The 144,179-nt window shown below is 43.5% G+C and overlaps 1 protein-coding gene across 1 annotated transcript; it reads right to left on the reverse strand.

The window, feature by feature from the left end:
- Nucleotides 1-5,522: 5,522 nt before the first annotated feature.
- MUSK (muscle associated receptor tyrosine kinase) lies at nucleotides 5,523-84,716 on the reverse strand. Its single transcript, XM_034774149.1, has 17 exons — nucleotides 84,583-84,716; nucleotides 79,220-79,346; nucleotides 72,566-72,717; nucleotides 70,069-70,196; nucleotides 69,323-69,464; nucleotides 43,568-43,692; nucleotides 34,860-35,019; nucleotides 33,118-33,124; nucleotides 29,397-29,663; nucleotides 24,840-25,015; nucleotides 23,817-23,840; nucleotides 20,002-20,090; nucleotides 18,790-18,949; nucleotides 17,686-17,866; nucleotides 15,628-15,819; nucleotides 9,263-9,411; nucleotides 5,523-6,722 (listed from the first exon to the last, which is right to left on the reverse strand). Exons 1-17 carry the CDS (start codon nucleotides 84,659-84,661, stop codon nucleotides 6,040-6,042), a joined length of 2,841 nt encoding a protein of 946 aa, XP_034630040.1. The 5' UTR covers nucleotides 84,662-84,716; the 3' UTR covers nucleotides 5,523-6,039.
- Between the last annotated feature and the right edge of the window lie 59,463 nt (nucleotides 84,717-144,179).

Here is a 144,179-nt window from a genome sequence, read left to right on the forward strand (position 1 = left end):
TGCACTCATGCTGCAGGATAAATTTATTGGTCTATAAACAGTATTTGATTTACAGCACATCAGTAAAAAGATACATGGTTTTCAAATGTTTGTAAAAAAAAAAAAAAAAAAAAAAAATTTTAAATAAATGGCGCTGTGGTGCATTTTTTGTTGATTTATTCTGGCTGTTAGATGCTGATACAATGTTTGTTTACTTAGTCCTACATTTTGGAAAGGATTACAAAATAAGGTATTAGAAACAAAAATGTACCTTCAATATAAAGTGCAACCTTTATTTCAGGTAGTACCTATGTGCTCTGGATACAGGTCGTTAGATCCATAATTAGTGCCCTCCATTAACATTGAACTATAGTTTTAATATAAACATAATGAAAATAAAGCTGTAATAAACCCTCTGTTCTGACATGAAATAGATCCTATTTCAATAACTTACCCAGTATCAAAACTCCGAAGCCATGAATTTAGGAGGCCGGGTGGATAAAAAGAGTACCCCATTTCTTTTTTCCCCATGATATACCTTTATTTTATAAAATACTACACACCAGAATTACACAGGCTGTACCAGTGTGCAAAATTTGCTGTGAAATATACATTGCTGCTTGGGATGTCATTCAGAAGCATCATTCATGAAATGCATATCAGATAATTACAGGAGATTATAAAACCAGAATATGTGTCTATAGCCTGTTTGGTTAATCTAAATCAGATTCTTTCTGTCAGGTTTAGTCCATGATATGTCTGAGGCACTTCTTCTTGGCCAAGATTGCATCATGTTGCTGACAAAAGACCATTAAAAAGGATGAAACCAAGCATGCAAAATGTATTTAAATTTTTTTTTAAATCTATAAAAATATGAATAGGTGGATTTCTGTATCCCTTAGATTTTCTGGTTTGTCACTTCACACTATATGTCCTCCGTGGTAAAGCTTCATATATGCTATGAATGTTTTTGTCAAACATGATGTGAAATCAAATCTACTTGAAATTGTACTATCCTCTTCGTGAACACTTAAATCCAAACAAGAAACAGCAAAACAAAAAAAATTGCTTTCAATTTGTTTTAAACAAGAGACCACTCCCCCTTCAACCCACATTAAAAACAATTTGAGTTTAATAAGTAAATTGTTAACAGAAGACTGTATATTCCTCTTAGTAGCAAACTTACGGTAACAAAGCTGAAATCTCAAACAAAGGAAAAAACCTGAAATAATGCAATTTCTGTACAGCAAGCTGAAAAATATACAACAAGCGGGAATCCTCAGGATAAAATTCACTCACATGCACAGCACCAGCACTAGGTCTGTGCACCACTTACATCCCCAAAATAGGGAATCATTTAAATAACCTAGGTGCTGGTGGTCCTCAACACAAGGGTGAGTTCTACCCATATCATGGGAAGTTTTTGCATGGGAGGGGAAAAAAAAAAATCTTTTCCTAGCAAAAGAGTGGAAACATTCTTTGTTGCATTTAAAAGAACAATTGCTAACTACCATAGATTTCAGGATCACTCTTATATTGCAAAGGCTGGAATGCTGGACAAGGACAACCAAATTCTCCTCTTGTTTGCACCGGTACATCCCTATTGACCTTAATGGGGCTGAAACGGTGTCACTGAGCGAAGGACTTGGTCAGGAAAGTGCAACAAGAAGGGGTAGTATTCCAATGAGAATCCGCTTTTTCAGTTGCGGAGTGAGGAAAGATTATAGCATGTGAGATTATGAGCTTTTAACTGGGCGGGCTGGAAATATCATGAAAGCCGCATGGAAACAGCAGGCAGGGTTTCAGGACTTCCTATGCCAGGTGAGGGGAAAGGAGGAGAGGTGATCAGCTGAAGCCAGCACTGGAATCATAGAAAGAGAAAATGCAGGTTCAATCTCTCAAATTTTAAATGTATTTATTTGTTTAGAGTACAGCCGCTCTGTAAATCTAAATCCGCTCTTGAGACCTTTAGGGAGGAGTGGTACCTGGGAGAGATAGAGGTGCTTGTTTCACAGAGGTATTTACTTAGAAGAGAGGATACTGACTGTCACGCAGGAAGTGTATGACAGAGCCAGGGACTGAAATTAGATTACCTGAGTCCCTGTCCAGTGCCTTCACCACAAGACTGTCCTTCCTTTTTAGAGCAGGAAGGATGGTCCAGCGGGCGGGGTACCAGGTTGGGTCTCGGCAGACCTCGGCACTAGTCCCTGCTCTGCAGCAGACATCCTGTGTAACTTGGAGCAAGTCACTTAGTCTCTTTGTGGAGTCTGCGCCTCAGTTACTCTACTATAAAATAGGATTATAGCACTTCTCTAGCCTCAAATACTACAGTAATGAAGACCATGTAAGTAGCAGAGATCGTTCTTCTACTGGAGCAGTGGTTCTTGATATTATATCAGTGTCCTGACCTATGTAAGCAGTTCTCGGTCAACAGGGTGGCTGTGAGACTTCTGGGCATACACACTGCAGTGTGGGTAACTGTGTACAATTTACATGTGCCCTCGCACTCTTATCACAACATCCCATAGCAGGGACTGCATCTCCCTACTATGGCCAGAGGAAGCAGCTTATTTCTTTGCACTGTTTCTGGTAATGGCGAGCTCCTAGGTTGGGTGAAATGAGCAGCCGTGGTTTATAAACACTAAGCCACGCTCTTGTGGCTGTAACCAAAATGTTTTGAATCTTAGTTATGTAAGAAAACATGTGACTACGTCATGAAGCAGAGCTGAAACTGCACTGCTCGAGCACTGCATTGCTTTTCTGCATTGCTTTCCTTATTGCTGGCTTTATTTCTGGTTATTTTCCAACTAATAAATCCCACTTTTGAGACCCCTTAATGGCCTGACTTCTGTGGTGACTCCTAGATGAAAGCAAACAGCTTGACAAAACACAGAAGTCACGCTGGCCCATTAATTACTACTCTAGAGCTTCCATTTTGCTGGGATGAACAATATGTCACTTCCTGATTACATATTAGATACAACTATGGGATTCTGGATTCTAAACTGGATAATTTTCCTATCTTCTCTGGGAACCAAGAGATAAAAACTGGTTCTGAAAATATTAAATTTTCCTCAGGATAAACACCACCTGCAGGGGTTGTACTCATTCTTTTTACCAGAGAAGAAACTCTAGGGCTATGTCTATGCTAGCACTTACGGCGCTATAACGTATGTCGCTCAGGGGTGTGAAAAAGTCACCCCCATGAGCGACGTAAGTTACACCGCCTAAATGCTGCCCACACCCGCGCTTATGTCTGTGGGAGAGCTCCTCCCGCCAACACAGCTACTGCCGCTTGCGGGGCTGGAGTCGTTAAGCTGATGGGAGAGAGTTCTCCCGCTGGCTTAGGGCGGCTACATTAGAGAGCTTACAGTGGTGCAGCTGCATCGGTGCAGCTCCACTGCTGTAAACTCTCTAGTGTAGCCACAGCCTAGGTCAGAGATGTCTGCAGGCCGGATCTGAACCGCAAATAACTGATGCAGTGTTGTCTTCCTGAGTGTGCAGACAGCCTGAAACAATAGCTGCCAAAGGTGTGAACTCCCTGGCCCCCCAATTCATCTGTTGACTCCTAGTGACACTGCGCATATCAGCACTAACTATTTCCTTGCTGATAATTTTAGCACAAGGAACGTCAAAAGGGTTGGGAATGAAGCCTACATATGGGAACTGGGATCTGCAGCAGAGAAGGAAAAATAGAGATGACATATAGACTGGGAAGAGGGAGAGAAAACAGTCGGGGATGAGAAAACAAGAGGAAACAGTGGCATTGCTAAAGGAGAGGGTATTTTCTTACAGAGTGATGCTGGATGTGACGAGAAGACTCTGAACCAGTAATGAATGATGATAAGTAAGGGTTTAGTTACTACATTGCCACATATTACCCTTGATCTTGGTGCAATTTAAGAAGTCGGTGGAAGTTGTGCTGCAGATTGAGGAGAGTATTTAGACCTAAACTTACACCCCAGCCCTTGAACCATAATTTAAAATTGAATGTATCCCTCTCCACAGGATGACACTCTTGCTCTATAGCTGCTTCCACTAAGGGTGAAATTCACCTCTATGCACAAGGCCTATGAATCTGGGGTGTTACGTTTTTTCCACAAGCGCTCAGCATTTGCCTAACTTCTGTCATTGTGATCAATGAGAATTGCACCAATGACGTCAACAGGAGCAGAATCAGGCAAAAAACTGAGTGCTTATGAAAATCTTCCCACCCCCTCCCCCCATTCTTGGAGATTAGATTTGAACACCATCATTTTTGATCCAAGGCATTTAAAAACGTAAGGTGAGCACCTCTAGTGTATAAGTACAGTTTTTTATCTGAGTGTAAAATTAGGAAATATCTTACTGGGAACAGGTTTAGAACCTAATCCTGCACTTTTTCTGCATGTAGAACTCATGAGCTCCTATTGAAGTGTATAAAAGTGTGACTCAGGATGAGTTTATAACTCCAAGGTTAACACTAATTATACAACCATCCAGTATGCATTGACAAAGATTGTAACATCATCAGAATAATATTTCAGCATTACTTGTGCACATAACAAAACTGAAGAGTATTTCATAAGGGCTTAACAGGGCCCACTGGGACAAAGAGTGAATAGAAAATTTCCATCCTCCACTCCCGAGTCTAACTATTGTTCTGTTTGAGCTATCATTCAAATTGCCCTTGGCAGACAATACGATGAAACAACTTGGAAGTTCACTTTTAAACTCTTTCCTTTGCTGAGATAGCTCAGCCTGCTAAAGGGTTCATTTTGTTCCTCAGTTCAAATGTTCATCATTGGATAAATTTTATGTGAGGCAAAATTTGGAAGGGCCAAATACTAAAGACCTTACTGAGGGCTCACTTGAGCCTATGAGTCCTTTATGAGCCCTTTGTTGGAGGCTACATAGACCCATTTTGCCCTACCTGGAACACACAGAGGAATTCCACCTTGGAGATGCAGCACTCCTCCCAAAGCAACCCACACGCAGGAGGAGTGCTCCCACTGCTGGATCCCTTCAGGGGAGGCAGCCTACTCTCTGTGTCTGGCCTGCTCCCACAGCCAGTGCATAGTGGTAGGGGAGGGACCCTACCTCGTCTTGAGGGGTTTCTTATCTAGGAGGTACGGGGCCGGGGGAGCAGTCCCTGTGCTCCAGGAACTGCAGTGGTGTTGTGCTGTGCAGGCGCAGAGATTTATACCCTTCCTCACCCTGCCTCACACATCCATGGAGCAGCAGGCCCAATCTGGCCCTCACTTTTTATGTTCAGCTTTACTCAGGCAAACTCTCATTGACTTCAGTGGCAGTGGTCAGTGCCCATTATGGGAGTTTACCTTCCTGTGTAGCATCATGCATTGGCCATTGCTCGGTGCAGGATGTGACAGGCTAATGGTCTGATCTTGTGCGGCAAATCTTAGAGTGTGAGAGAGAGAAGAAGGAAATTAAAGAGAAAAAAACAAATGGGATAAAGAATATGATTTTTTTAAAGGGGGTGAAATATGTACAAAAAAATTTAAAGGAAACCAAAAAAAAGGGAGATTTAAAAAAATGAGATTTGAAAGCAGAAAGGGAAGAGGAAAAGAGGGAAAAGCTAAACACGAGAGAAGGGGAAGGCAGGGAAATTAAAGTCAACAGAAAGTTTTGCTTTGAGGGGAGTATTTTGTTTGTTCCTTAGAAATCATAAACGGTAACTATTGAACTAATTTGCAGTAATAAGGACTGGACTCACTGGTTTTCAAGGGAGTCTAGGCCTTGACTCTACTGCAAATTAGTTCACTAGTTCAGAAGCTAAATCCTGTATAAAGACAAAATGAGAACTTGCCCCTTGATTGATGAACAAGATGCTTCTGTTCTCAGCAAAACTGGCCTCCTCTAATGTGGCCACCACACCCAAAGTCCCATCTGGCATGTACAGTCTCTCCCCTTTACCTTTTCGGCTTAGCAGATTAAACATACTGGTCTCGACCCTGCAGCCCTCACTCAGAAAACTCCCCTTGGGGTCAGCTGGGGAGCTGTGACTGAGGAGTGGGCCAGCGGCATGGGATGAGGATGAAATGTCATGCTGCAGTACGCACCTCAGACATGGATAGCAGCCACTGCCCTCTCGTATATACGCTCCAGGATGCGATGGATGCTGGCGAAACTGGGCCTGTCAGAAGGCAGCTTGCTCCAGCAAAGGCGCATCAGGTTGTAGAGCTCCAAAGGGCAGTCGTCGGGGCAAGAGAGGACGTTGCCATCTCTCACGTAGTAAATCACCTCCTCGTGAGCCATCCCATAATAGGGTTGCATGCCATAGGAGAAAATCTCCCACAGGACCACGCCGTAGGCCCACACGTCGGACTCGGTGGTGTAGCGGTTGTAGAATATGGATTCGGGGGGCATCCAGCGTATGGGAATGGCATCGTTTTCATTGGCTTTGTAATAGTCTGCTGAATAGATATTCCTGGAGAGGCCAAAGTCGGCGATTTTTACCACCCTGTTCTCACCCACCAAACAATTCCTGGTGGCCAAATCCCGATGCACAAACTTGCGCTCTGAGAGGTACGCCATGCCCGCAGCCACCTGCTTGGCAATGCCGAGCTGATTGGTGCAGCACAGAGCGAGGGGGTTGGGATTGGAGAGCCTGATCCTGGCGTCAAGGTTATTGTGGCTCAGGCTGCAGAGGTTGTGCGGTGAGCGAGTGCGCAGGTACTCATTGAGATCCCCGTAAGCCATGTATTCAAACAGCAGACACATGGGTTTCCCAACAGCACACACCCCTGAAAGCAAGAAAATACACCAAGTCAGTCATGTCTCTTTTTTGGTATGACAAAACGGAAATAAAATTGAAGAGGAAAATTTTTAAAAAGCACAGATACAAATTAGGCCCTCAAATCCCCCTGGCTTTCATTGACTTTCTCTGTGCCTTTGTTAATCTTCTAACGTTGAACTCCAAGGGGAGGGAAAAAATGTAGTGTGCTTGGCTGATTTACTCTGATACCCCAAAATAAAAAAAATTGGATGCCTTCATTTGATTAAGAACCAAATCTTGGTCAAAGTCATGTTAATAGGAGTTTCGCCATGGATCCCATTGTGCTATAGGCCCTGTACAAAGGCAAAAATAAACAGACAGTCCCTCCCCCCTAAGAGCCTACAATCTAATATAGTGGAAGTTTCCTAAACCAAGCTTCTGTGCTCCTTCTGAAAATTCTAAGTTTTCCTTGACATTTCTTTATAAAAGACTATTTTTGCCCAACTCAGGTACACGCAACCAATTTCTACTGTTTCACCAAATATCTTATGATGTGTATCCTGGAATAAAAGCAAGTTTCCTGTGTTAAGACAAATATCTGTGAAACATTTAATATCTTAATTTTGTGTTTTCCCTTGGGAGTTATATTGGTTCAAACAAATTCATAACCAGCTGAGTGATATACAGACAAGTATACTATCAAAATGTACTGGGTATCTTTTGTATCTTAAAGAAAAAAGCATTGTAATTATGAGAAGAGCTAGGTGTCAGATGTAAGAAATGATCAGCAAATATTCCTTTGAATTTGAAAGGGAATTATTATTTATGGAGGGCAAAGTTTTTGCTATTATTACAATAAACAGCTATTATTCTCAATGGGAACTACTGGATGCTGGGCATTTTTGAAGATCTGTCTCTAGATTCTTTATTCTGTGTTTTTGTTTTTTCAACATTCAATGAATGAACGAATTATTCAATTAATAGATTTCCAAATTATTCACATAGTTTTACTCAATAAATAACAACATTAAACCAATTTTAGAGCTGGCCAAAAAGACAAGAGCATTACCAGTATTCTGCTGCTTGCCAGCCACTGAAAACCCAGTGCACCCAGCCAGTGTTCAAATCGTACACAATTTGCTTTCTTAGGACTGCCATTCAGTACAGTCAATGATATGGCTTATTGTGAAATATGAAATTCTTGCCAATGACAGAGAAAGAACAGACATTTCCCAACGTGATAACATCTGGTTCTGGCGAGAAAAGCAATGTGAAAGGTTTATAGGTCAAATAGTGTTCATGTCCTCACACCCTTGCAATATAAAACCAGTTAATTCCTGTATCTTTGGCCTTTCCAAATTTATCCAATGTGTTAACAATAAACAAAAAGTTGATTCTAATTTAGGGCACTTCCTGTTCCTCTCTTCTGTTGCTCAAGTACATATGTCAGGTCAGCTTTCATGAAATCAGATTGCCTACAGAATTCCTGCACTATGGATAACTTTCCCTGAAAATGTTCCTATTGATATGAACGGAGATTTGATTACTAGATGACAAAGGCCAAATCTACCTTCAGGGAGTTTACAGAAGAACCATCTGATGACATTGGTTAATGACCTCTACCACAGCTGAAAGATGATGTTTGCAGGGATAAAATTCTGGTGGTCAGATTTCTTCATGGAAGAATGACACGGGACCCCCCATTAGCCCACCATGGAGGTGGTTCCCTCTAAGAAACTCAATAAATTTATCAAGCTATTTTCAGACAGTCTGCCAAAAGGGAGGAGGAGAGAGACACTATTCTTGTTGTTTCTATTTTTAAAGACTCAATGAGGTATTCAGGCAACACAATCATGGGAGCCATATGAGTAACAGACAAGCTGTGCACTCAAAATTAGCACCCACTGTTTTGCGCCCACAAAATGAATAGCAATTCTGAGTAAATGCATCTCTAGCCAGTTCATTTGTACATACAGCCAAGGTGTAAGCAATCAGATTTTCACCCACATCTTTCAACTGCAGGCAGAAAAATGTGTGTGTACCGGCCTGTAGTCTCTCTGTGCCCAACAGTGAGTTTCACCCTGAGTGAATTGACTCAGTGGTTTGAGTTCAGTTCTTAGCATCATATCCATATTGCAAAAATCACCATAATTTGGAACTAACTGGTGTCTTTGTTAAGAGTCTTAACAAAGAGATACAGAGACTAACGTAAGTGATGATGCTTGAACCCCACTGCAGGATTTGGTTCTTATTTGATGGCCATATATGAAAACTAGTCTGCCTCAGTGTAACAAAAATGGTATTAGAGCTAAATAGTCAAACGTGTGCCAATAGAGAATGCAAAAAACATGCACTGGCATGTACCAAAAAACAAACAAACACCAACCTAGGGCCTTGCCAAAAGCAAATTTCAGTTGCCCATTGCTTAATTTGCAATTTCCATATAACTGCAAATCCTGTGCAGGCAACCTTAGGTGCATGACGTTTTTGAAAATTTAGACCCAAAATGATGACAAATGGATTCCTGGAAAAATCATACCCCAAGAGCTTAGCATTTTGTTTTTGTACCTAACAGTTTGACGATATTTGGGTGATCAAATTCTGCCATGAGAGCCGCCTCCCTCTGGAAATCAGCCTGCATGTCTGCTGAAGCTTCTTCCTTTAGCATTTTCACTGCCACCATTGTGAATGGCTCAGAAGGAAGCAATCCAGGAGCCCTAGGAGAAAGAGAGAACATTTCTAAATAGGACGAGAGGTATTGCACTTGCGCAAACGCACTCTCACACACACACACACACACACACAATGTTAGCTCCATTTCCCATTAGAAATCCCAGACAAAAAAAGCCAGGATTGGGGAAGGGGTCTCAAAACAGTGACTCACAAGTGGAATTATTTTGCAGCCTTGTTGGGCAATCTCAGGAGAGGGCAAGGACTGAAGGAGCATGAAAATCAAACCCACCTCACCTTTAGAGGTGACTCCTCCTTGGCAGGAGTGTAAGACACATGGTCAGTGTGTGGGAAAGGTGGCGCTATTGCTGCCTTTGTTGTGTCTGTTCTGTGGGTATCTGAGGACTTTAAACCCGCTTTAGTCAGTCCTGCACATTTTGCCAGCTCTACCTTTTTGAATATTTTTGAGAGGACAGTAGCATTTGCTGAGCTTTGCTTGCTTACAAGCCTGCCCAGGAACAGCTGTTGTAACATGCTATAAATGGAAGATTTCTACAGCTTGGGAGGCTGCATGGCTTAGGAGAAAGATTATGAGGCTGGGAGTCAGGAGAGTTGGGCTCCATTTCCAGTTCTGTCACTGACCTGCTTTGGCACTAAGGGAAAATCACTGTCTTGTCACTTAGTGCAGCATCAGTAACAATATTGTTACATAGCCCTTTTCATCTTCAGATCTCAAAGCACTTTACAAAGGAGGCCAGTATCCCCATTTCACAGATAGAGGAAACTGAGGCACGTGGTGGTGCTGTAACTTGCCTGGCAGACTAATAGCAGAACCTGGGATCCCTGAGTCCCAGTCCAGTGCCCAATCCACTAGGCTACAGGGCCTCTCGTTGAGGCCTTTTTCTGAGTCGCAGCCTCTAGCCACCACTGTGATCTAAATATTTTTCTTATCCGTGGGGCACTCTTCCCTTAACACTTTTAATTACAGATGCTGGGTCCTGAACTTGCCAAAGACTTAGGGATGTCAAAGCTATGGGAACGGTGTACGTTTTGTTACTCTAGGTAATTCCTACCCATGGAGATATGGAAGCCATGCCTTCAGCATTATAACACAGTTCCTGGATGTAGCCATCTAATGCCTATAAAAGGTAGCATCCATTTGTGAATTCTGTTACTACACCTGACCTGCTGATCTTCCACTGCTTAAGTGTTAGGTTATTTTACCGTTCAGTAGCCATGAGAGGTTCTAGTTTCCAAAGCAAACTTCCAGTTTCCTTGTCACCTACTGCAGACTGATGGCATTGCAACAGATGCACTTGCCTACTGTAAATGTCACATCATTGTCAAATGTCACAGAATGGCAAAATGCCCATCTAAAAAGAAATCTCCCAAGGCAAGCCAGTATTACAGCTGAAAAGTTTGTCTGTTGAGATCCAGAACCTAGGAGCAATAAAACTGATTCTTCATTTTCTCTACAATTGCCGCCTTTAAAGCAAAATGCCATTTGTGCCTTCTGGTGGGTATCGGAACTTCTAGTGTGCTCTTAGGGACAATACTCTTTTCATGTACCAGTCAGTGGCACATGTTTCGGTGCTTGAGAAAGTGATCTGTAGTTATTGATAGATAATGTGAGTGTAAGAAAGATAAGGGAGCTCACCTCTTCTGATTAGTATCCAGGGTTCATTACACCTGATCAAAAGCCTAGAAGGGTTTATAGGGAACAGAAATAAGAGGCAACACAGGTTTCATATGGTGTTCTTTTGAGTGAAAAATTCACCCTGGTGCAGAGGCTGGCAATAAGCCTAGGTACCTCTTAAATCCTGAAAGTGTAAATTAAGTGGGGCCTAAGCAGTGCATGAGCTTTGCATGAGGGTTAGGGGGAGGGATAGCTCAGTGGTTTGAGCATTGTGAGTTCAATCCTTGAGGGGGGCCATTTGGGGATTTAGTTGGGGATTGGTCCTGCTTTGAGCAGGGGGTTGGACTAGATGACCTCCTGAGATCCCCTCCAACCCTGATATTCTATGAATTTCATGCTGAGCGAGTTCTTAGCAGACAAGTAGCTATATTGCAAAAATCACCATGATTTGGAACTAATTGGTGTCTTTGTTAACAGTTTTAGCAGAGAGGTATAGTGACAGAACCCTTTAATCCACAGAGTGCTCTTTCCAGGGCAGTATTCGGAAATGACTTTGTTTTGATATTAAACAGAGGAGTTCAGTTTCCAGGGCTGAAAATAGATTATTTCCTCCTGGGACCAGGTTGCACCATCTGATGTTTTTGCTAGTACATGTCTCTCCAGTGCTTGGATTAAATGTTATGCTGCCAGTGCACGACAGTCTATGGGGTGGAGGAAGCTGTCTATGCCTTCTGCCCACTATGCATCTGAGCAGAACAGGATAGGATGTGGTGCTTAGCTGAAGAATTTAGCTCCTAGTTGACAACCAGCACAAAGAACTGACCAGTAATGGAAACAGGGTTACCCACACAGACAGACTCAGGAGCTACGTCTGCCCGTATGGTAGCAAGGTCGATTGTGCCTGAGGAGTGCAGTTGTTGACCATGGTCTTAATCCCAGAGTTTTAGATGATCTGTTAGATATGCTGGGCCATGGCCGCTGAGCTCCAACTGAAGGAGGCAGCTGCATGCTGATCTATGTAGAATCATGTGATTTGAGAGCTAGAAGAGGAGCGTCAACGATGCATAAAATAATGCTCAAAACTACTTTTATTAGGAGGTCCTGAGCCGGCCCCAGCTTTGCTTATGTGAGCCTAGCTACTGATCCTGTTCTTAAGACAGATGTGACGGTAACTTGTTACATCCTCAATTCCCACTGCAGGAGACAGGCTGCCATTTGTATTAAGAACGTTCAGAGGGAGCCAGTAAATAACAGCCAGTCACTTCCTGTCCTGACATGCTGCTTCACCCAAGAATAAGTAAATAGTGAATCAGAATTTTAAGGAAGCCAACTGGCAAAGAGGTTATTGGCACGGTGTGTAGAATTATGTTTACAGGGATGAAATATTATACAAGGAGAAATAAGAGGCTTACTAAATTTACTCTGCGGCATCCATTAACATACATAGGCCAGTGAATCTAATTTTCTTTCTGAGAACGGAAAGATTATTTCTCATGTGGTAGCTTGAGTGCTCCATCCTAGCAGTACTGGAAGCTAACAGAACCATCAATTTTTTTTTTTTTATCCAACAAACCTGTGCAGCAATGCCAGCTGCGAACCTTTGCCCAGGAAATGCTCGGCTTCTGAGGCATTCTTGATGAAGCTGCGAGGTGAGCGGATAACACCAACAATATGGGGGAAACCCATTCAGACATCAGGATGGCTGGAGCTTCTCCATCAAGCCAAGGCCAACAGTAGTTCCCAAAGCACAGTACCTTTCTATTTAGTGTTCATACACATCACACTCTTTTTTCTGGTTCTCTTTAAGTATCGCTTAAAAACTTTCTATTAAAAGGAATTGCAAAATGCAGTGAAAATTACATGTGGGAATCTGGCGGGATGAGGATTATTCTGAGGAAATTCACCATGGATAGAATTCACCCAAGTCAATAGGGCCTACGTAAAGATCTATATACCATTTAAGGCTCACTTAACATACAGCTTAAGTAGGGTTTGAATTGCCTTGTATAGTGCCTTTCTGTTTGGGTCAACTTCACCCCTGTGCAGAGGGATAGCCTATACCAGGGATCTGCAACCTGGCAGGCCGGGCGGTTTGTTTACATGCCACGTCCACAGATTCGGCTGCTCGCGGCTCCCACTGGCCACGGTTCGCTGTCCCAGGCCAATGGAGGTGTCAGGAAGCGGCGTAGGCTGAGGGATGTGCTGGCTGCCGCTTCCTGCCACCTCCATTGGCCTGGAGCAGCGAACCACAGCCAGTGGGAGCCACGATCAGCCGAACCTTCCGATGTGGCAGGTAAACAAACCAGCCCGGCCCGCCAAGGGGCTTACCCTGGTGGGCCGCAGGCCAAAGGTTGCCGATCCCTGGCCTATACCCTCAAAATAGAGCTTAAGTGGGGCATAGTCCTTGTGCTGCCTGTCTGCATAGATGTGAATTTTACCCAGTATGAAATAAAATGATGGGCTATATTCACCAGTGTGTTCCAGATGTTTGGTTTAGCTAGGCAGATACACTGCGTGTAGGGCTGCTTTGCCTCATCAGAGTGGCACTTGGCATCCGGCGCACAGTTTTTAATCTGGTCCCATGTGCTTTGTTGTTGCTTCAAACTCAACTCATCTAGTTTAGCCATCAAAGCTAACAGTCAATCATAAGCTAAGCATCTGTGATTTTGCTGCTGTGTGCCCTTTAAACTGTTATTTTTAACACTGTCTGTATAAATAAATGTGCACTTCCTTCACATCCCTTCGGGGGGGACAAAAAATGTCTCGCATCCAGTAGAAGTATTTCCTTGCTCTAACAAATTTAACCTACTACATAATTCATTTCCTAATAAAGTTGTCAATGGTATAACTGACTATGTCAGTGCAAAGTATTATCATACTATTACCTTTAAAATGTCTGCTCTTGCAAGAAGACTCCTTTGACTTACCAATCAATGAGACTAGTCCCACAAGTAAGGTTTGTGGGCGCATGTCCATTCTGAGGAGCATGTACATTGTTTATGTTCATTTTGTTTCTCTCTCTCATACAATTCCACATATAACCTCATTAGCCAGTCATGTTCCATCCTGCAGAGGCGTCCCAAGTAACAAGCACATCACTGAAATTAACCGTGAAAAGAGGAAAGGGACAAATACACACTGCAGCCTCTCCACTTCCTTTCAGCAGTTCTGGGGTGGGATTTTCAAAACTGCTCATCACTGGCCTAATCTTACTCCACTGATGGCAAAGCGGGTGTACCACAAGCTCCGCTGCAGCCATTGGAGGTTTAATTGAGCAAATTTGGAATTCTTTTGAAAATTCTGACTGTAAATTGTTGAAAACATTTAGAGAAACCAATACTGGAAAACACTTCAGAGTAATTCATATCCATGAGAACTAGCACTGGGATACTATTTCTATCCTTTTATCTTCCCTGCATCACTCGTAACGTACGTGAGCCTCTACCTCACTGCTCATGATTTATGGTCTTTCACCTGCAAAGTAGTGACTGCCCTCTGCTCCCACGGCAGTCAATAGGAACAGGATTGGTTCTTAATTCCTTGAATTCAGAATAGTGCCAGGAGTACGGCCCTGCAACTATGCCTGCTCGGTGTTCCTGACACCCTGACGAGCCAGCTAGAATGCCTGATGGACAGCCCTGGCTGAGGAAGCCAGCAGGCCAGTTCTTAAGCCCAGCAGTAGCTTGCTGGCTGCTCAATGCTCAATGCTGGCTCCTTCTGCTTGTGTCTCACCAAGCCCTGCTCTTGCTCTACTCTTCCACGGCTCCAGTCCAGATCCTACGCACCCAGCCTCGTTTTCATCCTGTCCCAGCCTTAGTCCTGCCTCAGAACCAGCCCTGCTCCTGCTTTCCCTGATTCCTGGTAACCCATTTCTGAGCCTTAGCTCCGATTCCTGACTCCAGTTCTGTCTTGATCCTTGGCCCTGGCATTCAGACTCTGATTCTGACCCTCAGCTCTGATTTCTGACTCTCTTGGGCATGTGGACTCTGATCACTAGGCCTGACTCCTGCTCTGATCACTAGGACTGCCTATGACCCGGTCTCCTGGCAAATAGGAAAAACTGTTGTCAATTTCAGGAATAAGGACCCGCTAAGCAAGTAAGGGTATTTTTGCAGGATCAGGGCCTAACTGCAGGATCAGATAGCAGTAGGGGAGTAACTACTAGCAAATGATTTTTTTTTTTTTTTTTTTTTTTTTTAATGCTGGCTACCATGTACCAACATACATGAAATCCTGGGAAAAATTGAAAAATTCACAATGGACTAGTCACAGTAAAAACAAGCAAAATTCTTATTTTCCTGAATGCATCATAAATTTAGCTGCCACATTCAGCTGGATTAACAGGAATAAGTGAGACGCTCTGTCTAATATATAGAAGACTACTATGAACGTTTGTGACAACGTTTTACCAAATAATCAACAGTGGGAAACAGGAGTAAATTAGCCTAGTTTTTATAATTAGTTTTGTCACGCTTTCACACACACATTTCATTCTGGTTAGAAAAATTAATTTCTCCATGTCAGTTAGAATAAATGAACAAACATTTTCCTGCTACCAGAACTCTAGCCAGATGTTAATGTCTTCCGGGTATCAGTATTAAGGAGTACTTGCTAGCAGGACACTTACCTTGCTTGAAAGACCCTTCCAAACGCTCCTTCTCCAATATCTCTCACGTATTCAATATTGTTTCTTGGATATTCCAGGGTGAGTAATTTAGGATTCAGGAGAAGGGGTATGCGCTGATACATGGGGTTAGGATGAAGTCTGTCCAGTAGGAGCTCTGATGGAAGAGTGGTTAGCGCTGGTGCTTGTGACTCCCTGAAATGATGGATAAGAAAATGATCAGTGGGTTAGAGCATAGTAGGGTACTATGTCAGGAGTGAACATTTTGTGGCTTGACTCTGCAAGGCTGGAAAAGGGAGGTGCAGAAAGACTGTCCACAGGGCCTCTTCACACCATACAGAGTGGCTTGCCAGCCTTGCACAGACAGCCCACCTGCCCTGCTGCTGGAATAGTGATTATCTATAAAAATGGCTGCCAGGCCATAGCATGCCATGAATAATGTTCTGCCTCTTTACTCCCACCATGCCAACATCCTCATTTTCAGCCCCGTATGCCCTTGTGGAACTACGTGTGGGAAGTGTCTCCAATGGGTGAGTGTGGTGCCCCTTAACACGGGGATATGGGTCTGCCAAGTGTACAATGTGCCTGCCTGGGCATTTTGCTACCTGCCCCCTTCTTACCAGTTGTGCACTACTGTGTGTCTCATGACACTGTATTGTTGTTTCTGGGACATTTCCAGTTTGCCTGTTGTTGTTTCCAGGGATCTAGGCTAAGTAGGTTGGTTTGCCAGGTCAGGGGCCAATCCAGCAGGTCATTGGGTACAGGAGTAGTCCTTCCATGAGCAGTTGCAACGGAACTACCCATGTGAACCAGGATTACTCATGTGATTAAGAATTTTCAGGCTTCAGTAATCTGGGGCAACAATATAGAGGAAAGGAGATTAACACATGAGAACCTACAGCAAAAAATAATGATACCCTGCAAACATTATTCTCACCCCTCAACAGAGCACTCTGCAAAGTTACACTTTTCAAAAAACCATCGTCCTTTCAGTTTTTGACAATTGAAGGAATCTAGTGGCTGGAAAAATTCTTTTCTGGCCTGTTCCACAAACAGTGCAGGCTGTTAACCACAAACAGTAGGGTTGGGGCTAAGGAATTTGCTTTAAGGGCATGAGGGTTTTGAGGACGGAGAAAACCCACAAATATTATTTTCAACCACATTCATGTCCAGATAACTTTTTATATATTGACTAAAGTCTCGCCATTAAGAGTTTATAGCATAATGCTTGGGAACAGAAGAAATTTCATTAAGAGTCTCCTTTTGTTTTGTTTTTGTTTTATTGGAAGTGGATGGGGCTGGAGTTGCTCCTTTTTAATTCCCTTTGACCATTCGATTCTTAACAATGTCTAAATATCTACTGAATACTTCACATCTAATCTCCCCAAGGAGGAAAGTTTCCTACATCTAGATTGTCTAGTAATGGCCTAGGATAGTAGGTCCTTACATTCTAAGCTAAACTTGAACTCATTCTCGAATCTGTTAATTACCTGAGAAAACAGAACAATTGTTTGCTAGTCAGAATGTTAATCGCACACACATGTTTCCAGATGTCTTTGTCAAGTGATCCCTCAGGTTACATGAGGTCCTATGTAGTTATGAACTTTGCTACTGTTCATGTGATTTTCTTAGTCATACGGGATATAAGTCACCAGTTCCTTGAATTAGTGTGATGAGAATTCAAAATGAAACACTGCTATCCTCAACTGGAAATTGAGGCACTAGACAAGCACCAACATTTTGTCCTGATTTCTAGGTCTCATGGAAGAACATGAGAATTTTTGGCCTGCATTATTTGTTGTTGTTAATGTATTAATAGTGCCCAGAGGGTCCAGTAGGATTGGAGCCCCATGGTGCTAAATAATGAACAGACATATAAAGACACATCCCTGTTCCGAAGAGTTTCTAATCTAATATTTCCCTTTGCCCTATTGGCCTTAAGAGTTGAAACAGACATTTGAATTTAGTGAGTACTGGAATGTCCATTGTAAGCCCCATGTCAAAGCTGTATTTGCTGGAACAAATCCTACATGGCTTTATTTATAGATCTCTAGGGCTTACCTCTTTTTGTTTTTCCATTGTTTTCGCCTTCGGCAGCAAACAAGAGCAATGATAATGAGAATCACTATCAATGCAAAGCTGGAGATGATGGAAATGATGACAGTCATGGAGTAGGTAGGGGAGAAAGAAGAAGGGAGATTGGGAGTCTCTACACTTGGTTTTTTTGTTCCTGGTATGGACACTGCAATGAAAACAAAAACAATGATTCCATCCCTCTTAAATTCTACAGAACTTTTTGTTAAACGATACTTCTGACGTCACCCAGTTGTCATGGTAATTATTGTGATGTCTACAAATTCAGTAGTATGACTTCACATACAGGAGAAGGCCGTTTGGAAGGAAGAAACCCCCTTTTTATGCCAATAACTTTGGTAAGAATCAAAGTAATAAGTGGTGAAAAAAATCTGATAGGTGCAAATGTATTTAAACTTCGTTTTAGTTTAAGTATATCTTTCAAAAAGCATCATGAATATAAATATAAGCATTGGTTTAGCTCTTTCAGGGCTATGCTAGCAATCTGTTGGTTTGTACGTGTAATGGCTAAGACTAAAAGTAAAGCTAAGTCAGGCTGTTCCCTTCATTCCTTTTCAAGTGCAGCTATAGTGACATAGCTTTGGTTCGCTAGAGCCTTACAATGTGTCTGATCTCTGCTTAGTGAAAGCGGAAGTAGTGAAAAGGGCCTTTGCTGAGGTACATTTTGATCAATACACTTATTTCTGTGATGGTCATTTAAAATCCGGACAGCTATGAATAAGAGAAATGTGTGCCTGGGTGCCAAACTGGGAGGCAGGAACTCCTAAATTCTAATCCTGCCTCTGACCTGGATTTCCCATGGCCTTGGGCAAGAAGTCACTTTGCTTCTTTTCTGTCTTCATCTCCCCTTCTCTACCAATCAGGATGTTATGAGAACGTGCTAGTTTGTAAAGCACTCTGAACATTAAGGCCAAATCCTGTTCCCACTGAAGTCCAAAGAAACCGGCATGATTGTCAGAACTACCATCGTAACTATTGGGGATATGACGGTCCTGAACAGTTTTGTGGATCAATGTTTAATGTTCTAAAACTAACAACTACTGTGAGAAGTTGTCAGCTGCTGTCCCTTACCCTCTCCACAAAGAGGCACACTGCAGTATTCCCAGTTTACAGAATGGTCCTTTGTGTAACACCAGGGACGTTCGTTTTCCCCTCCTGGATTACGGCAAGAGTTCTCTGCGTTTGACAGCTCTGGGAAAACCTGAGGGGTCCTTCTGTGCAAATGGGGTACCTGGTGGAAAGGAATAAGTTAGCTTTAGTGTTTTTAGAGTGCACTTCTTCCTGATGTTTTTAGAAACGGCTGAGGGCTGCAAGTCTGCAACAGCTTGCCAAGAAAAATAGATTCATAGATTCTAGGACTGGAAGGGACCTCGAGAGATCATAGAGTCCAGTCCCCTGCCCCCATGGCAGGACCAAATTCTGTCTAGACCATCCCTGATAGACATTTATCTAACCCACTCTTAAATATCTCCAGAGATGGAGATTCCACAACCTCCCTAGGCAATTTATTCCAGTGTTTAACCACCCTGACAGTTAGGGTGTGACATCTGCATCTTGCGAGGGGGCGGTCATGAGGGTGAAATGCTAACACACCTGACCTTTTAACCACACTTTCCCTGGCTTTCTGTCTCTGAGGCCCCGATCCTCCAAGATATTTAGGCCCTTAGCTCCCATTGATTTCCATGAGAATTAAGCGTCTAAACAGGGCCTGAGTAATTTGCTGGCCATCTTGGTATTGTTTTCAATAGGTGGGATTTTATTGCACTTACTAGTACATATTACAGGAAAATACAATTACTTAAATAGATGAGCTCCTGTATCGTGCGTCTATTGTGCATCTGGGGGATTCCTCCACTAAGTCTGAGGTGCCAGGCAGGGAATGATTGCCCCAGTGAAGGCAACGTGCAGCTAGCTTGTGGCTTCTGTGCCACCATCCTCCCTTTCTTGATGCTGGTCGAGGGACCCAGGAAGATCTGCCCAGTTGATCTGCAACTGCCATAATACCCCTTTATCATTGGCATTTGGCACTATTTTAGCCAGTTTTCAGGTTGCTCTAATGCAGGTGAGATGCCTAGCACACGGCTGGCTCCTCAGACGCCATCTTTGCCCCCACTCCCCTGTGGACTTGTACACCCAAGGCAGTATACTTAGGCTGGGATTTTCAGAAGATTTTCTAGAGCAGCAGCCCAACTTCCACTGAGTTTCTGTTAGACTCCTTTGGATATCCCTGCATTAGACTATAAATCCAACCCCGACTGTAGCTCTGAATAAAGTGATGCTCACCTGTTCACTCCACTTCTGGCAAGGAATGCCCGAGGTGGTGACATTGACAGAACCCTGGTAGAACCTGCCATTGCCTTTGTAGCAAGTTGCTGTGGGAAAAGGCCATTTAAACAAGTGACGTGAGACAATGGACTGCGGCACAGTGAATCAAAAATGGAAAAACAATTTCATAAAATAGGAGTAAATGACCACACCAGCAGATTAGAAGCAAAAAAACCACCCTTGAGAACATTAAGGTGTCCAGACAGCTAGTCTGCCATCAAGAGACTATCTAGACTTCTGTTCTCACCATTGGAGAATTTGAACTCAGCTCCACAAAGGTAAATCTGGTGTAACTCCAAAGGAGCTAGTGGAGTTATTCCAGGTTTACACCATTGTGACGTGAGTTCAGATTCCAGTCTAGCCATTCTGTCCATCATCTATCCAATTCACTCCTCCTGTTACAGAAAATGCAGCACAGAACCCCTCTAAACAGCCTAAGAGCATCTTTCTAGTTGTTTCATATGCTAATCTAGTAAGCAAAGCTGCACGGAATATAAAATTAGTTATTCCTTGTTTCCTGTTATTTTGAGACTAAAAAGAGGGACAGCTTTTAGAACTGTACAATTAAATACCATCCTATACATCAAAAGGTTTGCCGATCTGATTAGAATGAGTTGGTTCTAAGGAATGAAGGGGAAAATTTTCAAAAATACATAAGGGATTAAGGTGCACAAGCCCCCCTAATAGTCACTGGGACTATTCTAAATTCCAGGGCCAGATCATGCCAATCGGAGACCAAAACACAGGACCCCTGTGGATCAGCCTCAGACCCCCTTAGACAGGCAGTAACCTAGGGCAGTCTCCTCCCCTCGGGACTAGCAACAGAGGTCCCCACAAGCTCCTGGAGATGCAGGGGGGCAGCAGAGTGTCCACTGGCTTCAGAGGGGAGAATCGGGCTCTGTGACCGTGTCCCTCTTCTCCAACCTACATGTGGTGCTTGTCTTATGAGAGTGTAAGCTCTTCAAGGTATAGTGTGTGTGCACAGTGCCTAGACACTGTAGGTGGTACCTGCACACAATGATACTAAGAATAAAGAATGAATACAGTTCAGATAGATATGCAAAGCTTATTCACTCTGGAGAAAAACTGAGCAGGAAATCTTGTGAGAATAGGGTTAAATGCAACGTTTCCTAATCTAGCTGCTTCTGGGACGGCTGGAAGTGCCACAAGGATTACCTCTCACACTATTTCAGCACCATTTCTTCCATTGCTGGCCAGACACCAGAAGTGCCAAGAAGGGACAACATTAGGAAACAGGGTGACAAGTTACATTAACAGTTTTGAACTTCGGGAAAGATTTGTTTGGAGTTCGGGGCAAAAGGTTTGGCCTCTTATTTTGTCTGAACAGATTTTACCCATTCCTCGTCGGTAGGGTACAGACCTAGGTTGCAGGGGTAAATATTTAGGGTGGACATTTACAGTACAAGTTCAAAAGAACCAATGGAAGTAGTGCTACTAGAGTAAATCAAACACATCGTCGATGATCACGTATCCCTTAATCTCTTGCATTCCACGCCTCAATTACTATAATAATTTCTTTTCTATAGTCCCTGAACACTTCATACAGGGCTCCCTGCATTACACACTTGGCAGAGGAAAGAAAACGCACGCCAGAGCCTACAACGACAATGTCCTGACAGCACAGAATTAATATTTTAGGAGTTTCCCTTTCAAAGGCAAGGTGAATAATATCTGAAACTTGTTTAATGACTGATCTGGCACCCAGATGCCATTAAAGCATTAGCCTGTTTCTTGACAAAAATAAAAGCCGTGCACAGTGACCCATGCTCTCTGATTTGGTACTCACACCACATATCTGAAATAAACATCCATATAATGGCTGAGACACTTTCTAGTGACCTTTTGGAGTTGGAAACAATTATAAAAAAAGTAGCTCCTGTTTCTGTCTAAGGGTGGTGAGAAACTGGGAAACAAAGATGCCATTCACATGGCAGGCCTCCCATAGAAAGGAGCAAGGAGTAACAGAGATTCTGTATTTGGGATTTAGTTAATAGTTGCTCTGTTGATTATGTGTGAGTTGGAATACAATCCAGCTCACTCTCCCATAGCTGTATGGATTGGCAATGATATTGTAACAAAAAAGCACTAAAATCTTACTTTTGTCCCGAAAGCCAGCAGATATGACTGAATGGACATGGGGGAGGGAGGGGGGGAGGGATATCAGCTAAATAAGGTGTCCTTTGGTAAAATGCCATTGATACTAGACAGACAGGTAGCATTTTTACAGTCTCTCTTCTGACCTGCCACAGCATTTAAAACCTCTGACCCAAAAATGATCAGGAGAGGGTTAATGCGCTCTCTCTCTCTCTCCCCCTCCCTTCCTCTCTGAGCAGGGCAAGGACTACAGCTCTATGCCTTAAATGCAAGGATCAGGGCCGGCTCCAGGCACCAGCTGAGCAAGCTGGTGCTTGGGGCGGCAGATTGTTGGAGGCGGCATTCTGCCCAATCCTAGGGCGGCACGGCCGCTTTTTTTTGTTGTTGTTCCGCTCCGGCCACTCTGTAGGAGGCCGGAGCACCCTGCAGGGCAGTCCTCTTCCTTCCCTCCCCGCAGACCGGAGCGGAGCCCTCGTGGCAGGTGGCAGGAGGCGGCGCAGCGGGAGGGGCCGCGTGGCAGCGCCCCCGCTGTAGCCCTGGCCGCCCCCTTCTCTCTCCCCCCCCCCCTTCCCCCCCCCCCCCCCCAGCCGGTCCCCCTGCCCCCGCGCTCCGGCCGCACCGCAGGTTTTTTGTTTTTTTGTTTTTTTTGCTTGGGGTGGCCAAAAAGCCAGAGCTGGCCCTGGCAAGGATTTGTGTCAAAGCAGCACAAGTGGAGCAGCTGTAATGAATTAAGCTATTTCTCACAGCACACTATGATAGGGAAGTGCTCTGGGGATTTGGATGGCTGCTTCTGGAAGCCAAACCTTGAGGGAAGCTGTGGGGAGAGAGAGAATATTATCTGGAAAAGCCTATTTTTGCCTCCCAAATTTTTCTTCTGTTTGCATTAGGTGCCCAGCACTATAGTATCTGAGCACCTCCCAAGGGTGGAAGCAAAAGTACAAGAGATTAGGCCTCTGGGTTTTGTTTTGTTTTCTTTTATTCTCTCTCTCCCCACCCTTCTACAGCTCCTCTCTTCTCCCTTCCTCTCCTTTGCCCTTCCACATTCATTCTTCCTCCTGGCTCTGTTTAGTTTGTCTGTGGGAATGCTAGACAGTCAAAGCAGTGAGGTTAACTCGCAGTCTTTATGAAGAGGTTTTGGCATCACACTGAGGAGTCGCATACACACATGCAAAGGCCTGACCATCACAATTTATCAAATCAAAAGCTCCACAGAAGGGATGAACAGTCAAAGAGTCGTCATGCTGCAAAAATCTTGCCTCCTCATAAAGAAAAAAGTATATATTGCAAATATTTTAAACGTGAAACATCTTTGGATTTACCAACCCCCTCTCCCCCAAGTGTTCAAAGACCATGAGTCAAGGCCCTCCAAAATCATGAGATTGGCTCCCACAAGATTTAAAAATGAATTATTTGTTGGTTCTTTTTATTTGCCTCCTGACGTTGAAAAGTTTGGGGATCACATTTTCTCCCCAAGCCTGAGAGCTATTTTTTTTTAAATGAAAACTGAGATTTTCAGGTAATAACCTGATTCCAGTAGGTAGTTGGGGCTGAAAGAACCCCCTCTGCTCCCAAATACCATGAGAGTTGGCAACATGGCATCTTAAACAACTAGACCAAGTCAAGGACTCTAGTTCTAAACTCCAAGGGAATCTACTTACTGGTTGTATTTTCTGTCTCAAAATCTGGAGGAAAAAAAGACAAACAACAAGTAAGCAACAGATGTTCTAACTGAAATGTTTGTTCAATGGTGCAGCTACTATCAGTGCTCTCACATGTTGTGGGAAAACATTCTTTCCCAGAAGCGCTCTGGGGAGTTTCTCTGTGAATACACCAGTTCTTCAAAGTGGCAACACTATCATTAACAAAACTGGGTTTAGCAACTGGTTTTGAGACCAGTGGTTCTAAAATAAGGTGGTTGTTTTTTGAGTGGGTTGTACATTGGAATCAGACCAAATAAACAAACTGTTGTTCCTTTCGTTCTTCAGTGCACCGGATTTGGCATTTCAAACACAGGTTAAAGTAGAACTAAAGATGTTACAAGGCTACAATTTACTTCAAGAGCCTCTTCCAACTACATAGACTGATACCTAGGAAGCTGATTTCCTACCAGTTCTTATTTTATTTGTACATTTTATATTTTACAATTGTCTTCTTCCTTGTCAGAGGGCATTTGACATGCCACAGTCTAATAAATATTTAAAGGTACCATGGGCCAAATCCAGTGTACCCTATGTGTCTCCAGTGATGAGTGGGATTCTTTTAGCCGGCCCCTCTCCCTTGGAGTCACACTGCCAAGGACTCCCCAGCCTTCTCCTGCCCCTGGTATCCCTCTTTAAAGGGGCTCCCCTGCAGAGAGGATTTTCTTAGGAAAGCTATTACAGCCCCTGGGTGTATTTGGGTTTACTGCTGGGTGCAAGGGGGATGCACTCTCCCTCATTCATCCAATCCACAGATCCCCAAAACTTTGGCGAATCCACCATGGAGCCCAAGGAAAGGGGGCAGGATTGACATGTCTGATAATTCCCCTTTCCCTGGTGAAGAAGAGAGCTACATTCTTGGGGCATAATCTGGCCCACACTTTGGTCCTGATCACTCACTGGTCTCAGGCCTTCCCCTCTTCCCCAAACTCTTGCTAAGCCTGGACTCCATTTAGCACAGCAGCAAGCAGAATTCTCAGTTACCGAAATATGGAATCCTGATGCAGGCCTTGGGGTCCTGGTGCAGGCTGGGAAGTCTGTTGCATTCAGGTAGAGCGAGCAGCATTAATCCTGGTTTGTAAATCCCTTTCTGGGAGTTCTCCTCCATTGAGAGCCATTCCTTAAAGCAGTAGAGATCCTTTACCGCAAGGCAATGCTCTCTACATTATTTTACAAAGAACAGTGAAATACACAGTCAATGGCTTGCTGACAAACACTGCATTAACAATGGTGTGCAAAAGTTATGCAGACAGATGCTTAGCTGGAAATCGGCGTGGCTCCACTGATTTCCATGGGGCCACGCTGATTTATACGAGCTGTGAATCCAGCTCATAAACTGTAACAGAAACATTGCATGAAATACAATAATTTGCTCTAGAGAAATCCTTGAAGCTGCACTCTGTTCAAAGCATGTCATTCTGTATCATGGGTTCACACCTGTGGGTCACCTTAACCACCTCCTGTCCTGCCTCAAAACTCACCTCCCTCCCGTAATGCAGACAGAAAGCTGCAATCTGACACCAGGTGTTCAGCTGCCATTACTACCCCCTGATTGGCTGAGAACTGTGCACATCCTTTTTTTTTTTTTTTTTTTTTTTTTAATCTTATCTCCCCGCTCTGGTCTCCTTGATTGTCTCCTCCACCTGCTATGTCTTGTCTTTTTCACTGTAATCTCTTTGGGACAGAGACCTTTTTATAGCACCTAGTCCAATGAAATGCCAACATGGATGAGATCTCTAGGTGCTAAGTCAATAGAAATATTAAATAATAGAGAAAAGAGGACTGTCTGATGTTTTTCATCCCAGGTGACTCTCTGAAAGTGATTGATAAATTATTGAAATTCATTGACATTTTAAATAATGCTTATGGTTTTTCAGTTGTTTCGGGAATAGCATGCCATCAGTTTGGGTTTTCTTATAAAGCAGACAGTTTTTCCTGTCATACCCTGAATATCGGGAAAGATTTGGGGGGTGGTAATTGGTTAATTATCAGCCATTCATTTTTTTGGAAACCTGGGCTGGAATACTAGCTTTGCGGTTACAAGTGGAGATGATTTTGGCAGACTCAGCCAAGTCTGTGGCACAGGCTTGCCTACTATTCAAAACCAGCACCGGCTTTGGCATCATTAGGAGTTGAGCAGTTGGCACATGATGATAGTAACTGAATCAGTCACCCCTAGAAATGTGTAACCTAAAGCACCACATTGCAATTTGATGCAGTTTTATCCATTTTGTTGCCACCAGTTTCCCTACTACCCAGTGAGGATTAATGTTAATAATAGCTGGGGACATTGCGAATCTTTATAAAACGTTCTGCCCCTGTGGAGTTGCAACTGTTCAGTGATAGCACAGCTGAGGTGGAGTATATTTTACCAAGGGATGGGGCAGCTGCTCTTCTGCGGCTGCAATGAGTGCACTATCAAGGCTCTATTTAGGGGCAGAGCTGTGTAAGAAGAATGCACAGAGCCTACCTGCATCGTGCTTGCCTTTAGCCAGTGCTGTCTCCTTGCTAACTCCCATAAGCACCAAGTTCAGCCAGACATATCCATTTTAATTGAACAGCACATTCCACAGGAGTGAGATACGCACCCTGAACTGGGGAAAATTGATGATCTTGGGGAACTGGGCAGGGATTTGGGAGACGCAGGTTCAAGATCTGCCTCTACCACAAACCTTTCGCGTGTCCCTGAGCAAGTTGATTAAGCTCTTTGTGCCTGTGAAATGGGGATGAACATCCCTGTTGAGGGGCATTGTGAGGCTAAAATCGTTCATGTTTCTGAAGTTCTCTGATGCCATGGTGACGGGGCCATGTAAGCCGTCCTTCGTACAAAACCTAATTCTGAGGAGGATGAGCTTGATGAGATCATATATAAAGATAGATGACTTCAGACCATTGTTAGAATCCTTATGTAATGGAAATGGGAGATACACAAAATCAGCAGAAGGACAGGTGGGCCAGTAACCTCTTACTGACCATTCGGACTAGGGAAAACAGAATCTTATTTAAGAGAAGAAGCAGAGATGCCACCTGGTTATTCCAGATTATTTTTTAACATACAAATGTTACTTGCGGCCTGATCCACCAAGTACTAAGCGCAGCAGTATCTCAAAAGGAATTAACTCATTCTTCTCCTGCCTGAGCTATTGTCATACCCAGCCAGCAATACAGGGAGAAGGAGCCAATCAATAACTACATAAGATGAAAGTTACTTTTCCTCAAAATATGTCAATTCACCATTTCTCCCAGTGCTTCTTATCCAGGGACTCCAGAGTCAATTGGAAAGAATGTGAGATTCCCTGTGATTCATGGTGTTCACTGGGGGTTTTTTGTTTTTTTTTTGCAACAAGTCATCCCTTTCGTAAACTACAAGATAAGTACCTGTACCTGGTAAACAAACGTTAAACCAAGACTACCTACTTGTTCTGAACGAGTATCAGTGATGATCATATAGTCCCAAGGGAACCTCATCCTATGAAAATATACTGTATAATGGATTTGGGGTTTATGGTTTTAGAATGACCTATGAGTCAGCACAGAAGCATGACAACTGCCAACATTCATGACAAAGAGGATGACCAGAACAGTAAGGGTGAGATTTTCCAAGCAATCTAAACGAGTCAGTTAATGCTCACCAAAAAGAGTAAAGGGAATAAGAATTTTTTTTTAAAAATACCTTGGTAAAAAAATACTAGAGAGAAAGTGGTCTCTTAATAAAAGAGTAGGCTGGTGAAATCTGTTTGAAAATGTCTGAGCTACTGAATTTCTTATTTAAAACTGGAATTTAACAAGATTTGAAAAGTGGTGAGATCTGGCCAATTGCAATAGAAAGATAAAAAGCTGCTGATAAAGAGCAGATAATATAACTGGAAAAATTAATATATACAAATCAACAAGACCATCTGAACTGCATCCAAGGGCTTGGAACCATTGACAATTACATTTCAGAAATCAAAGACTGCAGAAGTCGTACTGGTATTGCAGTTCTGGAGAAAATCATTGTGGTACTGCTCTTTGATCTTTAAAACAGGAAGAGGGAGTCGTCTCAGGAATTGTCATTGTATTACTTCAATCCATATTAAAATAATGGAACATACATATAAATTGCGCGTGTATCTACAGAGTGATAATGAAACCATGGGTAATAAACAGCTGGGCGGTTTAAATAGATCATTCCAGACCAATCTATTAATCTCGAATTCTCTTGCAAACCCTTAGGCCTCCTGGGCCAGAGCCTCAGTTGTTGCAGGAACTAGCTTGGTTTATACAGCTTAGGCTGTGGCCATAATTTTTCAAGCCCTCTAGGGATAGAACTTCCATTGAGTCACTAGGAGTTCTGTCCATGGAGGGCCACTTGTGGACGGTGGGGGAAGGGAACGCAGTAGGTGTAATATTTAATACAGCACCTTGGAAAGCCTTGCTTGACAAATACATTGTGACTGGCTTGGATATAAATAATGTCACATAAACTGAAAATAGGCTGAGAGATTACTGTGTGGATTGGCAAATCTAGTATACAGTATATTCACCAAATTCAATGCACACTACATCATCATAATTCATACAGGGACTTCCCCTAAATGACTTGTTTTTAGAGATGCTCCGGGAGTTGCACTGAAAGAGGTGAATGATTTTGGTAGGATGCCTCATTGACTGGGATAGTGGACCCCTATATAACAATAGCGGTAATAGTGATTAGAGAGATCACTTGACTCTGTTTGGTTTGAGTTCAGGGGATCCAGTCCTGACATCTCTACTTGCCATTTCTGCCAGTCAGAGATTTGGTTGAGGCAAGACTTCAGGATTGGCACACTGCTCTGATAAAGGTTCATTTGAACCACCTGGGAGTCATTATCACCTTTCCCCAAACAACCTATATGCACAAACAGGTACATCTGCATTAGCACGGATGCACCAATAGGCACTTATGCATGGTTATCCATCAGAGCATGCAAATACGTATGTTGGCATTTGTGTCATCAGACCTGTTCTGTGTTTTGACCTTTTTCTTTTACATGGTTAAAATAATTTATTGCATTTATTTTACTGGGTTGGCCAAATCCTGCAGCCCATACTCTGTCCTTACTTTGAATAATGACTTCATGATGTGACCCAATACTAATAAAATACTTAGCATTTACATAATATAGCATGATTCTTCTTCAGATCACTTTACAGACGTTAACTCATTCATTCATTAAACCTCTTGTGCACTTCAGATGGAAAACCAATGGGATATTTTTGAAAGTGCTTTTGCTCTTTAATGCTGCCTTTCCTCCATATTACAAAGAGGTCTGGGCCTGATCCTACCCTCACTGCAGTTTAAGTAAGCTTTGTGATTGTGTTCAGTGGGATGGGTTCAGAACCTCCATGAGCTGATGAACAAAGCTGAAACTGAGGCAAAGAAAAATGCCACACTTATATCGTTTTAAACATTAAAAGGTAATTTTCTTGTTCTTCCTTACCATCCCCACTTCTTGTCTGGACAAACTCCCCCTGCCCCCGCCCTCACTGAAATCCACCCAGCTGGTCAATGTTTTTTACCTGCACACGGGCTTTGGAGCCGGTCCAACTCCTGAGGGATTGCACTCCTGGAAGATGTAGTTACACAGCAGAGACTCAGCAGCCGGGTGGCAGAATGAACTCACCGTTTTCAGTTCAGTCCAGGCAGTGTGAACAAGCAGCTCTTGGGTCTCCTCTGGGTCAGCATAGGAGGAGTTGAAGAAAACAAGAGCATCCTTCACCAAGATAGCACTACACACCTCACCTCTGTACGTGCTGCAGTAGCCTGTATCACCCTTGTACAGTTTGCTGGTGGGGGGAATGTACACAGGAGTAAGTGTACAGCGGTAATCTGGGCTGAAGTGCATAGTTGCATCAGTAAGACGGTATTTATAAGGCTAATTAGACAGTGAAGAAGCAGCAGCACAAATATAACCATTAAAACAATCCGGTGCTATCCAAACATGGAACCAGGTGCAACTTACACAAGATTTCCGCTCTGTCTGGAGCATGAGTGCAATGTACTGCAGGAGACATCTGTGCATGTGTAACCCATATGCCTAATTGGGAGATATCTCTTTAAGAGACCCACGGGGGGGGGGGAGAGAGGTAGGAGTGAATTGGGGTAGGAGGCCCTGGAGGTTTTTCACCTTCCTCCGCAGCATGGGGCGGGGGTCGCTAGCTGGAGGATTCTCTGCGACCTGAAGTCTTTAAATCACGATTTGGAGACTTCAACAGCTGAGTTAAGGGAAAGTGGGTGGGTCAGCTTTTGTGGCCTGCATCATGCGGGAGGTCAGACTAGATGATCATAATGGTCCCTTCTGACCTTAAAGTCTATGAGTCTATGAGAATTGTGTCTGGGTCATTGTTGCTAGGGGACCTATTGGAGCTAGGGTGATCAGATATCCCGATTTTATAGGGACAGTCTTGATATTTGGGGCTTTGTCTTATGTAGGTGACTATTACCTTCCCACCCCGTCCTGATTTTTCACACTAGCTGTCTGGTCACCTTAATTGGAGCATACCCAAAACTACCAGCGTGGACCAAAAGCAGAAGGGGCTGGTGGCCTAGTACAGAATAAGTATAGTAAGAAAGCATGACAATTTATGGGGTTTATAATTATTATTCCAAACAGATTTATTTTAAAGGAACTAATTGAGCAGCTGCCAGCTAGGCTGGGATTGCTGTCAAGGACTGCAAACGTGGAGTTTTGTTTTCACGTGAAGACATCCACACCCCCATGAGTCATCCAGTGAAGAGTGGTTACACCGCAGGAGGAGTGTATGAGCACGCACCTGGGAGCGTCTGCCTTGACTTTAACCAGAGAGCGTTCAAAATGCAGAGGGATGGGGCCTGGCTGCAGCTGTCCTGGTTGCTCATTCAGTCAGTTTAACAGAGGTCAATGCGGTTCAATTTGCAACATGTAAACCGTTTGGAAAAGCCAGTGGAGCTATTTGTATATTTTCCTTTTATTTCTTTCCCCTCCACAAATTACCCATTGTCAGAACAGCTTCAATTTCCTCAAAAAAAGCATACTGACAAGGGAATAAACAAGACAAATGCATAAGCCTTTCCCAACCCTAATTTGCTATGAAACTATCATCTGAAAATCATTGAATCCAATGACATATTCTGGCTGTGTTACATTTCTAATTGCCCAGCTTTGGGGTCAATATCAAACTTTTAAAAACAAAAAAATATTTGCTAAAAAAAAAGTAAGGAAGGAATGATGGCAGCACTGAACGTCGCCACCACAGCATTCCTATGCACGCTCCATGGGCTGACCAGGAGACTTCTGCTTGTGTCAGTCAGCCTCAGCCCATGAATATGCGCCTGTTGGTAAGCTGTTGCCCTCCAAGAAAGATGTAATGGAGGGTAGGTTTCCTAACCAGCGCTGTGATGTTAGCAGCTATACTGAAGCGATGTTTGTCATAATGAGAAACATGGCAGGGTCAGCTCCTTCTTGGAGGTACTTGTATTAATTTTTATAAAAAGTTATTATTTTACTGTTCAGTGGGTGAGGGATGTCCTCCACACCCTTAGCCAGAGAAAGTTGGAAGCAATAAGTGCATGCATAGGATTGCACTGGTCAGCTGTGAAACCAGCTACTATTATGGCCGGCGGCCCACAGGAATAGCTTGATAGCAACAATCAGGGCTACTCTCATGTTTTCCTTGTGTTCAGAGACCTCAGAAGAATGTGTATGTGCAATCATCTTAAAACTCAAGTGAATTCTGAACAGCAAATGCTGAAAGGAACAGTGGCTGCAAAGAATTTTTGTGGAGACACGGACTAAAACATGCACACCTAAAATCTGCGTCAAATGGCACTGAATGACAAATGCTAAAAACTGAATTCTGCTCATAGATTACTAGTGAAGAGAATACGAGGGCTGAATTCACAGAGTAAATGATCAGCTATGAGTGACTTGCCCAATTCTGTGGTCAGTGACAGAGGAACCTAAATAGTCAAATGCGATGAAGGAATTTAAAAAGGCTCAACCAAATATATTCAAAAAATCTTCATTCTGGAAATCAGAGGGGAAATCTCAAATGAGGTTCTCCTATTACTTTCTATACTCCTTGGTTTCAACTGGGATGAGTATACTACAGCAATTTCAGTCACTTTATATTAAGGTTCCATTTATGAATAGCTTATAAAGGTTTACTGAATGGTTTAATAACTAGATATTTCAATAAATGGTAAATTAATTGTGATAGTCCAAGAGGTCAATAGTTTGCACATAACTATAGCTTGTCATCCCCATTTTACAGATGGGGCGACTGAGACAGCATAGACATGTTCAACGTCTTGCTCAAAATCACTAAGGCTATGCCTACACTTCACACCACTGGTGGTGGCAACATGTAGGATGCATGTAGCTGCATGTCGCCATGTAAAGCGAGCGGCATCCACACTGCAGTGAAAGACTGTGGCAGGCAGGCAAGCAGTGGGGAAAGGCTCCGGCAGTGCGAGAGCTGCCAGAGCCTTTTCCCAAGGCCTCCCCCGGTCAAGGTCTTTCCCCACTGCTCGAGTCTTTCTTTAGAAGCTACTGGAGCCTTCCCCACTGTTCTTCCCTGCTGGAGCCTTTCCCTGTGTCAGGGAAAGACTCCATCAGCGGGACACTAAAATAGCAGTGTAGACCGAGGAGGACGTCTAGAGAGTCATCAGGTGTGTCTTTACTCTATTCACTTATGCATGCCTCACCATCCACACTACTATGATACCCATGCTAGAGGGGGCATGAAATGTATGTACTCTACATGCTGCCATAAGGAGTGTGCAGTGTAAACGTACCCTAAGTAAGTACGATGACCGGATGTCCTGATTGTATAGGGACAGTCCTGATTGTTGGGTCTTTTTCTTATATAGGTTCCTATTACCCCTCCACCCCCTGTCCCGATTGTTCACATTTTCTGTCTGGACACCCTATAAGTAAGACAGTGGCAAGCCAGTACCAGCATCCAAATTTCATGAGCCACAGTGTGTAACTAAGAACAGAATTTGGTTCAGAGTATATTTGCTCTATTAGAAACAGTTTAATTTGTTTAGAAGCCAATTCCCAGTAACTACCTGTATAGTAAGAACAGTGTTACACATACAAGAACCTCTTTAAGATGCTGTTCTTACTTCTTGCTGTCAATACACTTCATCCATTAGTTTTGGTAATATATAACAAAACTCTCTTTGTTCATAATTCATCTCCTCTCCCAGCCACCTTGGCCCAAACAAACACCTCAACAGACAAGAAAACATACTTACCTCCATTCTATTGGGAAGGCACATGAGCCAGCCGCAACAGGAGCCAGGTTTGGGAGAGAAAGGGAAAAGTTTGTCAGTGACCTTTTACCCATTCTTCTTGAATGAAAAACTTAAAGGTTCATACAGGAAATGTTCTGCCATTCTCTTTTGTCATTGATTTGTAGTTTCTAAGGGAGAGGGAGGCCAAGACTTTGCTTCCTGGATGTGTTTTGGGAAGAGAGGAAGGAGAATGAATTAGGAACAGGAATGCGTTTTCTGTGAAATTCTTGCTGAAATGGATGGTGAGATCCAAGTGCCAATGGCGCTGGTTCTAGCAGGCCAGCAGATCAGCAGTTGGTGGCCACATAATGTAGGGCCTTGAACAGAGGCGCCGACTTTCTAATTTCCTGGGCGATGCTTGACCCCCTGCTCCATCCCGGGTCCCACCCCCACTCCACCCCTTCCCCAAGGCCCTGCCCCACCTCTTCCCACCCCCCTTCCTGCTCCTCGCTCCATCCTCACCCCACATCTTCCCGCCCCATTTCTCCCCAAAGTGCACCATACCCTCACTCCAGCCCCTTCCCCCAGCTCCTCCTGCACACAGCACGTGGGGTAGAGCATCCAGAGCTGGGCAGAGAGTTAACAGGCGGGGGTCAGGAATGACTGGAGCACTATCTTTACCCCCCACAATATGCCAGCAAGCGCAGCTGAGCTAGCAGAGAAAGAAGTAATTTGCTCCCGATCAGGGACTGACACAGATTACTTCCCTCCTGGGGCCAGGGGGAACCGAGGAGTGAATTGGAACTGGCTTTTATCTTGGGCAGTACAGCTACAAACTGCCCTTTACTCAGGACTTATGGTAATCCTGCCATCAAGCCTGAAGTGTTCTCTTGTAAGAAGCTCTAGGTCTTTTGGGGGTGATGGGAAAACAAACCAACTCCTGAATAGGGGAGGGGCAAACTATCTTCTTTTGGTCACTAACTGCTAGTGCAGGAATGAATTGGGCCCTCAGTTTATCCTGCAATAATCAACAGTTCCTCCCTGCTTTATCATACCAGTTCACAGCACAGGAGGTCCCCCCACCAAAGCACAGTTCAGTTAACAAACAGAGAAGTCACCTAAGGACCAGTAGCTGCACGGCCCTGCAATCTCACTCTGTGTGTGTGGGGGGGGGGGGAGGACCCGTTCTGCCACCAAGCTCCATGGTTTCTTTGATATAACAAGATGCTAGTAGCTCATTGAGGTTATTTTCACTTTGCCGTTAGGTGATATTAATACTGTGACTTCCTCCACAAGGATGAGCTTACACAGCACTTCTGGGACCCAGCATGCAAGACAACAGCAAGTAAGCAGGAAATGACAGCTGTGCCAATCTCTGTAGCGTAATGATATACACCACTACCTCGATATAACGCGACCCGATATAACACAAATTCAGCTATAACGCAGTAAAGCAGTGCTCCGGGGGGGGGCAGGGCTGCACATGCCGGTGGATCAAAGCACGTTTGATATAACACGGTTTCACCTATAACACGGTAAGATTTTTTGGCTCCCGAGGACAGCATTATATTGAGGTAGAGGTGTATAAGGAAATAGCCCAGCAGGGGGTTGCACTTGTGGTCAAATTTAACCCACTGTAAATTATTATTAAGTAGAGCCCCTCACATCCTCCAAAGCTTCTTCTCCTACTCCTTCCTCCTGACAGGAGAAAGTTAATGCTGGGTGGCAAGATGCTTAGTAAAAGCCTTTTCTTTTCAGCATACCTGACACAGTGATAGTCGCTGCAGCTTTTGCAGTGCCAAAGGTTTTGCTGTGTTTGTTGGTGGCAATGCATGTGAACAAGCCCGGCCTGGTGACGTACGCTTGCAGTCGGGAGTCGATCACTCTGTCTTTCACACTTTCGACTATAGATCCTGCAGAAACCTAAAAGATCAAAGAACAGAACAATGGGTTGGGGGTTGGTTGAGGGTTGTTGTTTTTTTTTTAAAAAAGACAATTTTTAAAATAAACAAACAAAGCTGAACCAGGTGGATTAAAGTGGCAGTGAGTTAAAGTACGGCATGGTCAGAAAAGGGACTGCATAAAAATGGCACCTTCGTAACAGCTGACTTTACGGACAAAAGCAAGTTTTAATAGTCTGGATTTTCAAATCACTGGAGATTTTGGGATGCCCAATGTGAGACATCTTTAATGAGTCTCTTTTTCAGAAGGTGGGTATTCCACACTTTCTAAAAACAGAGCCTAGCGTGTTTTATCCCAGTTAGCAGTGCAAAGCCAACGCAGTGGGGAGTCGGATTCCTTTCTGTTTCATGTTACATCAATAACTATTAACTAAACTGCAACTTCACAGAGTAATATTGAGTTTTGTAATTGAGTTGAGGATCTGGTCCAGGATCTGTCTTTATTGGTGATGGTACATGAGCCACAAAGAACATTGCATGGCTTTGAGATTGCAGGCCTCACTGGTAGGGGAAAAAAATCTTGTTACTTGTAAACTGAGCAAATTTCCCCTTGAATTCACTGCGTTTCTTTAAATATGGCAGCCAAGGATTAGGGCTGGATGGAAAATGGTTCACATTTTAGAGATTTTTTGAAAAATTTCCTGTCCCAAATTATGACAAAAAGTCAAGATCTCAAATTTTCACAAACCATTTTTACACTTTTCAGGGTAGACCCATGCTTTAAGGCAGTGTTTGAACAGAACAAGTGCTCTGGCTCCAATGTTATGAAAGGTCTTTTTGACTTTGCACCACCCAGTAACATGTGAAAGAGTTCAGAATTGGTGCTTCTCTTTGCCCATTTCAGAAATCATAGAATCACAGAATATCAGGGTTGGAAGGGACCTCAAGAGGTCATCTAGTCCAACCCCTTGCTCAATCCATGAGTGAGCTGGGAGCTATGTGATTTTAGGCGGGGATAATTTTATGCTCCGTCTTTTCTTGTTGGTACAGCACTGACACTCACTGCAATTATAGATGATAGTCCATTATAGCTCCTGCAGAATCATATCACAAAGTTAATGCTGAGCAGTTAGCCTGCTCCACCACTGAGAGCCAGAGACAGTGTCAAACCATCACGAATAATTCAAGTGAGAGTCTCTTCTGGATCCTAGCCGTGCTACCTGACAATGGGAGTTAGGGCTAGTGATCTGGAACGTCTTTTTGCAGGCCCCATTTCAGCAAGGTACTTGAGCACACGTCTACCATGAAAGACAGGAGTAGTCCTACTGAAGACAATGGGACAATGCCCATGCTTCGAGTAACAAGTACCACACAGTGGAATATATGCTAATACTTCCTGAATCTCAAGAGGTTGTGTATTCTAGTGTAAATGCTTATGCAAAGCTAAGTTATACTGTCTGAACACTTCCGTCTGCAAAATTATGAGTCATTACCCTCAACTCCCATTGAACTTTACTCTTCAGCTGGATATCCCATGAGAAGAAACTTACTTGGGAGAGTCTCAATACCTCCCGATTGCAGTCAGGATGGAAACATTGTGGGTCCCATTGAAACTATTGGGAAATTTGACATCAACATCAATGACTCCTTGATTTCTCCCATCCTGGTGCTTTGTGAGCACTTGCACGTCTAGAGTTGGCCTGATGAATTAAATGACTCTTTAAAGGTTGAGGTGTTTGGATTAGGATTTTGAGTTGGCGCTTATTTTATCAGAATCTGCCCACCCTCCCTAATCTGTGCTGGTTTCTGAGGTCTGTAGATCAGCACTGGACCATCAGGAAAATCCCTTCTTTACAGTTGGCATTTTGAGGCAGATTTATGATCAGGCTCCGGATACTTTGTGATACTCCAGTACCAAAAAGCAGCAGTAAACTCACTTTAGCTGGGTGTTTAAGACAGCCTTATGGCTTCTTTTTATTGCTTGTGGATCTAGTCTGTCAGATTTTGTACCATATTATTTTTAAATCAAGGGGAAAAATAACAAACTTCAAACCGTGGATCCATTTTGATTCAGGGTGTGCAGCATCCATGTTTTTAGGATTCATTGGCTAATGGCTCTCAGTTTCTGGTGTATACCCATATATGCACAGGTTACTGAAAGCCGCTATGGGGAGGGAGTCAGGAAGCAGGAAGGAGCAAGTGAGGAGGTCTCTGGAGCCAGAATCAAACTGGAGAGAGGCAACAGGGCCAGGGAAGGAGTTGGGCCATATTTAGAATGGCTACTGCCACACGGCAGGAATAATTTTTAGTATCAGTTATCCAGTGTGATGTTAGGAGTGAGATTTCTATTAACAGGAATCAGTTCTAGTTCAAGAATTCCTGTCATTCCCAGTCAGAGGTCTTGCCTGTAGAAAATATCTGGCAACAGCTTTAACTAAATGTGTGTCTTCCAAATAACACAATACTATTGAGGTCACACATATTCAGTTTGGTTGCGCATTGTACCAGCGTTTGAAATCGGCAGAGTGGAGGACTGTGGCAGGACTTACTCACCCCCAGAGTGCAGGATGTAGCAGCTATCTTCGGCTCTAGCGCCTCCTGCTGGTCACCTGCTTCTGGCCCCAGTCTTGTGTGTCTCAGCCCTTCGTCTAAGTCACCTACGTTCCAACCCCTTCTGGGGTGTTATAAACAAGCCCAAACTAAACTGAATAGTTCTTCTGCCCTCTTGGGCTACTCAAGTCTTCTCTACTTACAGACACCATCTCAGGGCTTCCCTTGCTACCTGTGCTACCCCTGTTGTCTCTGTCTGTGCACCCTAGCCCATGGCTTCTCTCAGTCCGAGAGACCTGTCTCATCTGCCATCTCTTCCTCCTCCCCCAACCAAACTCCTTCAGTTTATTTATTAGGGCTTATCTCGGCCCCCTTTGGCCATGAGCCAATTAGCTGCTCACCTCCCTAGGAGCAAAGATGACTAATAAAGTGCATTGCTAGCCTTGCAGATGATGGGTGTTAAGCCCTATCACACAGATGCATACTATTATCATTATTCTCATTATCATCTATTTTTACTGGGGTAGTGGCTAGGGGCCCAAATTCTGGACCAGGACCCCATTGTGCTAGGAGATGAACAAACACAGAACCAAAAGACATCCCCGCCCCTTACATCCATGAAGTCAACTTCGGAGGAAAGGAATGCATTCTTTCTTAAACATTTACCTTTGTTCATGATTAGATAATTGAGCAAAGAGAGTTTTTGTCCTGCCCCCACTTCTTTGGATACAAAACTGCAATCCATTCTTGCTGGTATGGAAAAGGAATTTTCTTCAGGATTTCAACCAGGTGTAATAATTGTTGAGCTAGTATGCCAGGCTGACCTGGCTTTAAAAAGTTTCTTCGTTGAAATGCTTCTCTTGCATCATTAGACCGTTCTGTTAGCTTCTCTGCAAGCATGGAGCCTGTCAGTCTTATTTTTCACTGAAACTCCTGATCCATGGATCACTGTCTCATATGTCTTGATATAAGCCTCCCTCCCTTCCTCTGCACTCTTCTTCCTGTGTATCCAATGAGTGCCAAAACATTAAAGGGTCTGAGTCAAGTCTGGGATCTTCTGTGGAGTTTTACTCAGTGGAATGGGCCTCAGAAAGGAAATCTGAGAACAGTGAGTCAGGACTGTTCCTTCTCAGCCTGGATCACACAATGCAAAATGCTTTGCTTGCCAGGTCAGTTGATAGAACTTTCAGGAACAGGGGGAAATAATCCAATGGCCAATTTCAGCTCAAGGCCTCTCTGTGTGAAAACGATCCCTCTTTGACTTTGCTTGCAAACAGCAAGAGCATAACGAACTGTCATTTGCATTATGTAAAACAGCCTGAGAAAGCCTGGGGTAGCTTTTGCTGTGGTGTTGTAGCCATGTTGGTCCCAGGATAGTAGAGAGACCAGGTGGGTGAGGTAATATCTTTTATTGGACCAAAGTCTGTGGCCCAGATCTGAAGAAGCGCTCTGTGTAAGCTTGAACGCTTGACTCTCTTGCCAACAAAAGTTGGTCCAAAAAAGATATTACCTCGCCCACCTTGTCTTTCTGATGTAGCTCTTGAAAATTTCAGGTAATTGTATTTTTAGACCTTACAAATTGGCTGTTAATTTTTCTACTTGGAACCTGAGATTGTCTTCATTAAATGTATTGATTCCCTTTACTTGTTAAAGAAATTGCTTAAGTTTTTTCCCCCTGTAGGATTTTCTTTAACTGTTTTAAATTCTATTTTGGAATGTAAGAAAGAAGAGGCTTTTACCATATCTTTGTGTTTAGCTTAATTCTCCCTTGCAGTACAACAGAGAGCTATAGTTCAGTCCCGTGATGTCTTGCAACGACTAACGAGGGGAAACAGAATTGGAACAGTATTTTTGTTTGTTTGTTCATTGGGAAGTCAAGACAGCTGCTGTTTAGAGAAACTTTCATCTTTCTGTTTCATGGCAGTTTAATTACTAGAGTACAGTGCTTTCATCCTCTTTAAACTTCAGGACAATTACACGTCAGCATTCAGAGACTATAACAACATAGACACTGCAGGGATCACATCCTCAAATTACTCGCTGTTGCTTGCTTGCAAGTCAGTCTTTAAATACATGTGCTCGATTCCACCTGTTTCCTGGTTTAACTTTAGTAGAGGCAGGCACTCATTGAAGAAAGGTCTCCTTACCATATTTAAAGCTATGTGGTCGGGAAGGCATTCCTCTTGGGACTGATTTTGCCTTGGAGGCATAGAGGCTGGAGCAGATCTGACCCCAGCCCAAACAATGCCCAGTTAAGAAATGGATTGAGTATACAAAGTTCAGCCCTTGGCTGGAGGTCGGGTGTGTTGGTCAGACCCTCCTTTCTCTGGGATAAGTTTGTAGTGACTGGATCTACACAGAACAAAGGCACTAGTAAATTACCAGGTCAAGCAAAGGAGCTGGCAGTTGAGGTGGGAGAAGATACTGAGGCCTGGTCTACCCTGGGGGGGCAGGGGGAAATCGTAAGATACGTCTACTTCAGCTACGCTATTCTCATAGCTGAAGTTGCGTATCTTAGATCATCTTAGATTGACTTATTTTGCGTCCTCGCGGCACGGGATTGACGGCCACCACTCCCCCGTTGACTCCGCTTCTGTCTCTTGCAGCAGTGGAGTTCCGGAGTCCACGGGGAATGCGTTCAGGGATCAATGTATCGTATCTAGATGAGACGCGATACATCGATTCCCCGATAGATCGATCATTACCCGCCGATCCGGCGGGTAGTGTAGACGTACCCTGATACTACAGATAACAAGCATTTAGGATCCTGTGCTGAGAGCTCCTTTGATATATTGAGGCCTATTTAGTGATAAGGAGAGTGGGGGATCTTGCTTTTCAGAAGGCTTTTTCAAAGAAGGCAGAGAATTCTGTGGTTCTACTGTTTTCTCAGCTGTTCTGCCGCTCCTCCATAGGAGCGTGATCTCGGACATAAGAGCAGCAGAAAGTGGCTATGAAAGAATATAAGAACACACATTGTCCAGCACCCAGGAGAACACAACAGAGAAATCTGGAGAGTGTATGTGAATGAGGGGGACTGCATGTGATTCATACTGAATGCATGAACCACAAGGCAAGCACATGGGAGTATAATGCCCCAAAGATGCCACAACTAGAAAGATAATGTAGGAGTCATCAGCTAGTGCTGTTACACATGGTCTTACAAGATCTTTTTCTTAGCATTTGGTCCCTGTTCAGTCTTGGACGCATTGTTGCTAGTTTTGTGATATTAGTACCTTTTGGTGGAGCGGTTGCAAGCAGCAGAAGAGTTTACTCTCTGTCTTAATCTCTGTAATTTGTTAATCCTTGGGACAAATTTTCTTCCTAGGAACCAGGGCTTGGCATTTGAGCTGCAATTCTTGAAAGAGGAGATTTCCTTGTCTGGTGTTTGTGACCGCCTGTTTTCAAGGGCTGTTGTATACAGTGTAAAATTAACAAGTTGCACTAAAAAATACCCAGACTCCACCTTATTGATTTCTCCTCCAATGGAAAACTGATCTGCAAGGCCCAGCATCTGCTAGCATTCCGCAGAAGGACGAAGATGCTGCCTACCTTTCTAGGTCATTACACAGTGCTCACTCCCCAAGAGCTTACACCACCAGAAAGATATACTGTTGGAAATAGTTCCCAATAACATTTGTCCCTGCAAAATGGTGTTAAACCCAGCTATAAAAAACAGTTGTGCTATATGGGCCAAAAACTGAATGCGGAAAGACTCTGATTTTCATTAGGACCTCAAGCAAGCTTCCTTGCTCATCCACTTTGGGTACTCTAACATGTGCCCCTGCAGATGACAAAATCTGCACATACCGAACCCAAATGGATAGAGGGTATCAATAGAAAAGAATATGAGGGTGAAAAGTAAAGTGTCCCTAAAGATCTTCTTTCAGGGCTACTAAAGATAAATTAAAGGAATTGAGGACATATAGAAAAGGCCATTTGACTACTGGTAAGATGATATACAAGTAGTCAACTGACAAAGCAGTTAAGGCAATATTCTGCCCTTGCATCCTTAAGCAGTGGGGTAATGGAGAGCAGACAGTTCCTTAGCCACTCTGCCTGGGGACAGCTCTAAGTTCAGTAGCATTCCTTGTGCATCAGAGGTCTTGGGACATCACCCATAAACCAGCAGAATATGCTTCCTGGGAGTCATGTCTAACACACAGTGGAGCTGCTGGACCATTGCTTGTTTTAATTTTCACAGTAGAGGACATTGCTCCCCATGCCCTCATCCTGCTGTGTGCAGCCACTCTGGCAGGCAAAAATTTTGTCCTTAATGCAGAACATGAGCGGGAACAGTTCACAAATTCAGAGAGCATTTTAGGCAGGGTTTTTTGCAGGTTCTAGCAGTACCTGCATTAATACTGACAGATCATAAAAAGTCATCGTCAATGGGGAATCATCAAATGGGGCTGTTTCAAAAGGGATCGGTACTGGGTCTGATGCTATTCAACATTTTTATCAGTGATCTGAAATTAACTATTAAATCACTGCAGATCAAATTTGCAGATGACACAAAGATTGGTAGGGTGGTAAATAATGATGAGGACAGGGCGGTCATGCAGAATGATCTGGATTGCTTGATAAGCTGGGCCCATTCAAACAAAATGTGTTTTAATACATCCAAAGGTCATTCATCGACAGACAAAGAATGTAGGTCGTGCCTACAAAGTGGGGGACTGTGTCCTGGAAAGCAGTGACTCTAAAAAGGATTTAGGGGGTATAGTGGATAAGTAACTCAACATGTGTGATGCTATGGCAAAAGAAGGGCTGATGAGATCCTTGGATGTATAAACAGGAGGGCCATGAGTAGGTTTAGGGAGGTGATTTTACCTCTGTATGGGGCATTGGTGAGACTGGTAATAGAATCATGTCTTCTGGTGTCCACATTTTAAAAAGTATGTTGAAAATTGCACAGGATGCAGAGAAACAAAATGATTTGAGGGCTGGAGACAACGCTTTACTGTGAGAGACTTAGAGCTCAAACTGTTTAGTTCAGCAGAAAGAACATTTAGAGCAGACTTGATTATGGTGCATAAATACTTTCATAGAGAGTAAATACCAGACACTAAAAGGCTTCTCAATCAATGTAGAAAGGCAGAACAAGAAACAAGGGATAGACGTTAAAATCAGACAAATTCAAATTAGAAATAAGGCATGCTTTTTTAACAGTGACGGAGATTAAACATTGGACCATATTACCAAAGGAAGTGGTGGATTCTCCAACTCTGAATGTTTTCAGATCAAGATTGGGTGCCTTTCCGGAAGACATGCTTTAGCCAAACACAAGTTATTGGGCTTATTACAGGGGTAACTGGGTGAAATTTAAGGTCCTGTATTATACAGGAGGTCAGATTAAATGATCCAATGATTCTTTCTGGCCTTAAAGTCAGTGAACCTATCAATATTCTGTGTGGGCAGATTGTTTACAGAGAGAACCATGCCATGGGACTGCTGTGAGATGTTAGTACCAGGTTGATGTTCTTGTAGCTACAGTCTGGGGGGAAGGGATAAGCCAGGATAAATTAAAGCTAGATATCTTTATAACAGAGTCAGCATGTCATCTTTTCATGTATCTTTTTGCCCTATTATTATTGATCTATTTGGCTACCAATCAAAGGGATCATTAAAAGGAAAGTCAGAAACGATGGTGAGAAAAGCCCCATAAAACACTAAATTAGACATGCAGACCTGCTGATGTAGAGCACTACTAATAATAACCGTATTGCATACTTCTGTAATGCTTTGCACCTAAGGATTACCAAGCACTTTGCAATCATTAAGAGGTCACTCAACACAACACCTCAATGAAGCAGGTAAGCACTGTACAATTATCCACAGTTTACAGAGGGGGGAAATGAGACTCAGAGAGGTTCAATGATTGGTCCAAGGTGGCACGCCACATCATTTCAGACAGGAATAGAACCCAACTTCCTGGCTCCCGCTTCTGCGTTTTATTCATTAGATCATGCTTCTTCCTGATGCCAGTCCTCATTAGTCAGAGGTATCAAAAGGGCACTTACAGCTTTTCCATTTTCAAGCCACGTGATAGTGGGAACGGGAATGCCAGTTGCCGTGCACCGCAGAGTCACCACAGACCCAAAGGTGACATTGTGGGATTCAGGAGCCTTCAGGATTCTGGCAAAAACTGTTAAGAAGAAAAAAGGTACTAGTTAAGTGACTATTTAAAGATGAAGCTCAGATACTCTTCCTCTTCAGTAAATCTTGAAAGAGGTGGCAGTCCAAGCCCTGCAGTGAATAAACACATTGCATAGATTCACTAGTAAATGAGATACCCTTTTTTCCCCAAAACTGTCATCTTTATGTACATTACACAATACTAGCCAAATTTTGCTTTCAGATTTTTGTGGGCAACTCCAACAAACTGCAGAGGCGAGTGCATGTGCAAGAATTTGGAGGACAGAGTTTGGTGTAGTGGGATAAACCCATGTACAGTGCATTGATGTGGGACAATTTACAATAAATGCACAACAAGCTATGTTTTTGCACGGCATAACCTGATCGCTCATCTACAAATAGTGAAAACTATTTTAAGCTATCGCCCAAGGGACCAGCAGAAATCAGTCATGCACACCATTAACAAGGCGTGGGGGAGGTGCCTTTCATTAAAGTTCAGACAGAATTGTACTGGGAACCTCCAAGAAGGTTTTACCACAGAAGATCCCCCGACTCCTGAAATTCTCCACTCCCATCATATCACCCACCAAGAGAGGAGTGGCTAGCATTGCACTGAGAGGCAGAACTTGCGGAGGTCAAGGGAAAGCAGAATCCAAGGGCAGCCATGAGCTGTGTCTCTGGCCCCACACTGCTCCATACCCCGTCCACACCCAGTGCTGGCAGCATGTCAGCTAGTGGTCACAAAATAGGAATTTTTCTGCAATAATCGTTTACCTTTTTTGGCAAAAAAATCAAAACTGAAATATTTAGATTCTGAAATGCCGCCACATTGCCTCGTGATCCCATTCTCCTTGATTGGCCAGGCTCCCTCGTCAGACGAGTCTCCCCTGATGCACCATGGGCACCTCTCTTGGCGAGGGGAGGCAGTGCATCATGGGGGTCCCTGAGCCTGGTGCATAATGGGAGAGGGAAAGCTGGAACGACCACATTGCTATTTTTAGTGCACTAGCTTGAGCCTGGCTTGTACAAGTCTAACTACCTGGGCAGGGAGACTCGCTCCCAGCTGTTGTGTAGACATACCCCAACAGTCTGGGCCTTTACTATAGAGTCATTAGTGTGTCTCCATCGTCTACAAACTCTCTTCAGTGAGTGATGTAGGGGTCTTTTCTTCTGAAAGACCACATACATACAAGACTAGCATTGGCATGAAAAGAATTTCCTTATTCATTGTCTTGGGAAGGTAATTTTAACACATTATCTTCCTATATCCTTGAACCTGGTGTTTGCGCTGTATATAGAAATGAGCACTTGTACTACACAGGTTTCATCTAGTTTCACAGGACCTAAGTTAGCTATTTACATTTTGCTCTGGTTATGCAGGCTTGGCAGAATTCGATTTTATATATATTGTGACAACGTTCCTCCTCTATCTTGGTGGGTCCTGCGCTTATTGGTGGATTTTCTTGCCTCAGAGATTCACCATGTGGGTTGGGGAACAGTCCAGAGACCTTCCCCTCAGGAAGAATCCACAGTCCAGGTCAATTGGGAGGTTTGGGGGGAACCCAGGCCCGCCCTCTACTCCGGGTTCCAGCCCAGGGCCCTGTGGACTGCAGCTGTCTATAGTGCCTCCTGTAACAGCTGCATGACAGCTACAACTCCCTGGGCTACTTCCCCATGGCCTCCTCCAAACACCTTCCTTATTCTCACCACAGGACCTTCCTCCTGGTGTCTGATAACGCTTGTACTCCTCAGTCCTCCAGCAGCACGCCCTCTCAGCTCCGTGCACCTCTTGCTCCCAGTTCCTCACACTCACACCACAAACTGAAGTGAGCTCCTTTTTAAAACCCAGGTGCCCTGATTAGCCTGCCTTAATTGATTCTAGAAGCTTCTTCTTAATTGGCTCCAGGTGTCCTAATTAGCCTGCCTGCCTTAACTGGTTCTAGCAGGTTCCTGATTACTCTAGTGCAGCCCCTGCTCTGGTCACTCAGGGAACAGAAAACTACTCATCCAGTGACCAGTATATTTGCCCTCTACCAGAATCCTGTACCCCACTGGTCTGGGTCTGTCACAATATATATAATTTTTATGGATAATATTGATGTTTATTTTTAAGTATTTGTTAAGATTTCTGTCAATTTAAATTTTCACAGTTGTGGGAAATTATGAGGGAGGTGTCAGACAATTATTTAATGACAGGTTATCCACAGAGATTAAAGAAGTTAGCTTTATAATTTTTAGGGCTGTCGATTAATTTCAGTTAACTCACGTGATTAACTCAAAAAAAATTAATTGCGATTAATTGCAGTTTTAATCGCACTATTACACAACAGAATACCAATTGAAATGTATTAAATATTTTTGGATGTTTTTCTACATTTTCAAACATATTGATTTCAGTTACAACACAGAATACAAAGTGTATAGTGCTCACTTTATATTACTTTGATTACAAATATTTGCATTTTTTAAATGACAAACGAAGGAAATAATATTTTTCAATTTACTTCATACAGATACTGTAGTGCAATCTTTTTATCGTGACTTTTTATCATAACTTACAAATGTAGATTTTTTTTGGTTACATGACTGCACTCAAAACCAAAACAATGTAAAACTTTAGCGCCTACAAGTCCACTTAGTCCTACTTCTTGTTCAGTGAATTGCTAAGACAAACAAGTTTGTTTACATTTACAGGAGAGAATGCTGCCCACTTCTTATTTACAATGTCATCTGAAAGTGAGAAAAGGCGTTTACATGGCACTTTTGTAGCCAGCATTGCAAGGTATTTATGTGCCAGATATGCTAAACATTTATATGCCTCTTCATGCTTCGACCACCATTCCAGAGGACATGCTTCCATGCTGATGATGCTTGTTTAAAAAAATGCGTTAATTAAATTGTGACTGAACTCCTTGGAGGAGAATTGTATGCCTTCTGCTCCATGGTTTTACCTGCATTCTACCATATATTTTGTGTTATGGTAGTCTAGGATGATGACCCCACATATGTTGTTTGATTTAAGAACACTTTCACTGCAGATTTGACAAAACATAAAGATTTATAAAGATAGCTACATCCAGGGGCAGCTCTATGTATTTTGCCATCCCAAGCACGGCAGTCAGGCGGCTTTTGGTGGCGCGCCTGCGGGAGGTCCGCTGGTCCCGCGGCTTCGTCGTACCCGCTGCCGCCCCCCGTGGTTTGCCGCCCCAGGCACGCGCTTGGTGCGCTGGTGCCGCCGCTGGCTACATCACTCGACCCAAGGTTTAAGAATCTGAAGTGCCATCCAAAATCTGAGAGGGACGAGGTGTGGAGCATGCTTTCAGAAGTCTTAAAAGAGCAACACTGTGATGCAGAAACTACAGAACCCAAACCACCAAAAAAGAAAATCAACCTTCTGCTGGTGGGATCTGACTCAGATGATGAAAATGAACATGCGTCGGTCCACTCTGCTTTGGATCGTTATCGAGCAGAACCCATCATCAGCATGGACGCATGTCCTTTGGAATGGGACATAAGAATCTTTAACGCATCTGGCACGTAAATATCTTGTGACGCTGGCTACAATAATGCTATGTGAATATCTGTTCTCACTTTCAGGTGACATTATAAACAAGAAGCGGGTAGCATTATCTCCTGAAAATGTAACCAAACTTGTTTGTCTGAGTGATTGGTTGAACAAGAAGTAGGACTGAATGGACTTGTAGAGCCTAAAGTTTTACATTGTTTTATTTGTGAATGCAGTTATATTTGTACATAATTCTCCATTTGTAAGTTCAACTTTCATGATAAAGAGATTGCACTACAGTATTTGTATTAGATGAATTGAAAAATACTATTTCTTTTGTTTTTTTACAGTGCAAATATTTGTAATAAAAAATGAATATAAAGTGAGCACTGTACACTTTGTATTCTGTGTTTAAATTGAAATCAATATATTTCAAAATGTAGAAAACATCAAAATACTTAAATAAATGGTATTCAATTATTGTTAACAGCGCAATTGTGTGATTAATCCTGATTAATTTTTTTAATCATGTGATTAATCACGATTAATTTTTCTAATCACTTTACAGACCTAATAATCGTTAAAACATCACATGTCAAAATATACAGTGTAAATATCCTTAAATCAAACTCGAATAAGTTCACAAGCAGCATTTTTCTTACTTTGCCTATCTAGAGTAGATTATCATCTATGGATATATTTTTTGTTGGTTTCTGTGTGTATGGTATGAAATTGGCATTTATCGACATTGACCTATAAAAATCGAATCCTCCCAAGGCTATGGTAATTGCAGCTTTATATATCAGCAGTCTTTTTTTAGGATTCCATGGCAATCTATATGGGATACAAAAGACTCTTCACAGTGGAGAAATTCCTTTGCACGCTGGAGCATTTAACATGCAGTCAGACATTCCACTGATGCAGTTTGTCCTACTATCCATAAATCTTGGAGCTCTCCCTAGAATACGGTTATTGTGAAAAGCTATTACCTTGCTAAGAAAAAACATGCTTTGGCCTGGTCTACACTATGACTTTAATTCGGATTTAGCAGCGTTAAATCAAATTAACCCTGCACCCGTCCACACAACGAAGCCATTTATTTCGAAATAAAGGGCTCTTTAAATCGATTTCTGTACTCCACCCCGACGAGAGGAGTAGCGCCAAAATCGATATTGTCATTTCGAATTAGGGTTAGTGTGGCCGCAATTCGATGGTATTGGCCTCCGGGAGCTGTCCCACAGTGCACCATTGTGACTGCTCTGGACAGCAATCGGAACTCGGATGCACTGGCCAGGTAGACAGGAAAAGCCCCGCGAACATTTGAATTTTATTTCCTGTTTGCCCAGCATGGAGAGCACAGGTGACCACAGATAGCTCATCAGCACAGGTAACCATGCAGGCCGATAATCTAAAAAGAGCACCAGCATGGACCATATGGGAGGTACTGGATCTGATCACTATATGGGGAGAGGATTCAGTGCTAGCAGAACTTCATTCGAAAAGACGAAATGCCAAAACTTTTGAATAAATCTCCAAGGGCATGATGGAGAGAGGCCATAATAGGGACTCAGATCAGTGCTGCGTGAAAGTCAAGGAGCTCAGACAAGCCTATGAAAAAACAAAGGAGGCAAACGGTCGCTCCGGGTCAGAGCCGCGGACATGCCGCTTCTACGCCAAGCTGCATGCAGTTCTAGGGGGGGCCGCCACCACTACCCCACCTCTGACCGTAGATTTCGAGGTGGGGATAATCTCATCAGCTACACCTGAGGATTCTGTGGACAGGGAAGAGGAGGAGGACGAGCTTGGGGAGAGCACCCAGCACTCCGTTCTCCCCAACAGCCAGGATCTTTTTCTCAGCCTGATTGAAGTACCCTCCCAACCCTCCCAAGCCAGTATCCAAGACCATGACCCCATGGAAGTGACCTCAGGTGAGTTTACCTTTTAAAATATAAAACTTGTTTTAAAAGCAAGCGTTTTTTAATTATTACTTTGCCCTGAGGACTTGGGATGCATTCGCAACCAGTACAGCTACTGGAAAAGTCTGTTAACATGTCTGGGGATGGAGCGGAAATCCTCCAGGGACATCTCCATGAAGCTCTCCTGGAGGTACTCCAAAAGCCTTGCCACAAGGTTTCTGGGCAGTGCAGCCTTATTCCGTCCTCCATGGTAGGACACTTGACCACGCCATGCTTGCAGCAAGTAATCTGGTATCATTGCATGACAAAGCCTGGCAGCGTATGGTCCCGGTGTTTGCTGGCATTCAAGCAACATCCGTTCTTTATCTCGCTGTGTAATCCTCAGGAGAGTGATATCGCTCATGGTAACCTGGTCGAAATATGGGAATTTAATTAAGGGGACAGAGGTGGCCGTTCCTACTGGGCTGTTTGCCTGTGGCTGAAAAGAAATCCTTCCCTGCAGTTAGCCAAGCGCGGGGGGGGGGGGAGAATTGGCCCAGAGCTTTTCACGTTTGGCTAGCAGGGATCTTCCCTGGTACCAGCCACGCGGTGGAGGGAGGGGTAAAGCGATCATCCAGAGAATTGGATGTGGGAGGTTAGTTTGTTTTCTGCTGCTGAAGGTTAACAGGAAAACCACAGCACTCACCGGGCTTTGCTTCGTACGTGGGAAAGGAGGGCGCAGAAGCCGAAAGACAATGGCTTACCATGGCCGCATGCAAGCCGAATTCTGTTGTCTGGACCTGCGTCTGTGATCTCTAGCAGCAAAGCCACAGGCACTCAATATTAAGAGGCAAAATGCGACCTTGCACAGAAATCACATGTGCTATGTAATGTGAATAGTGTTGGTCACCGTGAAAGAGTATAACCATTGTTCTGCAAAATGTATCTTTTTAAAAAATTCTCTCCTTTTTTCCCTCCCTCCAGCAGCTGCAAATTCTTCAAGCCTCCCTGCTCCGTCCCGAAGGCTATCTCAGATAAGGCGTCGGAAAAAGAAGACGCGAGACGAGATGTTCGCAGAAATCATGGAATCCACCCGCAGTGAAAGAGCTCATCTGAATGAGTGGAAGGACGCGGTTTCAAAGTATAGGAAAGAAGCCAGTGAACATGAGGACATGAGGGACCAACGTGAGGACAGGAGGGACCAACGTGAGGAGAGGAGAGATGCTCGAGATGAGAGGTGGTGGCAGGAAGATCAGAGGAGGCAGGATGCAACGCTGGGGCTGTTGCGTGAGCAATCAGACACGTTCTGGCATCTAGTGGAGCTTCAGGAACGGCAGCAGGATAACAGAGTGCCGCTACAGCCCCTGTATAACCGCCTCCCTCCTCCCCATGTTCCGTAGCCTCCTCACCCAGACGTGTAAGAACACGCGGGGGGAGGCTCCGTACACCCTCCCATTCCACCCCAGTGGACAGCCCGAGCAAAAGGCTGTAATTTTTTTTACCTTTTTTTAGCGGCCTTATCCTTCCCGCCGATGTATAGAATGGAACCTATATTGAGGAGATATGTATACACATACAGAGAGCATGAAAAGGTGGGAGTTGTCTTACCAACTCTGAGAGGACAATTAAGTATGAGAAAAAACTTTTGAAGTGATAATCAAGATAGATTCAATGTATTTGATAAGAAGTGTGAGAATACTCTCCCCACATAAGTATTCTCACACTTCTTATAAAACTGTCTGTACTGGGCTATCTTGATTATCACTTCAAAAGTTTTTTCTCTTACTTAATTGGCCTCTCAGAGTTATTCCCGACTGACCGGTAGCTGTCTGGCGTTGCAAGCTTCCACAGGGCTATCGCCACTCGCTTCTCAACTGTGAGGGCTGCTCTCATCTTGGTATTCTGGCGCTTCAGGGCAGGGGACAGCAAGTCACAAAGTTCCATGCAAGTGCCCTTACGCATGCAAAAGTTTCGCAGCCACTGGGAATCATCCCACACCTGCAACACTATGCAGTCCCACCAGTCTGTGCTTGTTTCCCGGGCCCAGAATCGGCGTTCCACGGATAGAACCTGCCCCATTAACAACATGATCTCCAAAGCACCGGGGCCCGCGGTTTGAGAGAATTCTGTGTCCATGTCCATGTCCTCATCACGCTTGTCGCTGCTCTGCCGTCGCCGCCTCCTCCTCGCCTCGTTTTTCTGGTCCTGGCTCATCATAAACTGCACGAGAACACGCGAGGTGTTTACAATGTTCATGACTGCTGTCTTGAGCTGAGTGGGCTCCATGCTTGCCATAGTATGGAGTCTGCAGTGTTCACCCAGGAAAAAAGGCGCAAAACGGTTGTCTGCTGTTGCTTTCATGGAGGGAGGAGTGAGGCTGTACCCAGAACCACCTGCGACAATGTTTTTTGCCCCATCAGGCACTGGGATCTCAACCCAGAATTCCAATGGGTGGGGGAGACTGCGGGAACTATGGGATAACTACCCACAGTGCAACGCTCCGGAAATCGACGCTAGCCCCGGTACATGGACACACACCGCCGAATTAATGTGCTTAGTGTGGCCGCATACATTCGACTTTATACAATCTGTTTCCAAAATTCTAATTATATAAATTCGGATTAATCCCGTAATGTAGACATACCCTTTGATATTAGATGCTAGCTTAGAAGCTGAAGGCTAATTCCTCTGCATGAGCATGCTGTGGTTTTATCCCTTCTTCCTGCACAGAAATGGAATTGTCTGCTATTCATCTCAGAGGGATGCTCTACTGCTACTGACGCCAGACTGTATCCATACACAACGCCACACATCCTGATTGACTCAGGGGGGTCCAATTTGCATCATGACAGTACAGTCAACACTACCGCCAACCCTAAATGTTCATAAACCATGAGGTCAGGAGCCACAAAAGCATGAGATCAATCTTTAAAAGTGTGAAATTTTTAATAAAAAATAATACATTTGGATTCTTTTTATTTCCTGTCTAGTTTCTGAACCTTTCAGGTGTGTTTGTGTCACATTTTCAAGCTTTGCTTTGCAACCAGGAAGGCTTACTTTAAAAAGTAAGAAACTTACTTTTTAAATAAATGAAAGCTGAGATTCTCATATATTCTCACACAGTCACTTGCCTCCAGGAGCTGAGACTGTAGGAAAAACACCAAATATCACAAGACGCATGATAAAATCGTGAGAGCTAGCAACACTGATTAATAAAACCCTGTACTCTGACTGGCTGCATGACATTATTGGTGGTGGGGTGTGTGTAAGAGAGAGAAAGATCAAGCAAATTCCATATGGAATCCATATGATTCATGTTAAATCTGAGTCCACCTCTGCTGCTGCGAGTCACTGATCACGCTTTACTGAAAAATCCATTTGGACTGTGAGTGGGATCTACTCCCCTAGTGTCAGCTGTAGAAATTGTGCTTCACTTGACCAGTTCTGGGGATTGGCATGAGATTAATGACTACGTGCGTGGCAGTCGTGGTGATGCATGCTGATGCAGTATAATATATGATGTTTATTCAGACATGGTATTTGGAGAATTATTGGGATTTCATGCAGATTAATTGGAAATGTCAGAGGGTAAAAATGTCATAGTTTACATAGCTGACCTTTTAAGAAAAATCTAACCCCAGGTCTCATTGTCCCTGACCCGTCTCAGTTTAAATTTCTCAGAAAGAATTAATGAATGTGATAGATTGGGATCTAGATGACTGTACTTCTTATTGTCACGAAGAGTGACTGACTTTGCACAATATTTGTATGCTTTTATGAAGCATCTTGTGTGGCAAGCACAAACAAAACCAAAATCTGGAAAAATCCTCAGTGGAAAGGAGGTGATTTCAATCTATTTATTGCACTTTGGGTATAAAAAGACTGGTGGAAAATATGTGGACATAGGCCAAGATTTTAAAAAAATCAGTGCCTAAAGTTAGGCTCCTAAATCTTTAGTTAGTCATCCAAATAAAAAGCCCCCATGTTGCCACCTCTTGTGATTTTATCCTGAGTCTCATAATCATTGATGTTTTTTTCTTAAAGCCCCAGCTGCTGGAGTCAAGTGATTTCATAAGACTCTCAGCTTTCATTTTTTGTAAAAAAAAAAGTAAATTTTTAGCCCTCATGGTTGCAGACTGAAACCTGAAACCAATCGAGCCCTATATCAGCAAAGGGCCAGATCCTGTAACCCTTGCTCACGCAAAACTCCAATTTGTGACAGTAGGAATGTTCTGTTTTAAAGGACTGAGGGATCAGATGTCCCATTTGAAAACAATCAGAACTAATTAAAAGGAAAAGGAAAGTCACATGCAAGGAGTTTAGTCATTCAAATTTGGGAGAATGTGTTTTAATCATTTCATGACATAAAAAGTTTTGTGGCTGAATTAAAATCCTACTGTTCAGACTGGATGATGTTACTTCAGTCTCAGAAGTGAGAGCAGCTGGCCTAAGAACAGATGTCTCCTAGTAAGCCTGCAGTGATACAGTACTTCATTTAGCAGGGCAGTAAAATAAAGGCGGACATTTATTAGGGGGCTTGGGATGAAACTTAGTGTGCTGGCCTGGTTTATGACCGGCCAGATTTCATTTCTAGTTAATACAAGTAAGGAATTCAGTATTTTCCATTTTTTAAATAAATATGAAAAGTCCTCAAATTAGCACCCCCAGCTTGGCAAATCTCTTAATGTAGATCCCATTTCTTAGAACATGGGGTCCCAACTGGAGGCTGTGTCATCAGTGGTGGTGGCAAACGTTTTCTTTCCTATTAATTAAGACCTTTTTGGTGGTGGGAGGTGTGTGTATGTGTGTATGCGTGAGTGAGAGGATTAACAGCCTTGGAGATTGAATTCCCCTCTATTTAACTACAGACCTGGTACAGCATGGGGACAGGCAGTGCCAGATTCTCCACCACTACAATAGGAAAAATTCATCCCAGCTGCCAACCGGAGTGCCAGTTACTTCCAATAGCAGTGATGTGTCCACTGTGACCTGGACTGAGAGAGATCTAAGAGTGTTCATTATTTATTACGCTAGATTTTCACAACAGCTCCCACTTAGACACCCAAGTGAAGCTGCTCTGTGCTGAGCTCTTCTTGAAAATCTGGCTTCTTCCTTTGGCTGCCTAAATGGAAGCTGAGCCCTTTTGAAAATCTGTCCTAGTCTGTGTATTTCAGTCATGCTCAGAGACCCCAATCAGGATCAAATCTGTGCTGAAGAAATATAGACACAGCCCTCGCCCCAAGGCGCTTACAGGTTAAGAAATATAAAGATTTTCTCCCTCAATCCATCTCCTGCTTTGCCCTGGAATTAAGTGAATTAAATGAAATATTCTTCTGGTTATATTCTATTATAACTCCCTAGTTTATTGCCATGGAAATAGTTTTGCTCTCACCACTGTGGGCCTTATTTTGAACTATACCTCAGGTTTCGTGCTCCCAGTTTTGTGTCTGTACATAATTAAAGGAAACGTTTTATGGTTATAAATAATTCAGGTGCATTCTTTGGCATGGAGACGTCGAGGGCAAAATTTTCAAACCTGGCACCTAAATCGATACATCAGTTGAAAAATAAGTGGCCTAATTTTCAAAGGAATAATCTCCCACCCATTACAGCCCTTGAAATTAGTGTGAGCTGGGTGCAGAGCACTTCTGGAAATCAGGCTACTTATTTAGATGCCTAAGTATGGATTTAGTTGCCTAACTTCAGGCATCTTCTTTTGAAAACTTGCCCATAACTACCTTGTTGCTAGAAAATGTACTTGTAAGTTTTTGCACGCACAAAATTGGAGGCAGAAAAAAAAAACTTTGCTGAAGGAACACTAAGAGGAGAAACTATTGGGAGGGAAAATCCTTCTTTAAACGGGAATATATCTGATTTGTTCTAACAGAAATAAGGCTAGTATGAAAGATATGTAACTGTTCATGAAATGTGTTTATTTGTGGTATATTTTTAAAGCTCTCTCTATTTTGGTAGCTTGTCTTTAAGGGCCTGCTTCCCTGCCATTCCATACACAGTCAAAATTGTTACTAAAGCCAATGTAAGATTCTGGTGGAAGTTTGGGCAGAGCTAGTGCTTTGGTGAGGGTATAGTTTGGGAATCAGGAGATCTGGGTTCAGTTCCCACGGACTTCACACATGATCTTAAGCAAATCACTTACTCTTTCCGTTCCTCATCTGTACAATGGAGATAATAATACTTTCTCCTTTCCTTTCTCTGTCTCGGTTGTCTTTTTTTAAAAACATTCCCTTGCTCAAAAATAATTTATGGGTTTGACGCAGAAATTATTGGGTAAGGTTCTCTGATCTGTGTCATACAGGATGTCAGACTTGATCTTAATGGTTCCTTCTGGCCTTAAAATCTATGCATCTTGTCTATTTACATTGTGAGGTCTTTAGGGCATAGATTGCATCTTACTATGTGTTTATTCAGTGTGACAGATGTGAGTCCTGGGAAGTGTAAGGAGTTCAGAAGACCATATTGAAATGTGTCAGAGAGGCATGGAGTTTCGGGACAATAAGTGTTAAGTGGGGGGAATCCCTGAGGAACAGTTAATCCAAATTCCATAACTCTGATTATACAAAAGCACAGCCTCTTTTGTATCTAGGGCTTGAGGAGAGCGCCATCAACCGGAGCGATTGATTATCTGGCCCTGGAGACTGGAGATAAAAGGCCCAAACTGTATTAAGAAACAGCTGAACTGTCCAGTCAGGGTTCTATTTCCTGATCTAAAAACTGACATGAACTTGTAACCAAGTGGGCAAACCCAGCTGTGGGATTGGAAAGAATGACCCCTACCACCTCTCAGTTGAAACTGAGGTGGGCTCTGGTAAGCTTTTAGCATGCGTGTAGGCTCTTTTATTGTTTTTAATATATTTTCTCTAAAATGCTTTTACCTTAAGACTCAATGTGCTTGCTAAGAACAAGCTGTGTGGTAACTTTTAACTGCTGCAATACACTGGTCAGAGCCCTCAGAGAAAGCAAGGCACTGTTGGCCTTCAGTCCGACTGGCTTGCTGGGGATATCACAGTGCTAGGCAGCCTTAAAACCTGTCAGGAGGGAGAAAGACGTGGGTCTCCATACAAGAGAGGTGCTGGCTGAGGAGCCAGAAACCATAAGTGGATGCCCTTCAAGGACCACAGAGGAGAAATACAAGTGCAATTACCCTGAAACTGAGACATACAATTTCTAGTACAACAGGGCAGTGCCTATAGCCACTATGCAATACAAATACATAATAATCAAATGTCATAAGAGAATGGGCCTTTATAATCCTCCTCCAAAGATAAAAATGTTTTTTCTGCACCTTAAGTCTTTTCTATCATCTCCAGTGCATTTGACCAAAGAAAGAGGATAAAGGAAGTAAAATAAGATCATTATTTCATGAGAAAGCACTTCTTGCCTTAGTTTTGGGGTCTGATCTCTTATTGAATGTCCCTTTGGAACATAGGTAGTTCTTTTTCTTTTCGGCAACAGAGAAAAAGTGAACCTGTGCAAGATACAGGTGGTATTTGTGCTGACATGATCAGTTTATTTAGCACAATACACTCCCATCAACTTTATCTGTCCTTCTGATTAAAAATTAGTTCTTCCTCTTGCCACCATCTCCCCTTTGAGAAGTGGATAATTCCTGAATGCTGCCTTTTTTTCCTAGCTGGAAGCACTTTGCAGACTATGGGAAAATAAAAGGTACAAAGGAATGAACATATGCTTGTAGTGGGTGCTGTTGATGGGATGCTATTAATTCATTGCTTGAGTACTAAATGAGCTGTAAAGGCCCAGATCAGCAGAAATACCATTCAAGCGCAGTCCCAGTGGCACACTGAAAAAATAACAGCAACGTGAGAAACATATTGAGATCCATTGTCTGGCTTTGGAAGTGAACGTGCAGCCCTGTATTGGCTTTAGTTGGAGCCATATGTGCACATTTAGAGCCAGTGCATAACCCTGTAAGTTTCTCTGAAGAAACTATAAAAGCAATTCTTAGCTTGGCCCACTGCAGTTTGTGGGGGATTCATAAAGGGCTGGTGTTAATGGCCTGAAATAAGGTCAAGGGCAGCAGCTGGACTTTTCTAAGCTAGTCATTATCCTTTAGAAAGTGCCTTGGGCTACAACGATGATGGTTTCTCCAGTTAACGGCTGTGGCATGTACCAGCTATGTTTATAAGAAGTGCACCATGTGTGTAGCTGAACATGCCATACCTGGCCCATCCTGATACTCGCTTGTTTCCTATTTTAATAAATATCACTGTCGTACAACACTGAGGGAGGGCCTGGAGTGGGTCCAGGAGTGAAGGGATGCTCCTATCCTTTTTATTGCCATGTTTATACTTCATACATAGGGCATGCTGAGGGTCTGAGGGAGTAGCTGTGCTCTAGGGACGGACAGCTTTCTCAACTGAAATGTATTTCAATTGTTACCTTTTAATGACTGCTGACGATTGGTCATTCATTATGATGATGCTTGATTCACAGTTTGGTGTCTCAGGCCAGCAGGTGTTAGGAGCACGGGGTGGAGAATGTACCTTTTGGCCCAGACAACATTATCGGGACAAAGCTTCTAAGCAGCCAGAAAGGGATGACCCAGAGATTAGGGTACTAGCCTGGGATGTGGAAGACCTATGTTCACTTCCTTGCTCTACCACTGGTTTCCTGTGTGACCTTGGGCAGGTCACTTAGCCTCTCTGTACCTCAGTTCCCCATCTGTAAAACAGGGATAATAGCAGTTCCCTGCCTCACAGGGGTGTTGTGAGGATAAACACATTAAAGAGTGTGAGGTGCTCAGATACTACAGTGATGGGGCCCATATAAATATGTAAAGAAAGACAGATAGCTAGGCTAAGAACCCTGAATGAGAACCCCCAACAGAAGCCCCATCCATACTGCCTCTAGTAGAAAATTCCTCTTCCTAGTCACTATGGTCCCCACTGCTGTGTGGCACTGAAAAGAACAGAATGTAGTGATCACACAGAAATTGGGCAAAGGAAGAGTGTCATGGGCTGCACTTTATGCCCCCAATACAGACTTGCAGGTGGCCCTCTGAACCACTCCCATCTGAAAATCCTGTCATGCATTCTGCTCCTGCAACCATATTGTACAGTACACACACAATTATCTGGTTTCAGAGTAGCAGCCGTGTTAGTCTGTATCCGCAAAAAGAACAGGAGTACTTGTGGCACCTTAGAGACTAACAAATTTATTTGAGCATAAGCTTTCGTGGGCTACAGCCCACTTCTTCGGATGCATAGAATGGAACCTATATTGAGGAGATATATATACACACATACAGAGAGCATGAAAAGGTGGGAGTTGTCTTACCAACTCTGAGAGGCCAATTAAGTAAGAGAAAAAACTTTTGAAGTGATAATCAAGATAGCCCAGTACAGACAGTTTGATAAGAAGTGTGAGAATACTTACATGGGGAGATAGATTCAAAGTATTCTCACGCTTCTTATCAAATACATTGAATCTATCTTGATTATCACTTCAAAAGTTTTTTCTCATACTTAATTGTCCTCTCAGAGTTGGTAAGACAACTCCCACCTTTTCATGCTCTCTGTATGTGTATATATATCTCCTCAATATAGGTTCCATTCTATGCATCCGAAGAAGTGGGCTGTAGCCCACGAAAGCTTATGCTCAAATAAATTTGTTAGTCTCTAAGCTGCCACAAGTACTCCTGTTCTTTTTACACAATTATCTGCACTCCCAACATGCATCTTTTTCACGCTTATTTTTGACAGTAATTTCTTGTCAGCCAATTTATCTATAATGCAAATTTGTAAACTGCACAAGACTCTCAGTTTTTCTGAGACCAGAAAGTAAAGGACGCAAACTAACATTGTTGCGTGTGTCCTCAGCCAGTTTGTCAAATTGAAAAGTGACTTTCTGTTGTATCTGCAAGTTCTCAGCTCCCTTGGTTAATGAAGGGGGGGAATTCTCTGCAGATATAGAAATAGCGTTTTGGGGGGGTTTTTTAATCTACATTTCAGCTTCTTGCTGATCATCCTCCCTGAAGGAATGATTCGCATAGCAAGCCCTTCCTATTTTTAAGGGCAAGGCAGGTCTCACAAGTGGCTTGTGGGGGAACATTTCTGTGGGCTGTGGCCGAGCACTATTTTAGTAGCTATAAATAAGCAATAAATTGCGGGCAGCAAAGGGCTTCTGTCTACAAGGGATGGAACTTTAAAACAAATATCCTCCAAGTAACAGGATGTGAGGCATACTGCTCCTCCTGGTGTGTTGATTGGTTTGCCTTTTGTCATATCAAATAGCAGCAGAGCAAGAAGAGGATTAGGCCCATTCTGAATTAAGGATGAATTAATCTGCTTGGATCATGTCTGAGTGGACCTGAACTTTGCCCATCCATCAAAATGAAACATTTTCAGCCTGACCAGAAATAGCCTGTTCTCATGAGATTTTCAGCCCAATCCTTCAGGATCAAAGAAATTCAGGTACACAGCTAGAACCTGATACATATTAATAGTATTAATTATTTGTATTATCGTAGCACCTACGAACCCAGGACCCCATTGTGCTAGATGCTGTACAAACACAGCCCCTGCCCTGAAGAGCTTTACAATCTAAGATGCAAAGTCCTACTGAAGTCTCCACTGGGTTTTCAGTCTGGCCCCTGGACCTCTGAGTGCTTGTTCCAGCTGAACCACACCTCTGATCCTAGCGAGTTCTGCTGATCACTGAGGCCTGGTCTATACTAGGAAATTAGGTCAGTACAATTACGTTGCTCAGGGGTGTGAAAAATCCACACCCTATAGCAACTCAGTTGAACCAACCTAACCCTTGGTGTAGACAGCATGAGGTCGATGGGAGAATTCTCCTGTCAACCCAGCTACTGCCTTTCAGGGAGGGTGGATTACCTACACCGATGGCAGAAGCCGTCTCATCAGCGTAGGTAGCGTCTTCACTGAAGCACTACCGTGGCGCCACTGCAGCATTTTATAAGCGTAGACAAGCCCTGATTAACACAGGCAAGCCCTCCATGTCATGCCACCATATGAACAATGGTTCGAGAACTGTAACCACAGCCCCACGTGCTCTATGGCAACCCTGAAATAATTCTGCGGCAAGGCCCCTGGATTCTGCAGCACTGTGGTCCCACAGACGGGAGATTCTGCCTGATAAATGAAAAAAATGGAGGCTTTTATTGAATTAAATACAAATGTGAATAACAGAATCGGCACCATGTTCCTTGTGCTATTTCATGTGATATTAAATTCCGTTTACGTGAGTTTCCCTATAATTTTAATATTCAGTGTGTTGTACTGAAACCGCACAGCTGTGCTGTATGTGAAGGGGGAATGCTGGAGGTTTTGGCAGATAGATGTTAGACAGGTAGGGCTTTTGGCACCCGAGAAAATATGGGAAGCAGTTTGGATAAGCACGGATATGTCTTTCAGGGATTTTACACATTAATTTGTTTTCAAGGAAATACTCTCTTCACAGGCAGTGCTCAGTATATACTTTAAAAATAAATTGGCCCAATATAAAAATACAACAGCAGGTTTGATAGATGGATAGATACTTCTGTAAACAGTTACTTCAACACTGCATTGAGTCCTTAGGCTTTTGTTTTTTTCATGTTGGGAAATTTTTTTTAGAGTGAGAGAGATACAGCACAAGGGGCAGAGTACTCTTTATACCTTCTCGTGTGTCTAAAGCAGGGCTGGCTCTAGGCACCAGCAAAACAAGCTGGTGCTTGGGGCGGCACATTTTTAGGGGCAGCATGGCCGGCGCCAGAATGCCACCCCTAAAAATGTGCCCCGGCCGCCCTAGCTCACCTCCGCTGCTGCCGCTCGCGCGCCACGACGTGCAAAACAGCTGATTCGCGGACTGCTGCTCGCCCTCCCTCCCAGGCTCTCAAACCTGGGAGGGAGGGGGAGATCCCGAGCAGCCGCGGCGCGCGAAACAGCTGATTCACGCGCCGCTGCTTACCCTCCCTCCCAGGAGCCTGGGGGGAGGAGGCAGGGCTGGGGATTTGGGGAAGGGGCGGAGCTGAGGCAGGGTCGGGGGTGGGGTAAGAAAAAAATCGGAGGGGGGGGCAAAATTGTTTCTGCTTGGGGCGGCAAAAATCCTAGAGCCGGCCCTGGTCTAAAGAGGTACTTCCTTTTCCCTAGAGGATTTTGAATCTGTACAGAAAGCAATACTCAAAAAATGTAACTGCCACCACACCAAATGCAAGTACGGCTGTTCTGAATGTGTAATTAGCAGACGCACTAGCTAAATGGCTATATCTATCATTCTAGATTTACTTCCGTAATGCATTAGGTTCAAATTCTGCAGCCCTGTGGATGACTCATCTTTTTTAAAGATTAAAATGACCAAGAGTTGGTTTTTTTTTAATTTGTTGAATGTATTTGAACATGTGACTGCACCTTTAATTCCAGAAATATGGGTCTAAAATGGCTTTGCAGCCAGGAATGGATTAAACCCAAATGAGGCCTGGATCAACTCAAATAGCCTGGCCTAAAACATCCTTGCAAAAATATAAAGAAGGTTCCTGTGGCTCTTTCTGTCTACCTCTCCCTACATTGTGTGGGACCAAGGGAGTTCTTCCTCTCCAGCCATGGCCTGGGAAAGAAAAAAAGTCCAACAGCCCCTACAACTCTGATCCTGATCCTTTGATCCATGTGGCATGGAACCCAGGGTGAGGGAAGGAAAAGAGGATATTCACCACCATAGCGCCCCCTGATACCCAGGGCAGATGGAGCTAGTTTGGTTTCTGGTGTAAATTAAAGCAGCTTTTGGGTTACCCAACTGTATTCTGGCTTGCTGCAATCTCTGGGGACCATTAGATCGGATGGGAATTGTTGAAATGTAGCATACTGTGACATACGTAGGATGACTATGCCACTCTGCACCAGTCAGAGATCTTCTGTGCTGCGCTGTATTGGCAGCTTTAAGGTTTCTTTGTGGCCCCAGAGCAGAGCAAAACAATCTCATCAGAGGCCACAGTCTGTCCCTGGGTCTTTTGGGCTGAGAACCAATGATGAAAAGTCTCTGAGACACACACAGATGAGACAGAGCAGGGAGCATGAGTGGCAGCAGATCCTGTGGTCTACTGAAAGCAGAAGATGGCAATGATTTAGGAGCAGGAGGCTCTGTCAAAACATGGGGCCCACATCATGTGATAAGCTGGCCCTAGCCTGAATCCACCAAAGTAACTGCACTGCTCCATTTTGGTATTGCCACATCTGCTATTATTTACCGCAGATGTCATGTATTCTATGAATATCAACTATCAGCATCTCATTTTAAAACTTAAACAGAACATAAGGTGGAAAGTCTTTAGAGGGATTTATTTTTCATAAAAATATTTTTGCTGGCAAACTTCAATGCGTGCTTTTCATAGACAGGGTTACATTCATCCTTGGTGGCTCCCCATTGTTTTCAATGGGCTTGCATCAGGCATGAATTTGGCCCATGGCTTTTAGCTGATTCTGCCTATCTAATACATTTGGTACATCCCAGCTGTGGTGAATATCATTGTTACAATCACCTTCTTAAGAACATGCATCCTGTTAAACAATGCAAAATGCATGCTCGCAAGATCAGCCTTTAGGACTGCAGAAGGTGTGTGCAGCTGTTTTCAGCTGTCTGAAACAGTATGGGCGGGCAGTGTGCTCTACCATCACGTTTTTTTCTGGACCAACCCTATTAGCTGCATCAGCAAAGTAGGACTGATGCCTGGAAAAGTATCACTGCAAATATTAACAGTGCAGTCATTGAGAATACAGCACACACAGTCTGCAAATACTTCTATTGCATTTGTCACATCCAGGCTGCACAACAAATAAAGTAAAAGGCAGATGAATGTTGCCAATTTTTTTTTTTTTTTTTTTTGCCTATGCAAGCTCCACATTTATGCAATTCTCAGAAAAGGGTGAAGGATTGTATTCTTGACCAAGGGCCATGCCCTGCCCTCGATCTGCACTGATATAAATGAGAGAGCCATGCACGCAAGGACACATTGCCTGCGTTTGCATGTAGAGCCCCTCAAAGTTTTGGGCTGTTTGAAACTGAGATTCTCCTTTGGAACCATCTCTACTGTCCCTGGAATGAAACAATAAAAATAAGCTCCTGTGTGCCATGATGTCTCTAAAGAGAGAGACAACCACATTCCAGTCCCCTTGCAGTGTTATTTTATTACTACTGGCCATGCTCGAATTGTAAAAATAGCGTGTGCTCTTCTAGTTACTATTTCAACTTATCTAGCATTGTTACTTCCAACGCTCTCCTAACAAATGCTTGCCACTTGTGTTCCTTCCCCGCGGTGAAGATCAATTCCTGTATCTCCTTTGTTCAAACTCATCCATGCAGTTTTTGCTGCACTTAGATGTTTTCCTTCAAGGTTGGGGCGGGGGACATTTGAATTCTGCAAGCCCTACTTTAGTGAAATGATTTGCATGCATGGTAGTGAGCATTCCAGCTGTGGCCTTTGGATCTGAATGTGATCATTCATTGTATCAGCATGAGTCACAATTAAAATCCTGCGTGTTCTTGTGGATGTACCATGCAGTTCCATGGGAATTCCATCATTGCTTATCATTAGTCAATCTCCAACTATTATGAAAACTGCTGAATTGTGTTATGATGAACCGGATGTATGGCTGTACACTAATATTGATGGCACAACATCCACAGGAATATCAGAGCCAGTAGAATAATGTTTGTGGAATTACTTATTTGTCCAATTTCATGGTATTTTTCAAACAAATTACAGTGGACCCTCGCTAGAACGTGTGTCTATATAGCGCGAATTCGCTTATAGCCCGGAACCGCGCATGGATCCCACATTTAATTACCTTAATTGGAATCCATGGTAACGCGGGACCGCGCATGGATCCAAAACCCTGCGTTCTATTCGGTTAACATTCTTCCCTCTTGTTCACCCAGTTCTATACTCTAGGATAAATTTCAAATTTTGTGAAATTCTTCAAATAAAATCAGCACAATTAATTTCATCTCAAGTCAGTGAGCCAAATTCTGCTTTCAGTTGCATAAATGTAAATGTGGAATATCTCCATTGATTTCAATGGAACTAGTTTGGATTTATGCTAGTGTAAATCACTGCAGAATCTGGCCCAATGAAATAAATTGTAATCAGTGCCTGAATCAGGGTTTTCAAGCTATGTGCAGGAAATGTAACATGTTATATTGTATTATATATACATTAGTTTATTCTGCTGCTGAAAGCAATGCATTCATTATATATCGAAATATATTTATACTGTAGTCGGAGAAGTAGCAAGAGCTATGGTTAAGGTTCCATAAGCATTTCCATTCTAACGCTCTGTATTTAGTGGTTCAATAACTGTAGGAAAGCTTGATCCTCGGGGCACTTGGATTCAAAAGGCAGGTGAATTTTTTTCAAAAGTTTGAGTGAAAACTGTACAGCCAGTTTTGAAACTAAGAAAAATAAATTAAAAAAACACGGACTTTTTATCTTGTAAAAAAAAAATCTTCTTCAAACATTTTTTGAATATGTCTAGTGCTGAAATGTCTGGGGGAAGAAAGCTGAGATTTGACAGCAAGCTAGTCCTTAGAAAGTAAAAATACCTTTGTGTGTTCTAGTGAAACTGGTTTTGACTTGCCTTTGATTTGGGGGAGGTGGGTGTTCTTGCAATCACAGTGCAAATGATCTGCATTTTTTAATCCTTTTTATAAAAAATATGGGTGAAATGCTGGCCCCATTGAAATGAATGGCAAAACTCCTATTGACTTCAAGAGGGAGGTATTTCACCTGCAAAATAAAAGTTGGTTGCACTGGCCATGCGCAGGCGACGCAGTAAGGCACAGACAGAATGAGGAAGGGCTCCAGAGGAACTCTACCTCATCTAGACCCTTATCCTACTCTAGAGCTGGTTGACTTTTTTCACTGAAATGTTTTTGATGGAAATAGGCAAAAAAATTAACGTGGGAGGGGTCATTATTTTGGGAGAGGGAGGCTGACAAAAAAATAGAAACCAAAATTGGGTGGGGGGTTGAGGTTCAGGTTTTTGTCAAGAAACAGAAAAACGTCCATAGGTTATTTTAAAAAAGAAGGGTTTTTTTTTTAAATTTCTTGCAAAAAATGATCGGTATTTTTTGGACCAACTCTATCCTGGACTATTGCAGTCAATGAGACGTTGTCATTGTCATTCATTCCAATGGGGGCAGAATCCAGCTCTACATTCACATCAGCTCATGCCCCCGAAGTGCAAAGAACATAGTGTTTTCAGTTAACTTTAATTCTTTAGCCATCACGCACTAAAAGTTTTCTGCAACTTTGAAAACCTGATGTTCCTTGGTGCTGATTCAGCGGGGTACTTAAGGATGTGCCTAACTTTAAGCAATGAATATTCCCATTGAATTCAATGGGCATGAGATTAATCCCTCAAGCAATTAGAAATTTATATTTTGCGAGTTGTGCCTGAAACGAATTGCAAGCCCAAGACTGAACCCATAAAATTAGAAGCTCAAGAGGAGCCTCTTTTCAAAATCAGGATCTACATGATCTATATTTAGCATGGTATTAAAAATATTTGTATTACTTTCGGAATGTGCATTTGCTCTGGGATTAAATGTTGATAGTATTCCAATCAATCATTCTCGGTAACTACATTTTAATATTCATGAATAATATACAGTCCAGTAATTTCAGGGAATGGTTGTATCAAGATATCAGCTAAGAAAAAACTATTTTATTTCTTTTAAGGAAAGGTAATATAGAAGAAGTATTTTCATCAGTTTTCTTACATAAGCTCCAATGGACTGTAGCGAATACACCCAAATGACCGAGTTGAGGACTGATTGCCTGCCCATGCCATTTTAGATTATTATTCACCTGGAGCTATTTTAAAATTGTGACATCTGGGGAAAATACTAAAAATAGTGACAACTAGTATGTGTGCCAGGCCATAAATCAGTCGACTGAATGCTTGAGGGGGTGTGGTCTGTGCACACACAAGTCTTGTTAATGTTTGCTGGAGTTACACCCAAACACTGGAAGGAGAAACAGACTCTTATGCACTGCAGGATTTTTACTTAAGCCTGAAATAGGGTTGCCAGGTGTTCGGTTTTGGACCAGACTGCCCAGTCTAAAAGGGACCCTGGCGGCCAGTGCTGACTGGGCCGGTAAAAGTCCGCTCGGCAGCGCAGCAGGGCTAAGGCAGGCTCCCTGCCTACCTTGGCTCCGCGCAGCTCACAGAAGCAGTGGCATGTCTGCCCTCTGGCTCCTATGTGTAGGGGCAGTCAAGGGGCTATGCACGCTGCCCCTACCCCAAGCGCCAGCTCTGCAGCTCCCATTGGGTGGGAACCACGGCCACTGGGAGCTTTGGGGACGGTGCCCGCAGACAGGGCAGCACACAAAGCCCCTTGGACCACACCTCCTCCTAGGAGCCAGAGTAGGGACATGCCGCTGCTTCCGGGAGCTGCTTGAGGTAAGTGCCGCCCGAAGCCTACACCTCTGAGGCCCTCCCGCGCCCCAACCCCCTTCTCCAGCCCTGTTCCCCCTCCTGCCCTCTGAATCCCTCAGCCCTAGACCGGAGCCCCCTCCTGCACCCAAAACCCCTCATCCCCAGCCCCATCTCAGAGCCCGCACCTGCAGCCAGAGCCCTCACACCTCCCGTGCCCAACCCCCTTCCCCAGCCCTGATCCCCCTCACGGACCCTGAACCCCTCAGTCCCAGCCCAGAGCATTCTCCTGCACTCCAAAGCTCTCATCCCCAGCTCTACCCCAGTGCCCACACCCCCAGCCGGAGCCTTCACCCCCTCCGCACCCCACCCCCTGCCCCAGCCCTGATCCCCCTCCCACCCTCCAAACCCCTTGGTCCCAGCCCGGAGCCCCCTCCTGCACCCCAAATCCCTCATTCTCGGCCCCACATCAGAGCCCGCATCCCCAGCCAGAGCGCTCACACCCCCACACCCCTGCCCCAGCCCAGAGCCCCCTCCTGCACTCTGAACCCCTCAGCCCCAGCCCCTCCTACACCCCAAATCCCTCATTCCCAGCCCCACCCCAGAGGCCACACACCCCCAACTGGAGCCCTCACCCCCCCCCCGCACACACACACCCCTCAAACCCCTGCCACAGCCCAGTGAAAATGAGCGAGTGAATGAGGGTGGGGAGAGTGAGTGACTGGTGGGGGGGACGGAGTGAGCAGGGGCGTGGTCTTGGAGAAGAGGCGGGGCAGGGGCAGGACCTCGGAGGAGGGGCGAGGCACGGGTGTTTGGTTTTGTCTGAGTAGTAAGCTGGCAACACTGGACTGAAATGAGGTCTATTATATGGGTACCTAGTCAGAAGAACCAAAGCAAGAATGGTGAACAGTATTACTTTGCTTAGTATAACATACATTAAGGGAACACGAAGGAATAGTTTGTGCATGAGCACTGAGCTTTCATTAATTAATTAAGCACTCATTTGTCTTGTGTTAGAGAATGGATGCATGCAGCGTTCTTTGCAATGGGATTTTGCTGATTAATTCTCCACTGGTTGAATTAACAGGCACAAAACAAACTACAAATCCAAGCCCCCCAAATTTTGGTGCAGTTCCAACCCAGATTCAGACTCTGAGTTGGCTCCTACGGTCCGGGGGCTTTAACATTTAAACCAGTCTGGTCCTGCCCTGTAGGGGAAGTTCCACTGAATGGCACTGTGTTCCTGGAATCAATTAATTCTTCATAGGACCTCATGGACTTTATCTCTACAATGGGCGCAAACCAAACAGACCCAAACACTAGAGAAATTTAGACCTAGACCCAAACATGTTGGGTGGCCACATGTCTGTAATGTATCAGAGGGGTAGCCCTGTTCGTCTGGATCTGTGAAAAGCAACAGAGAGTCCTGAGGCACCTTTAAGACTAACAGATGTATTGGAGCATAAGCTTTCGTGGGTGAATACCCATTTCATCAGATGCATGTCTGTAGTGGTTTCAGACCAAAACCCCAGAGGTGAACCCTGCAGCAGTCTGGATCTCTAGTTATAACAAAACACTTTTATCTCTGATTCTGTGTACTGCGTGATCTTCTGATATACAAGCAACTTGTCCGGTGAAATATTAAAGGGACTGAAAAATCACAACATTGCAAATGTGTTTGCTAAGCAAACAACAAACCTACATTAACTTGTAATTCAGTGCAATGGACCACATCCTGCTCCCAATGAAGTCAGTGGGAGTTTGGGGGTAGGATTGCACCCTATATATGGAAAAATGTCATCATAAGGCTAAATATAGCCTGCCCTGATGAAAACCATGATATAGCCTGCACTGATCAAAGCCATGCAGCACCAAAACTAGAGTTACTGGGAAAATGGACAGCCCCTTTGCAGCATGGGGGTTCCGTTCAGAGTGGGAAATGCCGATTGGCTCATCCATTGGATTAATCCTTCCTCCACCACTGACTACCATAAAGCACTGCTTGACCTAACTTTCGTTATAGTATCCAAGAAATCGGAATGTTTGCTCTCGGCACACTGAAATTGGTGATACCAGAGGGAAAACACCCTGTATATGAGTAACTAAACACCACAAACAAAATCAATCCGGTGTCCAATTGAGCAGGAGGAAAATATACAAAGAACTGTTCCTTGAAGAGAACTGTTCTGTATTCCTGAAGACTCGACCAATTCAAATAAAAAACAGGAGAAAAAGATGGAAATGGCAGTCAGAATAATCATGCTGCAATCCTTTATAGTAAGTTCAGAAGCAATGCTGCAACATTTTGAACTGACGACAGCTCTGAGTGAGCACTTTCCAGCAGCCTGCTTTCTGGAATCAATCTGGAGCTCCAACATTCCCCACCCTGGCCAAGCGCGAAAGATCTAGGGTAGAACCACGGTGAGGCTTTACAAACCAACACATGGGAATGGCTAGACAAAGAAAAGGGAGATACATCAATTACTTATTTCTCTGTAAGGCAAATCCTGTAGTCTTTACATAGCCAAAATTCCCACTGAAGTCAAAGGGTCTGCAGGAGTCGGCCCTCATAAATCATCACTTTCACCGTCAGCAAGCAACGGAAAAACATACTTGCTGGTTTGCATTTCCTTTGCTTTTCCTTCACACATGGACACAGAGCCAATGCTCTCAACCTGAGTTTTTCTTTGCTTGCCCTTCTGTAGGCTTTTGCACCCCCTTTAACATACGCATTTGAATAACATGTAGGTCCCCTTTATTTAACTGGAAATTGGATCGTGTATGTCTGAAAGATTTTTAAATGCTGATAGTCTGGGTCTGAGGGTCACTCACCTTCCACATCCATTGTGACAGGTTTTGAGTAGGCTGCACCCAAGCTGTTCTTTGCTACACAGCGATAATGTCCTGCATCTTCTCTTTGAACATTATGGATCCTTAGACTCCCTGATTCCAGAACAGCAATCCGAGCATTTTCCTGCCAGAGATGGGAAGGTGGGAGTTGGGAAATGGAAAAATGAATATACTTTAACTTGTTGCGTCAAACAATTAGAAACTTTTATTTACAAACGTGGAACCTCCTACAGGATTTGGTAAGTGAATTCCAAAATACCTTTTAACGGTGCTACAAGTAAATGTTCACCTTTGAACAAGACTTATTTGTACAGTCCTATGAATTAAGGAATTTAGAGCTGGAGCCTCCAGTCCAATACGTTCCATTCGTACTGTTCAAGCCATTCACGCACCGAATTTTTTACAAATAAGTGAATAATAACTTCAAAAGCCTTGTGAATGAATATCTGCAAAGCAGATCAGTATGTTTTATTCACAATTAGATTCACAAACTCTTTTTGGGCTACATTAGTTCAGATCTACTATTAATTAAAAAATGAGAGAGAAATTCAGAAAAAAAAATTCTATACCGGTAGAATTACCCCTAAACAAAAATCTTGTTTTGACATTTTCTACGTGACCTCATGTCTCTTTAAATACTTCTCTGATAGAATTTACAAATACTTGGACTGATTATGTCACCATATTTTTAGCATGCAAGTGATATTTTAATTTCATTCTCTACTCACCTTTAGAACAGTTTCTCCCTTGATCCAAGAGACAGAAGGTTTGGGATTCCCCATTGTAGTGCAAGGAAGAACAGCCTTTAATCCTTCTATTATTTTTACATTTACAGGAAGACGAGTTATTTTAGGTTCTAAAACAAAAAAGGCCAAAATTCAATCTGAACAGCAGACAAGATACACTCAATACTATTCTTTATAATTCTTTTACTATTCTTTATAATCAAAAATCCCCTGTCTGCATCTCTGTACAAATAGTCTGTATTGCTGTCACCAAGGCCCAGGCCTCAAAGGTATTTAGGTGCTTAAAGTCTTGGAAGATCTGGGCCAACCAAGAGAGTTCTTGATAGGCCATGTAATTCCATTGAAAGAAATAATTATAAACTATATCTACACCCTAAAACGTTAAATTCAGGTAAATGACACCAAATCATTTTCAGTAAGAGTGAAATTTGACACTGAATCTCTCCCATGCTCAAGAATATTTGTCTTCAGGGTTTTTGTTTTGCCCATTGTAAAAAGAGCATTTACTGTGAAAGTTTGGATCTAGATTCAGACTTCCTCAGTGAGTCCAAATGCAGTTTTAGATCAGGTCCATCTGTAATCCAAGAAGAAGGGTGTGTGACAGGAGTATTAACATTGGGATATTCTGAGCAGGCCCGCCGATGAGGGGGGAGGGCAAAGGGGGCAATTGTCCGCCCTCACTCTGCGCTGATCCCGGAAGCAGCCGAAACAGCCCTACAGCCCCTGGAGTGGGCAGGGGTTCTCCGTTGCGCTGCTCCCACCCCGAGCGCCGACTCCGCTGCTCACATTGGCCAGGACCTGCGGCTAATGGGAGCTGCGGGGGTGGTGCCTGCGGACAGCAGCGTGTGGAGACCCCAGGGGCCCCCCGCCTAGGAGCCGCTGTCAGGGGGGTGTACCGGTCACTTTCGGGAGTCGCCTGAGGTAAGCATCCTCACCCCCTCCCACACCCAAACTCCCTCCCAGATCCTACACCCTGCACCCACTCGCATTCCCAAAGTCCCTCCCAGAGTCTGACCTCTCACCCCCACACACACCAAAACTCCCTCCCAGAGCCCGCACCCCCTCCTGCACCCAAACCCCCTCCCTAGTTTGCATCATATTTTTTTCAAAAATAAAAGCTAGTGACTTTGACTGAAACGCCTTTGGGCAATATTCAATACATATTTCAAGGTCTCCAAACCTTGTTTGGTCGGTTTGGCTGTATTCTGCTTAGAAAAAGTCACCAAATTCATCTAACTTGGGGACTGGAATAGTTCCTGGTGGTGGACATGACTAACTGTAGCAAGACTCTATGATCTCACAGAAAACACTGCCTCATGCATACAGACTCTTCCTTCCAATCTCTTTTCTCCTCTAAGCTGCCGGTTTCCCACCCCAACTCTCAAATAGACTCTTCCTCTCTACTTCCCCTTTACACTAGCTGAAGATTTGGTCCATGACTTTTTTTTATCTGATATTGTCCCTTCAGACTAGAACATTGCAGGCACAGTTTTTCCATGAGTACAATATATTTCAGGTATTTACTGTAATAAGCTGCTTCAGGTTTTTTTGTCAATGGGATGTGGCAAAATGTGAATTCACATGCCAGTATGAAGGGAAATGATAAACAAGGCCCAGCCTATTGATTAACACAAAAGTTGCTGAAATGGGGGCAGCTGCTTGGATTTCTTTGAAGTCAGTTTTTAAAAAAATCTAACCTGCCGCCGTGGGGGCTGGGGAATGGTGGGTTACGCCATTCAGCGTGGAATGGGGCACTCCTGTCCCCATCTGTAGTGGGTGGAAGGACTGTCATCACATTGCTGTTGTGTTTGGGGAGATGCACCAAAGTGGTAGGGGCATCATTCCCTCCAGTGGGGATGGATCTTAAGACTACTAGTCCTCTGCAAGTTCCTAGATGAGCTCCACAGTGAAAATGTCAGCCGGGGGGAACAGCCTTTTTGATCTGTGAAACAGTAGAACAGTCTTCCATGGTTTTCAGTCAGGAAAGATAAACCTACCCTACCTCACGGTTCTGAGAGTCACAGGGAACATAGCATGGAAATTTCCTTTGGTGCATGAAGCTTGAGCAGCGAATTGTTTTTCTCTCACACTTTCTGTGCAGGTACTCTAAGGATTTCTTTTATTTTCTGTCAAGAAATAGCTGGGGAATAGCATTAGGGATTGGATGGTCAGAACAGAGAACACGGTCAACTCATATGCATAAGCAAAGACCCAAACGTGGTCACTTGTATGCAAGAAACACTTACTACATTTGCCAGATGTAGACACCCCATGCAAAACCAGAGGTGTGTTTACAGATATGCAAAAACAGAAAGGGCATCATGTGTAAATTGTCTGCATTGTGCAAAGAAAAATTTTGTTTGTTTTTCAAATAGCAGCAGAATGGAGTCTTAAGTGTCTGCTAGATTAATTCAAAAGGAGAGATCAGCTTTTATCATCCACTCAGTTTAATTGCTTTGAAAGGGCTCCTCCCACTTACTCATTTTCACCTGTAAAGCCCCACAGCTTCTTGCAGGCACTCCAACTCCATTGTCAGCTGAGCAGCAGTATACTCCATCATCGCTGTCCTCTACGCTGCGAATGGTCAGAAGCTGCCCATTTTCTTGTATGCTGTATCGTGTATCAAACAGCCTGCAGGGTACAGTGACATGCTGGTAAGAGCACAAGGTGTACAGTATAAATCTGAACTCATTCTAAGTCGTCATCAAACCCACTTCAAGTTTAGCTTTGTCTCGTGGTTCCTAAAATGGTGAAACTTCTAAATGTAATGATACCAATTTAGTGGCAGTTCTGAACACTCTTCTGTCTAATCTGTGGTATTTATATAACATCAATCACTGTGAACTATAGGTGTTGAGTATCTAGGACAATTATCCTGAAAAGGGATATACAAGCACAGAACCTTGCATCCACCTGAATCTCCAACAGTCTTCACCAAACGGAGACATATTTTGAGTGCAGTTGAGGTGCATTTGACTTCGATGAGGATTTGTCTGTATAAGACCTACACCTGGTTGAAAATTTTTCATCACACCTTTTTTGGACAAACAATGTCTTTTCAAATAAATGGAAATTTTTGTGAAAAGATGTTTGTTTTTTATCAAAAATGTTCAGGTTTTGAGCAAGAAAAAGCCAAGCAACCAAACTGTTTCTAGCATCCAAAACCGTTTTTATTTTGTTTTGAACCAGAAAAAAAAATTATGATGATTTTTCATGAGAAATTTTTTTTACCATCCATCTCTAATAAGGACTACAATACCTGAATGTGGTGATAACTTAAATGATAGCAGGATCTGGCCCACCGACCTAAGAGAAGGAAAGAAAATTCCTAAGGCCACCACAAAGCTGTGAAGATTTCCATGTTTTGGAAGGACAAAGTGGCCTGCTAGATTAAGTATTGTGTAGCAATGAAAAATTCCTAGGGAAGAGGAAGGGGCTGTTTTGTGGTTTTCCTTGCAAAACTGCAAAATATAACAAACTTTGCAGTCATTTTAATGGTGCAAGATTTCTCTGGCTTGCATCCAATATCCCATATCCATCAGTTTGAGTTGTACATCTTTCTGTGACCTTTTACAACTGCGTTAATGAAAATAGCCTTTTGCTTCTGACAAATGTTACTGAAAGGAGGAGTTCTTCTGCCAAGCAGGTCCAAACCCCCAAAGCCTTATTTGCCCTGTTTTCTTTTAGCGGTAAAACATTTTGCATCATGTCTAAATTCACCATTTATGATTCTATAGGCTCAGCTTTCCAAAGTGAAGTTAGATACCTCTAAACTAGGGGGGGGGCAAACTACGGCCCGTGGGCTGGATCCAGCCCCTCAGGGCTTTGGATCTGGCCTGCAGGATTCCCTGCACCCCAACCCCTGCCCTGATCCCCCTCGTACACTCCGCACCCCTCCTGCACCCCAACCCCCTGCCCTGAGCCCCCTGCCGCACCCCACAACCCTCCTCTGCCCCAATCCCTTGCCCTAAGCATTCCTGCACACCGCACCCCCACCTCCTGCCCCAGCCCTGCATACAATTTCCCCACCCAGATGTAGCCCTCGGCCCAAAAAGTTTGCCCACCCCTGCTCTAAACCCACCTTTATGCATAAGGAGCCATATCTGCTCTCAATTGCACCTGTGTAAATCCAGACTAACTCTGTTGAAGTGAATGAAGCCCAGGAGTGAACTTTGGACCCCACTGAAGGCAGTGGGCGCTTTACTATAGATTTCAAAGGGATCAAGATTTGATCCTCAGTTTGTAGCTGTGTAAGAGCCTGATCTTACTGATGTCACTGTAAACGTTGCCATTTATTTCAATAGGTTCAGGATAAGAATCTAAATGGGAGCAAAATATAAACCAAGATTACCAGTAGCACGCAGGAGACACAACTGGGATGGTTGTCACTGCATATATAATAGAATATAATTATAATTAATTAATTAGGGCCGTCGAGCAACTAAAAGAATTAAACACTATTAGTCGTGCGATTTAAAAAATTAATCGTGATTAATCGCACGGTTAAACAATAATAGAATACCATTTATTTAGATATTTTTGGATTTTTCTACATTTTCAAATATATTGATTTCAATTACAACACAGAATACAAAGTGTACAGTGCTCACTTTATATTTATTTTTATTACAAATATTTGCACTGTAAAAAACAAAGTAAATAGAATATTTCAATTCACCTAATACAAGCACTGTAGTGCAATCTCTTTATCATGAAAGTTGAACTTACAAATGTAGAATTATGTACAAAAAATAACTGCATTCAAAATAAAACAATGTAAAACTTTAGAACCTACAAGTCCACTCTGTCCTACTTCAGCCAATCGCTCAGACAAACAAGTTTGGTTACAATTTGCAGGAGCTAATGCTGCCCACGTCTTGTTTACAATGTCACTTGAAAGTGAGAACAGGCGTTCGCATGGCACTGTTGTAGCCGGCGTCAGAAGATATTTACGTGCCAGATGTGCTAAAGATTCATATGTCACTTTATGCTTCAACCACCATTCCAAAATATATGCGTCCGTGCTGCTGATGGGTTCTGCTCGATAATGAGCCAAAGCAGAGCGGACCGATGCATGTTCATTTTCATCATCTGAGTCAGATGCCACCAGCAGAAGGTTGATTTTCTTTTTTGGTGGTTCATGTTCTGCAGTTTCCGCATCAGAGTGTTGCTCTTTTAAGACATCCGAAAGACACCTTGTCCCTCTCAGATTTTGAAAGGCACTTCAGATTCTTAAACCTTGAGTTGAGTGCTGTAGCTATCTTTAGAAATCTCACATTGGTACCTTCTTTGTGTTTTATCAAATCTGGAGTGAAAGTGTTCTTAAAACGAACATGTGTTGGGTCATCATCTGAGACTGCTATAACATGAAATATATGCAGAATTTGCTTAAAACTGAACAGGAGACATACAATTCTCCCCCAAGGAGTTCAGTCACAAATGTAATTAACGCATCAACATAGAAGCATGTCCTCTGGAATGGTGGCTGAAGCATGAAGGGGCAAATGAATATTTAGTACATCTGGCACGTAAATACCTTGCAACGCCGGCTACAAAAGTGCCATGCGAACGCCTGTTCTCTCTTTCAGGTGACATTGTAAATAAGCAGTCAGCAGTATCTCCCATAAATGTAAACAAATTTGTTTGTCTTAGCAATTGACTGAACAAGAAGTAGAACTGAGTGGACTTGTAGGCTCTAAAGTTTTACATTGCTTTGTTTTCGAGTGCAATTATGTAACAAAAAAAATCTACATTTGTAAGTTACACTTCCATGATAAAGAGATGGCACTACAGTATTTGTATGAAGTGAATTGAAAAATATTCATTCTTTTGTTTATCATTTTTACAGTGCAAATATTTTTAATAAAAATATTAATATAAAGTGAGCACTGTACACTTTGTAGTCCGTGTTGTAATAGAAATAAATATATTTGAAAATGTAGAAAAACATCCAAAAATATTTAATAAATGTCAATTGGTGTTCTATTGTTTAACAGTGCGATTAATCGCGATTAATTTTTAATCACAGTTAATTTTTTTGAGTTAATCACATGAGTTAACTGCAATTAATCGACAGCCCTAAATATAATATAATATATAATATCATATGAATAAATAATATATGAATAATTTATTTTTGATCATTTTTCCTTTTACTGCATCCCTTATGGCTGTCACAGAACAATGGTACATCACAGATTTTTTTACTTATTTTTATTAATCACTCACACAGTGCCATTAGTTCAGTGCCATTAGTACTGTGCTGTGTTGAGCAAGTAATCAAAATCTTATCACGAGGGCTTAAAATCAGTGGGCACAAGCCACCCCCGTAGGGGATGGTACAGTACAAAGCAGAAAAAGAACAGAGTCTGATGCAGTCAATACAGATGCATTGTAGAATAGGTGTGTGATTTAGTGTATATGTTTTGGAGACTGTGTCAGCCATAGTGGAAGATGTTGTTAGACTAAAGTAGTATTTTTCAAGGATAGCAATTTCATCAAACTAAGCTTTGCAGTATGATCTGTATGCTGGCCAGACACATGTCGTGAGTAGCTACACTTCAGTGGGTTTACTCAGAATTAGACATGTTACCAGAACTGCCCTGGCAGCATTATAAAACTATCTTGGCTGTCTGAGTACTAGGAAAGCTTCCACACTGCTACTTAGGTTGGACAATGAAGCAGGAGAGCAAATGGAAAGTTTTTATGCTCAGCTGTTCTGTGTAACCACAATTTAAATAAACCCATCTAGCACACGCTGACATGTCATAACTGCCAATACATGGTCTCAAGATGTCGATTAGTTGCCTTTCCTAGTTCTCCCTAGGAAAATGTAGGAGTTTACAAAGTAGGGTGAAACCCTAAATGGTGCTCAGGAAGGATGGTTTTATGGCTAAAGCCATAAATAAGAGTCTAGAGATCTGGTTCTGTATGCCTGTTACTGACTTCCTATGTGACTTTAGCTTCTGATAATTAAGGTAATGTCTTTCAAAAACTTAACTTTACCAGCTCAGTGCTTCACCTTCCTTACGTATAGAAAGGAAATAATGCCACTTCCTTACCTCACGGGGTTCTTGTGTGACTTAATTCAGTGCAGTTTGTAAAGCACATCCTGATGCTTGGAGTGAAAGTGCTCTAGAAGCCCGGGGCATAGCTCTCCGCTGCTTTGCACCTTGTATCAGCATTTACACATGAGCAAGGGGAGCGGGAAAATACTACAAAATCAGAATGGGAGCATTCTGCACTCACACAGGTTTAAACAACCACACGGGGTGCAAAGCAGTGGATTCCTGTTATTCAGGATTCCAACCTATGACCTAGTCTGTGGAGTTTTCTGTTGGAAATGATACCCCAAGTAATGTTGAAGTTGATACTGCAGGTCCTAAAGCAAACATTTGTGGCTTTACACTGTGCTTTACAAATGTATTAGCTACCTTGTGTTAATATGCCAGCAGCTAACTAAAGGTAGAAAACTCTACTATATTTGTCATACATTCGGTGACCCTAGAAAACAAGGAATACATAAGGAGCTGCATGCAATCTAATCTCATCAGTCCTTATTCTGGCATTGTTCCCGTTGAATTCAATTGTTTACATATTGTTTTCTTTTGAAGTTATTTGACTCTCTAGTGTCCTTGAACCCTGGCAAGGGAAGAAGATTTCAAAAATAAAATAATTAATATTTATTGCCTGTACCAATTAGACTCTGTGACATTTGATTTTTTTTAAAATCCAGTGATTTGGTTCTTTTCCATTTAGCAAATATTTCTCCCTCCATGTGTTTGGAATCTAGTTGAAATAGTTTCAGTTTATATAAGGCCCTGTCTTCATGCCAAAACTTTGTATCCACAAGCACCGACCATGAATGTCAGGACTACTCTGGGGAAAGCTATTTTGTTTCTGCTGCAGAAACACCATGAGAAGAACAAAGCAACCGATGTGCTTGGTCCCACAAAAATAGGCTTTTAGAGGTTTTTTTGGCAATGGTGTAAAACAGGCATGCTCTGTCTAATGGGGAGCTAATATTTAATATCAAAGTGATACACCTTTTGGGAAGGTGATTTGGGTTATTGGAGAAGGAGATCGTGTACCACTTAGTGGGCTTGAAATGGGTGTGCTTTTCTGCATACTCTCAGAGAAGGCATGTGGACCTGTAAGGATTGAGGGTGATGTGACCCCAGTCCTGATGTATAAATGGCATCCCCCAGGCTGTTTCTCCCTTCAATGTTAGTTTTATTGATGGAGAAGGAACTAGAAGACAGATGGTCTGATCTGGAGATTCCGTCCATGAGGGTTTAGGCCCTTGTTCTGCAAGCTGCTTGGCACAGAGTTTGGGAGCTTTAGTACAGTTCATGCAGGATTGAGATTTGGGCTAAAGAGGACAGTTCTCCTACAGTTACTGAAGCATGAATTCTAAAATCTTTTGTGTGGATATACATACGAAGTTTTAAACAAATTGATGGGGCTTTTATTTAATATTCTAAAATGGTTGCATAGTAGTCAAAGCTGCCTGCAGTAATGACCTGTCTGGAGTCTCATGAGAGTTTCTCAGAAGTCATCCTCAAGCAGACCCCGAGTAATGTACAAATCACACAATTAAAACAGGTCTCACTTGTTATACACAGATTCTTTTTAAACAAAATGAATTTTCCCATCGCTGAAAGAGAAGCAAGGGAGGATCAAGAATGTGAAAGGGAGAATGTAAAGGAATTTGCCTGATCCAGGTTAAAAGTGGATGAACTATTTTTTACCTTTGCAAGAGATTGTCTGCAAAATGTAACCGTAGCAACAACAGTAATATTCCTTACCCTCCTGAAATGAACAGTTTCCAAAGCACAGCACAGCAGTACTTCTTTAGATGATGCTTTGGCAGGTAGTGAATAATGTGTGACAGTGTACAATACAAAGAAAATCTTGTTTTAATCTATTGCTGTGTTCACAAGGCAGGAATAATAATACTTTGCTATTACGGGACATTTTCCATGCAAGGTTCACAAAGTACTTTGCAAAACGCAAATGAATAAAGTCTTGCAACACTCACTTTCATCAGAGAAATGTCATCCCTGTTCTGTAAATGGGTTTGAGTCTAGATTAATCTGCATCCCGTTGAGCTGTCATAGTATTTCATACTTACCTGATGGGAATGTTGTTACGTGTCCAGGTAATCTCTGGCTCGGGGTAGGAGTCCACTACACACATGAATTTAGCAACCTCTTCTACTAATGCGTCCACGGTTTCCAGAGGAGTGTTGATAAGGGGAGCTACAGAAAGAAGGGGAGAAAACATGTGATTTCAATCCTGGGTTTCTTTTGAGCAATGACTGCTAATTCATCAAACCGCCTGTTGACTTCACAGGCACAAACCAATGGGATGCTGCTGTGAAGGGCCAATGTAAGTGGGGTTACCTCCCGACCCCTTCCCTGGAATTCAGTAATTCTCCGACACGGAACTAGGCCACTTATAACCGGCCAGTGGGGTTGGCAATTCTCTGCACCCCCAGAACTCGCAAGTCTGCACACACTTCCAGTACACACTGGGCCTCCTGCACTAGCACAGTTGAACTGAGGTTCCCATAGGCATTTATTTCCTGTTTTCTTTGTCATGTTTTTTTTTTTCTTAAACTCTCTAAGGGATAGACAGTGAAGTTACCCCAAATCTGGTGTGATTCAAAGAGTCACAGTTCAGTCCCTGCTTCCCCCTCCATGCCCGCTCAGCAGCAGTGGTTGGCATGTTGGGGGGCAGGGTCAAATCCTAGGCTTTGCCCACTACCTGCCTACACAAGGGGACCTAGTGGCTCCAGCAGCAGCTGCTCATCTTTGCATGGACCAGCAATGCTGGATCTATCCGTGGGAATAAGAGGGCTCCTTGACGCCCCTGGGTGAGTGTGATGCGCCACTGATGCCAAAAAATGTGAGCTTCAGGAATCCTTGTCATTAATGCAGACTGTTTCAGTTCTACTGTATTTCTTTATTTTTTTAAAAATGTGTAATCCTATTACTGGCATAGGAATAATTTATAAAATGCCTGTAGCAGGGTGGTTACCCTGCTCCTGTCCGGAGAGGTTAAAAACAGCCTGGGAGAGGGCTGTGGCAAGCAGTTCCCAGGCTGACTGGGGAGGCAGCCTCAGCTGGGCCCACACCCCAATCAGGGCCCAGCTGGCCCTTATAAGAGCACAGTGGGCCAGGAGCAGTCAGTCTCTCTCTGCCTGTAGAGAGGGAAGGGCCTGGCTGCTTAGGAGCTCACAGGGTACCTAGAGTGGAGCAGGGCTGGGGGAAGGCCAGAGGAGCTGGGGAGCTCCAGCCTGGAAACCCCCCAGGCTGCAGGCCTTGTTAAAGGCCCAGGAGGGTACTGGGGTTGCAGAGGGCAGCCCAGGGGTAGGCCAAGGTAGCAGGTCCAAACCCCTCCTTGCCAATGATGAGTGGCCTTTACAGACTGCAGTCTGCCCCAGTGAACAGGGGCTAGATGGTGACTGGCAGTAGCCACTGAGGCAAGGTGGGGATAAGGGGTTGGGGGTTCCCCTGAGTGGGGGTTGCTGCAGTGGGCAGAACCCCTGGATAAAGGGAACCGGGGTCTGGGAGGGACATGGGGGCCAGCAGCAAGTGGGACACTGGCTTGCAGAGGGTGCTCTGGAGCTGGAAAAAAAGCTAATTCCCAGGAAACCAGCAGGAGGCGCCGAAGGGGTAAGTCTCGCCCTGTTACAATGCCCGTGAGGTACAGCAATACCACAGCCTGACTGACACACAACCTCTTGTTTCTTTTTCCTTAATAAGCTAGTGCCCAGTGTGATGCAGGTAATAGATAACTATACCTTACATTTATTATCGGGCACCCATCATCAACTGAAATGCTGCTTTATCTTTGGAAAGGTATTTTCCAAGCCCCTTGGTAAAAGCTGAAGCATAGTCGGGAGAGATCAAAAGGCACCTCTCATAATTATTTTCCCTCCCCGTGGTGATCCCAGCAACCAAAGATACACAACCGGTAACTCTTAATGTATGACTGGTAGAGACACACATCCAGTACTTGGTACACTGGATTTCATTGCCAGCTGTGCATATATTTGAACTAGCCGTCTGCTTCTCTGTGAAATACTGCCATGAACATGAAGGAGCAACAAAAGAAATCCCAGTGACCTTTAAACAGTACAAAGAAAATTCTTGCCCGTGCATAAATTACTAAATAGACATACTGTGTTTACTGCAGAGATGTCTGGTACATTTTGATGTCTCTTGGTGGAAAAAAATCTTGTCTGCTTCCTCTCTAGCCAATACAATCAATCTTAAATATTCCTGAGCGCTAAAATGCACCAAAAACATATGGCAATGTGAGGCACTCCAGTATAAATGAGACAGACTATTTAGATGGTATAGTACAGAATTTGTGCCTGATTCTTTTCTCACTTACCTGGGTGTAACTTAGGCCTCCGTTGGCATTATAGAGTCCAACTGGAGTAAAATTGAGGAGAATCAGGCCCTTCATGCTAACTATACCTTTCAAGTTCACGTTATTGTACAGTATTTTTGAAAATTGCTACCAAAACATGTTTTTGCTAATAAAATTTCTTTTCAATATGACTGCAAACTGCTCATAGTGATCAGTAATTACAGCTATGTGGAAAAAAATCATAATTCTGCAGCTAAAAGAAACAAGATAGCTGCATCAGGTTATCACTGCTTTAAAGGATGCAGGGTGTTTGTTTATAACTGTGTAAGAAGTCTCTTCCTCATTGTTCGCAAGTGTTACAGCTGGGGTAAAATCCTGGCCCCACTGAGATCAATGGGAGTTTTATCACTGACTTCAGTGAAGTCAGGATTTCACTCCAGGTCCTATTGAAAAAAAGGTCAAGAAAATAATTGTATTGAAATGTTAGAAACCACACACCCAGAGGCACTTTTTGAAGGCATTTACTGTTGCTAGTATGTTTTCTGCCCTAAATCTGTTCATTTTAAAGAGGACTTAGTTATTTTGTGAATCATATTTTTATGGCTGGGTTCTATTATGGGATGGATTGGTTGCAACGGCTTTCTTGTATGTGATATTTTAAATATCGGCATGCCTAGAACTGTGGAAAGGTGCATTTTGATCTCAAGCTACTTTAATTAATGAATTAGCTAAAATGCATTCTGTATACTGCATACTGATTGTATTCATGAGATAAATGTAGCTATGTTGAGGGAGAATGCAGTAACAGCTGATATACTGGATGTATTACTGATAGTACTTTGCTCATCAGGCAAAACAAGATCCCCTAAGAGTTAGGTAGTAAACAGATAGAGGAGACACAATTAAGGAGTTTTATTTTACCCTTTTACTGGTAGAAGTTACCATTGGCATTAGCACTATTCTGCTTTATGGGCCTAATCCAGCTCCCATTCAAATTAATGGCATAACTCTCAGGGCAAGATTAACCACTATATGTATAGGGAATGGCCTCCAAACAACTAATATTTTACCTATCAGAAAAACAGTTAAAAAAAAAAAAAAACTTGTTAGCAGTGCCCTCTGTTGCTTTCTAAGCCTTTATAACAATAATGTTAATAACTGGGGATATCCTGAACTTACCTTCATATTTTTTTTATTTTCCCATATTAAAATTTAATATTGAGATAATAGAGAAGATTGAGAAAGTATTATTTTACTAGGATGAGAGAAAAGAAGGACACAGGTCCAAGCAGTACTTGATGTGTTTCTATGGCACAGTAATTTGTGGGTTGTGCCACCATTTTGTTTCTGTCCACGGAGAGATCCCCAAAATGGCAGTGACCGATGCTTATTTAGAGATTGACATAAAAAAACTCCTGGTGTTGATGAGAACCACTGCTTTCCTAGCCAGAAAATCACATCAAATCAAATGGTGTCCATATTGCCAAGGTTTAAATTAATTGAGAAAAATGCACATGCCTAGGTTTGAGAAACCGGCCAAGACTTTTGCGTGCTGCAGCACACAGGTCAGTCAGGACTATGCCTCTGACATTTTTAGATATCATTATAACTTTAAATAGCATCATAAGACATATAAGTTCTCCATCCTTAAGGCCATTCAGGTGCCATTTTCCTGGGCATCAACTGTAAGTTTAGAAAGTAGTAAAAGGATTCAGGGTCAATATTAAAAGTTTCTAGTGTCCCTTCCAGTTCTAGGAGATGGGATATCTCCATTAATTTTAATTTTTTTTTAATTACTTACAATGAGAAGATAGTGGACCCTGTTCTAAGTTCAGTCCATCAGTGAGTACTGTTTTTTGTTTTTTTTTTTTATTTTGAAATTAACCTTTTTTTAAGTGAACAAATGAAACAGAAAAATAAAATGTATCCCCATTCCGGCATTGTAGACTCTTGGAAATAGTGAAACTTCTGTAACTATGAACTGCTCGTGTGTGCATTTCTGACCATTGCTGGTCCAGCTTTACTGCAAAACCTATCAAAGATATTATTTTGTGGTCTTTTCAGCACACTTGGTTGCATTCACATGTTCAGACTCGCTCATGAAACACGCCAATTGACATGAACATGACGTTTAGCTTTCTTAAAAAGAAAATCCAGTGCAAATGTTTCATGAAAGGGCAGATGTCTCTTCATTGCATGATGGTATCAGAAAAATCATTTCTATCTCGTTTTGTTTTCTTGTCTCCACAGTCTTGCTACTATCTACCATGCTCTTACCAAGCCTTATCTAGTGTTGCTGCCTTAATACAAAACCTTGGGGCCAATTTCCATGTCAACAAATTTGGAAAGCAAACAAAACAGTCTGATCACTGGTTATAGGTATTCATCTTGACTTGGGCAGAGCTATTCGCATAATAGGTGACTAGCACATTCCTCTTGGGTTAAATTTCTTTTTCCAGAGACAGTGTAGTTTATGGTATATTTTGATCCGGTCCAAATCAATATGAAAAAATAAAAAAGTTACATTTGCCTAGCTGACAGTTGGGTTCCCTTATGGTTAATCTTCAGTTCCCATTTCAGTAAAGTTGCATTTGCATCTCTCAGAATTTTCTGAACCGATTTTTAGAATCTCATATGGCTACTTATTGTGGTAGGTGTGTGTCACACACACACACACACACACACACACACACGCATTATATATACAAATATGATTTATACATCTACATACATAGACGCACCAGAATATCATAAATCTTTTGATCCTAACACATAGTATACCCATCAGCAGTTAAGTCTTAGTAGCTTCCTTTGACATGACAAACACCCATCCTATGCAAACTGGACCCAAAGAACATCCTTGCCCTTTACAGTGACACGGAGTGCTATCTGTAAATAAACACCCTTCAGCTTTAGGTAGAAATGCAGGATTATTTCATCATTATCCTCTAAAGACAATAAAGAAATGACCAGACTGGTGAAACTGAAAGCAGTGCATTTATACAGTTTTCAGTAATGACACCAGGGTCCCGACTTACAAGCCTTGCCTGTCCTTATAAAAACTCCTTAACCAGTCACAAAAGCTAAGAGAAGATGAAGGCTGTTTAAACAAACCTTTTGGAAGTTTTTCAGCTAAACTGACGGCCGCCAGGGTGAAGATATGTACGAGTGGAATGTTCATTAAGTCTTTCATGGTTAATCCAGAATCATACAACGCTCCTTTAGGCAAAGTGCACTGAGTTCCCTGCCAGTTTCATTTTAAACCATGGTTTGTTACAAAGTGCCTCAGTTAATGACCGTCTCTGCTGCGGCGTGTATGGGATCTAACTATAATCAGGAATTCTCAGACGTGGCTGCAGTGATGGACAGGGCCAGCTGGTGTGCGTCCACTTAGGTCAGTACGAAAATGTGGGGCTCATGAAACAAGAGAAAGCAAATCCCTTTAGAATTCCTTTTGAGCAAAGAGTGGAATACAATGGCTGAATGCCTTTCCAAAACAATAACCTGACCCAGTACAGCACAAATTGCCAGGCCTTTACCCCAGCCCAAGGTAAATACACTAGTAATACATATGTTTGTCATTGACACTGGATTTTCTTTCAATTTGGTCCTCTTTCTTTTTCTCCTTCTCTCTCTCTTTTGTCATAATCCCTGGTGAGTAGCTGAAATATACCACCTGTTCTACTTCAGAGAGCACTTTTCTTTTGCTTAGTATGTACATCTGCTAGAGCACGAGATGTTTGAACCTGTGAACTGAAAGCTGGTCTTGTTTATCAAGGAGACTGTCAGTTCTCCAGATTGGTTGCAGCAAACTGAGAAAGCAATGTCATATCCTGCAAATAGACTCTTGAACCCATACAAGCTTTGGGAAAGTGAAAGATTAATAGCTATCAGGGGAAGTTGCTCAGTTTGCGCTCTGGAGGACCAAGTGTATTTCATTATAATCTCAGCAACAGCATGGTCAATTCAGGCAACAGTTGATGTATTCATTTTATGAAATATACATGTTAAATCTAGGCATGATTATCTCAGTGATTTCTTATTAGCCAAATCTATATTGAAAAACAAAGCACATTTTCAAGGGAACCTCAATACAACACCTACATATGCACCCAATTTGTATTTATTGTCTATTTTTGTGTGTGCAGATGCCCAGCATTTGCATGAGTCCCAACCATGCCAGCAGTGCAGATTGGCAGGTTAGTCTCCAAATTTTCAAAAGTGGTCACTAATTTTAGGTGCCTCCCTTTTTTTAATTTACTTCATTGTATCTTCACTTCCTGAAGATGGGCCCTGAAAAATTGAGGACCCCAAGATTAGTGAAAACTTTTGAAAGTATAGGCCTAAAGAACTATTTGAATTACAACTACCGAATATCTGGGCTTTTCCCACATCCCCCACCTTGTGTGCCTGCTGTAGACAAGGAGTCACTTGTAGTGAATGTGCTAAAGCACTGGTCAAGGAAGGAAGGAAGAAAAGTCCTACCTATCCACGGAGAACTAGCAAGGGCAGTAGCAGTCCTGAAACAGGCCTGAAACATCTTATAGAGTGAAGAGCTCAAAGGGATTAGAGGGAGGAGTAGGGGTGAGAAGGGGGATACAGGAGGTTTGGATTCAGAGCACAGATACTGGAAAAACCTGAGCAAAAGCAGGGGACCGCCTTTTTGTTGTGATTGTACTGCCCCTAGCCCAATGGGGTCCTGGTCCATGACTGGGGCTCCTTTGGTGCTCCTATGGCAATAATAATAATATAGAATAAAGAATGGGAAAATCTGAAGGGAGGGAAACAGGTTCTAGACAAATTGCTCTAAGAATTATAGATGTCAATGCGTCTGACGAAGTGGGTATTCACCAACGAAAGCTTATGCTCCAATATGTCTGTTAGTCTATAAGGTGCCATAGGACTCTGTCACTTTTAACAGATCCAGATTAACACGGCTACCCCTCTGATAGTGAATGTGGTCCTTTTTATACATGTTTTTAGCCATCCTATTAAATATTTTTAAACTCTAAGTATGGTTTGAAAACCTATAGAAAGGTCACTGTTTTCTTGTTAGTTCTATAGCATTTTACCATAAAGGTAGACAGTAGGGGGTAAGGGTGAAACCTAAGGCATAGGAGAAAGCAGAGATAAAGGGAAGGAAGAGAGAAACTAGGGGAAATTTGGGGGAAGGATGCAGGATCTCAGGAAAGGACAAGAAAGGTCTTTATGAGGAGTCAGGGTTGCAATGTATACAAATAGAGTAGTATCCCTTTAAATAGCTTGTGAGACATCTAGTGGTGCTCACTGTGTTCTTTAGTATTGGAGCTAGCAGAAGCCAGTCAGAGCAGAAGTGTGTAAGTGTGTGTGTAAATAAAAAAAAATGGTTATTTAGGGGCCACTGTGCCTCAAATAGGGTTGGCATCTCCAAGATTGTCCTGGAGTCTCCAGGAATTAAAGATTAATCTCTAAGTAAAGAATATGTCATGTGCTGAAACTTCCAGGAATACGTCCATCCAAAACTGGCAACCCTATGAGTCTGTGTAGTTTCTTCATATTGTTTTTGTTGCAAAAAAGCAAAAGACACAACTGGGAGGCTCAGGAACTTGGCGAGGAGAAGAAAGGTGTTGGGGGGAGACAAAGGCACAGAAGAATTAGATTCAGAAGGGGAAGATGCCCCCGGAAGACAAATGAGTATAGGAAGAAGAGAGGAATCTTCCTTTTCCAGGCCACCATGCATTCCTTAGGAGAGGCAATAATTATGTTTTCTTATTTTAAAAAAAAAGGGGGGGGTGTTCTGCATGTGAGTTTTGTGGTCCGTAGTCAGTAAAACAGGGCAACAGCACCACACATTTACTGCTGCCACCTTTACTCCAGAAGCTTTCAGTCACCAAGGATTCTACTGTAGACTGTCACAGTAGCACCACAATGTTTGGTTAGTTTTCCCTCACAGATCACTAAGAAGCCAGGGAGCAGCCAAGGGATATGCAATAATATTGGGTCTAAGTTAATGTTGTGCGGAGATCTTTGGAATTTCCAGGCTTTTGCATACTTGGTTTCTCAACTTCAGTTATGCATTGACAGTAGTTCTTGCAATAAACATATGGAATTCAGTGGAATTTTCCCAGACAGGGAAGTGGAGTTAAAGTGGCCAGAACGTCGTACGTGTATTTGTGAGAGACAGAAAGAGATACAAGATGGTGTGTGGTATTACAACAATGTTGTTGGCATTTGTTTGGCGTTGCAACATTACTTAGGAGTAAAATTCTTCAGATGAAGCACTTTTTTAAGTGGGGGTTAAAGCTGAAAGTACATATCCGTGAACTGAATATTAAAGTTTTTTAAACTAAAACAAACCTTGGGGAACTAAGAAATTCAGAGTTAAGGCAGAATTTACAAAAAAAGAAACACAAATGCCCGGAGAGTCTGCATCGCTATATACATCACTGACATCCTACTCCAGCTCTATTTTGAGGACTTTAGTGTTGCACCTTTATGTTAACCCAGGACTGAATTTCATCCTCAGGACCTGCTCAATCAGTTGAGTTTGGTTTTGTAGCCAAGATTTCTATAGGGGCTTGAAGTCCACTGGCATAGGCTGCAGAAATGTGTTATTTGGTAAAGCCTTTATATTTTTAGAGTGACCATATTACTCCTAACCTCTCCTGTGACCCTTCTTTTTTTTTTAATTGAGGCTTTTAACTTTTCCTTAAAATGAAAGAAGATAATATATTTGTTAAATTTGAATGGAACGTAGTGCACATGTGAACCAAAGACTATTGGTTTTACAGATTTTTCCAGACACATAGATCAGATTACTATTATTGTTTTACAATGGTACCTAGAGGTCCCAGCCAAGATTGGGATCCCATTGTACTAGATAGTATACACAAACATAGTAGACAGTCCCTGTTCTGAGGAATTTACAGGTCCAATAAAGACTTACTGGAAGACAGTTGGAGTACTTACAGTGCACTAAGTTAAGCATATGCAGAATCTTTTGCAGAATCGGTGCCTATAAAAACAAGATTGGGAAAGGGTTGGGGAGGATACTTCATCACTACTGGAGCATGCTGAATTAGACATTGGCTATAATAATTTAACCCTTTTTTCTATTCATAAATCATTTAAAAATTGATCTTGATTTCTGTAAAGAAATTTGCTAGACAAATATAGACTTTGTCAGGAGCCTAGAGGAAGAATCTAAGACATCTATTATTCTTGTAACACTCTCTTGCTATATATTGTACTGGATTTTTTAAGTTACAGGATGTGCCATAGAGGATGTGGTCATTGACCAATCTAATCCAGTATTTTATGTTTGACCGTGGTCATTACCTGACACCTTAATGAAATATGCAACCCCCTTGTAAGGAATCTAGCTAACTACTATGATGTGTGCAGGGGACATAGTAAAGCATGAGATTTAGTTGCCCTTATAGTCTTAACTCATACAGCTACAGATGTTTTTAATGATCATAAAATTATCCAACTTTTAAACGCAGCCGCATGGTATTACTATTAATAAGGCTCAACAACCTCCTGCAGCAATGAATTCCACTCTCAGCTGTGTAAAGAAATATTTCCATTAAATTTATTCTAAACTTGCTTCGCTTTAGTTCAATCAAGCATCCCACTTGTTCTTTAATGACATGAAGGGATGAAAAGGAGTGATAAATTCATTTTCACTCTGCCATTCATAATGCTGAATAATTCTGTCAAGTCCTTCTTAATCTTCTCATTTTGAGACTAAATTATCTCAGACTTTGAATTATTTCATTATATTTAGTGGTACCCTAGTTCAGGTGCCTCAGGCCCTCAGTCTCTCTTGTGGCCTGGGCTCTCTGCCAGACTACATCTCCCATGCTACAATGCAGTCTCCCTTCTGACTGGCATGTGGTGGCTCATTGGAGTCCCAATTCGGGGTGTATCATGGGAGTTGTAGCCCAGCCAGAGAGACTGGCCCATATGGGAAAATAGGGGCATCAGTCAACCCAAACTACAACTGCCCAATCTCTTTCCTCCTATTGTGGAAGTGCCGAGAAAGGAGCAGCTATTTCAGCCCTATGGCTATGGAGGGAATGTTCCCTACACAAAAGTCCAATAATTTAGGCTTTACACGTATATGGTGAGTCTTGGTCTCAGAGAATGCAATTCTGCTGTAAGAGAATCCCTTCAAAGCTAAAGTCAGTTCAGTCCCTACAGAGCCCCCTACCCTGAAACATTTCCCCTTAATTGGTATAATTTGGGAGAGAGATCCATCTTTCATTTACTTCCACACTTTCTCCATCCCCCACGTTCACACAGACATGCAAGCTGACACCGAGCCATGCACTGCCTTCTGTTACACAGGTCACTGGAGTTACAGGATGTAATTGAGTTTGCATAGGGATATCTGAGGGAAGAAGATTCACACATTACATTTGAGTTTTGCTAGCAGTGCCCTTTTTCTACAAAGAATACAGCTAAGATAGTCATGTGGCTATCTTTGTTCCCTAGCAGATCACTACAGATTAATCCTTTACTATACATGGACCTCCCTCAACTGGGAGACCTCACATTTCTTCTCCGTGAAGTACCAGCTTGCCAGTGCTTAACCTCACTCTCCTGAAAATCTTACAGCCTAGTTATCCTCAGCAACAGTGCCACAAGAAAGCTGTTGTTGTGTTTCTGAGCCAGCTGGTGGCGGTTTTGATTTCTCTACAGAATGACACCCCAAGCAGGTGCATAAAGTCTTGGTGTTCACTGTTCTCTAGTTTCAGCCCTTCTGACTCTAAATGTAGTAAGAGGACTGTAAACTCCTGGGCCACTATGCCCATTGATTTATGAAACCCTCACTCTATCACATGGTGCAACAGCTCAATGAGTGAGAAATCAGAGATACATTTAGCAGAGCCTGCATGGAAATCAGATAAGTACCCCTTTCACTTTTGGTGGGGATAGAGAACTTCCCAGTACATTCCCATTTGGCAACTTTGGCCGTTATACAGAAATGAACAGGTACGTGGTCCCTTACAAAGAGATGTAGAGTGCATTTTATTATACGGAATCTTAGACTAGAAGATGGACTCTGATGCATGTGATTCCAAGGCATAAAAAGAAAATCACTTATTAAAACTTGAAGTAAGACTGAAAATTCACATAAAATCTGTCATTGTAAAGCAGAATGCTCTTGTGTCTAAAGCATCGTATGGGAAGGTAGACCATCTAGATTCCATTCCCAGCTCCACTACAGACTTCCCCTGTGACTTAGGCCAAACTTCTCAAATTTGGGTGCCTAAAGTTGGATACCCAAATCTACTTTTAGCTATTTAAACAGGGGATCTGATTTTTCAGATGTGCTGAATGCTCGCAGTTTCCATAGACTTCAATGGTAATTGGGGGTGATCTATGCAAAATGTAATAAAGACTATGATGGGGTGTTTAATGGACTGGGATTCATTAAGGCTATACATCATGTTGAGATAGATCCCAGTGTAGTGCCAAAATACATGCACCATGTAGCATTGAGAAATAAAGTAAACCCGAACTTGACCAGATGGTGACGGTAGAGGTTATTGAGTGAATACCGCACCAACAGACAGCAGCCAGGAAATAAAGTTCCATTGTCTCTTCCCAGAACTCCTGAGTCACTGTTTAATTACTCTCAGCACCTCTGATAATTCCCCCCGCTCTTACGTAGGTGCCTCAGTATGGATTCATGTGTCTAACATTAGGCAGCAAGTTTAAAATGTTGCTCTGTTTCAGTTACTATTTTTAATAGACCTTATTTGTATTGTGGTAGTGCCTGGGGACCCCACAGCGCTAGGCATTGTGTGAACAAATAAGTGCCTCACTTTCATATGTGTTTGAACGGCACACAGCATAGAGGGCCCTGGCCTATGATAGTGGTCCTTAGGCACTATTGCAACACGAAAATAATAGTAATTAGTTTCCTCGCTAGTCAGTATTCAGAAACATATTCACCTTTCAGCAGGAAAGCACCCAGAAACACAGATGTGTCATCACTGAAATATTGTAATATCACTATGGAATCAAATGGGACCTGGGAGCTGTTGCAACATTTTAACATCATGTGAGGAAACTCTATAGCTTGAAAAGTACCATTACCAATATGGCAGTTTCCTGCTCTATCTGGCTGCAAGTGAAGGGTAATGGAAATGGAACAAGAAATGCTACACCTCAACTGTGGCTGCCCTGTGCTGTCACCTTTGCCATGTTACGTCTATCAGGTTGCAGGTGACCTATCTCAAACCCAAATCGGGGGTATCCCCTCCCCCTCCTTTCACTTCATCGATATGGATGTAAATTGCCACACAATGCTACAGCCTGTAAGGCATTCTGCTAGTGACGGTAAGCACGCCTTGATGGCTCCCCAGCACAGGAACAACAGTGCAGTCCTTCTGGGCTATGCGCGGCATTTTTAAAAAAACGTCAGCAGAGCTAAGGATACTTGAATTAAAACAGATGCTCTAAGTTACCCCTGTGCAACCCCTTGACATCAATGGTCTTGTGCAAGTGTAACGGAGAGCAGAATATAACCTGTGATCTTTATTCCTTAATAATTCATCTGCTTCTCATTTGAAGCCAGAATCCTTTGACATCCCAATCATTTCCACAAGAGAGGGGCTTGTGCTGTGAAGTTTAGATCCAGCTCTGACCTTCATTAGAGTGTAGGGGTTCTTGGCTCTGGGGTTTTGGTTTAACCCCATCTCTAATTTCTACAGCAGTCATGTTCTGTATCACAGAGGGGGTGCACAGGTAGGCTTATGCACAGCCACTCTGTCTGCACAGTCCCTGTGTGAGCAGTAAGTGGGAAGGAGAACCCTGGGCTGGCTCTGCATCCTGGGTGAATTTCAGTCCCTCGGAAGAAGCAGTCTGAGTGCAGAAGCACTGGCAGCTGAACACCAATGGCACACAACTGGAGGAGCCTGGCATCATAACACTTTTCATATTGAAAAACTGAGCTAGGCTGTACATAAGCAATGGAAGAACAGCACCCAAGGACAGGAAAACAGTGAGTTAGGGTGAGGTCTGCTAGATCTTTTTTTTTTTTTTTTTTTGATATCCTGTATTTGGAGCCTACTGTCTCTGGTCCTGCACCAAGGCTTTATAGAATCCTCTTTGCCATGTCTTTTCAGCAATAACCATGCAAAGGAAAATACATTGACCCAAATGTATGATATTTTTTTGCACTGTGAATAAAACATTATGCACTCCTGTCCCTTATTGATAAACTTTGTCCTGACTTTTCCATTCATTACTTGTTTTTTTCCCTTAAGATGCTCACTCTTAGGTAAGATACTTCATTTTCAACAGTTTCATTCCATGTAGCTGTCAATTAGGTTTCCTACACGCCTGTACAGCATGTAGGACCTGATCTAAACCCCAGTGAAGTCAATAGGAGCCTTTCTGTTAATGTCAGTGGGTTTTGCATAAGGCCTTTGTAGCTTGGCTGTCGTAAACTAACTTCACTTAATTGACTTTAATGCAGCTAAGCCTCTTTACATCAGTGCTGGATCTGGCCCTGCAAGGTCCATTGTCTCTTGTGAGAGTGTCGTGCTTCAGACCTTTAAGTGTGATGGGTGTACAAACCCCACAGTAGACAGGAAGGGGATTACTGCCACCCCTGCACATTATGTCAAGAGTGGAGGAAGAGTTCAAAAGGGGAGTAGTCAGTCGGAGACCGCTCTGAGAGCAGGACAGAGTGTTTATCTTCCCAGTGCCTAGGGGGCAGGCCTGGTGAAAGGCAGCAGGGCCTGCTTCCTTTCCTCTGGATGGTCCAAGTTCCCTGAAATGAAGGCAGGCTCTTTGTGGACATGGAGCTGGATTGTGGCTTGCTCGGGGCCCCTCGGAAGGAAGAGAGGCCAGTGGCTTGTCTGTCTGGGACTGGCTATTTGTTTCCTTTTCTTTTTTCCAGTGTCTTTGCTCTTTTCTTTCTTTCCTCATACCCTAGAAGGGGTAAACTCCAGAGGAACTCAGCCAGAGGGCTCATATTCAGTTCCAGGGTGACCAACTGTCCTAGTTTGAGTGACCAGAAACCAAGTGAGTGCATAACCTGTGACACCTCCAGGGGTTGCTGCAGAGGAACTAGGATGGTGACATTGAAGGTATTGTGAATGTTTAAGTGACGTATCCAACAGAGCTGGTTGGAAAATAGGCTTTTTCGTGGAAAGTTTTGACAATGAAATTGTCTTTTCTGTAAATTTTCCATGGAAAACATCTGTTTGGTAAAAATTTCATATAGCCCAAAAAAAAAAAAAAAAAAAACCCAGCTGAAAACCAAAATATTTTGGCCAAAAAGCAATAATATTTTGATTTGGAAAAACTGCTATGGTGCCTCAGGGAGTTGTAGTTCAGATGCCTGATGCTCCTGTTCTGCGAGATAGGCTGGACTTCCTGGTTGGCCTATATCCCATGAGACACCATAATCTCCCCTCTTGGAGTGGGGAGGCAGTTTATCATGGGAATGCCTGGCCATGTGCATCATGGCAGATGTAAGTCTGTCACAAGAGCCTAGCCCATAGAAGAAAATGGAGACACAAGGCAACTGAACTACAACTCCCATGAGACACTGCAACTGCATGTCCAAATTGAAATATTTCCATTTTCAGATGTTTGTGGAGGAGGGGAGGTTTGGAAAAAAAAAAAAAAAATCTAAATTTTCTGTTGAAAGCAGACACTTTTCACGAACATTTTAGTTTAACTGAAATCAGTTTTGATGGCAAATTTTCACTTAGCCCTAGTAAACTATATAATAAAAGCAAAACATAGCTCCTTTTGTATTTACTGTACTGTTTTGCATGTCAAATTTAGCTCCAGCACAGGAAAACGCAACTGACCTGAATGGGCTGAGTTTCGCCCTAAAGGATTGTCCTGTTTGATGTCTTGATAGTGTGAATGACAGCAACCAGAACTGTGCAAAATATTCACAGCTCAGCATGAAAGCTCGTATAAGTCACAGGTTTCAGGGTTTGCTACAACCTGTAAATCCAGACCAGGTTTTTCAAAAAGTTACCAAACGCACACATGGCTAGTTTTTTTTTTAATGTATTTTGGTGTCTAAAGAGGCAGATAAGTGTAGTGGGATTTTCTAAAGTGCCAACCTCCCACAATGAGAGTTAAGCAACTAAGCACTTTTTTGTAAACTCCCTTAGGCATCTATCTGCATATTTATGAGCCAAGTATCTTAAAAATCTGGCCCTTTGGAGGAAGTTTGTGCACAGTTTTGAGAGAACATGGGCTAATTTATGGGGGTGCATCAAAATCTGGTGAAATTTGCAAGTTTCTCGAGGTGAAATGCTCTAATTTTGACTGAGTTTCACTTTGAGATTTTGAGTTAGCCCATGTTTTGGTTTGAGTTTGGATTATGTGAATCCTCAAGGAACAAAACCAGAGGAAAAAAATGGACACAGACCCCTGTAAAAGGAAACCACCAGGATTTGCACAGCTCTGCTGTTAGTGTGTATAATGGTATTTTTCAGTGTGTAGTCAAGAGCTTTTTCTTGTCTAAATTATGTTTATTCTTGGAGATGAAGGAGCAATGCCACACTCTCAATAACAGAAAGTGAAGTACAAATATGAAAGCATTGCTGTGACTTGAAAAGGAGAGCTCTCTTTGTAGGAGTCCTTCCTGAACAATGTGGTAAGGGTCGGCAGACTTCTAGACTCTCCCACTATGGCTAACAGATGTTTCTCGCTTCTGTAGCAAGTCTTCTGTAGCAACGCTTCAAAGGGAGTCAGGGACTGAGGCGCACGTATTGTTGATCCAGAGGAGAGTGTTTGTAGCTAACAGGCTGGTGGTGTGAAGGAGCTAACCGGGCCGGCTCCAGCTTTTTCGCTGCCCCAAGCGGCGGGGGGGAAAAGAGAAAAAAGAAAAACCCGATTGAGGTGCCGCCGAAGAGGAAGAGAGGGACTGAAGGACCCGCCGCCGAATTGCCGCCGCAGACCCAGATGTGCCGCCCCTTTCTATTGGCCGCCCCGGGCACCTGCTTCCTTCGCTGGTGCCTGGAGCTGGTGCCTGGAGCTGGCCCTGGAGCTAACATCTAGTTACCACCAGCAAAACTCCCTCATGCTGGAGGCAGGGGGTAACAAGGTGACTTACTAACTAGGTACCCCAAGACCCATCAAACAGACCAACGCCTTTAAGCAAAATGAACCTTCTTGAGCAGCCATGTAACAACCCACATATCTTTGTGATAAGGGCAGCAGCACCTTGTCCCAGCAGCCACATGATGAGTGAGTAATGCTGGGTTTCATTTCCCAAAATAGTTTAATATGAACTCGTAGTAAACTGTGCTGCTAAGCGATTCTCCTGCTGCAAGCCTTCGGCTGAGGATTTATCATAATATTTGCCTCTTCTGTGACAGCTTTGCAGTGTCTTGGCATATAAAAAAGCATCGGGCCAAATTCATCCCTGGTGTAACTCCCTTGACTCCAGTGGAATTACACCAGGGTTGAGTTTTTTTCCCCTCCAGCTTTTAATATGCTCCAGCTGGTGAGTGTGATGCGTGCATGTGTGTATGTAGCAGGAGGAGGATTTCCTAGTAGCAGATTGATAATTTATGTGTCCTCTGGCGCATAAGCCACTTCTGTCAAACTGAAATCTCATGTGTCTTGCTGGACATCTGTTATCTGTAAGCATGCGGCCCAGCCTCTGAGAGAGGCCCTTCCAGGGAGCGTGCAACCGAGGGCCAAGTCAGCTATGGTAACATTTTGGTGAACAGCGATGGGATCAGTGAGATTTTCTGCATGAGCATTGAGGAATCCTACCAGTCGGTAATAGCCATCAATGTAGGAATGACTCGTATAGGTCTTAAGGAACCATGGATGCCACTTTAACAGCACAGTCGCTATCACAACGTAACAAGAATAAGTCTCACGGCTAGCAAAAGGTTCTGTTCTTATTCAGTGGACGAGGCTATACAAAAGGGTGCACTTGAGTAAAAGACGCCCTTTCTCTCCATCTGTAAATGAATTTCTGGGTTAAAATCCTGGCCACATTGACGTCAATGGCAAAACTCTCAGTGACTTCAGTGGGGCCAGGATTTCACCCATGTAATGTCTGACAGCTCAAGAAAACATGCAGGTAACAGGCGCATACAAGGTGTAAGGGACATCTTGTTTCGTTTCATGCTCCGTGGAGGTCTTTGAATGTCAAGGCTGAGACCTTGAACTGTACTCTGGATTCAGCAGGGCACATGCATCTGAGCACTAGGGTGATAGGTTTGCGATGACCTGGGAGGGGCTGCTGCAAGTTGTAGTAGCTGGAGCCCTTTCAGGGGGTGTGGCCTCTGTCCTAGATCTAATGAGCTGTAATGATCAAGGCTGGAGGCTGTGAGTACATGAATCGCTATAGCTAGATCTAGTTTCCAATAGGTGGGGAGGGGGGGAAATTCTTGGCCATTCAAAGATAGTAGTGGGACTTGTTGGATATCCACTAGCATACAGGAGTCCAGAAAGACCCAAAAGCTGTGAACAATGAGAGCAGATCTTTCAGAGTTTCTAATTAGTAACCTGATTTAGGTACTCAGTCTGGATTTAGCTGCCAGAGTTAAGACACCCACATTTGAAAATGTTGATCTGTGTTAAAGATCGAAGATGTGGATGATGACCAAATTCACTTTAAGCAAAAATTAAAATTTGATGCAGGTATTTCAGAAGACGTAACTACTGCTATCGCCACTCTTCCAACAGGAGTCTCCTCTGAACAGGATGAGCTGGGGGATGTGATTTCTCTAAGGGTTTATCTACATGGGGAAGGTATTGTGAAATGAGCCAGGGTGTCAATTTCCAAGCGCAATAGCTATTCTGCACTAACTCCCTGTATGGGCACTCTTATTCCACACTGAGTGCCTCGGTGTGGCTTAGCTTAATCCAATTCCAAAAGACTGGATAGCTGTTCCAGGATATTTCCCCATGGAGGCAAGCCTTAAATCATGACAGCAATATATTTCTTCCAAACTCCTTGAATATGTTTCATGGGGGGGGAAAAGGAAAGAGATGCAGATGGTTGGAAATCTAATCAGCCAGTACCTCTAAATACCTAGCAGCTAAGAAGGCCTCATACCAAGATATTAGACGTATCCTGGATCAAGAGCAATGGAACAAAACTATAAAACTTATTATATCCAGTTAAAGCTACAACTGATTGACATTAAAAACATGTGTGAAGGAAGCTGTAAATGAAATCACTGTTCACTTTTGAGATTCATATCACTGAGGCTAAGTACTCCTTCAGGCGACCTTCAGTGCATATATTGGCCTCACCATAAGCAGACTACAAACTGTGGGTCAAATTCTGCCCTTGCTGTGTATTTGAAGCTCTCACTGAAGTCAGGAATCATTGAAATGCAACCATCTCGAAGATGCAATGTGACAACTGTTTTAACTGTTCCTAGTCATGTAGGACAGAATGAGAGGCAGAATATAACGTGCCACTGAAATCACAAGGGGGGCGTCTACTATGGCCAGAACAACATAGCACCTGAGCTTTTCAAAAAGCCCATGGGATGCAACAGGTCACAAGTGGTCATGCTCCTTTCCTGCATGTCTAGCCCCCAGAGCTGGTCTGCTCATTCATTACAAACTCTATCCAGCAAATGAGTGTCAAATCCTATTCTACACCCAGCAGAGACAGGGGGACTATCAGGCAACTGGGTTCAGTTCACTGATTCTCTTCACAGCTCCACCCGAGCCCCAGCCCTGGGGCTACTCCAGCCTATGTCAGTTGAGTAGGTAGAGGGCCACAGGATACTTCCCCCTCCCCCGCATGCTCTATGTCCCATTGTTGTCTCCTTCTCCCTCTCCCCACCCATGTTCTGTGTCCCCCAGTGGACCCCTCCAGCACTGTGTCCCCTCCCCGCTTGGCAGCATCAAGGCTAGGGTGAATATGGGAGGCAGAATTGTTTGTTGGATGGGGCCATAGAATGGAGATCTCCAGTAGGAGGATGTTATGCTTACAGAGAGACTTTCTTTCCTTCCCAGCCACGAGGCAAGCAAATTATTGTGTGTGAGGAGGGGAAGCAGGGAGTGAATGTTCCCTCCCTTTCGCCCCCCCTCCCTCCACCATGGTTGTGCCTATGATCCCAGACACTGGAAAAGGAAACATTATTTCTCTAATAGCTGTATTGCAACCTCACCAAGGACACTTCATAGAAAACTAGTTAAAACTGACCTTTCTAGCAGTGTGTTTTCTTGTGAAAGAGTGATGTTTTGAAACCAAAAAAGCACTTTAGGAAATGTGTTCATTAAGAAACTTTGCCTGATGGGTGACTCAGGCTTTTTTTCGGGGGGAGGAATGGTTGTTTTGGGAATATAAGAAGACACTGTATGAAATATTAGAGAAGAAATCCCTGAATTAAGCAATGGCACCAGTCCTAAAAAACTAATCTAGAAACTGAAATACATTTTTAACTAACTAAATAAATTTTTTGAGCATTCTTGGTCAAAATGTATGGTTAACCACAGTATTACTAACCCCAAATATTCAAACATCGCAAGCCAGCCTTGGAAAAAATACAATACGTTGAGGTCTTTTTATTTTCCTTCTGGTGTTTTGAGCCTTTAAGGTCGCATTTTCAAGCTTTTCTCCACAACCATAAGGGCTAGAAACTTATTTAAATATATTTTAAGTGAAGCTGAGATGCCCTTCTAATGACATGGCTCCAGGAGCTGGGGCATTAAGCAAAACACCAAATATCACAAGACTCACAATGAAATCACAAGAGTTGGCAACACTCCTGCAATCCTCATTCACACAAGTGGTCATTACTCATGTTAGACATCTCATTAATTTCAGTGGAGGTACTTGTGTGATTAATTATTGCAGGATAGTGATCTTAGGTGGTGGATTCACTTAAAATTACCTAGCAACTGATTGCCAGGTCCAATCACTGGAAGAACTTCCCTTGAATTTAATGGGAATTTGATACAACTCTACAATGAAAAAGTTAACACAACTTAAGGGACAGATTTTCAAAAGTGCCTAAGAGGTTTAGGAGCATGAATTCCATTGGTGTTCAAATGGACTTGTGCTCCTAAATCTCTTAGGCATGTCATTCCCTTTAGATGGTCATGTTGTGATATTTTATGTGTGGGGTGACAGTCAGATTAGTCATGTGTGTATATATGGAAACAATTTGGCTTTTAATGTAACAACATTCATTATATAAGTAAGAGAAGGGGCCAGTTGTCCTGTTTCTGATACTGCCACTAATAGTTAGAGCCACTAGTACTGTCCCTGGTGTGGATTTGAGCTACTACTACCTCCAGCTAATTGACACTGAGGTCTTCTGGGGCTCTGTGATTTAACTTTTAGGTCCGCTTCTCTAACCACAGTGCTGAACTTGAGAGGGCTCCTGGAGGCCATAGAATCTCCCCACCAGAGTGAAGAGAGGGTTATGATGAGTTCCCAGCCTTTGAGGGAGTCACCCCCTCTCTAGATACTGATAAATTATCCAGCCTGAGTCAAGCTTTCGTCACTGAAGCTCATACACAGACTTCTAATAAGCAAATGGTTTGGCCTCTGGGAAGCGCCGGATCGCACCAAGTATCCCGTCCTCCGAAAGTATTTTCCTGGGGAAGGATAAATATGCATGATCCCCTGCAAAATCTCCTCTCCGCACATGCCAGGTTAGACACCACAAGTTGCACACCACACCACGCTGTCAATATATACAGTGCATTTTTCAGAAAGCAAGCATCAACATTTCCAGCAAGTGCACTTCATAGTGGTTTCTTTGCCAAGTGGTGCTGCTTCTAGCCTGGGATATATTATGGGAAAGAGTGAATAGATTCCAGATTCCTTCAACATTCCAGATTGTTTTTGACCCCCCCCTTTTAATGAAATATTGGTAGACCCTCACTGTAGAGCCTGTGTCCAATGTTGTCATCTAAGAGCTTATATGTGAGACAGAATGTACCCGTGTTCACACCCTAGAGGCTGTTGTAATAATTTTTGTACAAGGCATGTCTTGTAAATTATCCTTTGAAAACTCATAATCTGTTGGTCAGTATCGTTCTGATAAAATATGTGGCAACGTCATAACATTTCCCTCCCACAGCCCTGCCCAAACTGAGATTGGCAAACAAAGGAATGTGTGCTCTGCTTAAATTGCATTTAAGCAATAAACAGAGTAATCAAGCAGGAAGGGAAACAAAGGACACTCAAACAGGTGAGAAAAGCTGGCAGGGAACATCCTTCCACAGAGACTCTTTGTCTCCTAGTGCCCAGCTGGCAATGTTTTTCAAGAGAGGGACTGAAACTATAAAAAGGAGGGACAAACACCCCACAGCACCCCCCTCTCTCTCTCTCTCTCTCTCTCTCTCGTTGCCCACTGCATTCACTGTACCTGAAGTGACAAAGGAAGCATGCGTTGGACTCTGGGGGAGGGGTCCTGACCTACAGGTTTGGTCAGTAAGACTGCTGAAAACATGTGGTGAGAAACTTGGCTTGAATCTGATATCATTCGTTAAATTAGGCACTAGCAAACGTCTTATCTTTATTTTTCCTGTAGCCATTTCTGAATTTTATGCCTCATTACTTGTACTCACTTAAAGTCTCTCTCTTTGTAGTTAATTAACTTGTTTTGCTGTTTTATCTAATCCAGTGTGTTTAAATTGAAGTGTTTGAATAACTATTTGAAATGATTAGCTGGCATATTATTTCTTTAAAGGAATAACAGACTTAAAATATTTTGTGCTGTCCGAGAGAGATCGGGGCAATACAGGACATACATTTCTGGGGGGAAATCTGGGACTGGAGGAGTGCTGGGGTCACCCTGCAGTATAACCAAGGCTGGTGAGAACCAGAGTGTAAACCAAGTGTGGCTGGCAGGTTGCCGTTACACACAGATACTCAGGGTTGACTTGCATGTTGGAAGGTTGTTTGTGAGTGGGCCAGGTTGGAGCTACTTCAGCAAGGCATTGTAAGGCGCCCAAGGTTGCAGGTCAGGGATGACACAGCAGCTCATTAGTCTGGATTATACCCTGATATGTCACAATATGAAATTGTATTAGCCTTGAGTGTTGGCTGAGTGAGATGTTAGGATTTTACACCTAGGGGCCTACACTTGCCAGGTAAGCACAGCTGTGAGGGATGTCTGGTGTAGAGCAGGGAGCTTGGGGAGGGATTGTGCCACTTCAATCGGAAGGAGGGTTGCATGCAGCACCATCTTCCCTGTGTTCCCAGTCTGCTCTGGAGGGCTGATATACAGGTGGGCAGACCTTTGGCCCTACATATTCTCTTTGGGGAGCCTGATGGCAGTACTTCCTGTGCACTCTCAAGGCCAGAGACTGGCACCATGGCTAATTCTAGTGTGAGGTAACAAGGTGGGAAAGACTTCCTGTATCCATCCTACCTTGCACCCAGGCAGGGGCCAGTCACCATCTGGCATCAAATTAATGTTCAAATGAGGACAGGATAGCTCCTGAGTTTGGGAGGATGTTACACTATCTTTTGTCATCACTCCACGCATTCTAATCCAGCCCAGATTGGTAGTCACCAGAAGCCATTACTACATATTGTCTGTCCAGTGCCCTGTGTGAAAAGAATTAGCTGTTTCTCAGTCCTATTCCTCCTGGTAAAATGGTCAGAGGAAGTTGGCGATACCTACTCTTTTCATGTAATAAAGATGTGGTTTGAAAGGCAGAGGAGCTGGAATAAATTGCTAAATTAGGGTCTTAGAACTGTAATTTGACTTTTCTACAATTTACAGCCAAGAGGTTTCCTAATGTAGATTTAAAGTCCATGTAAGGTTGTTTAATTTTTAATCTACAAAGTTGTATCAGTCAGTAATCAAATCGTGCCAAATGATTTGATCCAAAGTGCACGAGTTGTATGTGTGGGTTTTTTTTAGTGGATGTTCCATAAGTTTTTTGCTGCAAGTAAACATGTTAGCTCAGGGATGGGCAACCTTTTTGGCCCGAGGGCCACATCGGCAATGCGAAACTGTATGGCGGGCCGGGTAGGAAAGGCTGTGCCTCCCCAAACAGCCTGGCCCTCGCCCCCATCCAACCCCCTCCTACATCCCACCCGCTGACTGCCCCCTCAGAACTCCTGACCCATCCAATCCCCCCTGCTCCTTGTCCCCTGACTGCTCCCTCCTGGGACTCCCCCCACCTCTAACCACCCCCTGGAACCCCTCCCCCCCCGTTCCCTGACTGCCCCGACCCCTATCCACACCCCTGCCCCTAACCACATCCCGGGATCCCACCCCCTATCCAATCCCCACTGCTCCTTGTCCCCTGACCGCCCCCTCCCAGGACCCCCGCCCCTAAATGCCCCCGATACCTCACCCCCTATCCACCACCACCCCACTCCCTGTCCCCTGACTGCCCCGACCCCTATCCACACCCCTGCCCTCTGCCAGCCCCCCACCCTCCCTGGGATTCTCACGTCTATCTAACGCCCCCTGCTCCCTGTCCCCTGACTGCCCCCCGGAACCCCTTGCCCCTTATCCAACACATACACACCCCGCCGCCGCCCCCCTTACCATGCTGGTCAGAGCAGCAGGAGCTCACTGCCCAGCTGGAGCCAGCCACACTGCCTATGCTGCCTGGGAGGAGCAGCGGGCCAGAGTGCTGGTGGCGTGACACGCTGAGGCTGTGGGGGAGGGGCACAGCGGGGAATGGGCTGGGGGTAGCCTCCCTGGCCGGGAGCTCAAGGGCCAGGCAGGATGGTCCTGCAGGCCGGATGTGGCCCGTGGGCCGTAGTTTCCCCACCTCTGTGTTAGTACTAGATGGATAGAGTACATAGCATAAGTGATACGGTCAAGCAAATCTGACTGGTTTTGGCATTCAAACCCTGGAGTATATCAATGTATGTCTCTGTGCTGTGTAATTTAACAACACAGACATGCATAGTAACACAAGCAGTGGCATGTTAATATATGGACCGTATGGCCCAAGACCCAAAGCAACAGTAACTGAGAGGGAACATCCATCCGCTAAAACAGAGTGTTTGCCCCAGTGTTCTTGCCCAAAATTTCCCTATTGCGCAGTAGGCGGTGCAAGAGTTCATTGTCACCCTCCACTCCAGAGGTAGCTGCATTTCAGTGATGCTGTGCCTATAGTTTGTACTGTAGTTTGGCCTTCTAAGATGTAATGTATTGTTATTAATGGCACACAAAGAACCACAATGGCACACAATCAAATCCACAGCAAATGAAATGTGAAAAGAAAAGCCCAGAACATGGTATAAACCTCGCTGCTTTGAAAAAGAAGAGGGATGCACCGAAATAGTTTCCTTAGGCACTTTTTTCACATCTCTGATGCTGTCTCCCATTTAGATCTTGAGCAAAGAGGAAGGAGAAAACTACAAAAATTGAAATGCAGTCACCATCTGGAAGCTCCTACGATGCTTTTGCATTTACAGATTTCTTTGGGATGGCTGACTGGTTTTAAATTTGCCAGTAGGACTCCAAGATCTCCATATAGTCAGATAGATTGGTTCCACAGCTTTCAGTTATTACATGTGTGAAAATGTGTTTTAAAAATAAAGCAACAGTTGAGTGATAAAATGCCTGAAAGGGTCACTTATTCAAGAGTGGTCTCTAAGGTCCTAATCCAAAGCCCCAAAGAAGTCAATGCAAAAACTCCCATTCACCTTGGTGGGCTCTGGATCAATCCCAAAAGTTTTGGGAACGCTTTTCTGTGTGCAAGTTTTTGTGCATGCAAAATATAGTGCACCTCGGACTTCTGAAACAAATGCCTGCATCATGGACAGAAATGCAGGCAAGCCTCTTCTGGTTCCTGGTTTCAGTTCAAACTCAATCCTAAAATGATTTTGAATACTTTTGTGGTTCAAGTTGACTAGTTCACAGACAATCAGGAATCATATATTGAAGAGCAATGGGGATTTTCAGGCTAAATATTAGAGAAACTTGCCTAAAAGATTAGAAAAATATTCAGAGACCTAAAGAAAAGAAATCCTACTAAGGGACATAAAAATCTTATACTAAAAAGCCCCAGAGGCATTTTTGGTGTACACAGCAGCAATATATATTTATCTATAGTTTATCACTTTCTGGGGTGTCTAATATGGATAATCTTCATTTATGATTTAATCCAAGTCTGACTGATTTCAAATTACTAATATGAGCTAAAAATAGCCTTGACTTTATTGAATGGTTTTAGAACACCCTCTAAGAGAACACAGCAAAATGGTAACTGCACATACAAAATGTGCATTGTGATGGTCAGAATTCTGTGGTGTGTCTTTCACTTTGCTGACATGAGTGCCACTGGTACATGCCACAAAATACTGCAGCCCTCAGGGCTTTGTTTTGAAATGTAACCTTATGGTGATAGGAAGTATGAGTCGACAGAGTGTAGCACAGAAGCTACTTCACTGGCTTTATTGTGACGTGAGACATTTTCACACACATCTGGAATGATCCATCAGAGAATATATCAGATTATCCCATGGAGGCCCTGCTTTTTCATCACCGATATAACTGTGCTTCAGACAATGGAATTGCAGCTTGCAGAGAGATGGGCAGGGTTGGCACCCGAGGCAGATGAGAGAGTGAATCCAGGTCAATACACTGGAGAAGTACAAGGCATATTGTATCAAAAACATAAAGGCAAGCCGAGAGGGGTTGACTGGGGGCAGGGGCATTGTATAAGGGCAAAAGAAGGTGAGAACACTAGTCATGCTGGTTGGATTGCAGAAAAATCCTCCCACCGCTGCATATACAGCATCTGCTTTCCCCCAGCCACCTCATTCAGAAATGTGTCCAGAAAAGGCCAGGATACAGTATATAAATCTCCCCCACCCTAACAACGGACAGAGATACTGCAAAATGTTTCCCTTGTGCCCTCAAAAAGGCAAGGAACATCTCTTCTCTGACTGAAGGCCCTTCACAGGGACAGGCAGTTGGAGTTGGCTCTGCAGGCCACGTCTTTAATCCAGGGACGGATGTGGCTTCCTGATCCAATGGGTGCACTTAGCTGCTGCCACCCCACTTGCAGCAGCACCCTGTGCCCCAGTACCAAAACCCTAATCCCTGCCTGTGGAAGGGGAGGCCACCCCGGGGGAGGGGGAAAATGGAGAGCAAGCTTGCCACACACTCACCCCGCAGTGGCGGCTCCTGTCCCACAGGTGTGGGCTCAGCTCCAGGCTTTATGACCTGATGCGCAGGGTCACAGCACCTCCCAAGTTTGGCCCGGCCACTCCTCTATCATGACAGAGGGGTGACTGGGCCAAACCTGAGTGGCACTGCAACCCCTTGCACCAGATCTCAGGGCCTGGAGCAGAGAGCTGGACCCCACAGAACAGGAGCCACTGTGGGTGCAATTGTGCCCATGAACCCCTACTAAACCCCTTCTGCCCCCTCCCCCCCCCCGCTTTATTCTTAAACTTCATCTGAAGTATTAATCATGGTTGCATAACTCAAGTTTTTGCATTGACTTCTGATAGCTGGTTTCCATTCCTATAAAGGCTTCAGCAATTGTTGCTGACTTCACCTTTGGCAAGACTCTTAGAATGATGATCTCATCCTTTTTCCTTTTTAATGCAACATTGAAATATTTTTTTCTCATTTTCTCTGAGATCTCAACAAAGCCAAACACATTATGGTCATATTCATTTTGCCGAGCTCTGTGCTTGCGGTGTTTCTAGCTGGGTATATGTCTAACGAATTCGATAGAGATTAGGTCTAGAGAGGTGCTGAGATACTATCACACAAGTGCCAGAGAAGTGCCTATAAGGAAATAATACAAACACCACTTTATCTGTATCTATAAATATTATTAGGGTCAGGATTGTGACCTGGCCATACAACGCTGCCCAGTGGAGGTGCTCCCTTACTCCATTGTGTGGGATAGCAACAGTGAGTCACAGAACAGGATATATCTTCACTGTAGAGTTAACTCGAGTGAGAGCAGCTACACTGTGAAATGAACTCAAGCTGCGGTGTCCACACTGCACTCATTCCTGTCTGACACTTAGATGTCTGGAGGCCAAGCCTATGGCTCTTTGCGCTGCGCTGAGCGACTGTATGAATTCTCTCCCAGTGAATTGTGGGAGACCTTGCCTGTCCTTTCTGGGGACATGGGGGGAAGGCACTGGAGGACTAGTAGCATGGACACAGGCTAACTCCATTTTAATGCTACAAGTGGCCGCGTTAGCAGCTGAGGAGTTGTACTAACTCAAGCTGTAGCCTAGACCCCCTGACGGGCCAGCCAACATGAGCGAAAAGCACTGCCACACTTGAGTGAAAGGCTTTTGTTGGACATGACTCTAGTTAAGGACAACACTCAAGTTAACTTTGCTGTGAACACAAGACTACCGAGTGGGAAGCAGCCCCTGAGACCGTGCCAGTACACTTCCCTATGAAGGAGAGCACAGAATGGGAGGGTAATGGGTGGGGCATTGGCTCTTCAACCCTTCCTTCCCCCCTCTTTTCCCCCCCCCCCCATTCACTGCACTGGCCAGCACAGCTGAGCTGGTTTGGGAGGGGTGGGAGGATGTAACCTGCTACCGGTATAGACCAATAGCGCATTACTTTTCACTTGGAGCTACGAGGAACCAGGGAATTTAATTGTGACTCTCAGTCACATTTTATTCTCTGCTCTGCTCCTAGGGCAGTATGCCCACACCTTGCCCTGTATAGAGGGCAGATTGTAATGTCACCGCATGGCCCTGTAACAGAGTGGCTTTCCCCCATGGGCGACCCTGCTTATGGAATGAGCCCCACCTGAGGGGAACCAGGCACTTCCCCAGAGAGAGTCAGGCCAAAGTGGTGATAAAGCCCAGCTGGGAAGGAGATAGAGTTGGCAGGTGGGAAAGTTCTCTAGGCAGGGAGGCCTAGGAGAGATCCTGAATAAGCAGGAAAGTTACTGGAAGACCAAAGGGCTGGGAATATAAGGAGAGGTAGCAATCGCCCTTGGAAAAACAAAGCCAAAGTAAAGGAATAGGGCTAGCTGCTTGGTGTAGGGCTCTAGGCCAGAGCCTAGAGTTGAGGGTGGGACTGGGTTCCTCTACCCGCCCCAAGGAAGGGGGCCTACAAGCCCACTGTAAGGGTTCTGAAGCCTAGCAAGGGGACTGTAGGCTAAGCCAAAGGCAGGCTGAGGAAGAGCCCCAGAGAGGGTGGTGGAATTTCTTTTCTGTTAAAGACATCTTTGGACTCTTAGTTTGGACACTTGTGACCCTTGAAGGGGTGGAGGGCTGACAGAAAAAGCAAGTGAGCACCTGTGGGCAGGTGACTCTCGCCTAATGAGAGAATTGTGATGCCACAAGGGGTCGTGTAGTGGTTCACTCTGTTACAAGGCCTAAGTTATTGATCAATCTGGAAGGTGTTTTAAAATAGTGTTTTAATCGTATAGTTTGTGTTGTCAACAAGCTTATCAATTCCATGTAGCATCTAAGGTTTTTGCTGTACAGCTGAATTACTGTAATTAATTGTTACCATTGTAAAACTTCATCAAAAATCAGTTTTGTCTGGGACAATCTCTCTGTCAGGATATGTCCTGTTTTAATTGACTCACTGAATTATTATAAATGCTCTGGTTTGAAACTACACAAAAATCCATCTGAATTCTGATTGGAAAAAGATGTTCTTCCCAGGGGTAGGAGAGAACCTTCCTTGGTGAAAAGAAGAACAGGAGTACTTGTGGCACCTTAGAGACTAACAAATTTATTAGAGCATAAGCTTTCGTGGACTACAGCCCACTTCTTCGGAAGTACAGTATCACTACCAGTGGTGCACTTTTGAGTATTGGATTGTAAAATATAATTAGGTGCTTAGGCACCCAATTCTCTTTGTGCCCCTGGTCCCCAACTCTAACCCCTAGACAATATTGCATCTCATAGGAAAATAAAGGGGCTGGTATAATTAATTTTGGTGGCATTATGTTGATTTATACCACATGAGGTTCTGATCCATTTTTTAAAAAGCCTTTTGTTTTCTGTAAGTCTTGTTTTCTAAATGAAGGACTAAGGGGAAAGGATTGTCTTTTACAGTGCCTAGCACACTGGGACCCAAGTTTGACCCAGCCACCCCTCCGTCATGGAAGGGTGGCACCTGGCTGCTAGGGGCAGCTAAGCCAAACCCGAGTGTCACTGCGATTCGATATTCCAGGTCGGAATGAGGTGCTGCTCGAATAATAAGTTTGCATGTACCACAGCAAGAATTTTTTGCAAATTGATTTGAAAGTCTGGTATAATTCTGACTTTCTTCACTGGACATCCTGACATCTCACGTGCAAAGATAGGGAAAAAAATCCATTTTGTTTTCTAAACAGAGAAGGGTCTGCTTATATTGGTAAACTAGCCATGTTTATTTCCCTGCAGTGTTTGTTTTACGGCAACTTAACAAAATCTATAAACGTTGTTGAGCCAGAACCATTAGCAATGGAAATAATTACTACTACTTCAATGGCCTTTTTCTGTGCAATGTTGCCAGCACGCTGTCTCGTGAGTCATAGTGACCGGATGGAAATTAATTTGTGTCCTTGCTGTAGGTCTTTTTTTCTTAATATAATCCAGTTTTTCTTTTTTTACATTTATCTCCTCAAGTGTCTGCAGCGTAATAAGCCAGAATCACATTTGAAAATTCTCCTATATGCCTTTCCTGTGTCCAACCTATTTGGATGTACAGTGTAATGCAAATTAGTGTGCTAAGGGAATGAAACAGAAATATACAAATTGAGGGCCTGATCCAAAGCCCATTGCAGTCAATGGAAAGATTTCCATAGACTTGAGTCGGCTTTGGAAGAGGGATAGTGCTTGTAGTGAAATTCATCTCTGCACAATGCTATCAAAAGGCCTTTGTGAGTTCCATTAAGCACTATTTTGAGGACTTCATAATGCATAAATCTTGTGCTGGTCCTCTGCGCAAGGATGAATTTCTTTCTGTAAGTAAAAGAAAACTCTTGGGTGTATGATTAGTGAAAAGATGAAACTGCTGCTTTTTAGATAAGGTAGTTTGACAGTTTGGCCTAGTGGTTATATCACAGGACTCTGGTGATCTGGGTTCTATTCCCAGCTATGCCACTGGCCAGCTGGGTGACTGTGGGCAAGTCACTCTGCTGCTCTGTGCCTCAGTTTCTCCATCTGCAAAGTGGGGAAAATGATACCTCCCTTTGTAAAGTGCTTTGAGATTGGCTCATGAAAAGTACTGTATGAGAGCTAGGTATTATTACTACTTTCTCTGGCATTGCTGAAGGAGCAGCATTAAGGTTGGAAGTTCAGTTAACCCACCCAATGTGTGAGTGTCTTGTAAAAAATGGATTTCTTAGTTATGTAATGGGTTTTTTCCAATAAATATAAACTAGAATGTTCTTTTAAGGGTTTTTACTCTTAAACTACCACCATGTACTTCTTGCCCTAGCCTCTACTTAACACTCTTCATCTGGAAATCTGCTTTCATTTTTTACACCTGCAAGTCCCCTTAAGATGGAGGCAGAATTTGGCCTGTTGTATTTTTTGCCCTCACTTGTTGCTCAAATTGTGATTTTCATCATGGCTGTGAATGAAACAGCCCATCATGCGATGCATCCAAACCCATCATGAGATGCATCCAAAAATCCATAAATTCCAGCTACAGACAGTTGGTGGTACCACTGTTAATCCTAAAACAGCTCAGAGATCTGCATTTTTCAGTGGTGCATATTAAAGTCAGCCAGCCCCAAATCTAACGTATATCTTCTGACAATTTCCTGCCCTGGCTTGTGAGACTACTTTTCACGCTCTTTCACAACAGGGATAACTAGCAGAGCTAATCACAAGCTTTTTATATATATGAGAGAGATTTCAAAGCTGTTCCCATGTTGCATGGCTAGCAATGGGCTCATTTTCCACTTATGAAATCAATTTCTGTAGATAAGACCTGCCAAACCATGATTGAAATAATTATCAAAATGTTTCATTTACTGAAACCTGGGATTTTGGTAAACACAAAGTTGATGATTACACCTCTACCTTGATATAACTCTGTCCTTGGGAGCCAAAAAATCTTATCGCGTTATAGGTGAAACCGTGTTATACTGAACTTGCTTTGATCCACCAGAGTGCGCAGCCCCTCCCCCCCGAGCACTGCTTTTCCGCGTTATATCTGAATCCGTGTTATATCGGATCGCGTTATATCGAGGTAGAGGTGTATTTTGATGTTTGTAACATTTTTTGATGGAAATTTGTGTAAATTTTTTGAGTCACACACAAAAACACACACACACACACACACACACATCCTCTTTGAAAGTCAATTTTTTGTGTGTGAAATGATTCATTTTTTAAAAAGGCCATTTTCAACTTTTTTTTTTTTTTTTTTAATTTTAAAAAAAGTCAGCAAGCTCTAGTAGTTAGGTCAAAGGACGCCTTACCGAATGTAAGGGAATCTACCCAAACGTACGAGAATCTAACTTGCACCATGCAGGGCCTCCCAGAGAGGAGGGCAAGTGAGGCAATTTGCCCCAGGCCCTGCTCCGGGCAAGAATCCCTTCTCTGGCTACTCACCTGGCGGCAGTCCAGGTCTTCGACGGCACTTCGGCAGCGGGCCCTTCAGTGCTGCCGAAGACGCGGAGTGAGTGAAGGACCCACCGCCGCAGACTCGGCACGCCGCCCGGTGAGTACAAGCATCACAGCAGGTGGCGCCTTTTTTTATGTCCGCTCCCCTGCTTTGCCCCAGGCCCCCTGAATCCTCTGGGTGGCCCTGGCACCAGGAGAACATCTCTGCTGCATCAGAGCCCGGTCCTTCTCCTTTGAAGTCAATAGGAGTCTTGTCATGGATTTTAAGGGAACAGGACTGGGTCCTCTGTGCACTGGCTCATCTGATCCCTTCAGACTGGCTTCAAACTATTTAAACCCGGGGAAGGGGGGCTGGAGTGCATCTGAGAAGAGTAAATAAGCCAGAAGCTTTTTTCCATTGCTCAGACCACAACTTAACGTGCAAATGCATCATGCCAGGATGTAGCACACCGCTGAAGCGCCTGGGTAGAGGAAATGACAATGAGTTATACCCCTCTGCATTTTTAGGGGAAATTTTAGCTCTTGAAATTAGACCCTACTGTGTGACCATGTGCAAATGGCTTCATAGGAGCCTGATGCATATTCTGTAAGTAATTTCTTCCTAACCCATTCAATACCCTCTCACAACACTGTTAAAGTGACACCATTCTACATATCTATCTTTGAAAGTCTGGCTTTAATTAAGCACAGCTGTAATACAAACAGCTAAGACCCTTTAATGTACTGCACTCTTAACAATATTGAGTTGGGTAGGACAGTAAAACTTTCTTATTACCAGATGAAGCAATTTCAGCAGAGATGGGCCCAAACACTGAATGTTTGAGGGTGTTTGCAGCTGGGTTTATGGTTTGGCCCACTGCAAAGATGATAGCTACCAACTTCAGGACCCTGCCTGAGCTTCCCTGAAGACTGAGGATGTTTTGGTCTGGGGTTTTGGTTCAGGTTCATTGCTGCTCTTAGATATCACCAATAAAACAATGATTGTGATTGTCTAGAAAAACAAAAACTCACGTGGAGCAGTGTGCATCCCACTTTCCCTAGCCAGGAGAACAGTTCCATGATCCCACTGTCAATGTACATCCCACAGCAGTTACATTGGCCACTAGCACATGGTGGGACCACAGGCAATATTTAGAAGATACAGATCTGGTCAATCAGATGCTAACCATCAAAAGTAGACTTGAAAATAGCATGTTTTTCATAAGCCTTTAGCTGAGTATATTTGAAGTATTGAATGCCACAATTTTGACCAATGTTTATATTTTATTTACATATTATTATATAAAAATAAAGGAAGAAACCAAAGCTGATCCAATGGATATTTCATATGCCTTGGCATGTGGACACATGTGTATGCACTCAAATAGTCCAGTGGTAGAGGCCATGTAAGTACCTGCTCAGGTGGATGTGCTTATATACATAAGAGCCAAATTCTGTCCTCAGATCTATATATGATTTTGACTATAACTTGTCTGTGAATTGCAAGTACATGCCTCTAAAGGCAGTGTTTGGCCCTAAAGAAATGCACCAAGGAACATAAACTACATACTGTGCTTCCTGCCTCTGCCAGACCCACAGGAAGTTTCTCATTAATAAAGATACAAGCAAGGAATTCCAAACACTTGGAGTCCTAGAGAATTCCTGAAGCCTTCCTTTCTAATGACTTCACTCTGGCTCCAACCTGGATGCTTGCTTGCATTCCAAACAATAAGTGCTTATTGAATTGAGTAGGAAAAGCTTTCTGGGGGTTGATCCTACCCCATACAAGTTAATGGGAAATTGCCCATACACTGGAATAGGAGCAGGACCAAGCCTTGGCTGCCTAACTTATTCTGATCACTACCAAATCTGTTTGCACTTGTGAGATTTGCTGAATTGACAACTTGGAAAAATAGAGTACAGTCTGTGCAAGTATCAGAGGGGTAGCCGTGTTAGTCTGGATCTGTAAAAAGCCTCAAAGAGTCCTGTGGCACCTTATAGACTGTCAGTGTATTGGAGCCTACGCTTTCGTGGGTGAATACCCACTTTGTCAGATGCATGCACGAAAGCTTGTGCTCCAATACATCTGTTAGTCTATAAGGTGCCACAGGACTCTTTGTAGCTTTTTACAGCCTGTGCAAGTTTCCCAAACTGCCTCATCAGCGTGCCTGTACCCTGACCTCAAGGGACAATCTCTAGGGGTAAGAGAACAGTTCATTCTCCATTAACACCTTGGCATCATTACTGACACTGTCCATGAAGATGCCAGTTCTTGACCTGGTTTATGTGCTGGGGACATCAGTCCACTAGCAAGAGAACTGAGATCACTAACGCAGGAAGGCCACAAATCAGCTGTCAAATGCTAACAACTTTCAGTCATAAAACTTAGGCCAGATCAGAGCCAGGGACCTAGAAGTGAAAAGCATCAGATCTCACCATTATGCAGTCTGTCTTTTGGCTTGTCGTAAATATTTTCATACAGTCATCTGAATGGATGTTTGCTCTAATACTGAACTGATTGTTTATTTGGAAAATGCAGCAGTAATTTTGGCCTTATCCATAGAGTAAAACACAGATGCAGGAGTCCTCCCAGTGTTTTCCCCAGCAAACACTGAACTATTTTAATTCTTCAGCAAACTTTTCCTTGCTATGTCATGTAACATGTGATGTCATCCAATGTATTAGCCTCTAAGGCAGGGGTTCTCAAACTTTTGTACTGGTGACCCCTTTCACACAGCAAGCCTCTGAGTGTGACCCCCCCCCCCTTATAAATTAAAAACACTTTTTTATATATTTAACACCATTATAAATGCTGGTGGCAAAGCAGGGTTTGGGGTGGAGGCTAACAGCTCGCGACCCCCCTCCCATGTAATAACCTTGTGACCCCCTGAGGGGTCCCAACCCCCAGTTTGAGAATCCCTGTTCTAAGGTAAGGCTAAATGTCTTAGTGTGTCATCTGCTCTTTTTTTAAAAAAACTCCAGCACTGTTGTTTGTGTCACCACTGACATCTTCTGGTTGCATATGAAACTTTACTGAAGAAATATTTTTTCTTAAACAAGGCCAGTATCCCAGATGTAGAAGACAACATAATTTTGAATAGTAAGAAACTATAATTATATAAGCCTTCCAGTGTCCCAGTGTCTCGTGTTATTCCAGGAAAATAGAGCTTTGCGTTGAAGAGATTAGTTGGTTTGAAATATTTTATTCACTGCTCAAAAGATAGTCTCTAGATTTTTAAGGCCCAAGGGGACCATTTAGGATCATCTAGTCTGACCACCTGTATAACACAGGCCACACAACTTCACCAGTTACCCTTGTATTGACCTCAGTAACTTGTCTGACTTAAGCATGTCATCTAGAAAGGCATGTTCATACCACAAAAGCATTTCCACAGAATATGATAAAACAGGCCTGGTAGTAGAGCTAAGCAGAGGATGGAAATTCACTTTGCAAAGGGAGTTGGGGATTTTAAAAATTTGACTTCATTTCAGATTGGAACAAAACCTGAAAATTTTAGAATTCTCCCAGATGGAAAACTCAAATTGTTTTGTTTTTTAACTTTTTTATTCTATTATACTATATTACAAAATAAAAACCATTCAAAATGAAACATCACTTCCAAATGAAAAATTGAAACATTTTTCATTCTGAAAATGTCAACACAGGAGACTTTGTCATTGTCAGGACTTTTTTTTTTCTTTCTTTCTCCAAAATGGAATTTCTGAGAAACTGACCAATTTCAAGAAGCATGTTAATTTCAATGGACTGTCCCTTTTCTGCCAGAAAATAGTTCCATCCAGATTTTTTCTGACCTGCTTTACCTAGCTACTTCATAATACTCAATATATTTAGCTGAGATCTTGCTCACAGATCAGTCTGTGTCTTGTAGCAAAATGAAGCTCAGGACTAAAACTTCAAAAAAGAAATAGTTAAGGAAGAAGCTACAGGTTTCTAGAGTTACACAAGAACACACGCAACTGGAGAGGAGATATGGGTAGCCATTGGAGAGGCGGTTCTGTCACAAAATAGAAGGGGAAAAAATTACTCTGTTCACACCCGGCATTTATAATATATTGCAGCTTGACACACTTAGAGACATGTCAGCCCCTCCTGTGTTCTTACTCCCATCTAGTTACTGCAGAGCAGTGCCCACACATGGGAGGGATTGGCAGGTCACCAGGCCACCCACAGCTCAGATGGCCTCATTGGGTGGGCTCTTTTGATCTGGATGATGGGGAGCAGACGACGAGATGTGCTGAGAGGGGTGGAAGCAATGCAGGCAAACTTCAAATGCTGCTGTCAACAGCTCTGGCTGTAAGAAACATTGTGGGGAGAGGATTGATAATGCTGCATCGAGGATATGCTGCCAAATTTGACCCTTTCAGACTTCGAAAGTGGGCTTTGGGATTCTGGACTCTCTTCCCACTCGGTAATATAGCCTATAATCATTCCTTTCACTGTAGCATCTTATCTTCATGGAGTATACAATAAATTACTGTCTTTACTTTGTTTGAAACCACAAAGTTCATGCAAAGGTGAAACGAAGTCTCTCAAATATTTTAGGTAGCACAAAATTAGGGCTTGATCTAAAGCCTATCAAAGTACATGGAAATGTTCCCATCAGCTTCAGTGGGCTTTAGATTGACTCTCTAAAGAGCAAGGAGGATCAGGATAGAAATCCTATAGCACTGTTCTCTTTGAAAGCGACTTGTTTCTTAATTTTTTTAAAAAAATGTTCAAACTGGGTGCCACAAGTTAGGCTCCAAACTTCTGATTTAGGTGCTTGAAAAGTGACCTGATTTTCTAACGCACTGAGCAGCAACCAGTGACTTCGGTGAGAGCTGCTTAATGCTTTTGAAAGTCAGGTCATTTATTTAGGCACCTAAGTTGGAAAATCTTATCCGATATAGATAGACTAGTATTTTCTTTTTTCTGAACCATCACTCCTCCAGAAACCATGTTACAGCCTACCCCTTAGCAAATCTAGAGCAGTTTCTTACCACCATTGTAAGACATACGTTCCTTGCCCACCCTAAACTTCCACTGCCATCAATGGCAATTATGGACACGCAAGGAATGCAGGATTGGGGCGCACGCACTTCTGTGCACGGCTGCATACGGTGCTAAAACTGGCTTGTAACTGTTTTCAGTCATTGTTACAACCATACTGTGAATATGGCCTAAAGTCATCGTCATCATTTTATGAATTAATACACTCTGTGCAAATGCTAATTCATTGAACATTGCAACAAGTTGTAATGCAATTATAGTAACACTGCTACTCCTTCCCATCACCAACTCCCCTTCAGAGCACACTTATTGGTAGCAACAAGTGACTCATGCTTTGGATGTACACGACCCGTTGCCGGTACATTAGCACTTTGAATTGCCATAGTAATGATAGCTTGTAAAGTCTCTCTAGCTGCGCCCCAAGTTACCAGGCAGTCTTTCAGTACAGAATGAAGAAAATTGACATTTGTCACTCAACAATATTTATAGTGTGAACAAAACAAGAGATGACCTAATAAATAAAACTCTTACCTTACCAGAATGAGGTATGCAGCCTGAGAATGATTAACATAGAGAACACTCCCCAGTCAAACAAGTTCATTGCAGCAATGGATTCACTAAGTGGTACAAAGCTTACACCAAGACTACAAATTATTTACTGAGGCCCCAATCCACCAAAACACTGATGCTTAAAGTTAAGCACCCGCTTGTGAATAGGCCCATAGGAATCAGTTAAGCACATACTTAAATGCTTTGCTGGATCCAGCCTCTAACTTTCAGCAAAGGATGGAATTGCCAAAGAAGCCTATGGGAGTTGGGAGCCTAACTCCCTTATTTTCCTTTGAAAAGCCCAGTCTAGATTATTTTTGCACATTGCAGGGAAATGTGTTTATCTTCTCTCTTAAAACCACACCATGTGAATGGGCATACAGACTAAACCTTTTTTCTGTTCTTAGACTCATGACTTGCAACGTTCCATATCGCATGGGCTAAGACCGGTAGTTCTTTAAGGAGGAAGGAGGGGTATTTTAATATAGGAATGCATTAGCTATTCAATGTAGGGTTCTTGGGTTTTGGTTTTTCAAGCCTACTAGCATGCTTATGTGGAGTATCGACAGCTTCTGTGACTTGAGCTTGTACTTCTCTGGCCAGATGCTGACCTCTGTTACACCAGTGTAAATCCAGAATAGGTCCACTTAAGACAATGTAGGTATCCTGGATTTACACCAGTGTAAATGAAGTGAAAATCTGGCCCCTCATTCTTAAATCTCAGAGGCTGGGCCTTCACTAAGAGGAAAAAGTGTGCTCTTAACTCGAGTTAACTAATTCAAGGCAGAAAGCCTAGTGAAGACAAAGCAGTTTGAGGTAGATACTATGGGGAACTATGTTAACACATGTGAAAATTACCTTGTCTTCGCTAGGATTTTACCTTAAGTTAGCTAACTGGAGTTAAAGATGCACCTTTTTGTCTTTCCTCTCCTAGTGAAGACAAGGCCTAAGGGCTGGTCTACACTTAGGTTTTCTGGCATAACTGTATTAGGCTGTGTCTACACATCTCACCTTACAATGGCGCAGCGGTGCCGCTGTAGCCGCTCCATTGTAAGGTGCGCGGTGTAGTTGCTCTTTGTTGCTGGGAGAGAGCTCTCCAGCAACAAAATAAAACCAACCCCTACGAGGGGCAGTAGCTTCATCGATGGAAGAGCAGCTCCTGCCAATGGAGCGCTGTCCGCACTGGCTCTTTTAGTCATTAAAATGTTTGTAGTTCGGGGAGGGGGAAGGTGTTTCCACACCCCTCAGCGACAAATGTTTTAACAGTGAAAGTAAAGTGTAGACAATCCTTAGTTAGGATGTGTGGGTTTGGTTTGGCTTATTTTTGTGTTGTTTTTCCTGACAAAGTTATAGTGGCAAATGCCCTACTGTAGACACAGTTATACTGGTGTTCATTATGTGGAATAAGCTATGAGCACTCTGATACTGGTGTGACTGCATCCACAATAGGGTTGTTGTAATTGTGTTGGTTCCAGGATATTAGAGAGACAAAGCGGGTGAGGTAATATCTTTTATTGGTCCAATAAAAGATATTACCTCACCCATCTTGTCTCTCCACAATAGGGGATTTTTTGCTGCTTCACTACATGGGTACAGTTAAAGCTACACTACTTTTTATAAGATAAGCCCTAGGTGTTTCATTTATATGCAACACTGTTATCTATTGTTGAGAGTTTCTCTTTTCTCTTACTAACATGGATTTTAAAAATCCATTAGCTCTTAAACAACAGACCAGCACAGCACTTAAACAAGCCATCAGGGTTTAGTGTTAGTTGTGATACATGTTGATATCTTCCCTCTCTAACTACCCTTTAGAAACAAAATGCCTAGAGCAGGTAAACACCAATAACTGTTTACCTGTCACCTGAGTGACGCAAGCTGACAGATAAAGGTTGTCACTTACAGCTAAGATTTTTTTCAAAGCCTCATACAGGATTTGGTGGCTCAGGCCCCATTAATTTTAATGGGAGTTGGTTGTTGAAATTTCTTAGACTGAGATATTCAGACTATGTTGCTGATTGAATAGCTCTTGGCTGCTAAGTTTACCATAACCACCTCTGACTTCTCAAGTTTTCAGCTTTGTTTCCTTTGTACGTTTTGAGAATACATGGTGTATAGTCAAAGGCTGTGCTCTGGGGAGGATAGGGAAAGCCAGGGCATCTGTGAGGTGGACAGTCAGATTCGGCCTCGTGTCCTTCCCTTCAAGGCTCCTGACAACTATGCCGTTCCCTACTTATCTACCCATGTTGCTTACTGCATCATGCCCTGAATTCTCAGCTCTATCAGTGCTGCTAACCTTGAATACACACTTGTCTGCTTTTTCCACAGCTGTTTCCACACACACTTCCACTTTCTGGGGATGCCACCCCAAAGCTCCTCTATAAAGCCACTCCATCAAACGTCGCTTCTGGTGCAAGTGGTCAACCACCTAATGATGGCCAGACTGAGGAGCAGTCAGAAGTAGGTGACATTGGTTCATGTACCTTTGAAATGACTCAGCCATCTAGTTACGCATCTAGTTGCTTTCCTATGTGACAACTTGGTTGATTACCATCTCCTCTTCTCCTGTTGTCACACTGTCTCCTGCTGCATCTTGTTTCAGATAAGCTTGCAAACTCTTTGGGGCACAATCTACAGTGCCAACCAAAGTGGGGCCCTGTCACTGACTGGAACCTCAGGGCACTACTTCAGTACAAGTGATATATAATAATTACAGGGAAGTTATGCTGCACAAATACCCACTAGCCACCCCATTTTCATGACCCCGACTCACTTGCATCCATTATCTGTGGGGGATCTGTAGCACACACAGGGTGTTGAGTCTACCTAGTGGAAGCTCTCTGCTGCTTGGTCTTGATGCAGCAGAAAGTGGCATTTCCACTGCACATTGAGTGTGGGATACCTGCAGAGCGTAACCAAGGTTTGCCCCCTTACTTTTGAACAATCCCAGAATGCAGTGTGCTTAAAATGAACAGTTCTTCACTGGATATAGAGGGGTAACTCCATGAAGACTGAGGGGGAAAAACCTCACAGTGAAATGTGCTTCTGGCTTGCAATAATATGTATTTTAAGAGAATGACCGTAGTTGGAAAGTGCTTATAAGAGTGTGCTTGTGCTTATTTTGGGCTTTCTTATGAGTGCCAACAGTTTGTTGTTCATGTGCTCATTTTCCAAAGGAAACTTCTGCAGTTATACCAAAGCACCACTGGAGGGTAGCAAGAATCAGCATTCTCATTCACATTGGTCAGTTGCGGCAGCTTTTATTGTGCCTAAACATGATAGGTCCAATTCAGATGTCCTTAGGGGGAGGAAATGGACTCTAATGCTTCATAGGAGATATTGGTGTCTCGAATCAATAAATGACCTTTGAGTCTTTACTCATTCAAAATTCCTGTTAAGATAGTTTTTTCAGTCCCCCTATCAGCACAACCTTTAGCTCTTCAAACATCTCGCTAGTGTTTGGGACAGGCCCTGCATTTCAGAGTTCAAACTGTTGGATCATCTACCTGATGGCATGTATTACCATATTTGCAGTAGCAATTGTTAATCTATTTGATTTTCTGTGGGTGCCAAAGCTTTGAATATAAAACGAAGAAAATATCTGGGTATGATTCTTCACTGCCACGTATTTTGGAGTCACCTCCGTGCAAAGTGGGAGGTAAAAGGTTGCAATCTTGGCATTTTACAGCCATTTTGTACTCCCATTGTTCAATGTGCAAGGCTGTGGAGTATAGGAAAGAGATGTAGAACTTCCCAGAAAGCCAGATCAGTTTCCAGAGGCATTGGTCATGGTACACACATGCACATACAGGTAATCCATCTACCTATCTTAGTTACTGTGGTAACTGGGGCTATATAAATATTTGAATGCCTCACAAGTTTTAACATATTTATCCTCACAACATTCCTGTGAGGTAGGGGAGTGCTAAATCTGTATTTTAAAGATGGGGAAACTCCGGCAAAAAGAGGATACACAGAAAATCGGTGGGTAGCAGGGAATTGAATCCAGGTCTCCCAATTCCCAAGCTCTAAACCTCTAGATATCCCAGCAATAGTTGATCCATAAAAAGATAGACACAGACCCTTCTGCGCTGAGGCACAGTTGCTTCAGCAACCATGGAGCTTCACTGCTTCCCAAACTAGGGCAAGGCTACCTGCGGTAACATTCTTTTAATCTTTCTACAGATTCTTTCTGTACATCTGGACACTTTTCCATCCTCCTGCAGAGTCAGAACATTAAAGAAGCCCAAAAATCTCTTCACCACAGAGCCAGTAATATGAGTCCCTCCAAGCAGTGACTTTTGTTTGGTTTCTTTTGTAGCAGCCATTCTCAAATTGTGCTCCGGAGAGCACTGGGTGCTGACCCCACCTTTACTGCTGATTTGACAGGCTCAGAGTCTAAAGAAGCAGTGTATGCGAGGAGAGGAGCAACTTTAGGAGAGATGGAAAGATGGTCTTGCAGTGCCAACACTGGATTGGGTCTTGTGAGGTCTGGGATTGATTCCTGGCTGTGTCACACTTCCTGTGTGCCCTTAGTCTGCTCCAGCTTCCTCCCCTATCAGAAAAGGGAAGAATAGTTCCCTGCCCCACAGGAATGTTGTGAGAATGAATTCATGAATGTCTGAGGCACTTGGATAGCACAGTGATAAGGACCACACAAATAATTGGATAGCATTCACTAGGTGATGCTGCAGCCATATAAAGTAGAGGAGCCCATAACTGCCGGCAAGAACAGACTAGGGGTTGGGCATTACTGCAGAAGTATTACCCCAACCCCCCTGATCACACAAAAAAAACCCTCCAACCCTGGCTTGAGGGTGCTCTGAGCCTGGGTTAGCTGGCAGGGTTATAGGCTTGAGCCTGGGTTTCCTTGAGGCTTATCAAGCCAAAGTCCTGTTAGTCCTTCAAACTTATCCCATATTTCTTGCTAGGCTGTACTTTCTAGCCTACCTCCTCCCTTCTGCTGTTTTTGCTGCACTTCCACACCATTTGAACAAAGATGCTGCCCAAGAAATCGTTCTATGCTGCCAGTTGGCCAGAAGCTGACACCAGCCTTCTGGTAAGACTGTGGTGCGACAACAATAAAACCCATAATGACACCTTTATGTTTAGTGGCCAGGAAAGAAACGGAGAGGCAGGAGTCAGCTGGGTGCGCTACAAATTACTCTGTGGCTGGCAGACTGAATTCTTTCATGACATTCTCATTAAAAGTTCTTGCTGCCAAATGTTGTTTCCTATGATCTTCAGAACTGTCTGCATTAATGGGCATATCTATGCTGCCCCACCCCCCAAAAGCCACAGTCAGTCTCAGAGCCTTGGTCTCAGCGGGGTGGGGGGGAAAGCTCAGGCTCTGAGACCCTCTTCCCTCCCTGGGTTTCAAAGCCTGTTCCCCCTCTCCCCACCCCCTCCCTTTGCAGTGGGAATAGCTACACTACTATTTTCAGCTCCGTAGCATGAGCCCCAGTCAGTTCACAGGGGCTCTGACATTTGCTGCCACTGGGGTTTTTTTCTTGGTTGGTTGGTTTTGCAGCGTAGACATATCCAAGAATGAGTAACTCCATTGGGGAGATATTTACAAAAAGTCTTGTTCTCATGTCACTGCCACAGATGGCAGCTCCATGCTAGGAGAAGGGGGAGGGAGAGAGCAGAAGAGCGCTCTGTAAATGAATTCAGAGACCAACCTAGTTTAATACACTGCCAAGAACCATGGGATATCCCACCTGTCCTAACATGTGGGCTAATGGAGTATCATTGTGGACACGGGTCTGGCACAGGGAGGGCTTTGCAGTGAAGATGCTCTATGCAGGCTAGGCTAGCCCAGGCTAGCTCTGCAGTGAAGACATACCCTAGATTTTTTTAGTGGAAAACAAGCCCTTCAATTGCTGCTGGGTAGGAGTCAAGATCGTCCTCGTTAAGGTTGTTTGGGAGGGAGGAAGGGCAAAGAGGAGCAGAGGATGGGCAAAAGAGTTGGGGGAGACTGGGCTAGACAGTTGCAAGGGGGTGGCAGCTAAAATAAAGAGAAACAGGAGACAGTGGGATTTGGAAAGGGAAATAATTTGATTTTTAAAGCTTAGTAAGTGTTCACTCACCCGTGAGATCAGAGACAGACTTTGATTTCAATGTTAACCACACGTACAAATTCACTTAGTGCTAAGGCTGTCGGAGGGGATGTGAGATCATGGCTGGGATGATGGGTGGAGCAGTGGCCATGGGACGCTCATGCTCTCTAAAGAATCTGCCATCCACACACACACAACCTTGGAGAGAACTATTTATAGTAAAGAAATGATTTTCAGGGAAGAGGGGAGCTGCCCAATTTCGTTGGGCCTGCAATTCTCAGACTACGATGCTGCTCACCCTCCTCCTCCTGCCCCTGAAAACTTAAGCAGGGTCTCTGCCCAGATGATGGTACTAGCCATTTCCCCAAGCAGCTTCCTAGCATCCAGAGTTGCAGAGGATGTCTCTCTGGTTTCCTCCAGCACCGAGTGTGTCATTGGTTCTGCTTTAGAAACCTGCATCTCTGTATTTCCCAGTCCTCTTTATTCCCCTCTGACTGCAGAGCTCTTACTAGCTTTGTATCACTAGTGCTTTTATCTTTTAGAGCAATATTCCTTATGGAGTACTGAGGACTCTGTTGGAATTTCAAGCTGTCACTTTAAGAGTGTTGGGAAGGGGGGTACAGCTTCTGATCCTTTTTGCAGGCCGGGGGGCTCTGTGGCAAAGCGTGCAATTACCAGAGTCAGGCTGGAAAGAGCAGGCTTAAAGCAAGGTGGGGTGAGTTGTGCCTCCCTGCCTTATGGAGCAACCTGTTCTTCGAGGAGTGTCCCTGTGGATGCTCCACGTTAGGTGATTATGCGCCCTGCACCGCTAGTCGGAGAATTTTGACAGCAGTACCTGGTCAAGTTGTGCATGCCCTCTCCCCGTCTCACGCCTGTGTCAGCAGTTGACTAGCCCTGCACGGCCACCCTGCCCTCCAGTTCCCATTCTACCGCCCTTGGTCCAGGTCGGAGCTCCAGCAGTGTGCTCGCCTGTTTACCTCAGAATTAGTTTAGCTAGATTAGTCATGTAGTTTAGAATAGGTAGGTTAGCTGAGTGAGCCCTTTTACTTTTCTTCTTTTTCTCCCTCCTAAAAACAAATCCTTTATTTCGTCCCCTTAAGTGATGTTGTTTTCCCTCAAATATCAGAGGGATAGCAGTGTTAGTCTGTATCCACGAAAACAACGTGGAGTCCAATGGCACCTTAAAGACTAACAGATTTATTTGGGCATAAGCTTTCGTGGGTAAAAAACCCACTTCGTCAAATGCATGGAGTGAAAATTACAGATACAGGCATAAATATATATTGGCACATGAAGAGAAGGGAGTTGCCCTACAAGTGGAGAACCAGTGTTGACAAGGCCAATTCAGTCAGGGTGGATGTGGTCCACTCCCAATAATTGATGAGGAAGTGTCAATACCAAGAGACGAAAAATTGCTTTTGTAGTGAGCCAGCCATTCCCAATCCCCTATTCAAGCCCAAATTGATGGTGTTAAGTTTGCAAATGAATTGTAGCTCTGCAGTTTCTCTTTGAAGTTTGTTCTTTGAAATTTTTTGTTGTTGAAGGATGGCTACTTGTAAATCTGTTATTGAATGTCCAGGGAGATTGAAGTGTTCTCCTACTGGCTTTTGTATGTTACCATTCCTGATGTCCGATTTGTGTCTATTTATCCTTTTACATAGAGACTGTCTGGTTTGGCCAATGTACATGGGCAGGACGTGAAGCATCTCCTACACCTGGGAGCACTAGAGCCAGTTTTGGTACATCACAGAGGGAAGGGTTTCTATTCTTTTTTTTTTTTTAACACAGAAGAAATCTGGAGGATGGAGACCCAGCCTCGATCTCAGGAAGTCAAACAAATTCTTCAGAACGCAATGATTCAGGATGATTACGTTAGCCACAATCATTCCAGCACTGGAACAGGGGATTGGTTTGCAGCCCTCGACCTGCAAGATGCATATTTTCACATTACCATACGCCCAACGCACAGGAAATTTTTGATTTGTACTGGGACGGGATCATTTCCAATATACAATACTATCTTTTGGCCTTTCCTCAGCCCCCTGCATATTTTCTAAAGTTCTTGCTGTGACAGTGGCGGCCCACCTTTTCAAGCATGGGGTCCTGATATACCCCTACTTAGACAACTGTCCAATCAAGGCTCCTATTGGGAAGAAGCCGTCACAGTCATGCAACAGACTACATTGCTTTTCACCAGTCTAGGTCTACAAATACACCTCCAAAAGTCCACATTAACACCAGTCCAGAAACTGGACTTCATCAGCGTGCACCTAGATTCTCTAGAAGCAACAGCATCATTACCTCCTCAGAGATTTACCGTTCTAATGAACCTCATCAATACCTCGGTGCCCAGCCCCAGGATATCTGCCAGGACCTGTCTCCAACTACTAGGTCACATGATGGCAACCACATATGTGGTGAAACATGCCAGGCTGCACATGCACAGCTTGCAGGGTTGGCTCAAGTCGGTGTTCACACCACACAAGCACAACTTCTAAGCATGCCAATGAAGGTCAAGGACTCACTACAATTGTGGACTCACCCATACAACGTCTGCGCAGGTTTCCCCTTCCTTCAACCTCCTCCCAAATTGATAATCACAACGGACACCTCTTTACTGGGGTGGGTGGCCCACTCAGGCAACCTCAAAGTACTGGGAAGATGGTATCCTTCCAAATCAACCCTCCACGTCAAAGTACTGGAACTACGCGCAGTTCGCAATGCCTGTGCGCATTTCATGCCTCTGATCAAAGACAAAAACATACGGATCATGACAAAAAATGTAGCCTGAATGTTCCACATAAGCAAACAGGGAGGATCGAGGTCACACTCCCTATGCATGGAGGCCATAAAACTATGGACATGTTGTATACATCACCATATCAGCCACATGTGTACTGGGGTCTCAGAATGTCACGACTGATGCCCTAAGCTGAAGGTTCTCTAACTATCACTAGTGAGAACTCAAAACCTGCATGATCCAGAGCATATTCCACCGATGGAGTTTCCCTGCTATAGACCTTTTGCTCCAGAGCAGGTCTCGGATTGGGATCCAGAGGTGATGCACCCCTCCTTTAAGCCTTCTCTCCCACCCCATTGCTGTCCAGGGTCCTGCACAAGATCAGAATCGATCAAGCCAAAGTCATCCTGATAGCACCAGCATGGCCCAGACAAACCAGGTACCCATACCTGAAACAGATGCCATCATGCCCCCTGCATTTCCTCACGCTTTTTCCAAATCTCCTCACTCAAGACTCAGGCCAGACTCTGCATCCAAAGCTTGAGTCATCCCACCTCACAGCCTGGCTCCTCGATGGTTCCAGGGTGAGGAGATAACTTGCTCTGATGACGTTAAAGACATCCTGCTAAACAGCAGGAGGCCCACTACACAGGCTATGTACCTACATAAATGGAAGAGATTCCATGTGTGGTGCCTAAACAAACAAATCGACACCACCATCTCAACCATAGCAGTGTTCCTGGACTACATGCTCTACCTTAAGAAATCCAGCCTTTCAATGAGTTTACTGCAGGTGCATCTGGCCGCCGTTACAACATTCCACGACAAAGTGGATGGCGTTTTGGTCTTTGCTCATCCAATTACCAAAGGTTCCTCCAGGTAGTGCAAAATCTCTACCCAGAGTCCCAATGCCACCGTGGGACCTGACTTTAGTGCTTCGATCTCTCACAACTGCACCATTCGAACGTCTGGCCACATGTTCCTTTCTACATCTTTCCATGAAAGTGGCCTTCCTAGTTGCTATCACATCTGCGAGGTGCTTGGGAAAAATTGGTGCTCTTATGGCTGGACCCCCTATACAGTTTTGCTCAAAAATAAGGTCACTATCAGACCTCACCCCAAATTTTTGCCTAAGGTCCCTTCTTCCATCCACATCAACCAGCCTAGCCATCTTCCCATGTTCTTCCCTAAACCTCACAAGGACCGACAAACAATTTTCCACACACTAGATGTCAGAAGGGCGCTAGCCTTTTATCTCGAATGGACCAAATTGTTCAGGAAAACTCCTAAATTGTTCCTCTCCACCCTGGAACCGTCTAAAGGCAAACCCATCTCTAAACAGAGACTTTCCAGATAGATTTTAGTTTGCACCCAGCTCTGTTACCGACAACATGGCCTGCAACCCCCCTCACGGATCTGAACACACTCCACAAAATCTGTAGCCACATCATTTGCCTTCTTACACAACGTGCCTATTACTGACATATGCAACACGGCTACTTGGACATCACCACATACATTCATTCAACACTACATCACTGGTCAGGTCTCAGCATCTGATGCAAGACTGGGACATATGGTCCTCTCTTCTGTCCAGAATTAACTCAGAACCACTTCTTCCACAGAGGGACACTTCTAAACAGTCACCTAAAGTGGAGCACCCACAGGGACAACCATCTTAAAGAACTTCAGTCATTGCACAAGGTGAGTAACCTACTCTTTTTGTTTTTTTTTTTTCTTCTCATCTTGTAGTCCCATCCTCGTCAGAGTTTCTCTGTTAGGCTCACAGCATACACACAGAAAAATTAGATAAAAAGCATAAATACTCTTGTTGGAAGGTTGCAATATAACACCACTTGATTTCTTAGGCTTCAGAACACTAACACACAAGAACCCAAATACAGAGAGACAGAGAAGGAAGGAGGTACAACTCATCCCACTTTGCTTTCTGATGGCTCTTTCCAGACAGAGTCTAATCACATGCTTTGCTACAGAGCCCTCACCTGCAAACAGAATCAGGAACCTGCCCATCCCTGATATGCCCACCCACTCCTAAAGTGATAGCTTGCAATTCCAGTACAGTCCTCAATATGCCACACTGCATTTTCCTTCTGTCCCCACATCCACACTTCTCTTTGGGCATCATTTCTGAAATTTACTCCTTTCTCCCCACCCCACTGCGGAAACCCAGCTGTGTGCCTTGGTTGTCTCACTTGGATTGCTCTGCTCTCCCCAGTTTTCCAGAGAAAGAGACCTCTTCAGCTCTTCTGAATACCCAACATTCAACTTTTGACTAGCCCAGCCCCTGCCACACAGTCCCTCGCTGTTTTCTTTCTGCACACTTTTATATTGTGTTCTCACTTGCAAATTGCTGCACTGCTCCCATTCTTTTAGCAGGGCAAATCCTTCAGCTCTGATTAGTGAATCTAGTCCACTTTTCTGCTTGACTCCCAATCCTGCAAACATGTAAGGGGCATGGTTAACTTTGCATATGTAATAAGTCCTATTGAAGTCAATGAAGCTTATCAAGTGAGCAAAGTTAAATATATGTTGACATGCATGCCAGATTGGGGTATAGGTGAACAAACACTGAGTCTTGCAGATATGTACAATCGTAGTCATTCTAGACAATCTAGAAAAACAAATTTCAGCCTTTGGGTTGTTTGTGAAGCGCATTTGTTTTTTTGGATTCATTTGTTCACTATAATACTGGGTCAGTGTTGCATAGCAACGTTTCTCCTCCTTGACACATTTTTTTACAATCTCTCCTAATTTAGGCCCTGAGACCACCCGCTTAGTTACGATAAATGGAGAACTTTGATCTGACAAAGGTAAAATTAAACAAAACAGACAAAACCACCCCACTGATACTGCTTCTGCCTTTCTAGCTACGTTCTAAGGGCCTGATCCTATAACATTACTTCATCAAACATCTGACTCTCATGAAATACCTCAGTCCAGTTTCTAATTTTTCTCTTTAAATATCATCCCTCAAAACATTTGATACAGTGTTAAATATGGATATACATTAGTCTGTGGTTTCCAAAAGTTCTCTCCATTGGCCTAAAACTGCCTGTGACCTCAACAGGAGCAGAGTTAAGCTAACACTTAGGGTGGGATTTTCAAAAGCTGAAAGTAATTTATGTAAGAGGATGTGTGGTCTAGTGACTAACGCAAAAGAAGCAGAAGGGATGAAGATCCTGGCTGGCCAGTCCAGCTAAACCACTGATTCATTGAGACCTGGAGCAAGTCACTTGACCTCTTCATGCTTCAGTTAAGACCAGCTGTAAAACTAGATACAATGAAGAAGCTAAGTTGGGATCCAAATGCTTTTTATGAGCTGAGTGTTCTTGGGACAAGTACAAACAAGAGGACTATAAAAGTTTTGTTTTTCTAAGATCCAGTTATTTGGCTACTCTTACCTGTGTTGCAATGCTATAATTGTCATTGTGCGCTATATAATTAATACTAATAAAATACAGGGTTTAATGCTATACTTTTCAAATCTGAGTGCCGGCTGTTGAGCACCTAAATACAAGTGGCCTGATCTTCAAAGCTGCTGCTGTCAACATATGAAAAGAAAGGCGTGGGAAACACAACACAGTTGTGAAGTATGGGTACAGGACCGGTGTAGGCACATGTGTGTATGTGAGGGAGGGCAGAGATGGCAATGAAATCTGCTTTTGAAAGCTGGCTTATGCTCCATACTATTAGATTCATACTGTGCCCTCTTTGAGTAGAACAATGTCCTCGCATTAACTCCTTGAAATAATAGAAAATGGGATAATTAATCTAATGCAGTTGTGTCACAAACAGCAGAAATGTGACCTGTCACTGCATCGGAAGGATGTGATTGATTACTTCACTCCCACCCTCACGCCTTGGGTTGAAAAAGAATGTAACTTAGACTTTCCCTTGGGGAAGAGAACAGCAATGAGTGAACATGGACTAAAAGGCAGAAATGAAAATTAAAGGTTTGACGGATAAGTTAAAGGAGGTAGTAAATTGTGGGAATGAACAACATATAATGCCACCATCAGAGATGATTTTAAATGGCTCTAAGGCAGTCAAAGATAGTGTAGCTTCTTCCAGCCATGTCAGCGTGCAAGTTACATTAACTTACACTCAACTGGTCTTCATTAGATTCACACCCTCTTACCAACATGTCACTTGCATATCCTTACCTGTCACCTATGAACTGGTTCCACCAAGTCTAATTCAATGGCTCTAGCTTGCTTATTCATATCCAAAAATGGAAAATCTAGACACCAGTTTAAAAATATCATAACTTTGCCCTCTTTTTCCAAATCTCAGCACCGCTAAGGATTTGAGGCTGCATTTACAGACAAAGCATGGCCAGCCAGCATAACTGGCTATAACTTTGGGGAAAAATAACTTTTCAGATTGCCTGACATTAAGAACTTTGAAGACCTAGAGAGAATATGGCTATTTCAATGGCTATTAGCCAGGATGGGCAGGGATGGTGTCCCTAGCTTCTATTTACCAGAAGCTGGGAATGAGCAACAGAGAATGGATCACTTGATGATTACCTGTTCTGTTCGTTCCTTCTGGGGGACCTGGCATTGGCCACTGTCAGAAGACAGGATACTGGGCTAGATGGACCTTTGATCTGACCCAGTATGGACATTCTTACGGAAAACGTAGTGAGAAATCTAACTTTCAGCATCTAAGTCAAATATTACGGCTCTGATTCAGGTAGGCATTAAAGCACGTGCTTAACTTTAAGCCCACGAGTTGTCCAGCTGACTTCAGCCAGACTACCTATGTGTTAAAAATTAAGCATATGCTTAAAGGCTTTTCTGGATCAGGGCCTATATTAAGATTTATTTATTGGAGGAGCTTGTATTCACTTGTATTCACTTTTCAGTTTGGGTAAATATTTTTGACTGGGAACTCACTTAAAGGATTTGAAGGAGAGGTTATGTAGTTTTGAAATCAATAAGACTGGTACACAGAGCTCATTAAAAGGCGGGGAGGTGGGAAATAGAGCTAGAAATGTCACTGCAAGGCTGACAACTATTTCAAATAATCACCAGGAACTTGTATGCCATAGTTTCACTCAGGCTCAGTACTTTGCTCATACAGAGAGATTGGTTTTTAGTTTCGGTCTTCTTCGTTTTTTTGGGGAGGATGGTGGGGGGGTGTTGCTTGTTTGTTCCTGTTTCTTTCTCTGAAGCCTTTACATCTGATGTCTCCCAGTCTCTTCTGCTCTCGGTAAATTGTTCTTGGGCTGTTCATCTCCCCAGCGCGCTCTCTGGGCCTGCCCATAACTCAGAGGTTCCAGTTCAGCAATTGCAAATGTTTAAACAAACCTTTTTGAGAGAGAGATTTCTCTCTGCCCTGCTTCTCTTGGGACAACTGGGAAACACAGAAGTTCAGACCTCCGACATCTTTTGCCTCTTGTTCTTGCTGACTCTGTCATGTAAGTGCACCCTGCTGGGCTGCACAAAGCACATGACTCCCATGGTGACCAGCTGGATAAAGCTTATCACAGATTATCTCCTGCTGGAGAAACGGTTTCTTCCTCCGAGACAAAAATTGGAGCACTGCTCTGCCAAGTGCTCCAAAACCTTGCGTTATCTGAGGGCCATGGAAAGATTTAAACCATCAACATGATGCTGTTGGATGTAGTGATAAAGATATGAACCTCCCTCCGCAACAAGTAGACATAACATCAACATAATACCAAAGCTGTAAACAGTGATACTCAACAGACATGTGGATTATCAGGGAATCAATTGCTTTATTTCCGACACTCTAGAATCAGCTGCGTTTGGTTTTTATTTTTTCAGCTTTAAGCTCCTCACTTGCACTCTGCCTGCTAGTCCATCGCTACCCAAAAAAACCCCTCTAACTCGTCAAAGCCCTGAACTGCTTGAAGTCACTGAAACACTGGGATTTCAGGCTCTAGTGATTCACAGCAAGACACTTTTAAAAAAGTTATGTAATAACCTTTTTCTCAAAAAAATTGCCATAAATAAAATATATAACTGTGTGGCGGCCTAAAGGTTTTATTTTTATGTGAGGAACTTGTTGGTTGTTAGCTTCCTGGTACCACTCTGTCACTCAAAACTCTTCAACCACCACATTCTATTACATATAATGCATAATGGGGCCTGACTGTTCTCATTTATGCGTCTTCTGTGTTTGTCACATCAGGGGCTGACGTCCGTGGAGTTGCTTATGATGCACAACACTGAGATGGGAATCAGGCTGAGTTGTTCAGCTTTATATCTTTTTGTGGGTGATGAGCTCATTTTTTTCAGCAACCATTCAAGAACATTGTCAATAATATATGTTCCAACCCAGGGGTGGCCAACCTGAGCCTGAGAAGAAGCCAGAATTTACCAATGTACCTTGCCAAAGAACCACAGTAATATGTAATGATTATATATATGCACGCACAGGTAATTATATAAGTTGATAATGTATATTTATTATACATTTATAATGTATAGTTAACGATAATAACAACTTAATCTTTTACTTAGTGGGACTTCTGGTAATCTTTGCTTTCAACAATTCCCTTGAAGTTTGGTTTGTGTTCGGTTGTGCTCACATGCAGCAGTTCTCTTAAGTGTCTGTCTGTCAAAACGGATCGGTGCTTGGATTTCACTTTCGAGTGTTGAGAAAACAGACTCACAAAGATAGGTCGAGGCAAACATCGAGATTAATTTTAGGGCTGCACCTTTGATGTTGGGGAATTTATCCTTTGATACAGATTTCCAGAAAGTAAGGGTCCCCTCTGTCTTCTGAACGATTTAAATCTGTCATCTTCCAAAAGTTCTATTATTTCCATCTGAGATGTTGGTTCATCAGTGACTAAAGGGGGCTTCAGACAATCGGCTTCAGCACTAAAAGGGTTAATCAGAATTCTGATTTGAGCTCTTTTCTGCTGCAAATCTTGGAATCTTTCCTCAAAACTGTCCTTAAGAGCTTTAATCACGCCCACATATCTAGTTGTGCTCCATTTTAGGGGTTCTGCTGCATCTTCTTTTGATCTGGCTTGAAGTTGTGACATTGAGGGAAAGTGTGTCAGCTCTCTCTCAAGCATTTGTCTGTGAAACAACTGCAGTTTGTTCATGAATGCAAATACGCCTTGCACTAGATCAGACAGCAACCAGAATTTTCCTTGTAAGTCCACGTTTAGTTTATCCAAATGCAGCAGTACGTCTGCAAGAAATGCCAAGTCTAGAACCCATCCAGGATCTGTAAGCTCAGGGTGTATTCTGTGTGTCTCCTCCATAAAAATTTTACCGGTTCCAGGTGCTCGAAAAAATGGAAAATAACTTTACCTCTCGAGAGCCATCGACTTGAGCAGCGAAATGGCAAATCGGCAGGGAAGTCCTCTTCATCCTGTTCTTCAATTAGATTTTGAAATTGTCTGTGATTGAGTGCATTTGAGCGAATGAAATTCACAATGTGCAAGACAGGTTCCATGACGTGATCAAATTTGAGATTTTTAGATACCAGTTGCTCCCGATGAATAATACAGGGAAATGTCCAAAATTCGGGAAAGCTCTTGTCAGACTTACAAAGCCCTACTAATCCATTCGCAGATCCCCACATGGACGAAGCCCCATCTGTTGCAAAGGCAGTGAGCTTCTGTAAAGGCAAGTGGCTTTTCGCAGCTACCAACACCAACGTCTCCTTTAGATCTCATCCACGAGTTCCGTCCTTTAGTGACACGATATTGAGGAGTTCTTCCCTTACAACACAGTGGTCAGACACAGTGCGGACAAATACTGATAATAAGGTTTATCCTGTGCATGGCACAACTCATCCAAAGCGATGCTCAAATACTCACACTGCTGAAATTGTGAGTGCAGTTGTGATTCAATGTCACTGTTCAGGTCGGAGATTCTGCATTCTATTGCGTGGCATGAAAGCTGCAGGCCAGAAATTTCTTCTGTAGATTCTCATTCTCTGGTGACAGGATTGAAATCACATCAGTGAGGCATGTTTTTATAGGCTCTCCTTCAGACTAGGGCTTTTTCACACAGGCTGTGTGCCTGACCACATAATAGGAGGCTAACATTATAGTCTGCGATCGGTTGGCAAATCGGGTGAAGAACTGGGCTTCTACATCTGTTTGTTTTTTCAAAGTTTTCAGTTGTAAAGTGCAGAGTTCAGAACCTTGTGGGAATTCTTGATCCATATGTGCATGGCTAGAAGTGAAATGACGCTGCAAGTTTGAAGATTTGAACTGAGAGAGACATGTCTGGCAAAGAAGACACATGGCCTGATCATTTATGTTCAACGAAAAAGTACTTATTCTCCCACTCCTGTTAGAAGCCTCGATTTTCATCTGTGTATTTTCTTTTCTGTTTGCACATGAATCCCATTGTTAGATGTTGTAAGAAAAATTCTGATTAAAAATTTCCACACCGTGTGCTTTATTCAAGGAGACACTGGTGCCGGCCCAGGGGTGCTGGACACCTGGCTCTGTCCCAGGCCCTGACCCCTTTCCCCAAGTCCCCACCTGCATCTCCGCCCCGCCTCTTCCCACCCCCTCCCCCGAGTGAGCCATGTCCTCGCTTCTCTCCGCCCCCACTCCCCGAGCCTCCTGCACGTCGAAAACAGCTGATTGTAGCAGGCAGGAGGCACCGGGAGGGAGGAGGAGGTGCTGGAGGAGGCTGTGCACCGTGTCCTCTCTTCTCCCCCCTAGAGCCTCCCCAAAGCTGCGAAACAGCTGACTGCAGCGGGCGGGAGGTGCTGGGGGGAGAGGGGCTGCACACCATGTCCTCACTCCTCCGCCCTTCCCCCCCCCCAGAGCCTCCTGAATGCCGCGAAACAGCTGATCGCAGCGGGCAGGAGGCACTGGGGGGGGGGGCTGATAGGGCTGCTGGTGGGTGCTGAGCACCCACCATTTTTTTCCCAGAGTTGGCTCCTAGCAGGAGCCGCATGTTGTCTTCTGAAGAGCCACATGTGGCTCCAGAGCCACAGATTGGCCACCCCTGTTCCAACCAATCCCATTTGAAGTCCAGTTCGTGAGTTTTGGCCATCTGTTAAAAGGTAGCCGCACCCTTTTGTACTAGGAACGCTAGTGATGCTATATAAGGTTGTAAGTTCTTCAGCTTCTGAAATTCAGCGTTGGTGCTGCTAATAAATAGTGTTTGGACTTCTAAACTTGACTATGAATCCTTCACCTTGTCCTGTGTTCTGTCCAAGATTCTTGTGAGAGAGAGTGCTACTCATCAATTCATCCATCTCAGAGGAAGGCTGCCTCTGATTGCTAGAGATGGGGGAGATCACCCTGCAACTGAGGCTAAATGCACATCTCAGAATAATACACAGATCCATGCAATGTTCTGGGTTGCTTCCTTGGAGTTGGTGGACTCTTGGGACATTCTCTGAATTAGGCGGGGAAAAAGAAGACCCTCTGAGACACCACAGTGACACCAAAATAAAAGAAACAAGCACTGCAAGAACTGGGTCAACTTCCACAGGCACTATTTTACCTTTGAACCCATCCGGGGGTGAGCCACAGTGTGAGACCAAAATGAAAATGAGGAATTCAAGGAAAATAATCATGCAGGAAGCTCGAAATGATGTGGGTTTCATTTCTTTTAACATAAACAACTTTTCTGTAACCTTGGCTTCAAGCTTCAGTATTTCTGCTGCAAATAACTTGCAATGGTACCGCTATGAAAATCCTAGTTTTTTTGTGCGCTATCCAGTTTAGCATGTAGTGAGTCAGGTGTGAAGTATGGGCCAGAGTCTCAGCCAGTGTGTGTTGGCACAGGTCTTTTGGAGTCACTGGGAGCTGTTGATAGCTCTCCTTGTCTCCAATACAGCTGTGTCAAATTTTATGCCCGCTGAGATGCTGGCCCTACATTCATGCTACTATGCAATACCTGCAGCTAGTCTTACAAGATTAATGGGTTAATGGAACTGTGATGAATGAGACAGCATTCCACCCTGACTTTATCTCTTCTTCTGTTTGGGTTTTCTTTTCATGGACTTTATTTTAAGAACCTATTGGGGTATGTTGAACCTGATAGTCACGTTTTTAATATATAGCAATCAAAATAAATAAACAATAAAATCATGAGAAATTTCTGCTCCCTCCCTGCTACAGCCCAGAGCCTGATGCCTTTGAAGTAAATAGCAAAATGCCTATGGACTTCAATGGGGCCAGTGTTCGGCTCTAAATGAAACACTGTACTTCACCCTTAGCTTCAACTTACTTAAAAGTCCCCTGAACACCCACGTAAAGCCAAACCTTCATTCGAATGAAGCCTTATACATTGTCAAGCAATGTATAAACAATGTCAGAGAAGAACAGCATGAAGCCAAGAGACCAGTAATCCTCTTGATGCTGATTTGCTCATCAAACAAGTAAACTTCCATCTACAAACATGTTTGGAAAGTTTAATGATAGTAGCTGTTCCATTAAAGAATTTGCAGCTTCAGCAACTGCTTGTATTATGTGGAACACGTGTCATTTGCTCAATTTACCTAATTCGGCCCCCTTGTATGCATGCATTGGGACAGAGTCTCTAATTACACGGTCACATACTCTTTTTTTCTGTCCTGAGGCACCCTGCCTTATTCAGTGTACAGGATGAACTCAGAAGAGGCAGAATTAAAGTTGCATGAATAACCATAACTAGGCATTTCCCAACTTTTGAATGCTTGCCTTTGCAACCTAAATAACATACTTTTAATATAGTAATTTTTTCCTAAAAGTACCTCAACATTTATATTGCAGAAGCAGACAGACTCCAGTTGGTGTAGGGAGACTCTTTTGTGCCTGGCATTGTGTAAATAATGTATTTGGAACGCAAAATTAATAGAGCAGGCTGGAAGACTACCGTTCTATTTTGCAACAGCTTTTGAGGTTTCAATCTTTGTTTTTGTTCCAATGCGGAATGAAAACAAAACCTTTCAAGCATTTTTACAAAATGGAATTGTGATGGAATGTCTGTTTTCAGATCAAAAAGCTCAGGGTTTCAATTCAGGGGTCGCTCCCAGATCAGAAGTGACCAGAGAGGCCTACACAACAGAAGCCTTCCTGATGAAAACTTTGTCCAAACAGTTACAGTTCCACACAAATTTTCAGTTTACAGGAAACAGCATGAAATTTTGATGAAATTACACTTTGTCAAAAAGTTCCATCCAGCTCTAAAAGATTAGTGCATAAAACATGCTGAAGTCTAAGCTGGCCTAATGGCTTTAGACCTCCCAGTGCATATTTCTTCTGTTGAATTTGAATGCATTTAGCTTGTATGGGGGGGAAAGGGATGTGTGGATTATTTACTTGATTGCAATTGACCCTAATAATGTACTAAATACCAAATGGATTAATGGGCTCTACACACACAAGATATCATACAGAATTAGTTGTGTTTTGAAGTTCTCCATATGGCTTCTTTCATGCAAGATATGTTTTTTTTAACACATGCTATTTTTTAAATTTGGGTGGTTTCTTTTGATTGGATATCCTTCTCACTGTAACTTGTTTTCATAAGAACATAAGAATGGCCATACTGGGTCAGACCAAATGTCCATCTAGCCCAGTATCCTGTCTTCCAAAGTGATCAATGCCAGGTGCCCCAGAAGGAATGAATGGAACAGGTAAACCTCAAACAATCCATTCCCTGTCACGTATTCCCAGCTTCTGGCAAACAGAGGCTAGGGACACCATCCCTGCCCATCCTGGCTAATAGCTATTGATGGACCTAAACTCCATGAATTTATATAGTTCTTTTTTGAACCCTTTTACAGTTTTGGCCTTAACAACATCCTCTGGCAAAGAGCTCCACACTGTGCGTTGTGTGAAGAAATACTTCCTTTTGTTTGTTTTAAACCTGCTGCTTATTAATTTCATTTGGTGACTCCTAGCTCTTCTGTTATGAGAAGGAATAAATAACACTTCCTTATTTACTTTCTCCTCACCAGTAATGATTTTATGGACCTCAATCATATCCCCCCTTAGTCATCTCTTTTCTAAGCTAAAAAGTCCCAGTTTTATTAATCTCTCCTCATACGGAAGCCGTTCCATACTCCTAATCATTTTGGTTTCCCTTTTCTAAACCTTTTCCAATTCCAATAGATCTTTTTTGAGATGGGGAGACCACATCTGCACGCAGTATTCAAGATGTGGGCATATCATGGATTTATATAGAGGCAATATGATTTTTTGTTGTATTATCTATCCCTTTCTTAATGATTCCTGTTTGCTTTTTTGGCTACCACTTCACATTGAGTGGATGTTTTCATAGAACTATTCACAATGACTCCAAGATCTCTTTCTTGAGTGGTAACAGCTAATTTAGATCCCATCATTTCAGATTTATAGTCGGGATTATGTTTTCCAATGTGCATTACTTTGCATTTATCAACACTGAATTTCATCTGCCATTTTGTTGCCCAGTCACCCAGTTTTGAGAGATCCTTTTGTAGCTCTTTGCAGTCTTCCTGGGACTTAACTATCTTGAGTAGTTTTGTATCATCTGCAAATTTTGCCACCACTGCAAATGTTACCCCTTTTTCCAGATCATTTATGAATATGTTGAATAGGACTGGTCCCAGTACAGACCCCTGGGGGACACCACTATTTACTTCTCTGCATTCTGAAAACTGATCATTTGTTCCTACCCTTTGTTTCCTATCTTTTAACCAGTTACCAATCCATGAGAGGAGCTTCCGTTTTATCCCATGACAGCTTATTTTGCTTAAGATCCTTTGATGAGGGACCTTGTCAATGGCTGTCAAGGCTAGTTCCCCACCACTCTGGCACTTTGAGTGCAGGAGGTGGGGGCCCGCAAGGATTCTAAAAATTAATACTGGCCACTTCAGGCTTATATTAACTCCCAAGGTTACAGCTTTTCTCTGACCTTGGCTTGGTAGATTTTGCCACCACCCAAGTGCAGAACTCCTTTGAGAGCTCAGGAAAGTGCCGTTGGGAATCCCTTCCTGTGGGATACCCTCAAGCTCTCTCTGTCTCTCACACACACACACACACACACACACACACACACACACACACTCGAGCGGGTGCCCCTTTCTTCTCGGGGGTAGGGCGCTCCGCCCCGGGTGGGGCCCCTAGGAATCCCGGGCCTATCGGCGTGTCAGCCGCGAGGAAGTCCTCCATTAGTGACACGGCGGTGGCCAGGGTCACTGGTCGGTGGCGGAGGACCCAGGCCCGCCCCCGTGGTGGAAGAACATGGGTGATCTGCTTTAGCAGCACCTGTTCCATTACCTCCTCCGATGTTCTGTGCTCGGGCTGTAACCACTGCTTGCAGGTTTCCCGGAGTTCCTGGGCCACCTGCCGAGGTCGGGCCCCCGTGGGGTAGGTCAGACTTCTAAACTGCTGGCGGAAAGTCTCGGGAATCACGTCCAGGGCGTCCAGAATGGCAGCCTTTACTTGGCTGTAGTCTTGGGCGGCTTCCTCCGACAGGCCTCGGTAGACCATCTGCGCCGTCCCAGTCAGGTACGGGGCCAATATGGAGGCCCATAGCTCCGGGGCCCAACCGGCGACGATGGCCACCCGCTCGAAGGTGACGAGAAAGGCTTCGGGGTCATCGCCGGGTACCATTTTCGTCAGCCGGATCGGGGGGCTGGGCCGCGTAGTCCCGGCTGTGCCTCTCCGGGTCGGGCCAGCGCCTCTGCGAGTTGCTGGAGACACTCCCGCTGGAACGCCTGCTGCTGGGTGACCAGGTCTTGCACAAGCTGGTTCCGTTGAGTTCCAAGCTGCTCCATGAGCTGCTGCTGCTGTTGCAGCTGTGCGGCCTGCTGCCACTCCTGGGTTTCTGTCACCAGGGCCAAGAGCTGGAACAGATCCATCTCTCGGGAGGGGGATCTTTCTCCCCCGGCCCCTCTCTCCCCGGAGTCGAGAGTTCGCGCCCACATCCTGGGCGGAACTCCTGCCTGGCTTGCCACGTGTAGTAGTTCCCGGGTGGGGCTCGTCCCTTCCTGGGGCGCCTGGGAGCCAGGCCGCCCCGCTACAAAGCTGATAACAGTTAGGGCCCAGAACTTTGGGCAGGGATTGAGCACACAATTGACAGTTCAGAGCTCAGGCCCTTAGGCAGGGGCTGAGCACACAATTGACAGCCCGGCCCTGGGTCAGGGCGGGGCAGCAAACCAATAGTCTGTCAGTGGGCCAGGCCCCTTGGACAAGGAGGAGGAGAGACTGCCACCCGGCGCGGGGTGGCAGGGGGGGAACACAGGCCCACCCACTCCACTGTGTTCCAGCCCGGGGCCCTATCCGCAGCAGTCCGCCTGCCGCGCAGTCAGTGGGGATCCTGACCGCAACACACTGACATGGGTTCGGGGTCTGCTATCCCCGGGCCACTTCCCATCTCCTCCTCCATGGGTACCTGTTCCTCCTGAGTTTCGTCTGCTGGGTCACAGATAATGGGCTCCTCCGGGCCCCGAGCACCAGGTAGGTTTGTCGCTCCCTCTGGGCCCTCGGCAGGGGGAAGCTCAGACCGCTCCTCAGGATACCGGGCTCTCGGCAGGCTCGGCCAGTCCTCCTCGGGATACCGGGCTCTCGGCAGGCTCGGCCAGTCCTCCTCGGGGTGCCGGGCCCTCGGCAGGCTCAGGCCCGCGGGAACTCGGGCACCAGCGTCTGTCCTCTCCCGCTGCCGGCCAGCTACTGAGCGCTGTGGCCTGGCCTTTATACTTCCTGTCCCACCCCTTGACTTCCGGGGGGCGGGGACAGGCCGCGGTGGCTCCGCCCACTCTGGCGGCTGTTCGGGCTCGTCCCTTCCAGGGGCGCCTGGGAGCCAGGCCGCCCCGCTACAGGTCCATACAGCAGTTTTCCTAAATAAAACTAATCACACAGCTAGAAAGTTTAGAAAAAATGTATATTGCATACACAGTAATAGACCATCAGATGGGACAATCATGTGAGAAGATCAAATCCATAAAACTTTCCAGAAACACATGCTGCTCTGTATACAGCATGTGTGTGCATATTCACAGGATGTATGTGCCTCTTTGTATATATGATGAACGATATAAGTATGTGTTGTGTCTGTGTCCATACATACTCAAACTGGGCCAGATCTTTAGCTGGCTTCCATTTCCTTTACTGACATGATTGTCCCATAGAATTGTCTATTGTAGTATGTGCAACTTAAATTTTTCTAAACTTTCTAGTGATATGTGGTGAAAGTGATCAACTTTATGTAGAAAAAACACTGAGTGGACCTTAATACATAGCTCAGTGACTCTTTCCATCAGGCCACATGAGTATTTAGGATTTTTATGTGTATTAGGATTATTATATGTATGAGAGTAGCACCTAAAGATTTAGGGCCCTTGTACTAAATACTGTAGAAATACACAATAAGAGACCATCCCTGTCCCAGAAAGCTTACAGTCCACATAGACAAGACAGACACAGGGCTGAAGGAGAAACAGGGGCACAGTGAAGTGAAGTGATTTGACACGATCACATTGCATCTTACTGTCTGAGCCACGTATAAGAAAGGCCGGTGCTCTATCCATTAGATCACATTGTCTGTACATAACCCCTTCTATCCAAAGCCCCCTTTATCCAAATGTAGATTTACATGATGCACATCAGAATCCCATTTATCCCGATAAATTACATGCATCCCATTCATTCGTTCAGATAACTGAAGTCATGTATTTTATTGGTAATTAGTCTAGTCTGGCTAAGCTTACAAGGAGGCCTTTTCTATTGCATTTATTGCCTCCGCACTTGGGAAATTCCACTCCTCTCTCTTTCCTAACTGCCTGTGACTTACAGGTAGTATTACTTCTTGTTTCACAAGTGCCATTGGCACTGTACATCTTCACCTTTTTTTAGACTCCTTTAAAGTGTGGCACCACCCTGAAAAATGACACTGTGTGGTTCCATGCTGATTGCCTCACAATCACTTCTTGAGAGTCTAGCCAATGAAATGGTGACAGTGCCATTCTTCTACCTGGAAGGTAGGTGGGTGCAGTGGTCATGGGTCTACTGAGGCTGTAGAGAAACGATTCCAGTCCATTGTACACGGGCTAATTACTCCTGTCGTGTGCTGTGGAGAGGACTTTATCCAGTGAGACCTGCAGATGAATCTGCAAGAGAACAAATGTGGAAACCTATTTTTCGAATGCTCCAATACTTGTTTTTATAGATACTCGGGTTCTTATTCTGCCACCCTTATTTGGGATTGGTCCCATTGATTTCAGTAGAAAAGCTCACAAAAATGGTACTATTCAACACAAATAAGGTTGGCAGAAGCTAGCACTTAAAACTGAAGTTTTCGCTACTCTTATTTTCTGTAGTAAGATGCTAAACCCCAAGCCCAGCAGGTTACTGTTTCCATTGTTCCTCATCTGTTTTCCCAAGATTTCATCACGTGTCTTTTATTCATTATTTTCCCACTCCTTCTTTTGTGGAAATCTCCCTCAAACCGCCTCCCCTCCAAGTTTTAACCTTCTGCATGTGCTGTTCTCTGACCTAACTTCGTAAGTTAGTACACATTCTGCTTAAGCGCTCTTGCATTCAGTTTTCCCACTGGTGAACGGGGAGGACAAAATAAAAGCATAGAATGAAAGAAAAATAAAGGAAACATGAGGAAAGAAATAATAAAGCTTGCACTACAGTCAGGTGTTTATTTTGAGATAATCTTTTTATTTTAAATGGCTGCTGCTCCGTACTTTGTACAGACTGCAGCTGATAAAAACTTCTTGTTTTCATTACTTTAAAAAAATTACACACAATTAACCATCAAATCAAAACTTTGTTCCAGGGCACATTACTGTATTACAGTGTATTACTGAATGCTTTTATTAGGGTTGAAACGCAGTTTCCATTATAACCTCCATTTTTCAGCTGCACAGAAAGTTGCTTAGGGGATGAAATTTTCCATTCTTGGGGTGACTTTTTCTGAAAGTTCATGATAAATATGCTCATCTGTCACTGAATTAGGCCCTGATTCAAGAAAGAAGTTCATCATCTGCTTAAATTTAAGCATATGCTTTAGTGCCCCTCCTGAATAGGAAGGCTTTCCTTAAGAGAGAAAAGTGAGGGGAGAAAAGGGTGCGCACACACATTATATATAACTTCTTCCCAGCTTTTTGTATCTCTCTAACTCAAAAATTAATAAACAAAATCCTGAAGCTGTCATTTTGAGATGTACATGGTTCTAGTCCTCATGGAAGAAGCAACATGGAAAAAAGGATATATGGTGTTTGTATTTATAAAAGTATATATAGAAAGTTTACGAAAAACTACAATGCAGTAGAATGCCTCTCATTCTGTTTCAAGGCCACCTAATTGGTAAACTGTGCTTTTAAAGATGACTCAGAGCAAAATTTATCTTTCTTTCCTTTTTTTCTTTTTCTTTAAAGACCAGGTACATTTAAACACAAAAAAGATATGTGAATGTAATGTTAATGTTAAGAAATTAAGCACACAAAAGTTGAAAGGTCCTGAAGCTACACCATCTTTGCTACATTGCACAAGTGTAGTATTTTCTATTCCTATTCCTATACGTTTGTTTCAATTATGTAATGTTATGGATCTAATGATCTATTGTATTAGAGGCAGGAAGTCCAGTGAGTTCCTGATCAGAGAAGTTGTGGTAAATTCTCCTAGGTGAGGCAATAGGATTTACCCATAGAAATATGACAGGCTGCTATTCCACCAAGTACAGGGCAGGCTAATAACATTTTCCAGGGAACCAAACAAGTGACATGGGGAAAGTCAGTCTGGGAAAGGAAAGACTTGCAGAAACAGGTCGAGGAGTGTGAATTGTGCCTGGTTTGCTATACATATTTTTAACTTCCTTGGTATTTGTTTATTTCCTTCATGCCTTGTAAACAGAGATTTCCCCAGAAGCAGCTGATTCCTGAGCTGCCGATCTGGCCCAGTGCAGAGAGGTAAGAGGACATGTTTCTGCTGAAAGATGAGGCTATGCTAGAGACTAATGGCAAAGAACGTATACTGCCAGGCTCCAATTCAACAAAATATTTAAGAACATGCTTAACTTTTGGCTCATATGTTATTTCCAACTGAAATAAAAGGGACTTAAGCATGTTCCTTCATTTCAGGAAGAGCCACACCTGGTTCAGATGCTCCGAGTTCAGCCAGTTACAGGGGTGGGGCTGCTCCTGGGCTATAAATAGTCAGAGGGAGTTCACCCCTTCAGAAGGTGGTGAAGCACTGGAATGGGTTCCCTAGGGAGGTGGTGGAATCTCCTTCCTTAGAGGTTTTTAAGGTCAGGCTTGACAAAGCCCTGGCTGGGATGATTTAGTTGGGGAGTGGTCCTGCTTTGAGCAGGGGGCTGGACTAGATGACCTCCTGAGTTCCCTTCCAACCCTGATATTCTATGATTCTATGAAGGCAGATCCAGAAAGGGACTGCAGAGTGAAGCTGCAGTGAGTCCTGGGAGAAGGGATGGCCCCTCAGGGAGGGAGGGGCTGTGCTCTGCTCAGCTGAAGTCTGGATGGAAGATTGTTTTTGTGAGTACTTTGAGAACTCTGTTAATTTAATAAAAAACCCAGACCCCAAGAAGGGCTGTGATTGGCAGAGAGACTGTGTGGAATCTGTTGAAGGAACCTGAAGAAGGGAAGACAGGGCCAGGGCACTGCAGAAGCTCCCCTGGCCATGAGGGGTGCTCGATTGCAGCCAGCCTGGTTCCAAATGTAAAGATAAATAATTGCTTCTGAAATCCACCAGGGCAATGCCATTATATGATTGGCCACGCGAACATCTCAACCAGAAAGTGTGGTGGACAAAGACTCACGTCCTGGCACATGCACGTACACAAAACAAACAATGCAGTCACAGCAATAGCAGCAGCACCGAAGAAAAAATATTCCTTGTTAAGTAATTTTTCAAAGAGATGAAACAAAACTTAGAAAAATATACAAAACCTTTAGTTTATAAACTGGTCTGATTGTGATGCATAGTTTAAATCAAGATGAAATAAACCT

The sequence above is a fragment of the Trachemys scripta genome, chromosome 6 (genome assembly GCF_013100865.1).
Source record: "Trachemys scripta elegans isolate TJP31775 chromosome 6, CAS_Tse_1.0, whole genome shotgun sequence".
Lineage (NCBI taxonomy): Eukaryota > Metazoa > Chordata > Testudines > Emydidae > Trachemys > Trachemys scripta.

Bases quoted from the DNA above. Each gene is read 5' to 3' on its own strand.
- MUSK (XM_034774149.1), bottom strand. From the start codon at position 84,661: ATGAAAGACTTAATGAACATTCCACTCGTACATATCTTCACCCTGGCG. The intron at 23,841-24,839 runs GTAACTGAGAAT...TTTTTCCTCCAG, and splicing joins CATCAGGATTCCATATTTCG to ATTTTGAGACAGAAAATACA. The intron at 9,412-15,627 runs GTAAGTGTCCTG...TCTTTCTCCTAG, and splicing joins GGAAGGGTCTTTCAAGCAAG to GGCTCCTGGATTGCTTCCTT.